At 38.7% G+C, this 144,179-nt stretch overlaps 5 protein-coding genes across 11 annotated transcripts; 4 read left to right on the top strand and 1 right to left on the bottom strand.

Annotated features, from left to right (window-relative positions):
• The first annotated feature begins 59,309 nt into the window (after positions 1-59,309).
• On the top strand, positions 59,310-60,566 carry LOC115630398 (cytochrome b-c1 complex subunit Rieske, mitochondrial). The gene is made up of 3 exons (XM_030526923.1): positions 59,310-59,466; positions 59,773-60,152; positions 60,225-60,566. The coding sequence occupies exons 1-3, from the start codon at positions 59,391-59,393 to the stop codon at positions 60,441-60,443; spliced, it is 675 nt and encodes a 224-aa protein (XP_030382783.1). The 5' UTR covers positions 59,310-59,390; the 3' UTR covers positions 60,444-60,566.
• A 270-nt stretch (positions 60,567-60,836) lies between these two features.
• On the top strand, positions 60,837-85,908 carry LOC115630397 (dnaJ homolog subfamily C member 7). 3 transcript variants are annotated; one of them, XM_030526921.1, is made up of 4 exons: positions 60,837-61,355; positions 83,557-84,009; positions 84,442-85,286; positions 85,354-85,908. In XM_030526921.1, the coding sequence occupies exons 1-4, from the start codon at positions 61,240-61,242 to the stop codon at positions 85,431-85,433; spliced, it is 1,494 nt and encodes a 497-aa protein (XP_030382781.1). In that variant the 5' UTR covers positions 60,837-61,239; the 3' UTR covers positions 85,434-85,908. The 3 variants fall into 3 exon arrangements, with proteins under 3 accessions (XP_030382781.1, XP_030382780.1, XP_030382782.1); XM_030526920.1 differs by having other exon boundaries at positions 60,841-61,355; positions 85,351-85,908; XM_030526922.1 differs by lacking the exon at positions 60,837-61,355 and adding an exon at positions 70,246-70,430 and having other exon boundaries at positions 85,351-85,908.
• Positions 85,909-92,531: 6,623 nt separating this feature from the next.
• Positions 92,532-94,387, top strand: LOC115630555 (thiamine transporter 1-like). Its single transcript, XM_030527167.1, has 2 exons — positions 92,532-93,566; positions 93,630-94,387. Exons 1-2 carry the CDS (start codon positions 92,918-92,920, stop codon positions 94,277-94,279), a joined length of 1,299 nt encoding a protein of 432 aa, XP_030383027.1. The 5' UTR covers positions 92,532-92,917; the 3' UTR covers positions 94,280-94,387.
• A 2,543-nt stretch (positions 94,388-96,930) lies between these two features.
• LOC115630706 (thiamine transporter 1-like) lies at positions 96,931-98,304 on the top strand. The gene is made up of 2 exons (XM_030527359.1): positions 96,931-97,564; positions 97,633-98,304. The coding sequence occupies exons 1-2, from the start codon at positions 96,931-96,933 to the stop codon at positions 98,277-98,279; spliced, it is 1,281 nt and encodes a 426-aa protein (XP_030383219.1). The 3' UTR covers positions 98,280-98,304.
• Positions 98,305-101,119: 2,815 nt separating this feature from the next.
• LOC115630542 (homeotic protein female sterile) lies at positions 101,120-118,118 on the bottom strand. 5 transcript variants are annotated; one of them, XM_030527150.1, is made up of 3 exons: positions 118,006-118,118; positions 109,950-110,958; positions 101,120-102,511 (listed from the first exon to the last, which is right to left on the bottom strand). In XM_030527150.1, exons 2-3 carry the CDS (start codon positions 110,688-110,690, stop codon positions 101,150-101,152), a joined length of 2,103 nt encoding a protein of 700 aa, XP_030383010.1. In that variant the 5' UTR covers positions 110,691-110,958; positions 118,006-118,118; the 3' UTR covers positions 101,120-101,149. The 5 variants fall into 5 exon arrangements, with proteins under 5 accessions (XP_030383010.1, XP_030383009.1, XP_030383011.1 ...); XM_030527149.1 differs by lacking the exon at positions 118,006-118,118 and adding an exon at positions 115,853-116,225; XM_030527151.1 differs by lacking the exon at positions 118,006-118,118 and adding an exon at positions 115,881-116,225.
• Between the last annotated feature and the right edge of the window lie 26,061 nt (positions 118,119-144,179).

Raw genomic sequence — 144,179 nt, 5'->3', positions numbered from 1 at the left:
TTACGCCTTCAAAACATTTTTTTGGGATTATTACATTTCATCTTCTTTCTTTCTCTCAGAAACAGACTCTGGATTGTAGCTGGAAATTCTTATGATATTGAAAATTTTATTTTATTGTACTATAGAGTCCAAAACTCTTGCACAACAAAATAGTTTAGAGAAGACTTTTTTATTCAGAATTGTTTTTATTTCTTCAAAATATGCATATACTATTGGGAATAATATCGTATGTTGCCATCAAGAGATGTCTCTTAAAACCGTTTGCAAAAATATCTTCAAAAACGCAAACTCAGTTGATAGTCCTTCCCAACTGTCTTCTGCCATAGGTGGTACTTTACCCTCAAAAGCAAACTTCCAGCCTTTCTATGCGCTTCTCAAGATCTCGGTTCAACAGCAAAGGGCATCAAAGCTGTTTCCACCAACCGAACAATGAGCTCAGCGCATATACTAGTATTGACAAAAATGCGCCTAGGCTTAACACTGTATCGTGTGTGTGTGTGTGTGTGTATATGTATCGAGTGTGTATGTATATATATGTATTTTTCAATATCTTTAGTGTGCGTGCCTGCTCATATGCGTAACGCATTTTTCGTTGCTCGCTGCGCGTTGTTCGAACGCATTTTTTGTTTTTATTGTTCAACAAAAGCTTCTACAATAGCAACAACACTAATGGTGGGGCACTAAAAATTTATGAAAAAAAACCTAACGAATCTTTAAATAAAAAAATTCAAGGTTATGTTCAGGGCTGTACGCATCGCACCAACAACGACAACGACAACGAATTTGTTGTTAGCAGTTTTTCGAATTTTTCGTTAGTGCGTTTGTCGTCTGGTCTCTTGTTGTTGTTGTTGCTGCTGCTGTTGTTGTAGTTGTTTTCACGCATATTTCATTTGGTGCGAGTGTTGTTGCTGTTGTTGTTGTTGTTATTGCTGTCATGTTTGTATTTTTTGCAGCTGCTAATCAAAATGCCTAATGCTCAGCCGTTCGTCGCTCGCATGTAATTTATAAGTCCCCAACAAGCGTTTTTCTTCAAAAAATACCCGTATACTCGTATGTATAGTTTGTGGAACGTTGTCAGAGAGGGGAGGGAGCAGGGGACTTGTAGGCGATACGCATTATTTACGCAACTGATTTGTATTTGCAGTGCAAAGCAAAGCCTAACACACACATGTGTGTAAATATATGGCTTTTCGAACGTATAATTATTTAGATCGGCCTATGAAAATTTATATGTATACTATATATGTACATACTCGTATGTTGGTACTCGAGCAACGCATACTCGTAATTGTAAAGTTTATGCCTTACTTATCAATTGTATGTAATTGCTCTGACTTTGGTGGAAAATTGAATTAAATGACAGCGAATTGCTTAAGAAATCGGCAAAAGCGCAAATTAAATTAAAAGGTAATTATAAAAAACCTTCTGTTTTCAGCGATGCTATGCGAACAGAAACGTGTGACAAAGGCTCCTGAGCAACTACTTCAGAATGTGGCAATATGTTGCCTTGCTGACGATAACTTGTTGCTTTCCCGGATATTTCAACAGGAGACTAATTTTTAGCACTAATCGAATATACTTACGTACGTTTATTGTTTGCTTAGAATCGGTCGGAAACTCTACACTCGACTAGCATTAAACAAGAAAGGAATGAGTGGAAAATTGCAGGAATTACAGAAGTATTGGAAAATCCCATCAGAATAAAAAAAAAAAAATAAAACTTCTCCTTTCTCGGGTTTAAGAGAATCTGGCTACCAAGTTTGGTTATTCTAGCTCTTGTACTTGCCGAGATCCTTGCGTTCATACAGACAAACAGTCGGACAAATGGACGGCTGACCAAAAATATCTACTCACCTAATTCTGTTTTTACACGATAGATTGGTTCTTTAAAGAAATGGTGTAAAAAACCGTGTAAAAAAGACTTTGACTATTAATCGTGCTAAATGGAATAAAGTCGTGGATATATAAAAGTTTTGGATTTCAAACCGTGTTAAATCAAAACTGTCTAAAAAAGGACCGTGTAAAAACAGAATTACGTGTACTTTGCGGGGTCTGCCAAGCCTTCTTCTATGTGTTACATAGATTCGCACTAAACTAGTATAGCCTTTGGGTACAGTGCACAAATATATATTTCTTTCTTTGGGTATATACATGTTTTTGTGGATATACGAGTTCCTAAATTGGCATCTGGTTTGTGTCTCTGCTTTTAGCATGTGCAGCTGAGAATTAAACCAAAGCAGCAACACAGCGCAAATACAGATTATTAGTGGAACTATAGCTTTGTTTAGAGTTGATCTATCAGGGCGAAATTATTTAACATTTCGTGCATTGAATCCGGTTCAGAAATTACGGCAGCAATGCTAGCTCTTCTCGAACTTAGGAGAACCTGGATGTCTGAAAATATATACGTAAGCCCATCCCATCCATCCTAGTCATCATGTCAATTTTCCCGTTTCTTAGTATTAAGAAACAAATCATGGAACTTAGTTGAATGCTACGTTCAGACAGACAAAAAACTTGGCCGCAAATTATTCAAGTCGCAGTATTCTACCAGATTTATGCACAAAACATAATAATAATATTTTATAAATAATAAATTACAGATTACAATTCGAAACATTCAAATACTTGCCCTTGGGAGTGGTCAACAAAAGACAAGCCCGTTATAATTAAATCACGGCGCCTTTATCGATATTCCGATAGCCCCCACCCAAGCGTGTTCACTTCCTCAATCGTAAATTTGTGAATCAAATAAATGCACAAGATTCGGGCAATAAAATGAAACGATTCGTTTATAATACTTAATACCACCGCATTAGCTTGTTTTAAAATGCACGTGCATGTTCGACATTACGTTAAAACTGTATTTGGAGGGCGGTGCGACGCACCACAAAGGTCAAGTCGAAGACCGAGCCAAGAGGCTAACCTTGAAAGCACCAGTTGAGTTACAGGTTTACAACTCAATTTGAATATTCGACCGACAACGCATCGCCAGTTGTGGCGTCTCTCACACGCCGACAGAGCCGAAAATTGTTCAATTATAGGGCAAAGCCCGTTGACAGTACTACAAGTATAATGCAGAGCATAGAAAAAATACTGTCCATAACATGCACGAGAGTGTGACAAATTTCTTTCTCTTCCATCGTTGAAGGTTCCAAATTCCAGAAAAACTATACATATATGTAGTATATTTAATTGTATATTAATAGCTGTTCATTAAAATATTATATTCTTTTGTACCTGATGACACAATTTTTACAGCGCTTATAAAAGTTGTGTTTAAAATTATAATTTGAGAAATTTTTTGGACAAGTAACAAAGATTTATGAATTCTGTGAAACAATTTGTTTATTGATAAAAAGAAAAGAGGATAGATAGCTAGTAGTTTATTGTTCTTTATGGCAAGTCTAACGGATGAAGTCACTTTAGACTTCTGTTGGTGACAAAAAAAAACTAAAGTATGTTTAAAAATACTTAATACAAGGCGTGGAATAAAGTAAATAGGACTTTCTGAATAGGGTTGCTTGAGAAGGTACATCTTTTTCGAACTTCCAGTACAAATTTCAGTCATTTGCTCGATTGGTACAAGTTCTTTTTAAGCTTGATGCAACTTTTTCCGAAACGTTTTAAATAATGAAAAAAGTTGTACGAGTAGATCTCCTGCCAGAGACCACAAGCGTATACATGACTTGGACTTTGACAATAATGAGGGCCATACAATATTCGTGATTATCGAAGATGCTGCCCAAAATCTCCAAAATTAAAAAATCATTAATTTAAATTGAGAATCTCAAAATTTATGATGAACATGGAACACTCTCTGTTTCACCTGATTTGGCTTACCTTTCGGAAAAATGTATTTGCCTATGAAAGAAAAGCATTGAGAGACTGAATGCCAAAGAGTTCAGAACTTGATTTCCCAAAATTATTGTTAGAATTTTGTTTTTTATTTAAAACCAATTTTTTCATCTCTTTTTTCTTATTTTTCAAAATTTCCTTTTACTTTAAAAGGCACCTTGTGGAGAAAGGAATTCAACTCCAGACGCTGTGCATGAAAGGGGAAATGATTTCATTTGTCGGCGTAAAGAATTTGTGGTGATATTTCAAAACAGAAAGCATATCCCAACTAAATGTGTGAATATATTTAAAATATATTGAGTAAAATCGATCATTTTTTAACAGTCCTACAATAAATTGTTCCAATTTAAAGTTGCTTTCAAACTTATTTTTATCTCCTTTGCGATAATACAATGCTTCGCTTTCCGCATATGGGTCAGTAGAGCAATATTTTTATGTGGTGTCCCTAAAATCTCAACAAATCACAGTCTTTCTCTGACATATTTTTACATGTTCGTACATTTTCGTGATGTTTTGGACTCCCGCAGTATAAAGTTTGAGTATAGATGTAGTAGGGTTGGGAACCTCGTAGCGCCTCTGACCTTCGCAAGTTCAACGTTTCGTTGTGCACTCTTGTAACTATTTCTATTATTAAATTCATAATTTTTCATTGTCGTTTCTGGCTTTAGGTTGTAAAGTCGCATACACATGTATATACTAAGTATGTATGTATTTAAGAAGGCGCTACCTATTCGTATCAGCAGACGCGTGTTTTTGTTGGCGGCGCAGCAAGAAAACTCGTTCCTAGTGCGGAAATGAACGCACCATATAAAACAAACAACAACAACAACTTACAAAAAACTTGACAATGTAGACTTTATGGAAGGGCGAAGGCCTCGCGTTACAACAATAACAAAACCAACACCAATAGACGCCCGTACAATATTAATTGATATATTGATGCGTGGGCTGTCCAAAAAGTTTCGAGCACAGTCCAATATACTTATCTATAGTAGGTAGAAATTTGTGCCTTGCTTGTTGAGCTTTATACTCAACTATAGAACAGCTACAACAACTAGTTGCCCTTCTATATGGACCAGATTCTTCAACACAACTTACAAATTGCATCGGAGAAAATAAAGTTTTTTGGTACTTTATGTTTATTTTTTAGTCCATTCAAATGGTGTTTTAAAAAACCAAATTAAAATCTAAATATTGTTTATACATTTCATTCATATTCTATTAAATATCAATTATGCTTTTTATACAGAAATAAATATGTATATGCTATATATATTTTGACCTAAATAGTAACTCATTTAGTTTCAAACCAATATGGCAAAAATATAAATATTATTTGATCTGTAACTTAAAGTTAAGCCAAATTTTAAAGACGCTCTCTGGCGCATTTTAATAATATAAATATAAAAAATACTAGACCCATTTTTAGACCCATATTTTACCCATTTTTAGACCCTTTTTATTTGTCTCAACACCTGAATATAGCTCAGATTTTATATCCCCATGACTAAAGCATGATTTTATTAAATCTTTGTTCATTATTTGTTAATGATCAAATTCAATATTTGGCGGCTTAAATGTTTTTTAATTAATGGATTTAAATCCATCAAACAACAAATTCATTTTTGTTATAAATGAATTCCCTGGAATTTGTGCAAAAAATTTGAATACAAATTATTTGTTAAATTGCATACATATTTTAATTGAAATGGTGTTTAATAAAAAAAATATATTATGTTCATTAGTATGTTGATTTTAAACAGAATAGATATTTTAAAGAGTTGTATATTCATAAGCGGATCTTCTTTTAAATGAAATATTTTAATTGAAATGGTTTTTAATAAAAAAAATATATTATGTTCATTAGTATGTTGATTTCAAACAGAATAGATATTTTAAAGAGTTGTATATTCATAAGCGGATCTTCTTTTAAATAAATATTTTAATTGAAATGGTTTTTAATAAAAAAATATATATTATGTTCATTAGTATGTTGATTTCAAACAGAATAGATATTTTAAAGAGTTGTATATTCATAAGCGGATTTTCTTTTAAATGAAATGTCTGCTTACAAAATCTACTATAAATTTAAGCATTTTTTTGAGTGTTAACTAATTTTCAAGACAGCCCCCGTAGCAGTAAACATGTAACTCTGTATAGTTTGACTTTTTCCCTTTGGCGTTGAGCTGTAACTGCTGTTTGTTATAGCGCTTGAAGGGGAATAGCGCAGTCTTCTATGTAGTGCTTGTGGAGTGTGGCCCTTGGGCCCTTGGTTAACTGCTCTACAGATACTTGTGAGTGCTGTTTGCTGTATGTTCAAGGTCAACGCATAAGCGACCAGCACAAGTTTACTGAAGAAACAATGGCTTTGAAGAAAAGTAAACGTCAATCATCTATTGTTTTTATTTTTTTATTTACAAGCATCTATCAGCAATGCAGTTCCAGAAGTCAAATAAACATCGTTTGTCACTCAAAGTCAAAGTCAGATAAGATAAATGTGTAGCCTAAATCGAATGAACAATAATACTATAAATATTAAGAAGTAAATGTAACTTACATATCATGTTGCTATTAATTTTATACCACTTCTTCAAATCATTTTCATTCGCAACTGCATATTCTAAAAAGTCTCCTATTTTAAGCTGCAATTACAGAATAATTGTTTTGAAAGGTTGAGACCAAGTTCATGCAAATGTTCTAACAATATATATAAAACACACAAAATAAATTCCAAATTGATGTCCCTGTTCTGCCAGCATATCTGTGCAACCCTTCTCTTCTTGAAATATAATCACTCTATTACCAAAATATTGTTGCACGATAGCTAAGATCGTGAAAAAAATTTCAAGTCAATCAGACATAGAAACTAAGCATTTTAAGACCTTAAAAAGTTTATAAAATAGTTTTAAAATAATATACTGCATATTTTTGTTTCATAAAATATAAAATACCTTTACGTAATGTTTTTATAACTCTACATAATTTTCAGTTCGAAATAGTTGCTATATAAATTTTATTGAAGGCAGTCGATTTTGATAACATTTTATTACAATTGAGTGCAAAGAATTTTAGAATTCTATAAATTGTTGCTGTAATTCTAATCTCTAAGAAGTGTAGCCGCTCTAATTAGTTCTAGAAAATGCTGAGCAAGGAAATTCAATTGAATGCAACATTGTGACGATAGAGACATATAAATTTCTTCCCTTCTGGAAAAAAGTCTATTGAATATAAATGTATTTTCAAAATTGTAAAAACGTTTGCCGGAGAATCTTTTTTTTCATATTAAATAATTTTTGAATAAATATATATAAAAATACACATAATATATTTTCAATATTTTACAAACGATTGCCCATTTTATGGAAGGAACTAAGCATTGTTCACACTTAAAGAAAAGTTTTATTTCATATTAAATAATTTGCAATTTTAGCAGCATTTTGTTAGTCACGATCAGCGAATAAACATAATAGTATATATAGAGAAAAAGCATAATATATTTTCAATATTTTCCAACAATTCTTTGCACTTCAAGAAAAGTTTTCCTTTTCATATTAACTTAATTGCAAGTTTATCAGAATTTTGTTAGTCACGATCGGTGAGTAAACATTTGAAAATGTTGCCTATCTCAAATATCTCTGATTATGTTTTGGAATTGTTGGAATTAAAAGCTGGAATAGATTTTATAAATGCTTTGTTAAGTGAACAGCATCGTCATTACTCCACTTTTATTGCACTGCGCACTCTCGAAGTGTGCGAATGTGACTCTTTTGAGTTAATTCATCAAAACGCTACCAAAAGCAACTACTAATTAGAACTAATTAAATTTCAAATAAATTGCTTGCCAGCGCTAAGCACATGAATAGGGTCTGCACATGTACTTACGTGTATTTATGTGTTCTCGTAAGCACTTGAAGGCCATCTCATGCGTTCTCGTTGCCATTGTCGCCGGCTTATCAGGCACACACACACACTCTCTGTTTTATATACCTATGTATGCGTGTGTGTATGTGTGTGTGTGTGTGTGTGTGTGTGTGTGAACGCACTCACGCACGCATTGAGAACACAGCAACATAAATCAGGCAGCATTTCGGTTTTAAATCGCTTTTACATACGAGTACACTTGAAAGGCACAACTTTAAACGAGTCCGAGAGCGCCGTTTCTAATACTCGTCCTACAATTAAATGGCATACTTTGACTTCCCAGTAGAATCGAGGAGTTACTAACCAAATATCTTCATTTGGGTTCATTTTTACAACCAGAAATTATAATATTTAGTGTTTCTTTTTAACATAACTTCGACTTTTCTTCAAGTAGATGAACCAATTCCTCCAACTCTGTCCAGGGGAGTCTTCAAAATAATTATCCTAAATGTAAAATTCTAACAGTTTTCAGAGGCATGCCACAAGCTTTAAATACATATGTCCACCTGTCTATCTGTCCCTATGAATGCACGAATATTCGAGCGTATACTTATACTTGTTGTCCAGGAGCTTCTAAGTTCAGGAGAGACCCACACTCCTACATTAATATAGTCTTTAAATTTATCCTGTAGATTAATCTATTTTAATGTTAATTAATGTATTTTCTAAGAAAAGAGCTGAAGCAAAGCAGCAACAACAACAAGAGCTGCTCGTAGGGCACACGCAAAAACTAAATTTATTTCACTTAGTATCACTTACATACTATATAACCTATCAGATGTAATTGTATTTTGGTTTCTGAAAAAACACTTTTAGTTGAGTTGTGTGGGGAGGGTGGAGTACATGTTTCTATCGCAACTCAGATCTTCATACTGATCACCCATAAATATACATTATAGGGTCTGCCACGATTCCTCCGGGACCTTAAATACATACAATGCCACAAATCGAACCGTTTGGATATATAGCCCTTTGGCCAATTTGCAGACAAATTCGTTCAATTTTAGGAGAAAGCCGTAAAAAGTAAATTTGTCAAATATAACAGAATTACTTCTGGTATTGCCTTGGATGCCTAGGAAGTAATATTTTCTTTTTTATGTTAGTCCTTCTTTGAAAGTTGTTCTGAGTTGGAAAATATTGAAATTACTAAAATTAAATTAAATTAAAATTGTCGAGAGCAAAGGACATGCCGATTAGGAAGACATTGTAAAATCTCGTCGATCGTTTTAAATTCCAGGATGCTGTAAAAGCAGGGGTAGTGCATATATAAGGATGCGCATAGAGCTCCATTCAATCGATATTGACTGCATGGACCTTTTTTTTATACGATTTTCTTAACAATAATATCGATTCTAGTAATAATTTAGTTAAAATACAATTTTCTAAGCGATATTTTCGATACGATTATACATTATCAGCTTTCGTTTCAAATAAAATATAAAAATAAAATCGAATCCAAATCGATTCTGAATCGATTATTTTTGCAGCTCTAGATGCGACGACATTTATTCCGAATCTCTATACTACATTAGTTTCAGAATCCTTTTCGGACCGCCTTCTAAAGCAGCAGTTTATAAAGAAGACGTAGCTTGGAATCTGAAAATCTTTGACTAATTTGTGTGCAAATTATTTGTCTGTCTGACCATAGCTTCAAATTCTACTGGGGTACAATGTGCGCGTGCCGCATATATTTCTGATATACGTGTATGTACTATACCTACATGTAATATAGATATGTATACATATGCATAGGTATGTATGTATGTATATGTGCTGGGTGGGCGTATATATAATATATATTTACATGATTATTTCATAAAATTTAATTACACATTCACACTTGCCGCTTTGTTGTGGCATTTGTAGGTGTGACAAGCACGCGATTTCAGCCTTTAGCTGCCCTTCCCCTTAGCCTCAACACACACACCGCACCGCACCTACTCTCTCTCGGCGCTATTCTTCACTCCACTTCTTCAGTGCCTTTGCCGCTGATGTTGCCGTTTTTTATTGTGTTGCTGCTTCTGTTGCGGCTACTTGTTTCTTTTTTTTTTATTTATTCGCCGCGTTTCTTTCTGACATGTGTGGGTGTGCGTATTACACACCACTCGGCCCTCGGCTTTCGTTTCGTGTTGGACCCATTGTCTCTGATTTCTTGCTTGTTATTGTTATTGTTATGGTTGTTGTTTTTGTTATTGTTGTTGTTGTTGTTGTAGCTGCTGCCTTTCACAGTGTATCTAAAGTGCATTGTGTGGCGCGGGGAACAATTTAATTACTGTCTCTTTCTAATTATGAGGCAAGTGTCTCGCTGAGTAATGAGGTTTTGATTTTAAGTTGACAGTTATGACGAAATGCCATGCACACCATATCTGACATTTCGGCTTAATAAGGTCACTCTATTTAAATAGTTGCTCATATCTAAATTAGTTCCTTCTCTCATTAACCCTTAAAGCAGTTCTTCCCTAAATCAACTAAAGGACTTTTGCGATTTCAGTCCGATAGGTGCACAAGAAATCAGTGGAACGCGACCGTCTTCGGCACTATTTCCGGGCAGTCTGTAAGTGCAGAGATATAAGGGTCGAGGAGTTGATTTCTTCCCTAAGCATTGACTAAAGATTACCAAAATTTATTTATTGTATTGTAGTGATTGCTGTAATTTATGTTTAAGTGTCATTCACACACGCATAGACGTGTGCATGGCTTCTTGCACTTTTGTAAATGCAGAACCATTTACTTTGATTTCCCTTTTTTAGTTTTTCCTTTCTCTCTCTCACATACACACCATCTCTTGCTATTTGCATTGTTTTATTACAATTTTACAAAATGCAGTAACCAACAAAAATTAAAAAAAAATTTAGTGACTTCAGAAATTCATTATTCCTTCAGCACTAACCGTATTATAGAATTTTTTATTTGTAATTATTCTGTACCCATTTAGCATTTTATTTTCCTTGGTCGCCTTTCACGACCCACAAGTACTGCAACTTCCCATTTTATTTCAATTAACAAAACATATTTTTAAATTATATCGTTTGTATGGCAGCTATATAACAAAGTGAAAACGCGATTGCTCCAGAACTATAGGGACTAAGAGATCGCAATAAATAGGCGGTTATATACATATGTACGATGCTTCCCTAGGGTACCACATTTAACTCCAGTTATAAGTATTTGGATGGTTCGGACCAAGAACTTACAATCAGACAGACTCTCTAATACCACTGTTATACTATTGTGTCCATGTTTCAGAATAAAATGTGTTTGTGAACGATCCAAATACTTGCTTTATTATACATATGAATCAAAAGGGAATTAAGAGAAATGCAATCAACCAATTCTAGTCAAAGATTAATTGAGTGATTTAAGTATAAGTATTTGTGAGGATTTTTCAAATTGTGCGTTCCTCATTGAACCAATACTAGATATTTCCTTAAATAAGGCCAAAGTGTACTTGGCTTCATCAACTGTTAGCTCAAGGAATTTCATGATCCTTACACAACTAAATTTCGCCCTGTGCTTCAACGCTCGGTGTCTGCAATATGGAGAGCATCAGGCACGCTTAGAGTCGGTCCAGAAGCAATTTTCATTTTTGTTCTACCTGGTTACAGCTGGAATCTCAACCGTTGCTTGTCATCTTATTCTTGCAGACTTTTGCCTCTAAGTCCCCCATTATTTACAATCCGACTGGCTTTTGGAGATGTAGACTCCTCCAATAACGAAATATTTTTAATTTACTTTGTCTAGGTGCACAGCTGACTAGGCTTGCACCAATATTTTTAAATTATAAAGATCTTTCTCACTTCATTTCGATAGAACTCTCCCCTACTTTATTGAACTCTTCTCTATAACCATCTCCGCGGAATGGTCTGACCACATACGGCTGTGAGTTGGACTGGCAATCAATTCCCCCACCGAGTTGAAGATACTTTATTTCCTTTAAGTAATCCAATTAGCAAATAATTACAATTTGGTATTCAGCGTTGGATAATAATAAACAATGATGTATGATTTAGCATTACATCTTCCAATATTCTCTCTGGTTAGGTAATAGATTTTTAAAATCAGTCTATGTTCCTAATATCTTATATAATAATAAACAAATAAAGTGTGATTCGTAATAAATAATACAACATTGTGCCCATGAGGCAAAGAAACTAGGCCGATAATAATATGCTGTGCTCTCAGGTGTAATATTTTAAAAGTGCCTCATTGACTTATACGAAGTGTGTTTTAAATAAATATTGTCGTTTATTTCTATATCAAGGTTCGTCCATATTTTTGAAAAACAAAAATCAAATCTATTTTGGAAACACACCAGCGACAGCGACCACCCAACTCGAAGTCATTCAATATTTTGTCAGATGCGTCTGTCGCTCAATCGCTAGACCTCATTGTATATGCAGGCATGTGAGTGTTTAAACATGTTCTCACTATATTTTAGGTATATTTAAAAATTAGCAAAGGCAGGGGCATTAATCAAAACTCACCATCACCAGCCTTTGACAGCGGCTGTCAGCTTGAGGTACGCAGCGCCATTTTGTTTTGGTCTCATGCAGCAGGTTACGCACTTTAGCTGAAATAGACAGACGATACAAAATGGATACCACGTTAAAAAATAATTGTATATAGTATAGAGAAAACAGCAGCTATGCGTGTCATTAGCAGGCGGAAAACATAAAACCAAAAATATAAAAATTCTGTGCTGAGTGCAAAGCTGAAAAGGCAACACAAAGCCACAACAAATTCAAAACAAAATATTAATCATACGCACTTGCAGCGAACTACAAAAAATGCCATATACCCGTACATGTGTGTGTATATGTACATACTATACATATGTATATAAACCGATATATAGAAATACATACATACATATGGGTGTACATATACATACATATGTATATAAAGATCAGTTGTATGGACGTGGCGTTATTTTTTTGGCTATAAGTTGCGCCCTGCTGCGTTCCATAATGAAAGCAACAACAACGAAAACCAAACAGCACCAACAACAACAACAAGAGCACCGCATCGCACGCACTCACAGAGCAGGCAGGCAGCATAGAAAAACATTCAAGGTTAGAGGGTTACTGACTTTGAAAAATACATTCACGCACATAAGCACACACATTTTAAAGAGAACGAATGGCAGAGGGAGAGGGAGAGCACGCAATAAATACGAGGCAGCAACAACAAATTAATTGAGCTTTTTCGCATTTGATTTCTTTCGACTATGATGGGCTGTGGTAGGGAGAGCAAAGTGCGTGGAGCAGCAGAGACCAGAGACCAACAGAAATGTCATAGAAGGAGAGCCAGAGACGCAATAAAAAAATGCCAACTATAAAAAAGCACAAATAATAATGACAGGTAGTTTTCTATGCTTTGTGGTCTGTGCGTGCGTATGTGCGTGTGTTTGTGTGTTTGTGTGTGTGTGTGTGTGTGGGACGCAGCTGCAGGTAGAACGCCAAAAACTACAGAACAATAGAAAAGGTTGGCGAAATGACTGAATAATTCTTATTGCTTGTGCTTTGCACGCATTTTCGTAAACAACTTAGCCATTGTTGTAGTTGCTTTTTTCTATTGCAAATGGTGAGAACAGAGAACAGATCTGAAGCGGACATACATATGTACATACATTTGTACACAGACAAAGTTACACACAATCATGTGTGTGTATGTATGTTTTGGATTCCAAACAACAAAAACGTTCGCCATACTGTCACATGCATGTGGCTCTGACAGAGTTTGGTACAGCATTTGCATACGGGATGCCCTGCTTACATACATACATATGGAATGATTACTCCCAAGTAGATTTTTCAGTAACTCAAATGCAATATATGACCACAATGACTAATAAACCAGGTCTTGTAATGCAACAAATCTTAATTTTAGGTAAAATACATAGACGGCCTCAAGAAAGGAGTTGTTTCGAATCAAAGCTTTCTTTTATTCTCAACGGGCCATGCATTTTGTTGCTGTATATTAGCAAAGAGTTTAGGTTTAAGCTGCTGAGCATTTAAGAATATTTATAAAGCTTCACAATAAACACATTAATTATATATCGAGCTATTTATCTACGAGTTTTCGGCAATTTTCACCTAATAAAGTAGAATACTAGTTAAACAATTAGAATGCTTTCATCGCAATTAATGGGGTATTTATTATTTCATTTATTGTAATTTTTCATCAAACAATGTGAAGGATACAAAATTTGTATTTAAAACCATTCGATTGCAAGCGAGTCAAAAAATTCAAACCTGAAAGTATGCAATTGAAATGAAAGAAAACAAAAATTCTGACGTCCTGCATACAAATTAAATCATATTATTGTTCTAAACATAATTAAACATAATTAATTATGTATATAATACTGCACGTAAGGAATTTGTAACTTTCAAATATCTGTTGAATGGCAGTAACTTAATTTGATAAAAGCAATACAAATTTACTTATTTAATTGTAAGTATTTAGTAATATACTTACTGTATGTATAATTAGTATTTATTAATAGCTTGTGACTATGTTGCCCTGTTTTTGTTTGTGTCTTAATTTTTTTAGACACCTTTCCTTTGCGCACCGCACTGGTAAGTCTGCTTAACTTAGTAGTTAATGTAATGCACAGCACAAATGATTGGAAACTGGTTAGCCGAAATAATTGTTTTTTCAATTCACAATTCAACACCACCTCACTGGTATTCAAATTGGATTTTCATGTTGTGCTTTATTGAAGCAAGTGCGCGACTTACTATGCATGAATTACAAAGCTGTTTAAAAGGATATTTTATTTACGCATACACTACGTTGCTGCACTCACATGAGATAGAAAGAAGATACAACCACAAAAAATATTTACGGGCGTTGCCAAGCCACAATGTCAATGCCATGGAATAGCTTTGATAACTAAATGTACAAATTTCATTCTGCTGAGGTTATTGCACTTTCTAATGCTCGCGAAAAAAAATTAAATACAATCGACCAAAAAAGCAGTAACCTAAGCAGCAGCAGCAGCAGCGACGCCAACAACAATTAGGCAAACAAAAAGCACACACAGCAACAACAATATGGTGTTTTTGTGTTGGTGCAAAGTGTATGAAAAAAATTCCACGGGCAGCAATGTTGATCAGCATAGGCGCAGCTACACACATGTGCAAAAACACACACGCATAAGTATGTGGAGACGCACGCGCACCAACACTCACAAACATCGGCAGCATAGCAGCAGCAACAACAGCAACTGCGTTTGCCTGCGACTGCGTCGACAGCAACAGAAAACGTCAGCAGTAACGTAAGCCGTAGCCGAAGCAGCACCGAAGCAGACCCGAAGCAGACCCGAAGCAGCTGTCGACGCCTTCGCTAGAAATTCGCATTATGCGCGGCCGCCGGCAGCGACGCTAGTGTTGGCAGCGTCGTTTGCTGATTACACTGCACAGCACAGCTTCAAGTCTGATATGAGGGGTTGTGGTAAATTATGGCAAATTATGGCAATATAGTATTTTTATAGAGTCGTAACAAGCGATGCCTTGAATAATGTGAGTTCTCTGATCATTCAAACAGTATGCTGGAATCATTAGATGACGATATTGTGAACAAGAAACTCTGTAACCACAGTTTTCCCCGCTACAGCAATTTAACTAAAATAAACATTATTGCATTAATCATACTCGTACTTATAATACTTATTCTATGCCGAATTATTATAAATGTATAAATGCCTACGATATCGAAATAAACAGACAAGTGTACAGAACTAAGTGATATACATATATCAACATTTATTCTGATATTAATACTTGTACAGATTAGTTGACTGAGTTTTAACGAAGGTTTATTAAAGTTTACTTAGGAAAATTTTTCAATTTCACATTGAAGTTTTGGAAAATATAAACAGAACGTGTCTAAAACGAATTCTACATTTATTACGGAATAATAAAAAACAATTAAAAATGCATTTGACTCCATATATTAAATAGTTTTAGAAAGTTTTAGAAGTTAAAAATTTAAATTCGTCAATATTACTTTATTCTAAGTTTCAAGTAAGTATTAAAGGTATTATATATTTTAAAGTTAGAAGTTTAAATTCGTCAATATTACTTTTTGTAAGTTTCACTTAAATTTATTGGGTATAGTGTAATAGCAAATATTACAAATAGTACGAAATATATTTGATGACCTGCTAATCTGCTTGAGTTGGAAATTGAGAGAATTATTTAGTTTTTGTTGGCTAGTGCTTCGTGCGTGTGTGTGTGTGTGTGTTCGAGTTTGTTTTTCTGAACTTGATGATGCAATACACGCATTTTGCCAAACGCACCCGCCTGTTCGCCTTCACGTTACTACCCCCTGCCCTGTTCACCGCACGACCGGCAAGTTTGTTTTCAGATACTAATACTAACGCCTTCACAATACTCTCTCCATCTCTCTCTCTCTCTTTCTCCCTCTCTTCCTGCTTCTTTCACAAAAAAACGCACAGGGAATGAAGAATTTAATTTCAAGCGGTACTCCCCAAGCCTCTCTCTCGGGGCTAAGCACGCACTCTGCACTTCGGTTTCTTGTTGCTGTGGTTTGTTAAAGTGTATGCGCGTGTGAGAGTTTTAACTCCAGTTCTATTCACACATACTCGGCGTGTGAGTGTATATGTTGGGCATCCGTGGGTCTATCGCATACGAACATGAATAATAGCAAAGCAACGCACTGAAAATGGCGATTCATCAAAGTCCACTTAACAAGTTTTTTGCATTTCAAGTCATCAACAGCAACGAACACACACGCTAGATAGATACAGATATATATACATACATACATACTATAAATATATACATATGTATGTACATAATATAAATATGTGGAAGAAATGGCAAGAGCAGTAAGCTAAGACCTGAAAGCTGAGACAGTATTTTACAAAATTTTAACAGTCAAAGGTTGTTTTTACGACGATTTTTTGTTGTTGTTTGTTAACTCTAAGCTGTCAGCTGAGAAATGACTAAGTGATGTGGATAGTCAAAGACAATCTAAAAATAGTGACTGCTTTTCTATGCGCCTAACTATTAAATTAGTTATAGGTTGGACATAAGTGAATTTTGAAATAAATTTATATTGTCTTTTATGTCATTTGTATTTTTTATTAAATGATCTTTTATGTAATTATTTCCGGCGTAGTCTTGCAGCAAAGACTAGTTAGTTAGTCAAAAGGTTATAAGTATTATTATTGTTTAATAATATTTATATTTATTTTTTTAAGATTATAATTAGAATAATTATTGTAATATTATATTATTATGTGATCGGACGCAAAGCATACTTTAAGCTTTGAATGCAATCGATTCGTGATTGTCTATTTGCTTTTATGCTGCTCTAGACACGATCTGGTTTTAAAGAAGTTGTTGTTTAAAATTCTTGAAGCTACTACTTTGGAGGAGCAATAGATAAGAGACTGCCTTGTAAATACTCAATACTTCATAAACACATATATTAGAAAACACCATTGGAAATCTTGTTTAGACAACTAAATAAAAGTGTGGGTAGAATACAGGTACTTCACCGTATAACCTTATATTTTCAAAACTATCGCAAAGATAAGATTCCCATGACCTTGGGGAAGGCACTCTCCACACCAACAAACCTACTTATCTGCTAACGATTGTTGGTACGCGCGAATCTTTTATATTTATTTTTTGCTCAGTTTATGTAGCAAGTAAATTTTTTTTGGTTCTTTGTTATGATTAGCCATTCGCGCCATACGCACATAAATTCTAATTTTACTTTTCGCACACAAACACATACACACACGCATTATAGGTATATGAGTGGATTTTTTTTACTGCCAGACGTGTATTTTTAATTTTTGTTACTTTCTAGATTTGTGTTTAGTTTGCTGGTTTTATTTTTCAGACAGATCGGTGCTGGCACGTTTCTGCGATGAAAAACAAAAGCAAAAGACAGCGACAGCGATAGCGACAGCCTGACTCCCGCCACCCCCTCGTCAAGGCAACCCATTAAACGAAAGTCGCTTTTTATATGAGAAATAGTGGCAAATGAAGAAGAAAAAGAAAAAAAACAAAATAATAACAAACTGACACCACCACTATCACTTTTTATCAATGCCCAACGTATCGATATGACACACATTTCTGCTAAATGGCTTTAAACTAAATCGGGTCGGCTACTTAATAATCAAAATTGCGTATACGTCATGTTGAATGACAGTTACGGCCCACGCGCTAATTCACCAACAAGAATATTATTTATGGCTTTGCTTGAGTTATTTACCACGATTATTATTTTTGTTGTTGTCGTTGTTTTTCTGGTGCTACAACAGTCATTGCACTCTCAGCAAATAAACAAAGAATTGAGGTTTCTTCTACATTTTTTTTAATGATAATTTTCAAAAAAAAAAGAGAAAAAAAGAAATTCAAGCAGCAAAAAAATTACCGCATCGCGCGCACTCAGCGCATAAAAAGTTCATTGACTTTATTAGAAATTTTTGTTGCTTTTTCGGCCAGAATTTGATGTTTGTTGGACGCTCGTCTACGACTATACTATATTATATAGTCGCACGACGACGCCAACCACAACGACAACGACGAAGGCGGCTGGCGCTGACGTTTGTGGCCTGTGTGCACCAATCAGCGTCGGCTTTTGGCATTAAGCTCGGGCATTATTTTCTTTCATTAGTGTGGAAGCTCTTACATACAAACCTACACACATGCACACGCATATGGTGTGTCTATATGTTTTCGCCATTTCTTCGCCACGCTTGCGATCTGTGCCGAGAGCATTACTGTCTTTGCTGCTCTGTTCTGCTCCGGCTAGGGTAGCTCACTATGCATTATCGTTATTAAGCCAAACATTCATTTAAATATATGTTCGCGCCCACAACAATTATAATAACAGCAACAACTGCTGTATTTATGCAAAATAGCTGCGTTCAGAATTGAATACCAAGTTGCTGAAAATGAAACAAAATCTTAACAATTTACATACAACCAAAAAAAAAAGAACCGAAAGTTAGCTCAGCTTTAAGCAGATGCTGTTGTTGTAGAATATTAATTGCCTATGGCAGTAGATGGTCAAAAAGGCCTACGAAAATCGGTAACCTTGAAAAATGTACATGCGATCATTCCACTCTCTGCATACAAAATACATCAGCGATACACTATAAAAAACATGAATGGAATGCTAGAGGTAGAGGTTCGCCTCCACAAAACCCTTAAATTCCACCGCGGCTTGAATGAGGTTTTAGATTATTGAGTTTTTTATCATGAAAAGCATCCTGCTGGAACTTCGCTATCATTTTTGAATTCCTTTCATCCAAGAACACATAGAACAAACCGTTCCCAAGTTATAAGCAACTACACTAATTCTCTTTCTGTAATTCCAAAAAAATAGTTTGTGGTTTATGAAATTCCTAGAAATATAATATAATTGAGCTAAACAGACTTGGTTCCTTTGCATATCATTGAAATCAACAATTTTGTGGGTTTTATTTAATTTCTATATTGTCAAGAGTCTTTTATAGTGATTTCTGTGATATATGTAAAATCTGTGGATCTATGTTATTTGTACTTTAAAGTACATTACTTGCCTTATTTTGCAAAATAAAAATCACATTATGAATTCAATAGTTCTTGAGGTAGACTATATTTTGGCTGCATAAACCATAAGTAACTCAATCCCCAGAATATAACGATTATTTATCAAGTAAGAAACGATTTTTGTTGCTTCTATATTTTGTTACAAATAGTGTTTTGAAAGTGCCTTAGACAGCGAAACGCATGTGCCATCCCCAAAAGTATGCTGTCATAAAGAATTTTATTTATTATAAGTAATTAAGTTATGCTTTTTACTAGGACACAAAAGCACACTGGAACCTATTAAATTATTTCATCGCGATCATAATCAAGATGCTCTTTTTGCGCAGTGTACCGAAGATCTCTTTGTGTGCTGTTCATATACTATATTATGTGTATGCTTTGCCGAATGTTTCTTGTTCGTATAAATTTATGCTGTTGCGTTCTATGCGCCACTCACAGCAGCAGCGCCAACAATTAATTAAGAAACTTATTTATTATTATTTTTATTCACTCGTTAGAACAAAAAAAGGTTGTAAATTTATTGGCAGTTTCTAATTGTTGGCCACTTACAACAATGAGTTGGAAAATGGTGCTGGCACTAGTGCTTTTTGTTTGTTTTTTTGTTTTCTGTAAGCATACTTGTGTTGTGCTCGGTGGCACTTCAAGTCTACGAAGTATCCACTCATCGATGGACAGCAGGAAATGAGTAACTTTTTGAGACCAAAATACTTATTAAAAATATTCTAAAATTGTATGCAGTTTTAATGAAATGCGGACCTGCTAACTCGACTTGAAGTGGAAGCCTTTCTCAGATGTTAATATTGATATTAATTTTCGGCTTTATGAAAGAGAGCAAGCTGGACTGTCAAAGCGTTTTGATAACTTCTTATTCCGTTTCTATCGATTAATAGCATATTTGATTTTCATAAATTCGTAATGTACTTTTTGTGATTTCCATGACCAGTACCCACAGGGTTAATTGGAGTACTACATACTCTTAAACATACAATCAAAGAAAATAGGCTGAGCTATTTGTTATTTAAAGTAAGTGAATATTAATAGTTAGTAATATAATCGCACAGATTAACAGTTTGTTTTTAATATGATCCGTATTACAAGAAGTAGTTCAAAAGATATGTTTCAATTTTTAGAATTTCAATCTTTTTCAAATGCATTTTAAGTTTATTTTTAGTTTTTTCTGTTATGTTTAACATTAACGAAGTGCCTATGATGAATGCACTCCATATGTTTGTATATCAAACATATCTTCCTGAAGGAGGGAATAGCCCTGCTAAGAACTATCGAAACAAGGTATCAACGTTCCAAACCATGCGCACAAAGAAGACCGAATTCAATTACTCCATGAAGTAGTGTGCGGCTAGATTTTGGCTTTGATTGCGAATGCATGATTTTTAAATTACAGTATACAAACAGAGAAAAAATGCTTGTTGTGATGCCAGAAAGCAATTACAACAACAGCAGCAGCAGCAACAGCAACAACAACAGCAACTCAAAGCAGTAAATGGAAGAACCAAAGTACAGACAGCAGAGTCTCAAAAAATGACTTTTTAGCCAGGAATAGCAAGAACAGCAAACCGGCACAACACTTTGTGTAAACTCATTCAATTTTTTGTCTAACAATTCTTTTTGCTTTTTATTTTTATTTTTTCACTGCCAACAGCGAGAATAAAGAAAAATCAACAGCGACAACTTTTGGACATTTGCCTCTTTCTTTAAAACTTCAAACGCAGCATATGCGTGAGATTGTTGTAGTTGTTGCTATTGTTGTTGCTTCTGCTCCCTCTTCCTGCTCTCTGCTGCCTGCGCTGCTGCTGTTGCTGTTGTTGTTGTTGCTGTTGTTGACGTTTCTTTGGCCAGCGCCAATCACATGCTCCCCAGCACACACACAAAAGCAGTTCCTGTTCTTTTGCAAGTTTTTGCGACGTTGCTGCCGACGTCGCTGCTCCTACTGCTGCTACTGCCGTTGCTGCTGCTGCTAATGCTGGTGCTGGTGCTGTTAGTGCCGCTGCTGTCGTTGACGTTGTCGTCGCTTCACTTTGCCTATTCTTTCTAGTTTCACCTTGAAAAGTTCATTCACGCCATCGCTTGCCGAAACGAAACGCAACGACGAAGTCCACGAGGCATATGACAAGCAACAACAACTACAACAACAACAACAACAACAACAACAAAATAAAAGTAAAAAACTTGCACAAAAATAACATAATTTATTTTGACGCAGAGTTTTTGGCGGCCTGGCAACTTGCACGCCAGAATTAATGGTGAGAGCTTGGTGGGAGCTGGAAACTGCCCGCGAACGCACGACGCCCGAACGCCCTCTCTAACTGCCTATTTTGTGTTTGCTCAGTTGCTTTGCTATTGAATCCAAGAAGAACAAGTATGTAGGTTGTTGTTGTTGTTGTTGTTGCTGCTGCTGCTACGGCTGCTAAGCTCTCTGGTCAGGCGAAGCATTTGTAATGCAAATATATACGCATTTTTTTGGCCAACTATTTATGACTTCTTTTATTTCTAAGCCAAGTTTAAGAGAATAGGCCTCTTGAAGAGGCCAGTTCTGTATTCTTGTCAATGTTGTCAACTTTTTTGCTGCGATCGCATACATTTGTATAGCTGCTAAGGTACCTTAAACTTTACTTCCTTCTCTAAACCTTCTCTAACCAAGCTCTAAAATTGTCCATAATGCAAATAATAACACTAAGAAGAATTGAGAGCAATAGTTGTTCTAGAGATAAGTCTATATAACCTGGATCTAATTGCGTTTAAAAGCTAAGAGCACCATTGGTAAAATATCTATCTACCAAGTCAAAGAAAGGCCAAACTTATTTAATTTTTTGTTTTGGATTGCTTGGATCCTTAATGATAGGTCTACTACAGGGAAAGTTCAACATATAATTTCAATCAATTTAACTCTGTACTGCAAACATAAGTAAAATTACAAAGCGATTGAAAAGAATTACTGTTAAAAATGTTCATAAATATATGTATGTACTCGTATGTAAAGTATGCGTAGTGTATCTGTACAAATGCGTTACTCATATAGTTTCCCATATTAGTTTCATTGTAATTCAAAAAATTTGAAAAAAAACAAATATTTTATTTTTGCATTATATATTTGAATATTTAATCTTCTAAAAGACATTATAAAACTATACAATTAAGAAATAAATGCCAATATTATTTTGCCACAAGTTGTACTTGAACAATATTCGACAGGACCATTTAAAAAAATGATTTGAAAACTGTTACATCAACGCTTTCGTTGATTGACAAATCGAATATTTTATTACATACAAGTATTTCCAATTTATATAATAAGTGTATATTTATCGAGGAAAGATTAGCGTTCAATGGTATATTTAAGATTTCTTTTAAATTTTTCATCAATCAAGAATTTGGAGAGCAGTACTGAGTCCAGATCCCACATCTTAACGACTCTTCAAATATGACTCATTTGTGATTATCAACAATTCTCGGCCATCACTCAAAACTAAAACTATTTGCCCAACAACAGCTGATTACGCACATATAGTATGTACATGTTTGTTAAATCCGAAGTGTCTCCTCCGATAATAAAATTTTCGCACACCCTCGGAGCATACGAACTAGCAACAACAAGATACGATAACCATTAGCAAAATAGAAATGCAAAAACACAAACAAAAGTTCGCACATATCAAAACAAATGGCAAAAATCGGTGAAGTTCAAGGTATAAGCTATTAAATACATATATATATATATATATTTTTTTTAAAGCAACAACAACAATGCCAAAAAAAAGTGCTGAGCGAAACCAAAAACTAACATTAACAACGCCGGTTGCCCGTATATGAAAAAAAATAAAAATAAAAAAGTTGTGAACGCTGCAAAGCAAATCAAAATCAAACGCATAGATAAAATAAAAAAAATGAAGCAAACTCATAACTACAGAGTGTCTATGGGCCTGTGTACACACACATGTGTCCATAAAAGCTTCAATTAAGCTTTTTCGATTTGTGCGTTTGTCGAAAAGCTTTGACGACCGTCCCACTCGCTGCTTATCTAAACGATCGTGCGTTCCGTTCCAAACTGTTTTTGGACAAGAACAACAATCACGACCTCAGAGACGGGAACGCACTATTTAGTGGCTTCGGTTGGAAGTCGCGCGAGCGGCGCGTGTGGGACGACCAGACGAATGACGTACATACAAACATACACCTACATACACATACATAAATATATACAGAATGTAAATATGATATTGTAGGTTATGGCCGATGAAGTGATGGAATGGTGTGCAGCCAAATCTACGGTAATTGTGGTTTGTTTTATTTAAGTAATTTACAATTTTAGATGAATAGTTGACGATCGAAAGAATATAGTAGCAATAATACTTCAACTAAAACAACTATTATTAAGAGACAACTGATTAGAAAACGCTTGAACTCGCGGGCAAACAACTCATGCAATTCTTGAACAAAAGATATCCACCCACAAGTATGTATTTCTTTCAGAAATTCTGCAAAGTCTAGATCATTTAAATATTGAAAAATGAATGGAAGGCTTAAATAGTTTTATTTTAAAATATAAATAATAAAACCAAATACTATAAATTAACGTAGTACATATATCTGCAATAATATAAATTTGCATATTAGCATTAAAATCAATGAAATAATTGGATTCAATATAAAAAATCAATGCACTTTTAGAGATAATGGAGAAATGTACGATAAATTGCACAGGCTTTCATTGGTAAGTAGAATTATTTTCGAAAGGGAAGTTTGGAAATTAAGTCGCACCAAAGAATTCAATTACTTGCTCTTCTGGTAACTCTCTAAAAATCTATAACTAGTTACCTAATAATTTTATACAAAAATAATCGACTTGGCTACAGGGCATAGCCACAACTTAAAACTCTAGCTCTGACATATTGACTTCTGCTTTTCGTTCCACAACTTGTACCAAAGCTCGGCTTCTTGGTCAATTCACCCAAATTATAAAATTCTTTACAACATTCTGCTTTGGATTCATAATTCGAGTCATAATTTCAGGGAGGGACGAAAGTAAAGATAACACATGATTGTTTTATTCTCAAAATCTATTTTTGAAAGCAGTGTTAAGATAGTCAACATACAGGATATACTTGTAAATAACCTTTTCCAAAATTCTGAGGGTATTGACGAAGGCCTTGAACGAATCTTGGTATTTTCATCTCAATAGCTTTCAATTTTATGCCCAGTAAATAAAAAACTTATTTGTTAACTTTTTGTTGTTGTTGTGCTGAATCAATATTGGTTATTCTTCCTTTATGTTCAGCACAAACTGTTTGCGCTTTTAAAAACAAGCTGCATTGCAGTGGAATGAAGCTGAAACGCAGACATGGAAGCAGCTCACTTAGTCTCCCCCTCGGGCCCATGCTCTGGAATTATATTTTATTTTGTTGTTTTTTTATATAACCACACACATTGCTGGACGTGTGTTTGGTTAATGGACATTTCACTGCAACGTTCTATTTTGTTTCAGATGGTTAGTCCCATCTTAAAACAAATGTTATTGCATTCCAGGGGCTTTAATTAATGGTGCGCTCCAAAAAGTATGCTACAAAGCAGAAGAAACTCTATCAGCCCACTAAAACAAACTGTAGCCTAATGAAAGTTTTGAGTGAAAAAAATAAAAAAACAACAACAGGAAACCAAACATTGCCTGTATGCGCACAATTATCCCTTTTGTATATTTAAGTACTGTATGCAAAAAAACAAAAACAACAATTTTTAGAGCAGACCAAACTTTTGCCACATTTGCGTACGTGCGACCTTTTGCATTATTTTCACATACTTTGATTGCTGACGCCTGGCCCGACGCTCACACACCAACACATACGCATACATCTGCAAAGAAAGGGTACAGCATCGGCTCGAAAAGGGGCACAAAAGTTGACCTGAATTTGCTTATCGCACACACATCTCAATGACTTAAATATCTCATTTAACGCCAGAATGAATGCGTTGAGCTACTCTGCTCTCCGGTCTGGAGCGGGTGGGGGGAAAGGGGGGTGGCTACGCACACGCACACACTCGAATGCGAATATTTATAACTAAATACGCATAAAATAAATTTGAACATGGTTATCCCTTTTTCTGTGTCGCCCCACACCCCGCACCCCCACGATTGTTACTGACTGCCCAGCTGACTGCTTTTTCCATTGCTCTGACCATGGCTAAGTGTTTCTTAGGCCTGTCTGTCGAAATGTCTGACCCTCTGACTGTATGTCTATCTGTCTGTCTGTCTGTCTGTCTGTGTGTATATCGTCTGTTTGCCTTGCTGCTGTGTCCTAGTTCTCGCTTCTACTTCACTCCGATGTGTGCGTGAGCAAAGTGTGTCAAAAACTTTGGCTATTACTTTCACTACTTACCGTTATAACTGTGTCGTGTCGTGTCATTTCTTTTCTGCTTTTCTGCTTTTGGGGTTGTTTGTCATGCCAGAGATGTGCGTATGTGTGCGTGTGTGTGTGTGTGTGTATGTGTGTGCCTCGCCGCCTTTGTTCGCACTTGTAATGCGACAAATTAACGATGTAAGTAATTAATATATCAAATTGGCTTACAATTTGCTCAAAATTTGTCATCATTTGCGCCATACGATTGGTTCAGTCGCCAGTTGAGCTCCTTTTGTAGCTGTTGGGAGAACATATGAGCCGAAATTAAATTATGGAGCACACAATCTTCCATTTCACTTTTTGTTCACAACCTATAACAACTGTTCTGATTTAAACTATTTGCCATTTAGAAATTTCCTCTGAAACCTTGAGCCGTCTTCCAAAGCACTAAATTGCTTTTCCAGCAGGCTTTAAGGAGATAAATCAACTAACAACTTGACTACAAAATTATGCACGAACCTGTTTCATTGCCATTAACCACTTTCCTTTGCCGTAAGTAGTCTGGGAAACTACATTTTCAAAAGAATATCTCGCAAACAAGCATTTATTTTAAAAAGAAGCAATTAAAAGCCAAACATCAATTAGGCAACAAATAATACTATTTGGCTTGAAACTTCAATTATACCTTAATGTTAAGGTAAAACGAAAATGGTGTCCAATAATGACAAATTCTTCATGCAACTAAACTGAAGTTCAATATCTTTTTCAAATTTTGTACCCGGTGGGTTGATGGGTATGAGATATAGGCGACTAAAATCGGGAAAACCCCCCTAGGGGGAAGTGGTCTCTGAGATCCAGGTCATACGGACGGACGGACAGACTGACAGACATAGATCGACTCGTCTTGTTACGCTGATCAAGAATATATATACTTTGTGGGGTCTGCCACTCCTCCTTCTGCCTGTTACATTTTTCACCCCGCGCAAACCTAATATACTCTTGTACATTTCATGTACAGAGTATAAAAACGCATTACCGATATTATTCATGCATAAACTAAAACGAGATATAAGAGCCTGAAATAATTTGAATAATACAGCAGTCGTACTTCAGCAATTGGTTGAACAACTAAATCACGATGAGATCTGAACAAATCGAACATCTCGTTACGGAGACCATTTTCAAGATTGTGTGGGACCAGACACTTGTAGTTGCAGTTAAACTATATAAAAAAGAAAGCTTTAAAATCATAGATCGTTATTATAAGCTTAGAAATCGAATGCTTAATTTATAAAATTAAACAAAAAGTTTTAAAAATGTATGTGGCAGTGACACCAAGAAGGAAAATGCATGTACTAAGAAAGTAACAAAAGGAACACAACAATAAACGATAAATAAGTCTTAGGGGAATTTCTATGATGTCGCACGGCAAAGGTCAATAAAAAATATTTATCCCTAAGAAATATAAGCAAAACAAAACTGTAATATAAATATCTTAACGAGAAAATTTGCGCTTGCGAGAATTTGCATTCGAATATCTCGAAACAGGCTATTCAAAATTTTAATTGTTTTTTAAATTAGTTTAATTCGGTTGTTTCTCTATAAAAAAATGATAAAAAAAGATAATTCAATAACTTTTAATTTTTGGGTCTCGGTGGACCTTTATATAGAACTGCCCTTAGGCTATTTAAATTTACATTTTGATCGCGCATACTTTGCTGTTTTGTATAATATGTATGCTAAGTTTCAAGAGAGTTACCATATGAGAGACTCCCAACCACCGTTAACACTTTAAGAATTCAAAGAAAGTGATGCTTGTCGTCGACTTGTCCTTCCAAAATAAAGTGAAAAAACACGGAACAATGAGCGCTTACAGTTATATTGACCTGTCAGCTGCCTCCAGTGAAAAAGATATTCATACTTACTGCTTACTTATCAATGAGCAAACAGTTGAATATTCACCACAACACAATATATTGCGCAACGCCTTAAGTTAAGTAAAATATACATAAGTTTAAACTTATGTAATTGTTCTGCATTAAAAAAACAAACAAAAATATGAATTAAATATATACTCCTCCTTGTTTTTGGGAAGTAAACAACCAAACTGACCTTCAACATCAAATGTACACAAGACACACTACACACACACACACACATCAAATATATTAACAAAACTGATCTTCATATTGATGCTCAACAAATACGCACACAAAAACATACTTGTAAACAAAACTGATCTTCAACAACAAATGTACACAAAACACATGTACACACACACACACACGAAAAATGTCAACAAAACTGATCTTCAACAACAAATCTTGGTGACTCAGAACCCCCATTCCCGTAAACGTAAACAACAGCAAAAATGTAAACAATCCTGACCTGGGACAACAACAATAGCGTAAACAAACCAGACCTTGGCCAACATGTGACGTCACTTCCTGGCGAGGATTCCCCATTTCCTATCTACTTCAATGATTCAACACATTTTAACCGAACGATACGGTTTGCGAAACGCGTGTTCCTTTTGTTTCTCTTTGTTGACAAAAATTGATTTCATCGGTCAATAAAAATAATCGCATAATTGAAAAAGACATCGAAGCCATTTAAAATGTTTTTTAGCCATTTTGAATCGATCGATCTTTTTCAACGTCCAAATCGTTGTATTGAGTTGGGTTGTGATTATTTTGAATAAAATAAACGCATATTAATTCTGTATTCTTATTTTCAAAAATTCCTGTTAAGTTCTGAGTACCAGATAATGAGTCAAGCCCATTAAAATAAAGCTATTTGTAAATTTTGCAAAACTAATATTTTCTCTTAGCGCACGAGTCCAAATATATTGTGGTAGTGAACAATTTTGAATTTATTTAGGATTTCAAATTTAGCTTGGGTTCAATGTCAAAATAATGAGACCTACTTGTAGATTTTCCGACAATAGTAGAGAAATCTTCTGTAATTGAACGCTGCTGATAACCACAAATAGGTAGGCCTTTTTATGACTATAAGGAACAGGGACAATCGAGCGTTTGGTGCGGATATGGTATTCCTATCCTATTGCTATTGTAATCATTTTAAAATGTTCACTGTTTTATATTTTGTTTGAAATGAATGCAAGTAAATCAGAAGCGTTCTGTCGATATATGAAAACAAAAAGCAACTTTTTCTTTAATTGCCATTGAAAAGATTCGCCATCAAAAACGCAAATTTTAAAAAATAACCAATAAATAGCCCAACACTAATTTAAGGATGACTGTGGCGCACATGAAGTTCAACTCTGAATGGAATTTTACGTGCAAAGCAGATAATTTTCCCTTATTCCTTTAAGTCCTCGCAGTCCTTATTCCTTATTGCACTATGTGTTATTAACAAGTTCCAATTAGTAGTTGAAGTACATACTAAATAAATAATCCCGCACATGCTAAACCGTATTTAAATCGGAAGTTTACTCGATTGTGCCGCTGAGATGGCAGCTGACAGTTGTGGCTTCCACTTGGTGAGCTGCGCCTGAAAAGGAAAAAATGTTTTGGGCGTGTTTCTGTCGAAACTTCTCGCCGCCCAGGAGCAACGGAAACTTATCAAAAGCACAAATATAAATTTTAATTACTCATGCACACAGTTGGATACATACACACTGATACACACACACACCTACAAAGTATATATATATACATACATATGTATGTACAGCGAATTGTGAAGTAGCAACAGCGTCATTTCGGCCTTAATTAATTTTGGCAAGTGACATTCAAGTAGAGCAGAGGCCGGGCGAGGAGGCGAGAGCGGCAAGTGGGGCAAGTGGGGCGAGTTGGGGCTTTGTGTCTACGCATATGGGAGGCTGTAAATCGAGCCAAGCTCATGATGAATTGATTTTCGTTAGAGTGAAAGTTGTTGCCACACAAGATGGCGGCGAGTGCAAAAGCGCAGTCCAAAGGTATCTCACAGATACACAGCCCAGAAAGCTGAATGCCGAACTTGTGTGCTAGTTACCCATCATCTACCCATCTACCCATCCACCATCTACCCATCTACCCATCTACCATCTACTGCGGCCTTCTCTGTTTGCCACTTTTTGGCAGTTGGTGGCTGTTGTCAAAGTAACGAGTGCGGCTGTCACTCTGTCAGCGGGAACAACAACAACAACAAATGTAACAACAATAGTAGCAAGCAGCAGCATCCAGAAGATGAAGAAGATGAAGCGCCCAACACCCCAGCGAGCCAGAAATAAGTAAACTAAAAAGACAAAAGCCTCGCCTAAAAGTGTGCTACACATAACAGCAATAAATACAGTGGAGAGTTAATAAAACAAATCTCATTTCCAACTCCCTCCAATTTCAAAGCACACATGAATTTTCCCCAATATTGACAATATTAATAATAATTATTGATAAATAAATAATTAAGAATTGAATTGATTTTTTTTAAATATATAAATGCAGGCACATTTCTTAAATATTGTTGAAATCATGTTCGTTTGAACAATAAAATCAAATATTTGATATCAAATAAATGGATTACAATTTATCTAAGATAACATCTTATTAGATTATTAGATTGAATTAAAAAATATTAAACTTATTTTATGCCAATTTATTGCTAATTATTGCTCAAATTTAAACAAAAATCTAAAGATGATTTATTAAATTTCTTTTTCTTCTGCTTCGAAAATATGTCATATCTTTAATGAGGTATACGAAATATCAAATCGCCCGAAAATCCATCCCGAACTCAAAAAAAAAACGAACTGAAAAAAAAACTATCTAAGCCTAATCACTACCCAAAGACAAGTCGACACGATCGAGTTTTGCAGAGTCATACAAAAATTTAAAAATATGATTTAGTTTTTGCGCAAACAATAGCATTACTTTATGGGAACAAAATAGTCTGAAGGATTACTTAAGAATTTCTGGGCGGCCCAGACATTTCACTGATTTGAGATTTTTCAAATAACCCACGTACTTTCGATATAGAAGATAGTTCAGTTCATGTGATAATGTAAATGTAATAAATAAATAAAACCAAAGATAATGGTCATAATGTCCGAAATAGGAATAAGATCCCAAAATACAGAATTATTCATTATTGTTGTACAACCACCAACCACAACAATAACAAATGTCACAATAAATTGTTTACAATTTCCCAATTTTTTAAAATAAAAGTTAGATAAATAAAAGGTGAATAAAGGTGATCTTCCCCTAAAATTTGGCAAAAACCAAACCGCTCCCTATGCACTCTTTCGTTGGACAATTAGAAGTTTGACTGTAATGTTGCCGCTGCTGTTGTTGTTGCTGCTGCGTCTTCATCTTCAAGTTTGCAGGTTTCCAGGCGACGGCATCTGTTGGCTCTGTCGAGTGGGGCAAGTGCAAGTGTGGCGCTTGTTACACGCGCATGAAAGCAGCAGCAGCAACAACAACAACAACTGCCCCATTGACAATAGGTTTTGGGGTTTGTAGCTGGCCCGCCTACCGCCTGCCACCCAGCCCTTCTGCCCGCCTACCACACTTACAAGGCACAAAGTTGTGAGCCCAAGTTAGAAATTCGAATGTCAGTTGTAATAGCTTCGGCATATAAATCAATAAAATGATTGTACGCACCTTTTCGCTTTCCTTTTCCGTTGCTGTTGCCGTAGCCGTAGCTGTTGCTGTTGCCGTTGCTGTTGCCAGCGCCGCTTTTACGGGTTTTGCTGTAACTGTTGTTGCTGCTTTTTTTTGTTTTCTTGCAGCTTCTGGGCACTTGAAGGGACAGCTACTGTTATTGTAGTTGTTGTTGCTGCAACTCCGTTGCCATTACTTGTGCCACATAAGAAGGGGTGGCAAGCGAGGGTAGCTTTAAAACGATGGCAATACCAACTGCTGGAGAACGGGAGAAAAGTGGCTCGAACAGAAGCATTGAAGATTTTAATTAGTTCAATGATGTGAAAGAATATTGTTAATTATTATTGTTACTTATATTATTTATGTTTTTATATAAATACTCGAAATATTAAAATTTAAATATTTTACCTCTGTTTGGTATCAACATTTCTTTTTAGACTCGCTGAAAAAGTGATAAATTTTTTGTTATTTGTAAAATGTTCGAAATGTAAAGAAAAAAATCAAATTTTTTCAGCTATTCTTTAAACAAAAACGCACATTTTCAGAAAATTAAAGAAAAATCTAGCAACAATTAGTGATTGAGCTAACAAATAAAAGCTTTAACTTTGAAGTAGAGTGTGTTCAATTGGTTTTTAAGTAAATAATGAAGGTATCTGGAGCATATTAGTTATAAGAAGAGATACATACATAGCTTGAATTAGTTATAAAATTTTTATAGAACATTTTGAGTGATAAAAAAGAGAGAATGCTAAGGTCGATCGCTATTGACGAAATTCGCCTAATACAGTACGTATTTAATAGGTTACAAATATAACCTGAATGTATTTTAAGCCTTTGTTGGCCAATTTAAAAGGTACGTTTTGGAAATGAAAATAATGGCAATACTTAATTATTGAAAATCTTAACTGTTTTTCAATTCAAGGAATTTAAAGCTAAATATTAGACTGCCTTAAAAAAATAATTTTATTGTTTAATAAGCAAATTTAATGCCCACACATATCAGATGGCAAACTTTAAGAACCAACCACTTAAATGATTGTATGGATACGTTTTGCCTTCCCTTCTGCCCGCTTCAGGTGCGCTTACTTGCTTGTTACTGTTACTGATGTTGTTGTTGTTGTAGTTGTTGTTGTCATTGCGCTGGTATGTCCAACTTCCCTACCCCTTGAGTTGAACCATTTTGCTGACTGTTGATGATGATAATGTGCCTGGTAGTGGCTGTGGTGGTTGCTGCCGCTGCTGGCATCTTTATCGCCATGGAAGCTGCCATTTGCCTCCAAAAATACACACACACACACACACACATTTAGAGCCCATACGCATTTTTGATTTATGTGAAAAACACCAAAGCTAATAAATTTTTGCCGACCAGACACACAAGCGCTCATATAGTAGAATATTGAGAATGCATTTCAGATTCAAAAAACATTATGAGTTTGTTTTGAAGATATTTTCAAAAATCGTAAAATTCCGGAATTGCAGGAGAGTGCTGCAAATAAAAACAGAGAATAGGCGAGAACAGCCGTGCACAGCACAGAGAAGTGAAGTGAGAAGTGCGGGTGGTTGGGAGGTAGAGGAAATCGGCAATAATGTTAATGATTATGAGGCTGGCAACGAGTGCGTCGACGATAACGAGATGAGGAAACTGGAACTTGGCAGCGGGAGCAGCTGTAAAGTTGTTACAAAAACATTAAGAAACGCAGGCGCATAGCCCCAGCTCTGATATTTCTCGCAGCATGAAGCACCTGCGGGCTCATATGCACACAAACACGCAAAAACACACACACACACACATACTATAGCCATAGCGGCAGGCTTCCGAGCCTGGCTGTGTGCCATTAAAAGTTTTACAATGCAGACACACGCACTTTGTTGTGAGTTATTGTTGTTGTTATTGTTGCCTCTGCTATTCTTCTTCCTCTGCTTTTTTCTGCTCCTGCTGCTGCTGCTGCCTCTGCCCAGCCTGCCTTTGCTGCGTGAAGAGTTTTGCCACTTGCCATGAAACAGCGCAAAAAAGTATGCAGTATTTCGACCATGTTTCCCTGTGTGTGAGAGTGTGGGTGTGTGTGTGAGTGTAAGCGTGTGTTGTCTGAGTCTGGGGGGAAAATGGTAGCGCACTTTCCACAAGCAACAACAATTTTTTAGGCACATTTTAGTGCGGCCACCTTCATTTTTTCTTCATGTCGTCCATGGGGTGCCAAGCAACCTGCATGGCATTTAAACATAAGCGAGGCGTGCTTTAAATGTGTTTCGTTTCTGGCATTTCATAAATGGACAGTGGAAATTAATTTAATACAGTTTTAAATCGTTTAAGAATATTCTCAAAAAATATTTTTGAATCATTACAACCAGCTGCTTTGGGCTAGGAATTTAAATGTGTTGAACAAATATTTAAAACCAACTTAACTTACAACATGAAGAAGTTGTGATTTTATGTAAGTATGTATCTTAGATTAATAAATGGTATTAATATTAAATGGACTAAGGTATAGGTGGAAAAAATTAATTTAAATTTCAGATAATTTAACTTTTTTATATATGACAAACTTAAAATATTTATTAACTTAAATATAAATTACACGAAAAAAAGGAATAAACAAATCAATTTAAAGTCGAAGTAATTCTTATTATTTATTGTCATTTGAAATGTTTATTTTTCGATTTTAGCCTCTTATGTACTAATTTTAATAACTATTTTCTTCAAAAAATACATACGTATTGTATATATGCTAGAAAAGTTGCAGCGAAACGACAGAAGGGCCTTTGGCAGTAACAAAAGCAAGCTAGATCAGCTACTTTTGTGCTATTTTCTTCAAGAGATGTCTAGGAAATTTTCAAGTCATTCATAAATAAAATGATTCCGAAATCAAAACAATTCTAGGTGAAAATATGGGACCTACTACTTGTGAATTAGGTCAACTTGACTTGGTCAACAAACGCCTGAGCCATACAATTTACACACCAATATCTTTTGCTGGTGTGGATAGATTTTTAGAAAATTTAACCTGGCAATTGTTGGAAAAATTATTCAAATTATATTATTCAAATAGACCATAAGCATGGGAACTCATACTATGTACATGCATATGTAACTAGCTATCATTGCAGACCAGTGGCCTCTCCTTCATTATAGCAGACTTATTGCCTCTCTCACGCCCCGTCCTTGCTTACTAAGCTAACAGAACATTCTCTCTCGAATAATATTGCAAGCCTGTGAGCTGCAAGAGAGCTGCCTGCACGCAGCGAGAGTTAGTTGTGTTTTTATTTATGGGACGCACTTTCTCTCCGTCCACACTTTTTTATACTTACATACACCAGCGATGGCACGTACTGACCCTCTCGGCTCCCGGTGCTCTTTCCGTTATATTTTGATAAGAAGCAGAAGCAGAGGGCCGATCGCAAGCGAGCTTACAACAACACAATGCTTGCAGTGGACGCCAGCGAGTCGCAAAAGCAGAATGATGCGAAAACAAAATGCAAGCAATGCGCGTGTCGTTCTCGTTACTCTAACGGTGATTTATTGGTAGATGTTGTTGTAGTGCTCCCGATTTAAAACTTCGTTCCCATCGCAGGCTCTTCTCTATCTTTTCTCAGTGGCAAGGTAAGAAGCAATGCACTTTGTAATTTAGAATAAACCAGCCAAACTATTTCCTTTATTATTGTTCTTTGTTCACCTCTACTGCATTTATTTTGAGATCCAACCTCGTATATCTACCTACGTGTACTCTCTTCCTTATGAACTTGTTATTGTACTGGCTTGCCTGCCCATTTGCCTGCATGCTTGGCATGGCTAGCAATGCTGAGCTCTGTGCGCATACTTGATGCTCGATCCCACAACCATACCAACCGCATACCCCTTCACATACACACACACAACACACACACACACACACACACACATATACATGTGTGCTATGTATGCATATAAGCTGCTTGTCCATGATGAAAGACCACAATACATGCGAACTATAGTTGAGGCACTAGGTGGTCCGAGCCCCAGAGGCTGTGCACATTTGATAGACAGCTTCCAGTTGTGTGTGTTCGTAGAACATTTTACGAGCCTTGGCAGAACGTTGTTAGCTGATGATTGCGCATACATAGCTGGCCAACTGAAATTTTTACAACAAGTAGGCCAACTCAAGCAGACACTTGAAATATACTTGTATTTTCCTTTTGCATAGCAATTTAACGTTGTCCGGGCGACAAGGGGTCCAGAGATCAGAGCCATAGGCGGAAAAAAATGTTGCAACTAAGCTGGCATTGAAAAACGCTTAAGCGCTGCTGCTGGGAGTTGTTTGTTTGCTAATAAATTAACAACGAACAAAACAAATTACAAAGAGTAGAAAATTGGCAGAAACAAGATTTGATGCTAATAATCAAAAATATACAGTTTCCAAGAAGCTCAAAATTGTTGAAATCTCAAAGTGCCACTCTTTTCAGATTAGCAAATAATTGCATTATCTGAACATCTATTATTGGTACTATTGTAAGAACTTACAAGATCCATCTCTTGTCATTGGTACACTTAGAACAAGGTCCAGTATTTTAAACGATGTATGTCAATAGTCGGATAATACTGGAGTCTTGTGAAAAATACTATCAATATTTAATATTTTATTGATAACTATAACTTGTATTTTAATACGATACATTTCAATTCTTCGGTTCTGCGAATATAATTTAGGTACGTCTCTAAAACTTATAAGCCATTGCAGAAAGAAAGAGCATTCTTTTTTTTCCAATACTTTAATATTTGCTGTTTATATCTCTTTTAGATATGCGCCTAAAAAAAGAATGCTATTGATATTTTTCGAATATCAAGAACTGTGAAATATTTTTGTTTTTACATTTAGGAGGTATAAGGAAACATTTTCAACAAAATCACAACAACAAGTCATCATTTTTTGGGGAACAACGCAAAATAAAGTAAACATGTCTTGTTGCTCGTATAAGCAAATAAAAGTACTTGAAGTAAAAAATATACATACATTATTTATCAATAAAATTCTTTATCAATATTATTAACTGGCCTACAAGTTAGCGTTCTAGTACCAACCGGGTCTAATACGATTAAAAAGAAGTATGACAGAAATAAATAGATATTTGAGGTAGTCTGGAATATTTCTATATTTGTCGGTTTCCGAAAAACTCATTCCGCAAAGGTTCGAGGTTGGTTGAGAAAAGCTGAAAGTATTGTAGTGCGCTTGCCTCGCGCAGCATAACCGATTTTCAATTCTTTTTTTTTTGAGCCCAGAAGTAGGCAAAGGAGTTATTTTGGTTCTCTTCTGTTTGGTTGTTCCTATTTCGTAGGATTTATCGCCCTCTGGTGGATAGTGAAAGTGGGAGTAACGTCATCAAGAATTTCTTTTGGCATGACACTCGTTGTCAAAGGACGGAAGAAAGGAGGAATTCCCGCAAAGAAAGGTTTCCTTTCTTCGATGTTGGTCAAGCTCTTCCTTTTTGGTTTCGACCCCTGAAGTGAACAGTTGTGCGCGCTTAGCTCGATTATAAGTGGAAAAGTTTAACTTATACCAGATTATTTAAAAGTAATAGCGTGGTGAACGTGGCCCAGAGATATAATTATTTATTCGGTCACTGTCCAAGCGCCGTATTTACCAGTAAGTGGTCTGTGTCTTGCCTACAAATTTTACAAGTAGGAATGTAATTCTAATTTAGAGCGAGCGAATGAAGCAATAGAAGCCCACCCAGAACCGAGGGAATTAGTTCACATAATTTGTGGTGCTGTTCCAGTTAGGAATTGGCACCACAAGTGCAAAATCAAGCACAAGTGCAGTTTCAAGCACAATTGCTATTTTGTTCGAGGTCTTAGAACAAGTGCAGCCTACCCCCCGAAAAGCTCTGCACCGACTCCGTCACCCTGATGAAATAGGCGACAGTTCACCGTCGGCCTTTATATACGACAGTCGCCGCGTGCCGTTCAATTTTTAGTTTCGGACGTAGTGTGCCGAGTCAGCTGCTTATGAGATTTTACCCAGTGGAGTCATTGACCTCGGGCCACCGAAAAGGGAAATAATAACTCGCGTCGAACGGGCCAGCAACGGGTCTACGTGGAAGATTCGGCTTGAAGCTGAAGCTGCGACAAAATTCGGCTAAGGGTCCGTCCCCTAACCTCAAAAAGGGCGTAGACGACACCCATTTCCTATATAGATATCCATTCTTTTATTTTATGGTTTGAAAATTTTTATACTCTGTACATGAAATGTATAAGAGTATATTAGTTTTTATTTGTGAAGAAATTTTTTTTTGTTATAGTGCATATATTGTGCTGAAAATTTGTAAAATAATACATATGTATTATTATGTATGCCAAAATATGCGCTAGCACAAGGCAAAAGTGAAAAGAAGTTTTAACACCACCAATATAGTGGAAAAAAAATGTACAGCAATTTGCTTTGACGCCGCCGCCTCTCTCGCGTAATATTGTTCTTGTTTTCAGCTGGCCGCCGCTCACAAAAGATCTTTTGGACGTGGATCCACCAGCTGTGAATGTGAGTACTCGCTTTACTTATTTACTCCGCCTCTCTGAGAGAGCTTTTTTTTTCCTTTATTTTTGTTTGTGTTTGAGGGCGAAAGCGCGGGTGCTGCAAACCGGCAAACAATATATATATATGAATTATTATTACAATAAATATATTGTTTGTCATATGTTCGCTGCATACGGCAGGCCACTTGCTGTCTATAGTAATTACAAAAAATTAATTAAAAGAATTTAATTTTGAATATGGAAAAGTTCCTTTAAATTATTTAAATTTGCCAGTCATATTATTTTGCCCTGATGCTGCACCTATACCTTTGAATTTTTAAATTGTTAACCATAATTTTTATTATTTTATAAATTTTATTATTTGCCTTTACATTATATACATCTTTATATGAATTTGTACGATTGATAAGCAAGGTTGAAATTATTTTTATTGTATGGTTAACCACCACGAATAGGTACCTAAATGAATTTTATTCCAAATTTAAATTAAATGAATAGTTACACCACGATGTTTTAACGTGTCGTAATTTATTAGAAGCCATGACGAGAGGTGGGTTTTTGACGTAGGTTCTGGTAATATTAGGGATCACCGGTTTCGACCTGCGGCCAAAGGTGATCATGGTAGGGTGGGCACCGAACCTGCTGACGCAACACCAGCAGCGCAGCAGAGACCAGAGGTAGAACCCTTTACAACGACAATTTAGTTTTTCCGTACTCGCTTTCTTTTCCGATCTAATACTTTCCTCCCGACATACCAAAAACAAAATATCCGTGAAAAAAGTAAATAAAAGCACGCGAATTTTAATGGCATTAAATATTAGCGATCGAGCAGGTAGCACTGCGGCCATAAAGAAGAACCACCCCCATATTGCCGACGACCGCCGTAGCCGGAACAAGCGCGTGCTCCGCTTAGCCGCTACACCCACCATCAGCTCGGCCAACAGTAGTAGCGATATACGTTGCATGCTACAGTATGTATATAAGTTTGTATGTACAAATAAGATTGTATTTAAATTATCTGTAGGTCTGACCAAGGCCACCAACGTTATCGAACTCATGTAAGTTTCTAAAGTAGTTTTCTGTTACAACCAACTTTTTTGGGACATCATTTGAAAATAATCCTTGTACACCTATAACACAATTTTGTATACAAATCATTTGCTTGCCTGGCTGTAGCTTTCAATTGTTAAGTGAATTCTGATTTATAAAATGATTTTTTTCGAAGAATAAATAAATTTGGTTTGCTGAGTGAGAACTGCTTAAAAAATTAATATAAAGGTTAATGGTTCACAAGGAATATAGTATATTGCAGTGAAAAGTCAAGCCATCGTATATTAATTAGCCAAATTATTCACCACTTATGAAATAAATTTAACGCCACTTAAATCTTCAGCAATTACTGCTGGTGGGGGTTTGCTTGTATAGGTTAGATTAGACCTGAATGGGCCCAGTGTGATGCTTTTAGCTGTTCACTTAGCTAATGATTTACGCTAATTTTCTGTACTTCTGTACGATAATTTAGTCTTTCTCGCTTTTTCTCCATTTCTGCAGCATTTACAGAAATCTTTTGATGGCGTACCAAGTTTGGCGGCGTGTCTTCCTTCCGATCAATAGCCCGTAAGTTCTATTGATATCTAGAGTCGGTCGATGCTCGAACCCACACTGTTTGCTCTCGCAGCGCTGCTGAGTCCTTACCTATGCGTGCTTACATATCAAAAGCCTAAAGGAGACTAGCTGCACACCGATTTCTTACTTGCCAGAAGGAATGTGTGCGGATGTTCACACCTGGCCGCGGCGCCTACAATGCAGTGCTCCTCAATGTTTTTGGGATCTCGCTGAAATATCTTGTTAAGAGATCTAAGGCAGCCAGTGCTGATTCCAAAGTTGTATCTGTTAGAAGGAAGTGCCTAAAGCTGTATTGTTTCAAGGAAATGAAAAAAGAAAATAAAAGATTTCCACTTCATGAACTCGAATCTGTCTGCCCAAGCTATGGAGTACAATAATTAGCATTTAAGCAGCAAAGCGAAAAAGGTATTGTTTTGAATGCAATTTGCAGAAATTACATGCCATAGTACTTTGTAGACTGGGCACTCCAACTGTGACAAACCATCTACTACTCTTCCTCCTAACTATTACACCCCATATATTGTACACTTCATCCCCCTCCTTCCGCATGGACAGGGGGCAGTCGCAGCACAAGTGTAATGTAGAAGGAAGTGGGGAAAGTGTGGAGCTGCGAGGCCTGACGTTGCTGTGACAGCAAAGATAACGCGGCAGCAACGAGAAGAACGCACAGCAAATGTCAATGCATGTGGCAAGCAAATGACCAGCAGGACGCAGCAATCTCGCAAGGAGGCAGCACGAGAACAAACAGTCGTGTGATCTATGCCTATCTGATGTATTTTAATGGTGCACACATATATTTTTCATTATTGCCGTGGCCCCAAAAGGGCAGCATAAAGCAGTGTCTAGTTGGACCAAAAAAGAGTTGGCCTCTGCAGCATGCCCCACGTACTCGTAGAAGCTACGTAAGCTGATGGGGCACTGACTGCGGCCAGCAGTCTGGCTGAATTTATTTCTATACACAAGAGGCTGCGCATTCGTCCTCGTCGCGTCTGCTACATGCCGCGGGCACGGACACAGACCCAGGCCTGTGCATGTATATGGATGGGCCAGTCACACACACACACATACTCCTATACGCGAACAAACAGAAACGCAGAAACTCATGCGACTCGTGCTGCGGCAAATATGATGACCCCTTCCTGTGCATGGTTTATTTTTTATGACCCGCCATCGAAGTCATTGAGATTGCAATTTCGAAATCGATAAATTGCAATTAATTTAATGGTCACAACGACATCTAACGAAATACGCTGCAAATAAATCATAGAAGCTCTACCGCCATGTAACCAGCATTATTAGTAAACCTAATTGGGTTGAGAGATCGTTGGGGCCGACTAGAATTACAAATTACTGCAAAAGTATTCACTCTTTTAATAAAAGCCACAGATAATGCTGCAGTCGAGCCCGACAGTGAAAGATCTTCCACTGAGTTATACCCATAGCAGAAGTACGAAGAAGAAGAAGAGCGAACTGCTGCAGCTTGAAGGCGTAGTACTGAAGTGAAATTGTTTGGCTAAGAACTTTTCTTAAAGTTGACCGATTTGAAACAAAAGTAGAAAACTATATATTGATAAGACTATGAGCGTTTACATCACCAGGTTTGGTGAAATTTCGCTCAGCTGTTTCCGAAATGCAAGCGTTCATCCAGACAGACGTCATGCTGATTACGAATACATGTATGTGGTTGGAGATGCTTCCTTCTACCTGCTACATACTTCTTTTACCATTTTTACCCAATCACAGGCAATTAATAAATGTCACAAGCTTTGGTTTATATACTCGTACAATAGCAAATAATATTTCTATGAACTATTTTGTATTTCTAAAGTTTCTAAGGTTGCAATTTCTCTTGAATTATGTCAATCTTTCTTTAATGGTTTAATGGGTTTAAATTATGTAAATTAATTAATATCTCCGAATTGAAATTCAAATGCAATTCAAATTATTCTGTTAGGTTGTCAAAAAAATCGAATACCACCTCCCCTTTTCATTATTATTCAGTTTCACAAGCAAGTTTTGTCACAATTAAGAAGATTCAAGTCTAAACGAGGAGGTACATAGAAAGAAAAGGAAAAAGAAGGAAAGCGTAATGTGCGGTACGCCTGTTGTATATTACTTCCTAGTCAACAGAATACATTTAAAAGAATAAATATAAATTTGGAAAGCTTTAATAAATAGTTCGACAGTTATATGACAAATATTTGTACACCGTAGTATACCTCTGCCTACACGCAAGCCATTGGCTGCCCTCCTAACGTATCCTTTCATCCTTCCAGTGCCGTGTAGAACGATTTCAAAAACTTATTAAGGCCAAGTACTAGCCACTTAGTATCTTTAAACTGGCCCAACAATTGAGAAATTATGTTTCCTAGGCAACATGAGCTCTCCAAACAAGCTGAGTGAACTACAGAAAGAGGAAGAGGCAAGCAAAATGCGTGCCACATGCTTAGATACGTTTGAAGAATGCGGTTTGTTTGTACAAGATGCGGTGAAGCTAATTAGGCAGGGAGCTACCAGAAAGGATAAGCATTAAAGAAACGAGGGCCTCTTTAAAGGCTTGCAATGCATTTTGTGTTGCTAACATCGAATGGGCTTAAACGGAGAGTTGTGAAAAGGCGGAAACTTAATTAAACTGTGAGAACCATTTGTTGGCAACTGGCAACATATTTTTAAATGCAGAAATGAAAAACAATTTTCCATTTTGGGTAAACTTCAACGGCCTATGCAGAGAGGGCAGTGGCAGAAGCAGAGGCAGAGGCACATGCGCGCATTTGCATAATTTCCACCCCATGAACGGCGGCAGAGATTCCTGTCTTCGGACTCGTTGTTCTCGTCGTTGTTGCTGCGATTCCTGCGATTCCGGCGATGCCTACGATTCCTGATTAGGCGCTGCTGCCGAAGTTTGCCGCTGTGGTCCAGCAACGACGCACAGCATTTAATTACCACCCAACAACAACGCAACATTTTGGGAAACATGCACAGGGAGGGGAAAATCAGGTTGGGCCTGCATAGACCGGTGTTGTGTTTCCGGCGCCCACCCAAAAAACGGAAAACAAAAACATAACCTAATTTTCTCGAGTTGCCAAGAGGCGACGTAGGCGACGTCGTCGTCGTCGTCGTCGTCCTCGTCGTCGACATTTAGACGCACAATGTTGTGGAAATATGGCGCAGTTAAGTGCGATCAAGTGCCCCGGATAGGGTGTTCTTGGTCCCGGCCCCAGTGCACTGAGCGAAAGCTTCAACTAAATGGGCCACTTTAAAATTTAACAATTGGCAAAAGGGATGATGAACGGGAAATGTGTAAACAAAACCCCGGAAGCTGATTGATAAGATGATTTAAACCAGCTCTGAATTGCCTACAGAATTGGTACAGGGAAACCTCACTATAATTAGCTAGAGACATTGAATTAATAGAAGCCAATCGTACAATTCTATGTATTCCGTTTTTATTTTAAACAAAGCTGCGTTTAAGTAAAAGTTTATCCAAATCATTGGCAAAAACAAAGAAATATAATTTACATCTACAGTGCCAATAATCAACTTGTGAAGGAAAACAAACAGTCCTACTGATTGTTCAATCGCCGTCTTGAAGCCTGCCTTTATTTGCCTGCATAAGGGTTGGGACCGCAATTAAATCCATGGGAAGTAGGAATTGCTTATCCACCAACTCAATACGATCCTGATGCTTCCTACACTATAGACACGCATGAGTAGTATTCGAGCATACAGAGCTTATTTATTTTTATAAGCAACGTAAGCTTCGCTTGACTCCAGCCAAGTTTGCAGTTGATATATTGGAAATCCAGATTTTCAACTTTCGATATATACGAATAGTATGCTGCAATAACTCATTAACTTCTGAGCACCTAATGTTCATGAGAATGTGACATGGTAGAGAAAAGGGGGTTGATTAACAATTCTGATTTCTGCACCAATTGTTCCAATACAATCTGTAAGATATAGTGCATGGAATTAAAAAAAAAATGAGTTAAGTGATCAGATTATGATTATCTTGTAGAGCTTATTTTGAAATTTCCTTAAACTTTTTTCTTTTGGTAATTGTACAGGTATTAGTAGAAGAGAAGTTCGAATTCCAATCAAGCAATATAGTATGTTCATTATATTAATAGCAAGAGATTTATTTATGTTAATTTATATTCCAGTGTAGGCCACTAGTTGCGAGAATATTTTCATTTACCATCAGCAGAAGCTCCTGCATCGTTCACAGGTTTCTGTTATCAGACACACACACACATACACACACGCATACACACAAATACACCTACGCACGCACCAGCGGAGGCCATGTAAATACAAAAGCAACAACAGGAGCAGCAGCAGCAGCAGCAATGACAACGACAGCCCCCAATGGCAGCAACAACAACAACATCATGAACGATGCCGAAATAGAAAAGCAAAGCAGCAAACAATGATTTTCATGGTACGTAAAATTAATTAGGGCACTGAGACAAAAATCCTCAAATTTCAATGAGCTGCTGCGCTGAGCCGCCCGCGTCGCTGCCAACGTCGACGCACAACTAGTGGTAACACGTCAACTCAAGCGTCGTGCACTGAATGGGAGAGGGAGAGTGGGAGAGGAGAGACAAACATTTTCTAACTAAAAATATCAAAGACCCAGAGGCAAGAGACGGGCCGGCCTGCTGGGATGCTGGCAACATAATTACTCTGCATTTGTAGTATGAGCATGTGTGTGTGTGTGTCTGTGTGTGTGTGTGTGAGTGCGTGTGAGTGTGTCTAATATCTTTGAGTTTGGGCGAGCCTTTGCGCGTGGAATTTTTGTCAATGCAACATATTTACCGCTTGCTGCGTTGACGTCGACGTCGCGTCGCGTCGCGTCGCTTCTCTCACGGCGTCGAACTGCTGCGGCTGCTATTTCCTGCATGTTATGTACTCTAAAAAGCTTTTACATAGAGCCGAGTCTGCAGCTGTATGTGTGCGTGTGTGCGTGTGTGCGTGTGTGTTTCTGTGTATTTCTTATCAGCACGACAGCAATTACAGCAACAATAACAACAGCAACTATGAAAGCAAAGCAAAGCTCAAAGGCACGAAAACAACAACGACAACGGCTACAAGAAGAAGAGAGAGAGAAGCAACAACGCGCCTGGCATTTTTGGTAATAATTACAAATACATTTAATCCTGAAAGTTTTTTAATTGTTTTTTTTTTTTGCTGCAGCATCCGCAGCAGTAGCAGCAGCAACAACAAATACAACAACAAAGCTCTCGCAAAGCTGAAAAGCGTGTACATATTTTGGAAAATGTAAAATGATTGCGCTCATTGCTTTAGCGAAATGAGTTAGAAACAGTTTGTCCAGTGGATGGGGGGAGGGTGAAATGAATTGAGAAAGCGTTGTTCGGGGAGGGGTGTGGGGCAAGTAGATGGGCTTGTGCGGTTGGCTGCTGCCAGAGTTCGCTTGACGTTTTGTTTTGATTGACGTTTTTGAGATTGTGTTTTAAAGCGAAGTGAAAGTAATAGGTTTGGGGAGGCGGTGGGTATTACAAAATCACTCCAGGTGGGAATGCGTTGTGTCCTGGTGACATTGAAACAAGAAATTCGAATTTAATGTGAATGAAGAATTGCAGTATTTTAAATAGCAAAGCAGCAATCGGGAATTAAAATTCAATTTTTTGTTGTCCACAACGGGTTTTTATGTTCTACTTTAAAAAAAAAAATCAAGGGTACCAACAACTATCGAAGGATAATACAAATATATATGTATTTGAAATAAATTAGTAGAGAATCATAAACAAAAAAATTTAAATTCATGTTAGAATGTATGGTAAAGATATTATTATGAGAACACATAAACATTTATAGTTCATAGGTTATATGAAAAGAAAAAGGTAACAGAACTGGTTTCCAAGAATACAAAGATTTATTATTTTCTATAAAATCTAGTATTAATGTTGTTTCCGATTATAATTATGTTTTGGGACGATATCTGTCGTGAACTCTCATCGGATTAGCAGATTAGGGAAAAACATGTACTTGAACTTGTAATTTTAAATAACATTTATGAAATTAAAATAATACCACAGTTCGAACTTTTTACATGTAAACAACAAATAACGGTTAGTTAGGAAAAATACAAATTATACCGTTTATGAAAGGTATGTTGTGTCCAGCATTTAAGGAAAGTATTGCTCAAACTCAAAGAAACATTTGTTTCAAATCGAGGTTATTTATTAGAACCTTTCCTTGTTTCTGGAATATAAATAGAATATCCAAATAATACTATATAGGGTTGCATACAATAAAATTATTTATTATTTATTCCGGATATTTATTCGCAGGAAATACACGAGTTAGGAGAAAAAACAAGCTGTATAAATATTAATCATAAATTAATTTGCATAAGAATGCAAGGCAAGGTATTGGCCTGATTTCATTTTGAATTTTCAGTTTGAATATTTGGGGTATCGTCAAAAATTTGCGCCAACTATATACTACATATGTATATTTATAGAAACTTTCAATATAAATACATAATTTTAAGCTTTTTACGTTTGGCAAGCACGTTCATAGTTTCTCGAAATACAGTCTGTAACTAAAAACTGCCACACTCTTCATCCATTTAGAGAATCCTAAAGAGTGCAACTTCTTTGATGCTTTAAACTTATTCATCAACTTTTTTCAGTGGCAAGCTGCTTCGACTCAGCCCAACCCAAGTTCGTCCAACTTTATTAGAAAGAAAGCGTCGGGGAAAGAATTGAAAGAAGAATGTGTATGAACCCAAAACCTCAAACCTCAAAGAGAATTTCATGCAGACACTTGCCCAGTTCTCGGAAAAGCCGCCAGAAACTTTTGGTCTAGAAGAAAATTCATGCAGAGGCTGTGACGCCCACCAGCTCCCACAGCGCACCGAGCTGACAACTTTAAACTAACGCACCGCAACGCACACTCACACACATACAAAGGGAACACCTACACACACACACACACACACACACATACACATGTATGTATATATATCTGTGTACATATATTTATATACAGTTACAGTTACTCATTGCTATGCACCACACAGGCCTCGATTGCGACCCACATAAGGAAAGCCAACGACTGGCAACTTTTCCTGCAGTGAAAAACTACGCAATTTGACAGCAAGGCAGGCGTCCTACGCCTACAGCGACCACCAACACCGCCGCTGCTGCTCTGTGCGTGCACACGCACCAACAACAACAGCTAAAAGGGAAGGCTAAGCTGCTGCTGCCATTGCCACTGCCACTGCCTTTATACATATAGGACTATATACTCGGCGTCGCTCTGTCGCCTCACACCAGCGTGCGACAACAGCAATCAACGTCACTCACATGCCCCACCCCCACACCCCAAACAACCAACCAACCAACCAACCCATCCAGTCAGTCAGCCAGCCAGCTAACCAAACAGCCGCCTATGCGTCCACTCCACCCCGAACCCCAAACCCCAAACCACTCCACTCCACCATCGCCATCGCCATCGCAAGCCAAGCGCTGCAGTTACACGCACAAAAGCGCCAAAATTACAAACGCAGCGAGTGCCAGCTCCTGGGAGGAGATGTTGCTGAGATGGGGTGCGGGGGAGGCATGCCATGACTGGCGTTCGCAATAATGGCCTGCAATGTGACGGCGCAGTGCACAGTGGGCCAAAATTGAGTCCACACACAACACATTTCCAAAAAACAGGAATAGGACTACACAACATTCGTTACAGCTTTTCAAAGAAATATAACCAGGACGTAGAGCTGATTAAAAGCCATACATACAATAGGGGAAATATCTTTCGGGCTAAATAATAGAACTCTATATAAACATCTTTGATAATAATAGATTTAAGCTACAATTCGATCCAAAGAGGTTGAGCGAGGGTAGGCAAGGGGATATTCTTAGAGCCCGAGGTTTGTAAAATTCTGAGCACTTTCAATTTTCTACCTCCGTATTTTATTTATAACTATGCTATAACAAATTTTAAAAAATTTATAAATTCGATTCTTTGATTGAAATAATTACCTTCTTGATCAACTATATGTTGTTTTTCATGTAGAATTTTCCAATTCAAACAAACAACTCCATTTTAATTTAAAAAGAAAATTATACATACATTTAAACATTTGTACTATCAAGTCTTTTTAGAGAATAATCTACAATAATTGAACAAAAAAGGTTGAGCAATAGCTGCCTCTAGCTTATTTATTTCAAAAAATATCAATAATACTTTATTACTTTATTTCTTGAATAATGTATTCCCTTTATTTTCATCATTTATTAAGAACTAAAGCAGCAATTTTTTCTTAAATTCCCAAAAAATTATTACGTATACGTTTCGTTTTGCTTAAAATACTTTTATACCGTGCACTACTTTAGTAAATAATAATAAACATTGATATTAATATCATTTAACATTAAAAGGATATATTTTTATTACACTCCAAACATCGATTTTTCGGCCCAAAAAGATCAATAGTTTTTCTAAAAAAGCTCCTAAATGATAAACATAGACCCAACACAACACCACTGCTAACCAGGTGCATATTAATTATAAGAAAATTAATCTAATCAGATGTTAAAGAATTTCTTTAATGTATTTATTATTAATTTATTATTAATTATTAATATTAATTTCCACAGTACCTCGAAATATTCTTAAGTTTCATTAAAATTAGTTCGCTATCTCTTACGGTTGTCATGGAAGCCCAATCTTAACAGAATCGGTGCACTATATCATTAAAATCGGACAGCATGAAACCAACTTGTGGGAAACAAGCAATGTGATTTTCGGAAATAATACATTCTAATAAGGATCTGTTTTGTTTTTCGCTCCTTTTACATTATATTTTTCGAAGGTTTTCTGAACTAAATGGATTTTATTTTTCTATTCGATAATTAAAATATTAACGTTTTTGCTTTTATTATTTTATTTAATTAAATGAAATTTCCCTAAGCTACTGTTATAAGAGTTCATCAAGTACGTGAAGCATTTTATCATTAATTCGAGGTAAAGCTATATCAGAAGCTCCTAACATTAAAGGAATTAATCAATTCCCAAATAAACAAAGTATAGTAGCTATAAAGACAATTATACTAAGACTAGATTTTGTATAAATGTGAAAAATGTATAATTTTTGATTATACATCTATATTTATATATATATATATATATATATATATATATATATATATGTAGTATTCAACTTGGGCTTCTTTATTTGTAGTTATAGGTCATCTACTTAGCAACAGCTGCGGTAGCATTGACCCAACTGTGCGAGGCCAAGAAACTGCAGGCCCATAGGGCTTGTGAGCAAGTGAGTGAAAAGGCCTGCTGGAAAATGAAGGGAAAACGCAACTGCTTTTGGACGCAGTCACGACGACGCAGTCGGCGACGACGTCGACGCATTGGCGCCCAACTTTTGGCCAGAAACGCACGCAAAATGCGTACACACATACTCGTCCACCCAAAATATACATACATACAAACATACATACATAAGTACATACATATAAGCACACGCAATGCTGTACATAGGCACATTTACAGTTGCAAAGCGCAGTCGAGAAAAAACAGACACCGAAACTCAAACCCATGTCTAAGTCGAAGCAACGACGAAGAGGCCGGCGCAGAGGAAAGCGAGGCCGAGCAAACGAAGGCGAAGTGGAGGAGCGGCAAGTGGAGTAAATGAAATGAAATGTACGCCCTGCATTTTTTCCAAAGCAAGCGCACAAAACACACCCATACACCAGACACACAGGCACACAGAAACACAGACACACAGACACAAAACACACCATACGCACCACGGATACGAAGAGAAACCCACGCCCAGCTGCCTGCCTGTTTTCTTGAACGTCCTTGATCCTTGCAACGCACAGCAACAACAAAAGCAGAATAACAAGGCATGCGACGCGGCGCCTGCTGGTCGTCTTCCCAAAACACACACACACACACACGCATCTAAATATGTATGTATGTGTATGTACATGTGTATGTATATGTATGGATGTATGTGGATTTGCGCTGAAAAGCCAAAGCGCAAAAAAGCATAGCATACTTTTTTGGGTGCGCGCGTGCAAGCGCCCCCTCCGCTCCGCACAACCTCTTCGCCATCGTGACTGAATGCCTGACGCCTTATCAGTTGTAAAAACAAAACCGGAAGCCCACAACCAACACAGCGCAAACGGAAGTTGTATGCGTGCGTGTGCGTTTGTGTGTGTGTGTGTGTGTGTGTAGGTGTGTGTGTGTGTGTGTAAGAGAGAGTCGCCCCTGGCTGTCGCCTGCCAACAAAATTCAAAGTCAACAGAAACTGAAACAGCAACGACGGTGACGGCGACGGTGACGACGACGACGTCGACGAACTTTCAGGGTTTTTGAAATGAAAGTGAAAACAGAGCTAAAGGCAAGGACAAGGCAACGGTAGCGATAGCGATGGGGACATTGCCGAAGCTCTGCTCGAAAGTGAAAGTGCGCGCATGCAGTGGAGCGACGGCGCCTGCGCTCAAAAGTAGGCAATGTTTTTTATTTCGCCGCTTGCGGTTAACAAGTAGCCAAATAGTTATAAACAATGCAACAGAACAGCGCCAGCAACCGAGTCACAGAGAGAGAGAGAGAGAGAGAGAGAGAGACAGTGTGTGTGTGTAGATGTGAGTGTGTTGGTGTTGGTATTGGTGAGAGCAGAGCGAGTGCAGTCTCAAGAAAGTTGTTGGCGCTCTGCTGCTTGCAAGAAATGCGACGAAAGCGGCGTGAGAGCTTTCCACTACATTTTTAATGGCTTCAATGTCCTTGGCAAAGCACCACAACGAAGGATATTTTTAAACGGCAGCCGCAACGGGAACGTCGACAGCGGCAGCGGCAGCGACCGCAACAGCGAAAGCGACCGCGACGCGTGAGCAGCGCGTTGCGTTACGCGCCTTGCATTTCACTTTCGCTTTCACTTGCGCAGCCCCCGCCCCCCACACGCACACACACACACACGCACACATACACGCGCCAAGCCCCAGCCCAGCCCTTAGATGCCTGTGTATTTGCAGAGTCCTCCCAACCCGCTCGCTCCCTTCCCTCCCAACCGCCCCTCACATAATGCACATAATGTACTTTGCACGATGAAAAAAACTTTTACCCCAGAGCTTTTGCATTTTTTGTCGACCCAACCAACCACACCAACCACCCCAACCCAATCTCCGCTCAACACCGACCGACCCCTCCCCCTCCCCATCCCCTCTTGCCATGGCAAGTCCAAGTTTATTTTTGACAGTGTTTTATGCCCTGCGGCCAGGACAGTGCAGCACGAGCGGCATTTTTCATGGCCCCGTCGACCCACTTGGGGGCGGCCAACTTGTGGGCAAATGACAAAATAATGTAATTTCGCTTTAGATTTATGCCTGGCCTGAGTCATGCGAGTGCCACCAACGTACCGGCTCGTGCGGACGCCGACACGGCTGTGCGTAAACGTGTCCGTGTCCGTGTCCGCATCCGATGCCCACCACCTACTACCTCCTCAACCGCCCGCAATGTTAGGCTCCGATCCGAAACGCAGCCGAAAGCGCAGTTTCCTGCTGCTTTTTATTGTGCTTCCTCCATGTTCTGGTATTCTGTTTTTTTCTATTTTTCCTTCATCCTGCTCTCCTTGCTTTGTTTTGTTGTTGCCTGCTGCGTGTCTTATTTGCCTGTTCTCGCCTTCCCAAAGTCGACTAGTCGCGCGTGTGTGTGTGTTTTTAAGCCGCTTGTTCGTATTTAGGGCAGGCTTCGTCGCTTCAAGCATATCCTTTTATTTTTTTTTTTTAGTCCATTTCGGCAAACTTTGAAGAGTTTCTTTAGTTGCTTCCCACAAAATAAAATAGCCTTTTAATGTTGCACATTTTTAATGACAATTGTTTGAGTAACTATCCTGGCGAAAGAAATGTAGCAAGGCTAACGGAAAAATGTCGTAAGAATAGCGACATATTTAGATTTATTCGCTTCCGAGTCAAATTTAAAAGAAAATGAAATTCACACGCATACTGGAACCGATATCAAATAGTGACAAAAGTACAAATATTTCCATTCTAAATGCAATCGCTGGGAATACAAAATCCTAATCCCAAAGTATCCAAATACCTGGAAATCGCATTTCCTTTTATTGGGAAAGTTATGATTATAACAAAAGAAAGGTGCGTTTTATCTATGCCAACATTTTCTTTAATTTTAAAAATTGTTGCTCTAGTTTTTTGATCCCGCTACCCCAGGTTCATGTAAATATTAATATTTTATAATTCTGTTATCGATAATTAAGGTACGCCTTCTATTAATAGTGATCTTCCTAATGGTGAATAACTAAATAAATCCACTTATTGAACACAATCCATCAAAGAGTCCAGTACATACTTACACTTTGCAATTATTACTGACTAATTTTCCCGCAGCACCATTAAACATTTCCGCTTTTCCACTCATAACTGTATCTTCAGGACGCCCCTTGTTCCTCAACACACTTTAAACAAATTATTATATTTATGCGTTATTTTAATTGTTGTTAAATTTGGTCTATTTTAATATATTGGTTATAATTGGTTTTTAAATTGGTCTTCTATTAAGCATATTTTCCCCATCTCCAAGTTGCCAACAATTCCTTTTAGAACACAACGTGTTGAAAAGTTCCTACAATTTCAGAACGAAAATATATAAAATAACCTTTAAATCGACACAGCTCAATCAAGGTGCGATATCAAAAAAATATATTCGATCCAGATGAGTAATCCAATCGAGTAGATTAAATAGAGGCGAATGGGAATGTTTCTAATGTGGAATCTTGAACAATCTTTAAACCCAATTATAAAATGCCTTTGGGCTTAAGCTCCATCGGGTTTCTGCATCAGGGACAAACGAAAATTACATTTTTATTTAAACTTTAAAGAAAGAAGACGATAGGATAAATAAAGGATTAATTGCCTAATTGTGCCGTGTGAGCACAATATTGCGCGTTTCAGATTTCTCACCCACAATCCCAATGGCGACGTCCTCTATTATTGGGTCGTTGAATTGGGCGTCTCTGATCTCTGATCTTGTCGAACCAATGCATGATGTTCATAAAGTTTGCTGCAGATCTTGAATAATTACTCTTCCAATACCAGTATTGATCGCTGAACGTCAATCAAATTGTTTCTCCATATTGCCTATGAAGAAAATGTTGATGTATTTATGTTCTGTGTCTTCAAGCGGCTACAATGAATCAATTATATAATGAATTCAGCCTTGGGTCCGTTAAGTCGAAAACGTAGTCTCTCGCACAGAAATGACCTTAAATGTTGGATGGAATCAGAGTTTTTCGAAATTTCTGCTCCAAATAAAGTCATTTATGGGTCCCAAGAAACCTGCAACATCCATAATACAAAAGGATACGAGCTGTAATTAATTGTGGAATTATATTGAAAAGCGATTCGATTCAAACCAGCACTTGAAGCAACTCTTCTCTTATGAAGCACGCGATGATCTTCGCGTGCGATTACGAGATTGGGCCAAATCCAAGAAATCAAAGATCATAAAAAGTTGTCAAACCATTTCTCATCTGTAAGTGATTTAGCAAACACGACTTTGTTTTATTTTATAATACACATATATAATATATGTATATACATATTTTTTCCGTGCTCTTCTTTAGTTAAGGATCTGGTTTATGGGTTGAAAAATGATTAAATTTAGGACAACTCTTGACTTCGATATCTGCGCTTCTGCGATAAAGTTTGCGGCGTGGATCGAGTCCAGAGAACCTGCTCTGGAACAAACTCGAATTGTGTGATTCCCCATAGTTCTATGCCAAGCTGCCTGCATATTATAAACATTTTTAATATATATAATTTATACAATTTATTGATTATAATAACAGCAAAAAATTGAATTTGTGATTAGAGAAGCAACCACAAAAAAGGCGAAAAGCTTTAACAATGCCAGAAGGCTTGACTTTGCCTCTCTGTGTGGCTTTTCCGTTTCATTAAAAAGTCGAAAATGTTTATGTGTGAGGCTTTAATGTGCGAGCATACCACTCGACCATTGTCATGGTCAGCTTAATCCGGGCGACAAAGTGCCCGTTCAGGGACAAGGCAACAAAGCCCTTAGCCAGGCAACAAAGCGTCGGCTAAGCATGTGGCAGAGACTCGCAAACATCGAGACAGGCTGGAGGGCACAACACGAACGACGAACGACGAACCACACCAGACCAGGAACAGGCACAGGCACAGGAGTAACATCTTTAAATGAAAACCAAAGCAGCAAGTACAGCTACAATGATTGCCAGCTGTGCTACATTTTCCGAAGCAGCGGAAACCTGAAGCTAAAAGAAGGAGGAAAAAGCCAAGAAAAAAAAACAAAACAAAACGCGCTGAGCAAAGCAAAAAGGCTGCATGGAAAATGGGCCACAACGATGCTGACGAAGCTGACAATGTTGCAACGAAAAATTGTGAAACGCACAGAAATCCTTTTTCATTTAATTTTCATTTCGCCGCATGGCAGGAAGCCCTAGAAAGGGAGTAAGCGAGTAAATGGCTTTTGCATGCGACAAGGCTTAAGCGCAAGGTTGGAAGTGGAAGTGCCGGCAATGCCTCTGTTTAGTGCGGCTTAGCGTCGAGGCAGGGGTGCCTCCCATCGCCTACACCGCCTACTGTCTGTCAGTCAGTCTGTCAGTCTGTCAGTCAGTCAGTCAGGCAGTTAGGCAGTTAGGCAGGCCGTCACTTACTTTACGCTCGCTCTAACTTTGCTGCGACGCACAATTTTCCACTTTCAAGTTTTGCTGTTGGCGGGCGCCGAGGGAGCGCCAGAGTCGGCTTTATGCTTGGCTGATGTTGCGATAAGCGGCGGCAGCAGGAGCCGCAGCAGCAATGCTGCACACTAGAGATGGGCGCGTGATCATTAAACCAATTGTGCCCATCCCCCCTTCCTCTTGCCATCCTTCCGGCAAATATGATTTTAATAATTTATTGATTTTGAGTTCACATTTCGATATATCTGGCCAATCATACACCCGTAAGTAGAGAGTTTCGTCTCATTTTACTTTTCCCTGTAGCCAGCATATGCCTTTCGGTTCGTAAAAATTGATAATTCAATTTATCGCAAATTTTAGTTGCACCGAAAGACGTCAGTTGAAAGCAATATTTTCTATAGTTATTCTCCTATTTGGGAAGATACAACAAATCAAAAATAATGAGAATTGGCCCACTTGTTCTGGATTTATAATATATATAGATATATAAGTAGATATATATTTAATTTTGTGTTAAGAAAAAGAAAAAAATAAACCGTTACTACACCTGGCTGCTCGGCTCTTCCCCATATATCAGATCGTTAGCCCTGAAGTTCGGATAAGAAATTGGTTTTTCAGCGAAACTTTATTATGTAAGCCATTTAATTTTTTGCTACTTCTTAACGTTGCTTTTTTCCTTTCGATTCCTAATTGGAAAATCCCCTATCTGTATCTGATCCCTATATCTTAGTGCCTGTTTTCATCCGTTTAAGAGGTCTGTTATTGCCTGATACTGATTAAGTAGATTTTCCTGTAGCTCGCCTATAATATTGTCCCTTCGCGACATTTCAGAGTCGGCTTAACAGATTAAGGATAGTTCCGTCATTTTATTTTTATCGTGGACACAGTTTGCATATCCAAAATGTCATAATAAATACAAGTATATTCCTAATTATTAAAAGTTAATACTAAACGAGAAACTCAGCCGAGTATTCCTCGATTCTTAACATGTCAAACAAATTAAAACATTTTACCACATTTCAAGAAATAAGTTTTTACTTTCGTTTTTCAAAAACCGTATTTGTTTGTCAATTAATTCTAACAAAAAACTTGCTAATAAAAAATTCTCAATTAAAAAAATAATTAAGAATTGTTAACTATATACTATAAGGTTAAAATATATAAGCTGGCGAAAACTGCTTAGAAACTCAAGAAATAGTTATCCAAGTATTTTCCCTAAAACACCAAGTCCGAACATTGTCAATAGTTGGTTTTCGATTACAATTTTATAGACATAAGGACTCTACTCTACTGTCATAAGCTATTTTTAAATATCTTAATAATACAAGTAGACCGATTTTAGACAATTTGTACATATATACATAAAATACACACTGAAATCCAGAGCTATTAATACAAGTAGGTAGTAACAAGCAATGCACTCAAAAGATAGTGATGCCTAGATAGGATAACATCATGGGTCGAAAAATGTATAAGAACGGAAGAATTTGTTCAATAAGATCAGGCAAAATCTGTGAATTCAGGCGTATATTTTTACCCATTTTTTTGCGACAGTAAGAGATTGCATAAACTTGTTATAGCTAAACATGTTTGCCAGAAAGCCTTCTCCCAGACTTCTCTTTTGCACTCTATTTAACACTTAGGATTGATTCATATACATACTATTCAGACAATAGAACTCTAGTGCGAGTAGTCAGAAAAATCGATCGGGATCGGTGAAGTATATTTCGTTCTCCCTTGCCTTTGAGGGATGCCATGGAAATGCTAACAAATACGTGTCACGCACCCATCTCTACTGCACACGCACACGAAAGTGGAGCATCGACTATGAAGGCAGTGTCAGTGGCAATGGTTAGGGCATGGGGCATGGGGCGTGGGGCAGCAGCCCCCTTAGGCTTGGGGTTGAAAAATAGGCAAAAACTGTTTTGCCGTTGTTGCTGGTTTTGTTGTAGTTGGCGCCAGGACCGTGTAAAAGTTGCTGAAAAGTGTAACGCAGGCAACGTCGCTGCTGCGGCTGCTTCAGCTGCTGCTGCTTCTGTTTTGGGGGGTTTTGGGGGGTCTGGGCCCGATTTCGGTGCCCGATTCTGGCAGAATTCTCATCGCCTACGCGTCATAGTTTCAACTTTGCCGTTGAAAGTGCGGTTGTTTTTGTTGTTGCTTTGTGTTTTTGCCAAAAATTCACGCACTTTTATGTGTGCATGCGTGTATGCATGGGTATACTCGTATATGTATGAGTGTGTAAGTGTGTGTGTGTATGTGGCAAGTACATAGAGGCGCCGTTATGTGCGCAGATTTCCGCTTGACATAGAAGCGGGCGCCGCTTTCCTTACTTTCGCTTTCACTTTCACTTTGCCCTGACTTTGGCCCAAGCGTGCACAAACTTTCGACATCAAAAAGAACTACTTTCGATAATCACAAGCCTGGCGCCAAAGGAATTACTTTGCCAGCAATTGTTGCTGTTGTTGTTGTTGTTGCTGTTTTTTCCTTTCGCTCGCCTTTTTACTGCCTTATTTTTGCACCATATTTCTATATGTGCCAGAGGGGGGAGGGGGTGGTGGCACTTCGGCATCTCAGTTTTAAAGTTTGCGACGAGTAGCAACAACACACACTCACACCCACACTCACACCCACATACTAGAACACAAGTTACAACAATTTGTTGCCTACTTTTATGCGCATAACTAATTTCCATAAATTTTTGTGCGCGCACGCTTTATTTTTACACATTTATATATTTTTGTTGCTGCTTCTCTTTTTTATGCAATATTTTGCCTGTTTTTATTGATATTTTATGCGTTTATTGTTTGTGGGCGCCGATGAGATCAGCGTGGGGCAGCCAGCAATCTTTTTTTTTTTTTTTTTTTTTTTTTTTTTTTTCTTCTTTTACATATATACAATTTATTAAACTAGTTTTCTACTACCAATATGGCAGCTTAAGCTAGTTGAAAGTTAGGGAATACAAAAGTTGTCTATAGTAAGCATCTATAGGACGCACTTATATCTATGTACATATATACAATATTTACAATGTTTTACATTAGAAATGAAATTATATTTTATGATATATATTATATATTTTATACAAGGGATCTTGTGGGGAGATCCTTTGGATGGCACTTCTTCAATCTTCTCTTCTTAGGTTTGGACAGGAGCCGCCTCGCTAGTGCGTTGGGGTGACTGCCGAGTCGCTTCTCGTAATTGCTTGCGTGCATTTGAATGACATCGCCAACCTTGGGGACACATAAGTCTCTTTCGATGTCCCTAGTGCGCATATACCAGGGAGCGTTGCATATTTTTCTGAGTATTTTAGCTTGCGCAACTCTTATTTTATTTAGGTTCGATGCAGCGGCAATGCCATAAATTGGTAGCGCATACTTCCATATTGGACTTAATATGGACTTGTATACTGTCACCTTACTGTGCAGAGACAGCTTGTTGCAGGGTGCAAGCAGCCATGCCATCTTTCCGGCTTTTGCCATGACCGATCGCTTGACCATTGTTGTATGCTTGCTGAAGTTGAGTCTTCTGTCCAGAATGACACCAAGATATTTGTGCGAATTTGTATGACTGAGCGTGGACCCCAACATTGTGATATCTCCGCATGACGACGGCCTTGTTGTAAATGTGACATTCGCACACTTGCTGGCGTTGATACCAATGTTCCAATTCTGAGCCCACTTCTCGAAACTACTTACATACTGCTGTAAGGCTTCCGAAGCTACATCGATATCTCTGCATCTGGTAAGCACCGCAGTGTCGGCAGCCAGCAATCAATTTGGAAAAATATTCTCAACATACAATTGGTCATACGTAGGAATATTTCTGTTTATGCTTTCTTTTAACACAATTATTAATTAAGCCATTTCCTCCTCTACCTCTCTACCCCAGCTTCCAAATTCCACTTCCAAACCTAAGCCATTTACAAAGAACTTCAAAGCGCAGGCTGCTTCATCAATGGCATCATATAGCTCACCACTTTGCGCATGAAGATGGAAAATGCAGTCGGAAAACTGGGCGACTGCGATCTCGTAGTGGTTGTGGTGGTGGTGGAGGTTAGCAACCGGTTTTCCATTTCCACGTAACCCTTGCATTTGCTAATTCATCACAGCAAAGTTCTCATTAAATCGCGAGGGTGGAAAAACAGCTTCGCCAAGCAGAACGGACGTTGGACGGACAACGGGTGGGTTGAGAGCTAAAAATGCAATTGCCAAAGGTGAAAGAAAAGGCGAGGAATGCCAATCAGCCAAATGGGCAGCCCCGTTAGCGGGGTAACAATGGCAACATAAACGCTGGAGAACACTTAATTGTAGAATGCTTTCAACTCTTTGAACAATATATTTTAGGTACTCAGAAATAAATATTAAATCAAAGATTACAAAACACAGATTATTCTACACAGTAATACGGATTATAATATACTACATAGTCATTATCATCAAGGTGCTCCCCACCAATGGGGCACAAATCTGACATATAGCAAAGCTTTACTTAAAAAATTTTGTTTTCAACTCTTGTTGAATGTGTACAAGTATATGAAAATGGTTGGTGGTTGAACAATTTTGTGTTACCTCGCCATGCGCCTTCGATTATATTGTTCAGTTTCATTTGAGAAATAAATGCTACTTATATATATTTCTATTAATCATTTAAAAATATTTTTGTGTCTGCAGAAAACCTAAGACAACGAGAAATTATTTATTCGTAATTCTATTCATCAGATAAATTTTGATCGCGCTTTTGTAACTCAGAATGTTTGTAAACACAATTCTGATATTATTTTCCAATGAATTAAATAATTAAAAATTTAATTTTATGTTAATTTTAATTAAACTATTTATGAACACAAATATTATATTAAAAATATTAAGGACGTTTTGTGTGTATGATGTACTGTATATGCCAAATTTTCAAAAGATTCAAAACACGTTATGTGTTTTTCCTATTATTCAACATTTGGCAAAATTTCAGTTTGAAATTTGTAACCGAAAAACCAATCACTCACTTCAAGGCTGCCAGCTTTTGTCTGAGCCACAATTTTAATTCAATAAATAGTGTGCACACACTGCTCTCTGACATTACGTTTTGACACTTGATTCTAAAAAAAAAATTTGCTCGGTTCCACAGCAAAGCAGCGGACGGACAGCAACGCTAACGAAGAAGTCTCGCCCAGAGATTTTCGATTTAAACAAATAATTGTAAAATAAACATTTTGACAAAATGATGAACGCCGTGACCCGTGCTTATGTGCGTGCGAGTGGCCTTAAGGCCACCGGAGCTGCTGTCAACGCAGTGGGTAAGCAACAACAACAGCAACAGGGGATGCAAAATTACATAATGTCCGAGTGGAGAGCAAAAATATATGTGTGTGGGGCTGCCAGCCCGTAGTGCAATTGGAAGGAAATGTTTTTCCTGGCCAGCAAGGAGGCGACGGCCACTTTCCTTACGTAATTTCAACATAACCTCCACCTCCAAAACCAAGTGAAAACAAATGATTTGCGAATCAACGTGTGAAGCACAGAGCGCGCTAACCGCACACAACAAATCTTTGCCTTCAATGTTCAGAAACACTGTGAAAATCTAATGATCCCCTTTCCCGCAGCTGCGCGCCAGGCTCACACCGATCTGCAGGTGCCTGACTTCTCGCCATACCGTCGCGACTCTGTCAAGGATGCGCGTCGCCGCAACGAGACCGCAGAGGAACGCAAAGCGTTCTCTTATATGCTAGTCGGTGCTGGTGCCGTGGGCGCCGCCTATGCCGCCAAGGGTCTGGTCAACACCTTTGTGGGATCCATGAGTGCTTCGGCCGATGTGCTGGCCATGGCTAAGATCGAAATTAAATTGGCCGATATTGCCGAGGGCAAGTCTGTCACATTCAAGTGGCGCGGCAAGCCGCTGTTTATCCGCCACCGCACTCCGGCTGAGATTGAAACGGAAAGGAATGTGCCCACATCAGCTCTACGCGATCCAGAAACAGACGACGTACGTATTTTGAATTTACCCCAAATGTCTACAGCATTTTAAGACCGACTCATTCCTCATTTAAACCTGTAGCAACGTGTCATCAAGCCCCAATGGTTGGTGGTCATTGGTGTGTGCACACATTTGGGTTGCGTGCCCATTGCGAATTCCGGTGACTTTGGTGGCTACTATTGCCCTTGCCATGGCTCCCACTACGACGCCTCTGGACGTATTCGCAAGGGCCCGGCGCCACTTAACCTGGAAGTGCCCACTCACGTATTCCCCGATGAGGGCACCTTGATTGTTGGCTAAAGTGCGTGCGGGTTTTTAAAAAGGACGGGCGATGGAACAGTGTGTTGTTAACGTTTAAGCCGCAAACTAATGGATTAATGTATATTAATAAATACCACAAAGAAAACAGCATATTCGTATACATCGAAATGGCAACATTTTATTATAAGCAGATAACGCAGCTTATTGAAAAAGCAGCATTTTTAAATTTCGCCAAACCTGCTAAATAACAACCAACTTGCAATTATTTGTTTTTTTATTGTATCAGCTGGCACAGGGTCTCTGTGATATTTTCTTTTTTTTAGGATGTGGTCACACTAAATCGAAGTATCGAGTAAGTTGAGCATTGCGAGTAGTCGACACGACCACAAGGCGTCTCAAGCTCATTAGTTAGTAGTGTAGCTATTGCGCACGCTGTCGGGCGGTTCGGTTGAAAAAATTTTGACTGGTTGCAGCATATAAATTATACATTGTTTTAATTCGAACGGCTTGCTAAATTTCCAGTAACAACCATTTCCAAGTCGGACTTGTGAGCAACAACAGCAAGAAAAAAATCAATCAATCAGCTGCAGCGTGCGCAGGCTAACACCGAAGCAGTTAGGCGAGAGCGGAGCGGAGGCAAGAGTGCAAATCTCGCGTGTGTGTGTACATATATAAAAGAAAAAAGAAACGCACGAAAAAATAATCACAGTGTGACGGAAAATATATGCATGTGAACGGTTTTTAAAAACTCAAAACACAAATTAAAACCAAAATTGTTTAAAAATATACAAAAAAAAAAGTCAGTTTCAAGTTTTTATCAGTACCGAACGATTGAATGGACGGCGAAGTTATTTTAGTTAGTGATAGCGAGGACAACTCAACTAATTCCGACATGGACGTGGAGCTGGAACAAGAGGATTGTGTGCAAATTGTGCCGAAGGATAATGCAACGTGAGTAAATTTGGTATTTGTATATACATATGTATGAACATAACCTGCACCTATGTATGTATATTTGAATGTGTGTGTGAAACAAACTCTGATTGCCCACCCCTCATGTTTTGTGATATCTTTATGTAATCGGTTGCTTGACACATAAACGAACCCACACATGCATATATATGATGTATACAAGTATGCCCATATAATGTTTTGTAATTATATTCTTCAGTTGGCGCTGCGCACATGGTCAGGGGCAGGTAGTCAACGCCAAGTGCAGGCAAAACGCCAACGTTTGTTTGTCCCTGAGAATATGGGATTTATTCTTTTGCTTATTGGCCAACAGCAAGAAACTGGTTTTTCTGCCTTATCTTGCACACAACCTTCGCTTGCGTTTTCTCTCTGTTCGTGTGTGTGTGTGGAACGTTTGGGTTTCAAATTTGCTATTTTTGCGAAATAAGCATTTTTCGCTCAATTTGCTGCAAAAATATTCCTTGGCGATAACGATTTTCGTGCGTCTTTTTTTCTCTGTTACAGTTATAGGTGCATTGTGCACAGCTGTGCCTGCACAGTGACCGTCAAACTGCAAAGTATGGGCGTGTTGTTTCTTTTAGTTTTTTCTCTCTCAAAAATAGTCGTAAATTTGTTGTTATTGTTCTAATGTCCTCAACGCTTCATTTAGCATTTGCAGTCACGCTTGTCACCATAGTTGCTTTCTTCCCAACCAATTTGCAATTTATTTAAATTGCCATTTATTCTGCAAAAAACAGCAACAACAAGCATGCTCTTCTACATTACTCGTTTCCGTATTGTGACAAATGTTGTTGTTGTTGTTGTTGTTGTGATTGCCCGCATCATGAAGGTCAGGCGCCGCCTCAGAAACAGCTGCTCGGCTTGGCTTGGCCTGGCCGGTTGGCATTCTCCATTTGTGGCAGACTTTGGTTTAGAACAAAAAGTTGTTCCTACCAAATTGAGTCGAAAACGTCGTAGACAATATAAAAAATATATGCATTATTTGGCTTTGCATTTCTCTTCAGGTTTTGGAAATGCTCACGGGGTTGTTGCTGAGCTGTTTCCGTTAGGTTCTGCGTCATTCGCAGTTTGGTTCGTGTTGGCTGAAACAACAACATGAGTCAACCCGAAGATATATAGTATATAGTATATATATACATACGTATGTACACAGATAGGTAGAAGTTGATAAAATGTATATTAGATGTCTTGGTTATGCATACCCAGAAATGCGCACTTGATTATTTGTACTCGACATGCCAAATACGAAATTCGCGTGCCTGAAACACATGGAAACGTTTGTTGTATTTCTCTCAGCTACAAAAAATCGATCAATCGGCCATTAAAATATTGTTCGTTCGCAACAACTGGAAGCAATTGTAAGCTTCTTGGAATGAGGCAGAGATCGGAGCCTGATATTAAAAAGCTCTTGTTTATATATTTTAGAACTACTTACGATTCAGAACCATAATTTTTGAAGTTACATTTCTTACACGCTCTTAGTGCTTATGTATCCTCGTATCAAGTTTTATCCGAATATGTAAACTCTACAGGAAGTTATAATCATAAATCTAATCTCTGTCTATAGCCATACAAGAAAATTTTATACTTCTTTGTTCTTTATGGAGTCAAGCTAGGGGAATTTTTTGACTCTAAAAATAAAATAAGAAATGAAAACCAAACACTGTTAGTTGTTTTTATTAGACAAATTATTCATTTTTGAGAAAATTCTACATGCTTTGTACAAAATATAGTTGGTGGCCTAAGAGTGATTTGAATTTTGTTTCAATTAAATATTATATTCTATTATTAACGTGCCCTGAGGGTTCTACTGCCCTTACATACATACAGGTATGTAGTTTTGCCAACAGCATCCTCGGTACTGCCTGGATCCCATGGATCCGGTCACCTTTTCTGGTCATTCACCATCCGATCGTCCAGTTAAGAAGTCACATGTACATCGTAAGCAGTGAGGTCTTTAGAGTATCAATCCTGCCAGTCATTAACTTGAAGCTTTCCTTTGTTTTTCCATCGGCAAAAACCTTGCAGAATCGAATATTTGTGTAATATATGTACAGTAAAAATGGCTTCCTAAACCCGATCCTCTACCTACATGCCTATAAATGTTGACCTTTAATTAGGAAACCTCCATAAGCTGGCAAATGTCAGCGAACTTCTTAAACGAGACCGCGGTCCGTCACACTCCAAATCCCATTTGAATGATAAACAATAACAAATGGTTGGTCATGTTAATGACTTTCTGCACTAAAAAGTCGCATTCAAATGGTTCATTGTTTTTATTAGGTTTATTCAGCAACAAAAACAAAATGCAAACAAGGTGCTTGCCGCAGCCTACACGCGACACAAGTGTCGAAAAAAATTTGCACAAAATGTGAACGAACCCCAAGCGGCACGAACTTGACTTTTCGCTGACGTGTTGCCTCAATTAGATAATTTCAATTTACAAACTATTATAGGTAGTCTATACATTCATACTATGTGTGTATATGTGAGTGTTGACTCAAAGATTGGCGAAACGACTTTTTGTTTAGGCCAATTCAAAAGAAATTTCACTGATGGCCCATGCCATCGACTCGATTCGACTCGCCTGAGTCATCATCAGCCAGCCAGCCAGTCAGCCAAGCAAGTAGAAACCAGCTTTGTTGTATTTGTATGAATTATACTCGTAATATATATATAGTATAATGCTCAGCAGGTTTAGTTTTATTGTTATACAGCAGACGAGCGCGTGTCAGTCAGAAATTATAAAAGTTATTACCTCCTCTCTACAAGATGACGATTGAGATGATGCTGTTGCTGATGACGGTGGTGATGAGTAGTCGTTAAGTTGAAAAAGGAAACTCGTTTGGTTGGAAACTTAGTTGTCGCTATAATGTTTCAATCGGCTTAGACAGTTGCCAAACGCTCAACCTAAGTGGGAGGGTTTTGTAAGTCGACGAGGTAATGCTATCTAACTAATGGCTGGCAATCAGTTCAGAGAGTAATACAACGATGGTATCGCAATCAGATACCAAAATGGTTTCTTGTCTTAAATATTCCACTGATAGCCCCAAAATAACTTCAGTTTTATGCTGACCTATTTGTGCATATTATAGCTACAGTTATTCAGTTATATTTCTCGATTGTGCATTTTTTATAGCTTATGCTTGATATATCGTTTGGTCTAAATATAACCCTAAAATACTTAGTAAGTCGCTTTCTTTCGTTCCTCCTTCATACATATATTTTAAAACTCTTTCTTAAACTAATGTGAATTATTGGTGTTGGCAGATTTTATATATATTCTGACGCTGTCTATATTGTACGCTCTATTAGTAGTTGCATGTGTTTTTGAAATATGAAGTTCATTAAGTAGGTAATTGAAATGGTCAGATGATCGAAAGAAATGGTACTCGAAATAGTCTCCCATATTTCGACTGTCTTACTTTTCCCCAACATTGCCCCAGTTTATTGATGGCTCAAAATATTATTGTTGGCCAACTTACGCTCAATGTCTGTCTATTCTATTTGCTTAAATGCCATTTAATTGACAAGGCAAAGGCCTCCAGGTCATTCAGCTGCCGTCAACCTAAATGGAGCACAAAACTCCAATTAGCCATTTGGCAAACTTTTGGGCACGAGTGCCCCTCAACTCAGCTCTACCAATGGCCCAAAGCTGACCTGTCTAACCAGTCAACTGGGCCTCACTACACGATCCAAGGTGCTTGATTTATGGCTGCAAGCGGCAAGGCCGAATACAGTTTGAGTAGCACTGAACCAATTGAAAGCTGCTTTCTAAACTTTGCTGTATGTATTCAGAAACAATAAACAGAACCGCCGACCCCAATTCTGCAAATCACACGCGTGTCCGCTTAACCCAAATATTTTTTACCCAACTGCGTCCAGACACTCCGCTTTGTTGTTATTAAAATTGTTGTGTTTTTTATTGTCAGTCAGAGCTGCCAGCAATACTTCTCTGGCTCCTTCTTCTGCAATTAGCTTTGCCATTCTCTGCGTTTTGTTTTCGGGCTCCGAAACTTGAAGCTCCAGCGAGTAGTTGTCGTCGACAAAGTGGGTCAATTAGATTATCGATTCAAGCCGTTGTTGTTAGCTTGTTTTGCAATTATTATTATTGTTGCTACTTAGTTGTGCGCCATTAGAAGGTTGTGTGCTGTGCTGGTTATTGTTTCGATTCGTTGTTGGCGTTGGCAGCGAGCGCCCACTTGGTTGCTTCGCCTCGGGCTTAGACTTGGTTCCCCAGACCCCGCCAATTCTTACATAGCGCTTCTTGAGCAGCTTTCAATTTTTGCTGGCGGATGTCGTGGGTTTTTCGTTCTTTTTTGTTCAGAGTTAAATTGAAATTGTTTAACTTACGTAATTCAGCACAGACGGTGTGCGCGTGTTTGCAATTTGGTGGCAAAATTATTTATTAAAAATGATTGTTTAATGGAACTCATTTCGAGCTTATTCGGACGCTGAGTTGACCCAAAATGGCAAAGGCATGTTCAAACTTTAAAGTCAAGGTTCAAGATCGAGTACGAGTACGAGTGAGTGCTCCACTGATGATAATACAGATAGCGTGTTATTATGGCTTAGCAGGCCTCACATTTCAATGCCAAATGTTGTGGAAATATGTTCAGCTGGAAAACCCTTGAACTTTAGTCGGTTTGATAACTAAAAACGATCGAAAAACACAACGGAAATTTAAGTACATTTCAATACATTTCAAGACTATAGCAATTTTTACAACAGACTAGATTCTGAAAAAATTAACAATTCGTTTAAATCGTTTATTTGAGTGTGAGCATAGCTTGCGGACAGACAAACAAATTAGAGATTTTTGTTTTGTTTTTTTCGTTGTGCTCCTTAATCTAATTTGCTTTCTCCTCTTCTTATTAGTTCTTAGTTTATTAGATCTACATATTATGTCTCTGACTACATTTGACTGTGAATCGGGCCATAGCTGCTTAAATGCCAAAAACAATGTTCACCGTGTTAATAGACATTATTTTATTAAAATTATAACGCAATATTATAATATAATAATATTGTAATCTGTATTGACAGAAAAATTTTAGATTTTTTAAAATAAAATAAATATAAAACAAATTAATTCCAAAAGTAATATCATAACCATACGTATTTTTAAAACATGATTAACGTTCCAAGTAGGATAAGGCTTAGTGTTAGCCATGGTTGTGGTTAAAAATATATTGTCACGGTGTTTTCGGTATAATTTCGATACATAATACTAATGGAACTGAAACCCATAAATGAAATGCATAATGAGGTTATTTGTTGGGTTTTATTGAAAAAATACGTAAAGAAAATGTTTTTGACAAGCTTTCATAAAGTTTTTTTTTTTTTTTTTGATGAATATAGTAGGTTTTAAAAAATATAATTAATATTAGTGTGGTGTGTTGGACTGCCATAATTTTCAGGCCATTTTTTCAGATGAAGTTTCAACAATTCGTTGAAATCGTGGGAAAATCAGTCCAAAACACTGAATAGTGTAAACTATTAAAGAATTTGCGCAACTCATTGAATCTATATAGTTGTCCTAATGTGTTCACGTTCATTTCTATAATAATCTATCGATAGAGTGAACACAGTACTTATACGTATGTAAGAAGAGCTCTCAATGCCATAGTTCTACACGTTTCCTCGTGCTTAAGCACATCTTGATTGAGTGAATCAGAGTGGAAAAGAATGCTGCCTCCTTTTGTATTAAGCATGGGGTACAACCTCATCTTCTGGTTCGTTTTCCCAACCCGGAATAGAAAAGTTACTTCACTCACTTCATATGCATATCATATCATGGCCATAATTCAAGCTTGTTGAAAGGCTAGTGCAACGACTTGAGTTGCAACTTGTTTTTGCAGCTCTTTAAATGAGTATACATACATACTATATATACAAGTATACTGTTTATATCTCGGCCTGGGTATCAAAAGCTTAAGCAGCCGTCAGCTATTAGTGTCGTCTCTTATCTGACACTGAAAATCTTTGGCTTGTACGGCTATTTTTGCTCGTCTCGTCGCAGCTGCTTCTTTGCGGCGCGGACAGGTTGTTGTTGGTGTTGTTGATGTTGCAAAACGAGCCTCAATCTCAGACGACATGGAGATGAATGTTGTCTGCACTTTCTTCAACGTGAAGAGTGAGAAACAAGTTAGTTTGTTTGTTTGTTTTTTTGTAGCTTGTCGGTTTCAGCTCGTCTGCATATTTATGGCGAATGTGGCAGGGTCGGAGTGTGAGTGTAGCTGAGGGGCAGGGGCAGGGGCCGCCAATTGGCGAGGCGTTGCCGCCGCTTTCAACTTGGTTTTCATTTCAATCGCTCGGGGCGCACTTGTCGGCAGCTTGTAAATTGTAAAAATTGAGTTGCAAGGCACTTTGCGGCATTTACAGTTTTGCGGCGATTGTGTTTGTTCGATCGCTTTGTTTTTACTATATTACATTATTATTGTGGCTGGTAATTTGAGGCATTTGTTCAATTACTGCGCCAATTTCACTTGGCAGCGCTTGATTACCGCTCCTCCTTTTTATAATACACATATCTATATATAAACATGCATAGTTCGAGTATGTGTGAATTATTTCAGTTGTTTCTGATTGCAAGTTTTTGTTTCCTTTGTTATTGTTGATGGTGGCTTTAATTGCTTGTGGGTACTTTCACTTGCTACTCTGTGTGGTTTCCATTTTCGCATACATCATGCATTCGTACTTGACTTAGTTGTGGTTTTTGATTAGTCTGTTTGCTTACAAATTGAGCTGTGGTGTGGTTGATGGCTGGCTTGTGAGATACTTGTAAAGTAGGCAACCATTTATAGCTCGCGTGAAAAGCGAATAGCTCCGTCGAATATTTGGCGAATTAAGCAAAAGCCCATTTTAAACATATGTTAAGCTTTAACTGGAAAACTGACCTGCCCGACCTGTGCTCTACCTCATCCACTTTTGTATGGAGCCAGTAAAAACCTCTAAACGCAGTTATATGCTTCATTTTTTTATTGGTTCAACTTTATAGCTCTCTGACGAAACAGTATTTTGAAGAAATTCCGTACGTTGAAACGATAGAATTTTTGTTTCGAAAAAAATTTGTTTTTAAATAATCAGCTCAGTTAATTTAAGTTAATTGGATTTCAAAACTATTAAACCCTAATATAATTTAATTCAAATTACGGTAGGTATAATAACTGGATCAAACTTTAAATCAGAATTATGTCAAAAGTTTGCTTCAATTTATTGACTCCTTCCTTGTTAAAAAGAGCGACAATTTTATAAAATACCAACAATTAAGGCATTCGTTCAAAAATAAATAATAATAATAAATAAATTGTAATACATTTGATAAAAAACAGAAGAACCCTTGCTGCGTTAATACTTTATGCTACTGGGGCTAAATTGTTGCGAAAATAAGTCTTCTTAGGTTTTATCCTAACTTGATTACATATAGATGTATAAGGCCTAGTTTAAGTAGATCTGGAATTGTAAACAGTATTACAGAAATTCTGTGTTGGAGAAAGGTAGGAACATATAAAACAGAAATAGAAGAAACTTGTGTTGCCTAAAGATTAGGAGAGCTCACATAGAAAGTTTTAGTCAATGTGCCTGTATTAACGTGAAAAATAAGTTGTTATTAAAATCTTTCAGTAATTAATGACTGTAAAATAAATGAAAACACTTTATAATATAAAGGAAAAGAAATCAAAAATTGAAAAACATGTCAAAAATTTGATTCGACAATGATTTCCTAAAAATGGCGCAGCAAATATTTTTAAATTCTAAAAAACAAAATGAAATTATTTTGGTTACGCTTTAAAAAGGTTAAGTTAAGTTACACTACTTAGTTACTTTTCCAGTTTTCTGACCACATCTCAACGAACCTTGGAACAATTGAAACAACTTTCTTCCTGGTCGCTTCTTTTCACATCTCAACCATATGCACATTTTGGTCTTATAAATAATTCTCATGTGTCTCAGACAGACAGAGGAGCGATATAAAGGCATGTCAGGTTCACGCCCACACATCCATTTTCATTTTATTATTTTTTGTTTCTCATCAAATCGGGAAGTGAAAATGTGAAGAGTAGCAATAAATGAAATACAAGTATATGGGAAAGTAATTGTTTAAATAAACAAGGCAGAGATGAGTTGGTTTTGTACAAATTCCAGCGCCTCATGCTGGTGCCACCGCAAGCTATAAAAAGTGCGTAAGGCTGTTAATGAAGACTCGGCACAAATGAAAAATTCTCTGCTCTGCTTGCATCGACTGCTCGGTCGGCGTTGGCAGCGACGCTGCCGCTGTCGTCGACCGCCATTCCTGAATTGCATCGGCGACGGCGGCTTCGACATCGGCGACTACCAAATGGCTCGCCACTGCATTTTGCTGGCAGTGCGTTGTCAGTTGTTGCCGCCACAACGTCGTTGTCGTCGTCGCGATCGGGGCCAGACAACGCCAACAAACAAAAAGAACAGCTACAACAAATACAACAACAGCTGCAACTTGTGATCGGTTCGTTGGTTCGACGTTTCTGAATATGTAGTGTATACTTACATATGTATGTGGCTTACGTATGTATTGGTTGGCACATTTACTTGTAATCAAACTCGAAAGCCGTATACATACATACATACATACATGTGCGGTGTATATATAAATAATAAAAAAAAGAAAATATATATTCAAATCCCAAGCCATTGGTGATTATCTTGCTGTGTTTGTTGTTGTTGGCCATAAAATGAAAACCCACATGGTCCGCAAACAAAGTTAACTTTCATTTAGAACTCAGATCGCTTTGAGATTTTTGCCTTAAACTGAAAAATTAAATTCAAATGTTTCGTTGATTGCATTGATTGCATCAGTAAAAAAAGGTATATATGTATGTATATATAATACTATATAAATATAATTGCTCAAAAGTGTGTCAAACTAAGAAGCTGCGAAACGGTGGAAATCAAGTGCAAATTAAACAGTGATACCTCCCTTTAAATTAAAAGCAACGCTCAAACAAAATCAAGAGAGAATCGAAAGTACTCGTATACCCAAAAGACTCTACGCACTGTGCCGAAAATGTTGTAGTAAGTTTCGTTTTATCTGCTATTCTTATTTTTTTTTTTTATTTAATTTTAAAAGCAAATGGGAACGAGTGCTGTCTGACTTTTCGTTGCCCATGCATACATACATACATATTACATACAGATTACATATATACAGACATGCCAATGTATTTATATAAATGTACTTGTGTATATAAAGGGGTAGGGGAAGGGAATTCAACATAAAAGAGAGGGGCTGGCAACAAATGAAAACCGCAGCACTTTCTGATATCGCTGCGACGGACTACGAACAGGTGATCGAACCGGGCGACAAGCTTCTGACCGCCATTTGCTCGTTCATGTGGACATTGGCTTGACCGCCCTTATATAACACACACACACACACACACATGCACACACCCGGACTATTTGTGGATCAAGGCGTGCAAGTATGCACATACATATGTATATATGTAAGATTGTATATTCTCTGTATACATATACATATGTACTTATAACGACAGCGACTAAAAGTGCATTGATAAACATTTTTTATTACAGTTCGACCATCACTAACTGTGATGCATTTTGATTTAATTTAAATATTTATAGTATCAGTTGAATTTAGAACCGAATCACTTAACACCGGCCTATATTCTACACTTCCCTAAAAAGTTATCCGATTTTATCAGTCTTTTTTTTTTAATTCGAAAAGGATCATAACTAGTAAATATAATTGACTTCGGTGATACCAGTTTCGATATCGAGTAGGTCCGAAATCAATTTGAACATTAAGCTATCGGCTTGCTATTAAAAAATGTACAAATCCATAATTGTAGGTTCCGATATTTATTTTATTCGTTTCCAAATCAGTTTCCATTCATGTTGTAACGTTGTGTAATGTAGCCACAGCGACCAACTTTGGTGAATATTTCAAATTTTCGCCTCTAATGGCAAATAAAATTTTTTAAATTGGCATTCAGTATCGCTTCCATTATTTGAACCGTTAGTTTCGGTTCCAGTGCTATTTCCTGATAAACGAAGTAATGGGCAAAAAGTTTTGTATAATTTCTTAAAGCTCTCTTTATCAGTTTTTAATCATTTGCAACTAATAAATCATATATTTTAATTGAATATACTAAGTATATGAGGATGTCAGTCTCTTAAAAGACGCATTTGGAATTTTAATAATATCTTTTTGTTTTAATTGATATGTGAATAAATATTTGAATTTTTTGATGTTTCAATTGTAATTATGCAGTACCTGTGTAAAGGCCTTACATAATAAGACCTTAAAAGGTTGAATTAAAAAATAATCAGATTTTTTTATAGAAATTTTTGTTACTTAAGATCTACACTTAATTTCTATCCTCAACATCTAATTTCTCTTTCTTCAGTTCCCTTTAATTTACCTGGTATACGTAGAATGACGACGATTGATCAAATTTAGTTCGATTTAATGATATACTTGTATATCTTATATTGTGGATTAGAGTATTGATATATCAATATGCGCCTTGCAAAATAATATTTAATTATATACTATATATGGGATAATAGATTTAATTGTTGTATTGTTTTTCTAGTTCACTGCCTCATCTTTTACTTACATATTTTTGATAATATAGTAATACTGCTGTGTTGATATAATATAAATGAACTTATGAAGTTGATCTATTGATATATGAATGTATTGATAAGCTGATATATATTTTAATGTATAAACAAATTGATGCATTGATTTTTAGCCAAATATATTGATAAACATTTATACTTACTTCATAGATTGGTATATTGAACTACTTGTACATATGCATTGACAAACTAATGGATTATTCCGTTTAATGGGCACATGTGTTAGCCCATTTTTTCGTAGAATTATGTACACTTAATTTGTTAATTTGATGAAGAAGAGTTGAAGAGTTGGTATTTAACGGATTGGTGGGTTAGTATTTTAATGCAAATATGTTTGTATATATTAATCTGCAAATATAAATATATATAATGATTCATTGATTTATTAACTATTGTTTGGCCTCTAAAATAAAGAGATTAGTTTTGTTAAAATCTTTTTCTAGACATAGCTTCACTTAGTTTTCTAAGCATTTTCAAAGCGTTTATTTTGGTAATACATGCTCATGATTTATAGATGTCGAGTGCGATAAATCAGAATTGCGTAAGCCGATTTGTGCAAATCATTAAACAAATAGTAGCTGGGTATATTCCGAAGCCCACACGCCACTGCCGTCTGAATCATTTGTCTGATGCGGACAAGCCCACACGTCGACGCTCATCGCATGCCCTTCACACGCTTTTCCTAACTCATTTAAGCGTCCGAGAGGAGCAACAAAGTGCAATGAACGCAGACAGACAGATAGACGGACAGAAGAAACTAAAAAGCAGACAACGCGCCAACGAGCCAATCGATTGATTTGATTAGTCGATCGATCATTCAAAGCCTTTGCGCATCCGTTTAAAATGTGACGTTGACGGCGCCGGCCATTCTCCTCTCCACCGCACGCCTGTTGACCAAATGCCACCAAACATAGGCCATAAGCTTTGCCCAGAAGGCCCAGCTGGCTGCCAACTGCACAAATATTATGCACATTCCTTATGTTGGCCAACATTTGGACTCTTGTCGACATCTTTGCGTGCCGTTTCAGAACCGCACATAGCCCAAGTTTTGGGGCGACAGCAGCAGTCGTTCCAGCCATATAGTGTGTGCCAAAAACAACAACTACATATATATGAGTTTGTATATAGTATATATATGTGTGTACATATATTGCAGCAAAGGCAACAAATTTCGTGTCCAACATTATTTATTGTACAAGTATGTGTGGTCCACATGTAGAAAACTGTCGTTGACTGTCGCTGCCACCGCACTATAACTTTTATGTTATTGTTTTTATTTTTTATTTTTCGGGTGTGCCTTTTTATTACCCGGCATAAATGTTTTCAATGCTCGCGGGCAGGGGTTTCCATAGTTATATGGCAGCTATGCACATACATACAAACATACGTGTGTATGCGGCCATTGTTGTTGTTATTGCAGTTGTCGACGTCGCCTTCATTGTGGGCGTGTGCAGATTGCATTTTAAATTGCCGTTGCGTTAAATTTGTATGCATTTTATTGCAGTTGCTCAACAGCACGCCATGCTAACAAATGAGTCAGAGGGAGGAGGGGGGGAGCAGATATGCGGGCCGAATTGCAGCATAAAATACGGTGGCAGTTAAACGAGACATTTTTGTATCGGACAACATATTCATAAGTCCATACATACTCGTAAGTAATTGCAATTCCAAGTGAGTGGAAGTGCTGTCTGAAAACCAAAAGAATGCCGAAATTTTAAAAGCCGTATAATATGTGCGCATGTCTAGAAACTTTCCATGTGTGCCACCTTTTATTGTTTGTGCGTCTAATCAAAAGTCATTTTTATACCCTGTACCCGTAGGGTAAAAAGGGTATATTAGGTTTGTGCAAAGTATGTAACATACAGAAGGAAGCATCTCCGACCCCATAAAGTATATATATTCTGAATCAGCATGACGAGAGAAATCGATCTAGACATGTCCGTCCGTCCGTCCGTCTGTCCGTCCGTCCGTCTGTCCGTCCGTCTGTCCGTCTGGATGAACGCGAGGATCTCAGAAACTATAAAAGCTAGAATAACCAAAGTTGGCATCCAGATTCTCCTAGGTCCGAGAAAGGACGAGTTTATTTTATTTTTTTGGAATTTTCCCCCCCTTCCCCCGCTGCAGAATTTCATCAATAGCGTCCACATTTCAAATGCTACCTAAATCAAACTTTGCACACATAATTTATATATAATTGTCTACTGTTGTTCAAATTTTATTCAATTCGGTCAATTCTAAGAAAAGTTATTAGCGAAACAAATTCTCGCCAGTACAACCTCTCCAAACTGCAGCAACAAGTTCGCTCTTCTTCTTCCTCTTTTTGCTGCTGCTATGGGCGCATATAACTCAGTGACGGAAGTTTACCTGGGTACAGGGTATTACACTGTCGGGCTTGCTCGACTGTAGCGTTCTCTCTTGTTCAAATTCGGACAATGATGGGCGAGTATAGACTTGCCATCAAATGCATCACCCTCTCTCTCCTGGAGAGAATAATATGCAACATACTCCCAAAGGAACGTACGTTCGAGAAAGGATAAGTTTATATTTTTCTCCTGTGTGTAATGCACTTCCCAACTACCCTCTGCAGCCTCCACAATTCTCAAAATTAATCGAGGTATGTAAACTCTAAGGGAAGTTTAGGCTATGAATGTCAACCAATTTCAAAGAAACATCTGAGTATAGTAGTCGTACTAAGATTGTTTGATATAGAGTACCGATTTCGATGATTGATACTCCAGACTATGGCGTCATTTACTAGGGCACTTAAAATTACAATATTTGCTTACCATGTCTCCATAAGGAAACAAAGTCTCTCTAGTAACGGGGATCTTTACGACAATCTATACTTAGTTGAGGAGGTATGGTTTCTAAAACAACAAATTTCATACCAAGCTTGGTGTCCCTAGCTACTGCGATTGAAAAGTAATCGGTGTTCATACGGACGGACGTACGAACAGACGAATTTATCTATTCATTTCATCAGTACTCTTAACGAATGATTTTTAGAGCAGTCTGATAAAAAGTGATCCTAAAACTTAATTTGATATTTCTGTTGACTGACGCTTGTACCGTATCTGACATATTGCTTAATAAACTTGTTTATAAGTGGTCCAAGATAGTACGTTATATTCAAAATTGTACGATTTGGTACAAACTGCACTTAAAACAAATACGTAATGCAATGTTTGCAATGCATCTGTATCTACTTGTAGGTCTGCGAAGATTCAAAAGCTCACAAATAAAAACCTTCTATTGAAATATATGGTAAATGATAATCTGGAAACATTTTTCACATTCCCCGCCCCCCATGTCGCATAAAATTCCACTTTTAACTTTGCTGCTCTTCTGCATATTGCGTCCTTATTATGCCAGTCCATGCACAAGTCTAGCAAATGACTTTATAGAGCGCCCAACTCAACGACTATTTTAACCCCTCACCACCCCCTCCCAATGATGGCAAAGTTCAGCACGTGTTATGTGCACATGTAGAGCATGTAGCCATAAATTTGTAGAGCGCATTTTTATTGTTATGTGTACTCCCATACATAAATAGCACACACATGCATCTATAAACATTGTCAACTAGCTGCCAGCAACAGACAACGACGGACGGATGGACGGAGAATCGAAGCGAACGTCCAACGACCCGTCTAAGCTGGGTTCCATAAATTCAATTTGAAGCAAGTGTCAATAGAACATGAATTGTGCATGGCATATTAGAATGACGATGATAACTGCACTGACAAAACTCCCTGACTGCTATATACTTGTACAATCCATTATTTGTAGTATATTGAAATGTAACACACTTTGTTTGGGGACTAGAATAAATCGTGACAGGTCTCACAAAATGGGATACACTTATGTACATATAAGTGAATAAATAATATTGTAACCTTTCGATAAACATACACGCTATGCGATGTTAAACAATTTTGCTAAATGTCGACTTGTTTTTGAAGAATCGCTTTTTCAGTTACAGATTAATTAATTTTATTTTTGAGAAAATTGCAAAAAATAAAAAATCTCTAAAGCTATCGCAACCAACTTCAAGTAGTCATTCTGGAGTTCTTTCGGTTTTGTTCTTGACGGATTCGTCGAGGCCCGAAAATGCGCAGCAGTTCTGACAATAACCGTCGTAAAACCCATAGATTGCCAAATAAGTCTCTATGTTTGGCAAACGCAGACAAAATAAATCCAAATTATTTGTACACTTTATGAATCGAAGAGCGTTGCCAGCTCATAATAGAAATTATCTTATTGGGTGATAGATATAGATATAGACTTTTTTTATGCATTTAGAAACTAAATCTTAGATCATTAAAAAGCTGTACTATCAACATCTAAAAAATAACTATTCGATAAAACTTATGATTCAAGGTAGTTCATTGAATTTGAATGAACAACACTTTGACTTAAAACTTCAGATTTCGATTTTTAAGTTCTTTCTATTCTAGTTGTGCTATTCTTTATGTCTGTGCGTTTTATTTTCTTAGAAAAATCTTCTCATGGCATTATTATACAAGATTAGAAACTAAACCTAAATTGAACAAAACACTAACTTATTTATATTCGTCTGCCTTGAAGCTATATACCATTTACATTAACTTCCTGCATAACCATTGCTCCACCATTGTCAAGGTGCTATCAACTATATCCCGACATGTCTGTGCTCGTTTAACAGACAATCGCGTAGAAATTCTAGTCTTGTGTAACAACCCATTCGAAAACTTTTCAATTTCTTTCACTTTTCCTCAACAATAGTTCTACATTTTCTTCTGATCTAATAATTTTTATATTTTTACTGAAACAATCGATCACTTATTTATTGTTCGATATCGTTCTAAATACATTCGAAAACACCAAAGCCTTTCGAATGTGCAGTAAAGATTTCTTTCTCGTTTTCGAATGTCTTCAAGAAGCATAATTTTTCTCTAGTGTATAGTGCACTGGTGCTTGTAATTAATGGTTGGGGCTGATGAGACTATTGTTCAATTGAAATCAATGATATATTTAATATTGTGCTCAATTATTTGCACAACATACGAGAAGACACTTTAAAGACCTTTCGCAGGCAGAGTGTGAACTCAACCACGTTCTATATAAATGGTTAATCCGCTAGGCTCAAGTTGTGCCACAACTCACCAGAAAATTGGCATAGAGGCTCTGAGCGATGCGTGTGCGGTCATTAACTTGCCATATGTGGCACGTTCCAAGTAATCCCCAAACACTCACTCACACACACACACGCACACACACACACACATAATGTCGCACGATTATTGAAAGTTTTCACTTAAGCCAAATAATGCCGCATCGGCTTTGGACGACCAGACTCAACGACTACAGGGCGCCGCCATTATGTCTGCATGGAGTTTCCGGTGTTTTGTGTGCTGCCATACGCAGCACACATTTGACCTACTGTGCGTGTATGTGTGTGTGTGTGTGTGTGTGTGTGTGTGTGTGTATGAGTAAGCGGCGTGCCAGCGCAAGCAATTTTATTTTGTGGCAGGTCATGTCCGTTCTTCGCCACCACTTCTGGCTGCTTGCTGCTCCTCCTTAAGCGTGTTGCGCCCGAGCGCTTTTTATTGACCAACAAATGGCGTTGGTTTCGTTGTTGGGTGTCGTTGCGTCTCGTTAGCGCTTCTCTGCCTGCAATATTCAACCGTCCTCCGTCCATGTCGTCCCTCCCCTCCCCTCCCCTCCTCTCCCCTCGCCACACTGCCCACTGAATAGCCACCGTTTCCTGGGTGTTCAATGAGCACCAGCACCACCTGCGACCGCAAGCCTTTGTTGTTTTTGTTGCTGTCTCTCACTGCATTTGTGCGCGCTTCGCTATTTGCCATGCACTTTTGCACATTTTCTCTCGCTCCCTCCGTTCTCTCTCATTGCGCTCTCTTTCTCGCTCTCTCTGTGGCCATAGAGAGGCAGTGCACAGTGCGTTTGAAAAGCAACCACCCGGCAGCTAGTATGACTGTTGTTGCAACTTCGCTGCAACGACTACGTGCCGCAGCATTGAAATCATCGCCAGCAGCATCAACATCAGTCGCTTCTGCTGCCTTCTACGGAACGCAACAAACTTCAGACACGACCACCAGAAAAAGTGTTCACAATTCAACCTTTTATAACAGCCAGAATTCTTTATATTTTGCGGACTTTGCGGCAGCGAAATAGTGAAATAAATAAAATAGATATTGCAAATATATCTTTTGTATACATAACTATAGAATTTTACGTGAAAGTGATTTGTGTGGTTGTAGTTTCCTTTTTTATATTTCTATGGTGCTTTATTAGCATTTTGTATGACAAACAATCGTAGATATTGCATCCAAATAATTACTTCATGCTCACTACCCTGTACATGAGTTCAGAGGAGTTCACATTCCTACCGCGGTGAGTGGAATTCTTAAGCATTTCTATTTTTCATTTCCTGACAGACAGTTTTCTTTACTGTCCGAAGCCATTTCATGTGACGTGAAGTACAAAAGTGTTTGCACTCTGCATAAAAGGTTTAATTTAAATTAAACTGGAAAACTCTTTTCCCATTTTTATGAACTAAACACAGTCAGTTTATTTTTTAAACAAATGCAACAGTTCAAAATATAAGCAAGTACACGATTTCTTTATATTAAATACACGTACATAAAAAAGATCTTTAATAGTTATTAAAGCAAGAGTTGAAAAACAAAATCGTGGAAAATATCTCTAATTATTCATAAAATACTATACAACAGCGGTTCTTAAGTTTGTTTTCAGGACATCTTTTTCTTGTAACCACATTTTAAGAACTGGTCTTACTTGAAGCTATGCAAAGATTTTAAAATGGTTTCATATTTAAAAAAAAGATCACAGTGTTTGGAAAAATAATAATGATGGACCCATGGAAAGTTTTATTGTAAAACTAAAAATACTTTATGCCTTTTTTAAAACGATGTTTAAAAGAAAACTTTGTAGTTCCAGTAATAAATTAAAAACACTAATTTATACGCCAATCATTTAATTGTTTTAACTTATTTCCTTGTTTAAACAGATGTTTAAAGCAGCCATGTAAAGACTAATAAGAATTTGTTTTTTGATAAACATTGGCTAAAATGTTAACACAAATAATAATAATTAGAGTGAAGAGATATCTAGAGGTACGAGGTTTTCCAGTCCACTGTTCTAACAATTCTGCAAATTGTTCTGGAGGAAAGAGTGAGAAAGTTCTCTAAAAATGAATATTTTCTTTAAAGAAGCATCACTCGAGAAAGTTGTAATCCAGAACCTCATCCATAGTATCATTATGGATTTCCTTTTATTTGTGCGCTTTCCAGTCGCCATATCAATACGGAGAGATCCATTATGATAATTAGTTTTATATTCTTAAGACCAATCTATTAATGAAGTTGGTCAATCGTCTAGACAGCACGGAAGCCAGACCCCAGATCTTCAAAGAACTTGCAAATTTGACCCTTGTTTATGAACAGTGCAACAGATAACTTGTTGTATGAATATATATGTATGTTCCATGGAAGCAGATTAGATTAAGCATATCTTAAGAATTGCTCAGATTGAAGAAAATATATAAAATTATTCGAGTATTTGTATTCAGCATTGTCTCTGCCCTACCACCCTCTATTCTACTCTCTATCCTTCTTCTTTGCATTAACATTAGAATTCAAGTTCTAGTTGAAGTTTAAACATTTCACATTTCCCTTTCAAATAAAACTTTATCGTCGCAGTTAAAGCTGTGTATAGGAAGAGTTTGTGTCTGTGTGTCCTCAGCCACCAAGATATGGTTTCCATGTCCTGTCGGCATAACTTGCATCTGATAACTACTGCGACAGTTGACAGTATTCTGCATAAATCTTCACATCGTTGGCATTACATGCCAAATACAGCAAGCAACACCAACAACAAAAATAAGCCAGCGGGGCACTTGCAACAGAACTCTCATCAGCAGATGCATTTTCTGCTTGCCTCCCACATTGCCGCCCGCCTCCTCACAATGCACCTCCTCTCACTCTTGCCACAGTGCCCCGTCATGGCCGCCCCACCTGTCTCTACCTGTCGATATTACTTATTCATGCGCGCTTCTCAACGTGCAACGTTTGACTTCAACTCGTCGCTTATCGCGCATTGAACTTTGGTGTGATGACCTGCTCCACACAGTAGTTTCCACCGCCTCCTGAATTGCCCCAAACCCCCCCTCTCCATCGCGCACATTCATTTCCTTTCCTGCCAGCCATTCGTTTTTCGGCGCTGCCTGTTGTCTGTCTGTCTGTCTGTCTGTCCCAGCAGCGTTTTGGTTGGCGCGCAGGTGTGTGTTGCATGTGTTGGTTCGTGCATATTTAGTAGAGTTTTCACTTTATTTATCTAGCAGGCTGACTACTCCAACTCGTACCCATGGCGCTGTAGGAGGCGGTCGCGGAGGAAGAGGAGGGAGTGGAAGGTAGAAGCTGCCCATTGCCAGATGGGTTTGTGTGGCTTGCTTTCTGGCTCGCTGGTAATTTAAATAGGCATTGCGTGCATTTTCGGTTGCGGTTTAATGCACTTGCCTGTAAATAAATTGCACATTTAGTTTCTACATTTTTTTAGATTGTGCGTTCCACTTTTTACTTCAAAGAAAACGAAGAGGAAAAATCACTTAAAAAGCAAAGAAAAACATACAAATTAAATTAAATTTTTCACCACCTACCTTACGTCCTGCTTTCCAATGGCGCTGCCAGTCCTGCAATTTTTAATTGGCAATTAAAGGGAAGTGTTGGCGAATGGGGGTTATAGCCTTACTGGAAGGTAGAAGATGGCTTTATCCACAGAAGTGTGTGTGTCATTATTATGTCAAACAATTGTATTGCATAGATAATTCAACAATAATCCATACTTACCATATAGTAGTCATAGGAACAAAGTTTTATGTATTTTTGTTTACGAAAATAACAGATTCGTATTATAATACAATAACCAAAAAGTAAATAATTAAATCCAATTAGTCCAATACTTTTAAATGACAATAGCTTTTCAGTACCTGAAGAATGTCTTTGGCACTGCTAAGAATTGGAGCTTAGCTTCTTAGAAACCAATTACCCTGAGATAGATAGCTAGATCTAATGCAATATTTTTAAACGACAATAGCTTTGCAGTTTCCCCTGAAGAATGTCGTCGACACTGGAACGGAGTGGAGCTTAGCTTCATAGAAATTATTAAATTGTATTGTTGTGGAAACTGTAAATCAAATTCATGTTTCTGTTGCCTACTTTCGGGCTGGCGTTTAAATGGCGTCGTCTGTGGAATATTCGTTGTCGTCTTCGGTCCAATCAAGCAAGCATTGCGAATTTGACTTTTATGGGTTTTTCTAATTGTTATGCAAACTGCTGTTGACTGGAGTACAGACCCTGCTGCCGCGCCCCTACCCCTCCACCTATAGACTGGCCCCGATTTCATGCTTTTTGGCACAAGCCGCGTTTTTGCAAGTTATGGCAGCAATTAAAAGTTTTGCTGCCGCTTGGAAAAAAAATGCTAACGTTTTTGTTGGTACTGCTGCTGCGCTTGTTGTTTTTGTTGTTGGCAAGCGAAATGAAAATTTAAAAGTAATTTACATCAAAACGTCAACGTCAAATGTTAGTCTGTCGTCTATCTGTCTGCCTGCCAATCGGCTGCTTGTCATCTGATCATTAGTTTGCTTTACTTGCCCTTAATACGCAGACTTCCATATTTCCACTTTATACGTATTATCGCAGCATTAATTATTTTTCTATTGGCCATTTGGCTCAATAATTCCATTTATTGCCGCTGAATACAAGCAATCAACCACTTGGAGTCACTGAGCCGCCTCCATAGCTTTCTTTTGTCGCGAATTCATTCTCGTTGCCATGCTGACAATATGGGTGGCTTGTGCATGTGCATGTGCATGGTTGTGGGCGAGGGCATGGGCGTGGGCGTGGGTGTGGGGTGGCACCACCACTCTCAATATAATATTCAATGCATTTTAATGTGCCAAGTAAATATGCCACAAAACCGACAAGGCAAAGGCAAATAAATAACGACGACAACAACAATCACTAATGCCATGTACGAGTATGTATTCTGTCCTATGTACTCGTACAGTGTGAACAGCATAACGCAAACGCATTAAATCGGTTCCTCTTCTTAAGCCGGCGCTGGCAAAACTCCAAATGGCACCACAGGGCGTATGTGCAATATGGCTCACAGTTTTTGATGGGTATATAGTCTGGTGGGTGTGGGTGTGCTTCAGGGGGGGTGTGTTTGGTTGGTTTGCAACAACTGTTCTCGCATTACTGTCTCGGCCTATTGGCGGCCATTGTGCTCAACTTTTCTTATGTTTTTTTTTTCTTTTTTGTTATAGCTACCATAATTTCTTGCTCCATTTGAGTGGACAGGTTGTTGCGCTTGCCAAGAAGGGCGCACGGTAGAACGAGGGCATAGAAATTGTTCCCAAAATTTTTATAGGACTGCTGTCCAAGAAAGCTGTATAACTTTTTTTTAACATTTAAAGTAACCCGCAGAATGCTAGGCTCGCGCGAATCCTAATCCTACGTGTATACCCTATACCCGGTTCAATTCAATTTGTTTTGATTTAAATGTGTTTTGCTTTCGAATTTAAAATTTGATTTAGACTTAAACGTGCGTTTTTTGAGAGTTTGTAGATTTGATTATTTTCTATATATTCATATATTAACATATTTGAAAAGGTACATTTTCGCCCTTTTGCGGGGAAATATTAAAGCACAAACTTGAAACAAAATGAATTGGTTATTCTAGCTCTGCTGTAGACATTTTCTACGTGCCTTTTAGCCCTTTAGCATAACATTACAAACTAAAAGATTAAAATCTTACCGTGAAGAAAAGGGAGCAATCGTGCCATATAGAACGTACATATGTATTTGAGGATGAATTTTTCACTTAACCTCTTATTTAATTCGGAACTTGTTTGAAGATATTGAACAACAAGAGGAAGTAATTTGCGTGCTTCTATAATATAGTAAGCTCTTGTAGCCAGCTATACAATTTATTAATTGTATTAACCTAAACTTTCTAGACAAAGTAAAGACAATTTTTATCACCAAAGTGTTTCCACTGAATGCCATAAAGCATTGCCAAAGCATTAAGGAGACTAATCGTAAGGAGGAATAATAGTCCTTTAGTCCCCCATCTCACCTGAATATCTCAGGTTTTCCTCCGGATTTTTCGAACCCACTGTACAATATCGTAATGGTTTGGGCGCTTCAGCTTGGCAAGCGGATTACTTCCTGTTGCTTTTTGTTGTGCTATTTCTTGAGGAAAGTGCACTGCCGGCGGGCGATGCCATCAAACGACAGCGACATGAAATTAAAAATTCAAATTACGTGCATTTCGCCTTCTTGTCTCGTCTCCGCTCGCTGGCTCGCTTGCTTGTAATGGGAATGTAGTCTGTCTCCGTGGGGGGCTATTCTTTTGTGCGCGCCTAAAAGCGATCTATGAATTTTGCATGACAAACGTATGTGTATGACCAGCCTCAAGTTTTTATTTATTTTTTGTTTCCTTGTGCTTTCAGCATTGCAGAAGAAAAGAAGAAACTCGGCAACGACCAATACAAGGCACAAAACTACCAAAGTGCCCTCAAACTCTATACCGATGCGATTTCCCTTTGCCCAGACTCGGCCGCTTACTATGGCAATCGGGCCGCCTGCTACATGATGCTTCTCAACTACAACAGCGCCCTGAGCGATGCACGCAACGCCATCCGGCTGGATCCGAAGTTCGAGAAGGCCTATGTGCGTGTGGCCAAGTGCTGTGTAGCGTTGGGCGACATCATTGGCGCCGAGCAGGCGGTCAAGACTGTTGCCGAACTGGACCCACAAAGTACGGCACTGAGTTCTGAGCAGCAGGCGGTGCAGAAGCTGCGCCAATTAGAGACCACGATACAGACAAACTACGATACGCAAGCCTATCGGAATGTGGTCTTCTATCTGGATAGTGCGCTCAAAGTGGCACCAGCATGCTTGCGGTAAGTACACAAGCCCAACGATACTGATTCGGAACTAGAGACTATAGGTCTTGAAAAGGGAGCTGCTTACAAATAGATATGTTCACTAAGCTGAAAATAAATCAATCATCTATTGGTTTACTACCCAGAAATAGATAAAGAAAGAGAGAGAGAGAGACCTTAAACCGTTTGGATCGTACCATATCTTAGTGACAGGAACATGTTTCTATGTCTATAAATATTTCAATAGTCTAAATTTCTTTCTTACTACCCATTTCTGAGTTAGCAACAAATATCTCAAACAGTTTCGATTTTTTAAGAAATTAAAAGCCCTTTTGAGACATGCCAGTCGTGTAATCGTTACAATAGTTAGGCTTCAGTAGAACTTTAATCCAAGTAGACTTTATATCTCTCCTTATTCTTACAAATGTACTGATTGATGAATCATTTCAGGTATCGCCTGTTAAAGGCCGAATGTCTCGCCTTTTTGGAACGTTGCGAAGAAGCTCTGGACATTGCTGTAGGCGTCATGAAGTTGGACAGCACCTCGGCGGATGCGATCTATGTGCGTGGCCTCTGCCTCTACTACACAGACAACCTGGAGAAGGGCATATTACATTTTGAGCGCGCCCTGCAGCTCGATCCGGACCATCACAAATCGAAGCAGATGCGCAGCAAGTGCAAGCAGCTGAAGGAGATGAAGGAGAACGGCAATATGTTGTTCAAGTCGGGTCGCTATCGGGAAGCCCATGTCATCTACACCGATGCCCTGAAAATTGATGAACTCAACAAGGATATCAACTCGAAGCTGTTGTACAATCGAGCGTTGGTCAACACGCGCATCGGAGCGCTGCGCGAAGCTGTCGCAGATTGTACAAACGTGCTGGAGCTGAATGCGCAATACCTGAAGGCGTTGCTGTTGCGAGCACGCTGCTACAATGATCTGGAGAAGTACGAGGATGCGGTGGCCGACTACGAGACAGCACTGCAAATCGAGAAGACACCGGAGATTAAGCGCCTGCTGCGCGACGCCAAATTCGAGCTGAAGAAATCGAAACGAAAGGACTTCTACAAAATACTGGGCGTAACACGCGAGGCCACCGACGATGAGATCAAGAAGGCATATCGCAAGAAGGCTTTGGTGCATCATCCTGACCGACATGCCAACAGCAGCGCGGAGGAACGCAAAGTTGAGGAGCTCAAGTTCAAGGAAATTGGCGAGGCCTATTCCATACTCTCAGATACGCGCAAGAAGAGTCGCTACGACAGCGGCCAAGACATTGCGGAGCATGAGCAGAGTAAGTCTCTAAAAACAATTCAAAATCGGTCCCCCACTAACCTATCTCCTATTTTTTTTTACAGCAGATTTCGATGCCAACCAAATGTTCCGCACTTTCTTCCAATTTAGCGGCGGACGCAATGCTTCGTTTAATTTTGAATATTAAGCTCAATATAAAGATATATACATATATGTCTATATATATTTTCACGGCGCAGCGCAAAGCGATGGAATCAGTGAAAGAATGGCGGATTCTCCAAAATACAGAAACATTACCGCCCTAATTTCAAATTTAGTTTCCCCGAATGCTATCGCCAATGCCGCAGACAAAATGAAGAAAATATTCACAGAAACGCACAAACAGTTCGTTCGTACCCCCAATCCTTGTAATCCTTGTATCCAACCCAACTGATTTCCATACATAATACAAACATATTGCTTGCAGCCCACCCCCTCCCGCATCACACAGGCAGATAAGCACACAACCAGAAACAGAATCAGACACAGACACCGACATATTTTGCTGGCAAGCCCAAGACAAAATTTAGACATTTTCTATCAAATTTTTAGTACATTTTGTATTTTTGGTTTCTGTTTTTATTTGGCAAAATAAAAACCGGCAATAATTTTCGATAACCAAATTACTTTTTGTTTTTTGAGACTTTTCAAGATAATCATCTTTATTTTTAATCTAGAATAAAATTTTTAGCCCTTTTACCTTTGTCCCTTGTGTGCCTGTTGGAGCGCGCTGTGGAGTGTTATATCTATTTTAAATATACATCTTACAAATATTAATAAATGCCGTAGCCTTATTAAATAACCAACCAATTTAATTTGTAATTTAAGCAGTCACTTAAGTTTTGTTTTTAAGTCGAAAATGTTCGACACGAAAAGTCAAGAGCGATGTGTGTCTAAATAGATAAAAATGTTAAATTGATGATAAAAATACGATTTTTTAGTAAAATGTCATTGAATTATATTATACATTTAAATGGAAAAACAGATTTTTATTTATTTATCATAATATTGCTTGTGGATTGTAGATGTAAGATATGAAGCACTAACGAACGACCGATTTTGTTGATATATTATCGACCAGTTTCCGATTCCGATTTCTGCCAGATTATTCCCAATCAAAATTCTGGTTTCTGAGGAGAATTATGGAGTTAGTCGTACTTTTACTATCATGCGATAAATCTTCTGAAAACATAGTTGTTTCACAAATTAAGCTATTATCTATTCGGAATGAAAATGCTTCAAAATTAACTTTGATGGCGAACAACAATAACGAAAATCTTCGGATAGACAAATACCAAATGGAATGCAATTCGGAAATGCAATCAATTCAATTTTGAAAAGTACAAGTAATTGAAAACGGAAACAGGCCCGCTTGACATTATCTGTTGCTATACACATTAACTGTTACATTTTTTACTTCCCGTTCTACTCGTTATCTAGTACGAGCCCTAACCACTATTAATTGGTACGGCAAGGTTTTTTTCGACAGTGCAACTTTCAATGACTCATATTTATTTGTAGGCGATGATTGCCCAAACATATTTATACTTTTTAAAAAGGTCATTGAATTACCTTTAATTTCATATCAAAACATGCACAAGTTTCATATCAACAAAATGAAAAAACTCAATTTAAATAAAACAACTTTCATACTACACGAAATATTTTGACCATTATTAATTGGTACGGCAACATTATATATTCATTAAAACTGAGTAACATCTCCTTTATTTTTAATAACACCCTGAATTCTCTTCTGCATGGTATTTACTAATTTTAGGCATTCTTCTGGAGTTATGGAATCCCAGATTTCCTGAATTTTTGATTTTAGTCCTGACAGAGTACGCTGTGGGTCATTCCTCAGCTTTCTTTTGATGATTGCCCACAAGTTTTCTATTGGGCTTAGATCTGGGCTTGATGACGGCCAATCTAAGACATCAATTCCATTTTCTTGAAGCCAATTTTTGGTTGTTTTTGCGGTGTGTGGTGATGCACCATCCTGTTGAAAGGTATATTCCCCACACTCAGAAAGCTTTGGTATTGATGGAAGGAGATTACTTTGAAGGATACACTTGTATTTTTCTGCATTTACAGTTCCATCTATAAAGTAAAGTTGTCCCACACCTTTGGCTGACATGCATCCCCACACCATTGTGCTCGTTGGAAACTTGACTGTACGTTTAAGACAATCTTTGTGATATGCCTCCGTACGTTTTCGTATTACTCGTTTTCGAGCATCACCGACACACACATCAAATTTGGATTCATCGCTAAAAATTATAGAATGCCAACGCCTCTGTTCCCAATTCTGCCTTTGTCTTGCCCATAGCAATCGTTTTTTCATCTGCAAAGCTGTGAGCAATGGTTTTTCTTTGGCCTAAAAACACCAACATATATTAATTGTACAGAAAAAATTATCTGTTATGCTAAGCAGGAACCGCAATCATACCTTATAGAAGCCATATTCAATTATTTTCATTTGCTGTCTCGTTTCACTGTTTTCCCAATTTTTGCAGACAGTTTTGCCGATATATCTCTCACAGTACTTCGCCGATTTTCCTTTATTATACTCGACAAACTTCTTTTGTCACGCGAAGTAACTTTTGAGACTCGACCTCTGTTCGCTGTATTACAGTGAATATTGCCATTCTTTCTGTAGCTTTTCACTATATTTTGAACTGTAGACTTAGAAAGCATAAGACTTTTCGATATTTCACCATAGCTGTTGCCCAAATTAAATTTTTTTTAGAATTAAAGCTCGAACTTCCTCACAAACTGGCTTGCCACGTGCCATCATGCTCATAAATCAGAGAATAAAACTAAAACTACAACTAAATGTCATATGTTTTTACTTTTCCTTCATCACAATATTCTATTTACCGTTACTTGTCCAGTTTTTGTTTACATTTTACATTTTTCACTGTTTTTTTTGAAGAATAATGTTGCCGTACCAATTAATAATGGTCAAAATATTTCGTGTAGTATGAAAGTTGTTTTATTTAAATTGAGTTTTTTCATTTTGTTGATATGAAACTTGTGCATGTTTTGATATGAAATTAAAGGTAATTCAATGACCTTTTTAAAAAGTATAAATATGTTTGGGCAATCATCGCCTACAAATAAATATGAGTCATTGAAAGTTGCACTGTCGAAAAAAACCTTGCCGTACCAATTAATAGTGGTTAGGGCTCGTATATAGAGTATGTACATATGTATGTATAATACAATGATAAAGCTCTCCTCAAAAGGCCTGAAGGAGACAAAAAATATACCTAGCATTGAAATATTTCTTTGAGGAAACTATTGAGCTCAGGGCTGGTAAAGAGAAGATCTAAATTTTGTTAGCAGCTTGGGTATTCACTATTGATGATAAATGTCGGCAAAAAACGAGCACTTGAAGAGCGACAAACGTTATCGCAAGCTTTTAAATCAAAACAGTTAACAAGCAGATAAGCAGCTATTCACGATTACAGAGAAACAACACCCTATTGTACAAATTACACACGTATAACTAGACGCAAGTGCTCGCGTTTGGAGATTAGATGCTTTTGGCTTTATCGGGCAGCATAATGCCAATAAATAAGCAATGTCTGTATGTAACTATGGAGTAGGAATAAATAATTCAGCAATACTTATTACAGTTTTTATACCCTGTACCCGTAGGGTAAAAAGGGTATATTAGGTTTGTGCAAAATATGTAACATGCAGAAGGAAGCATCTCTTGATCAGCATGACTAGAGCAATCGATCCAGAAATGTCCGTCCGTCTGTATGAACGCCTAGATTTCGGAAACGGTTGAGCGCACATTAACCAAACGTGGTATATACATGCTTCTGGTCCCTAAGCTACACGAGTTTATTTTGTTTTTGTGATTTTCCCTCCCCTCTCCCCGCTACAGAATTTCGTCAATACTGTCCACATTTTAAAAGCAACATTACCCGAATACTTTTGTTTCAAAATTCACGGTCATTAAACGGTCCATTCTAAGAAAAGTTATTAGCGAAACAATTTCACTCTAGTATAGTGCTCCGACCACAAACTGCAGCATCAAGTTCGTTCTTCTTCTTCTCTTGCTTTTGCTAGAGATGCATATAACTTAGTGGCGGAAGCTAGTCTGGGTTCAGGGTATTTCACTGTCGGGCTTGCTCTACTGTAGCGTTATTTTTTGTAAAAATTTTCGAGGAACTCCAAGTCGCCAAATGATTGGGGATGACGATGGATTCTCGCAAACATAACCTCAAAGTCGAAAAATAAGTTCTGTTATTGCACAAATATTTTAGCCGTGAATTTTTGCATTTAAATACTTCTTGAATTCTTGTTTAAATGTAAAACCGCTATGTATTCGAATATTACGCTTTACTGTGAAATATAAATGTTTCACATATTTAGACAACTATGCAAATTAGAAAAGGTTGTTCCAGTGAAAATATTTTCGAAGTTTAAAAATTTTATTCGCAGTAGAAAATAGTTAAAATTATACTCAACATTCTTTTAGGCCACGTCTTTAAGCACTTTTACAAATTAAGCGTCCTCATTGATTTGTTTGGAACCAAGTCCATTTTGAATAAAATTGGCAAAGATACGTGTAGCGTGTAACGTTTAACTGCTTGCTCAGCGGCTATCAAGGACTGTTTAACTATCTGAAACTGGCGCACGCTCAGTTTTCCGGCTCTAGCTCGTCGGCTTTGGGGTGGGAATCCATCCAGCTCAGATATAAATATGTCGGGTGCTACTCTACTATTACATTACAATATTAAAAATATAAAGGGAGCGTGCTAGTTGCTAGCTAATAGAAAATTAGGGACAGACCGAGAAATAAAGTAGATATAGGATAGAATAGGTGGAAGACGGTGTTTATGTGCGATGTGCTATAACCACTGCTGTGCTTGTGGATTAAATTCGCCCACCCAACCATGGTCATCATTGCCAAACTGAAAACAAGTTATTAATATACGGATGACCCCTTCTTTAAACCCTACACAGAAGCGTTGGCCAGCATGAGTTCAATGTTTACTTATATTTATTCCATAGTTACTTAACAGCTAATAATCAGACAAACAAATCATATGGCATACGTACAAATAAATAGAGTTTAGAACAGCTGTGTCTTATGCTCTAGCTGTATTTGATTATTGCTTATGCAAAAAGAAGTATGAAAGAAAAAATGAAAAAAAAACTTAAGAGAAGTTTTATAATTGTAAGAATTAACGCATTCGATCAGAATAACTGGACATTATCCGCGTGAGAGCAGTACTCTTTCAACAACTATTCGCTCTCTATTTAGCTCTTCTGATGCGAAGGCACACAAGCAGGGAGTAAATTAATGCCGTTTTAAATATTTATTTCTGGCTTGACATTGCTTAGCGCAGAAGCTTGAACATTATTAAATGCGTTTGGATACAAAAAAAAAGACAAGTTACAAACTTACCCCACTCCTAGCCAGTGATGAAAGCGCTTCCATTTGGGCGGTGGGCTGAATATGTGGCATCTGAAAATTCACTCACAACAACGAAAATAATTTAACACAAAAAAACTAAGCACAATTTACCTCTGCCTTCGCATAGCAGAATTATGTGACGGAAAAAAAACATTAATAATACAAAATCATTAGATTACTTATATATATAAATACACGTACTTGTAGTGCATTATTCTTTCTTAGAACAAAAAAAACTAACACTATAACTTAAACACTATTTATTTCCGCTTAGTCGCGGACCGACAAATATGCGGCGGTTTGCCGGCGGTAACGCTGCACTTGCACTAATTCGCAATGTCGCTATTCTTCCCGTACGCCGGTGCCGCTAAGTGGTTGCGCTCTTTTGTTCCTCCCTCCCTTTTACTCAAATGAGGTTCAAAGTCCGCTGCTCATGCGCGGCAAATTTAAATTCAAATTCAGGGAATTGAGCCACTGCGAGTCGCTTCTTTAGAATTTGCTTTTTTCGCAATATTAACTGCTGCCGTCAACCATTAAAATTTATTTGGTAATACGCGCCAAGTCCTGTAACCAAATTTTCTCTTATATGGACTGACTACACCGTAACCGCTGCATTAAAATCTTACCCCTTGTCCTTGGCGCAGGTAAAGAAAAATATTAAATTTTCCTCGTTGCAATATATAATCGCTACGTTGGCACTTAACAATATTTACACCACGTAGGTTAACGAAGTAAATTTTGAAATTTGGATAAATTTGAAACAATTTTAAGTAGAAATAGAAACTGCACTTTCACGTTTCACGGCTTCAACTCCACTGAAATTGTGATGGCGGCCTAACTATGATGGGACAGCGTCTGGGGAATTTAGAAATTCCAGAGAGAGGCTTTCTCCCTTTGCAACACATCCAACTTCCCTTGCAACCCACAGCAAATTACGCTATCGTCAGCTAGGTGGCGGTATTAAGCCCAGCGCTTCTCAAACTATGCATTAATGAGAAATATAGCTACAAGCGCCACTACATACGTAATACTTAGAGTATATTCCGGAGTAAAGTTTATGAATCACTTTTGGTTTCATTGTGAAAAATAACAGGTTTTTCGAATATATACCTAAACCCCCAGCTTCCAATTAACAAGAAAATGTGAGCATCTACTGTGTGGGCCGATATATCTAAATTATGTATCAAAAGCTATTTCGCGATACCGAACACAAATAATCGCCCTTTCCATCGTATAGAAATAGATTCTGAATTCTTAGGCACGAGTTTTCATTAAACTTTGCTGACGCAGATATCTTTAACGGCGATTTAAATACAAGTAGGTGCGTTCAACGTTTTGTTTACCAGATGTACTATATAATACAAATTCATATGTCTGAAATTACAGAAAACAAAGACTCTGTCATAATTGTCCAAACAAACGATTGTCGCTGCTGAAAAAGACGGATAGGGAAGTCAGGCAACTCGATCGAAGTGAATAAATTGATTCAATTTAAGGAATTGTAGACAATCACATTCTTTATATTCCGGAATGTAAATAAATTTTCGCCACACGTCAAAGAAAACACACTGTTTTTATACGAGTACACCTACTAAGAGAACTCGAAAAAAAAATTTGATTTATTGAGCGTTTCAGACCTGGTCGTTATACATATAATAAATACTAAAATTCGAATACAATTTTGTATTCTGTGTAGGCTTTGAATGATATACATACATATATGTTATTTGTATATTTTAACATCAAAATTAATGTTCAACAATTGTTAATGGTATTTCATTTTTCATTAACAGCAGAGCAATAATTTTGCAGAACAGCGTGTAAATTAGAGAATTATGTTTATAGAACTATACCGCACATTCTACCAATAATGGGAAGGGTACTCGCATGTCGGCTTCGCAGTGCTCGATGAAGATCTCTTTTATGCTTTGATTGCAAATCAACAAAATTCACGTATGCATGACAATCTTTTTGGCGAGCGATAAAGAGCGGACCAACAGAGACCAGCAATACTGAGAGGCAATACCCGAACTACTTGACTGGCAAATCGGCAGAGAAGGCGTCTGTCGCAGTTGCCGTTTGAATTGCGAGCCGTCTGGTTACGACACGCGGCTGTATTTTTAATAGAACTGGCGACATGTGCCCCAACACGTTCATTTAAGAGTTCATAGACAGTTCCGTGCGTAGAGTCCGAAATGGTTGAGAAGTGGCTGAAGGTGTCGCTGCTCTTGTGCACATTTGGATTCTTTCGGGAGTTGCGACCCTCCGAGCCATTTGTTACCGAATACCTGTCCGGGGACTATCGCAACATCACCTCAGACCAGATTAACAAGGAGGTCTATCCCTTCGGCACGTACTCCGTCCTCGCGCAACTGGTAATTGTCTTTCTGGTCACGGACTTGTTGCGCTACAAGCCGATAATCGTGCTCTCCGCCATCGCGGGCATTATCCTGTTCGCCATTCTGTTATGGACGCGTTCTGTGCTGGAGCTGCAAATTGGACAGATCTTCTTCGGCACCTTTATGGCCGCCGAGGTCGCCTACTACACCTATATATACACCAAAGTAAATCGTGATCGGTACCAGATCGTGACGGGACATACGCGAGCGGCGATCTTAACTGGCAAGTTTCTAGGCGGCGTGTTGGCCCAAACTCTCATCTCCCTTGACGCCATGGACTTCCGGGGCCTGCACTTCATATCGTTTGGCACGCAAATTATTTCATTGCCCATCTCCCTGATGCTACCAAAGGTGCCGCGCAGCCTCTATTTCTATGCAAGCTCCGAAAACAAGGAACAAGGCCAGAACACGATGCAGATTGCTGACGCCCCCCCAACACCCACTGGTAGGTTGTAGCCATACCCATAATTCCTTGCTCGTACTAAGTAAATAATTGAATCTCTTGCAGCGGACCCGCCTAAATTTTCCCTCACAAATGCTGGCCGTCTACTCTGCTCCCATTTCATCTCCTCCTACACCAATCCCATTGTTGTGCAATGGAGCGTCTGGTGGGCTCTGGCCACCTGTGGCCAGCTCCAAGTCATTTCTTACATTCAGTTCCTGTGGAAGGAGGTCGCTCCCAACAATTTCAGTGTCTACAATGGCGGAGTCGAGGCCGTGGCCACGTTGTTGGGTGCTCTGGGCGCCATTTCGGCCGGAATGCTGAACAGCAACAAGCGCCGCACCCGCTATATGCTCTTTAACTCCACTTGCATGGCTGTGTTGGGTGTCCTGCTGCTAGTCTCGTCCAGGACCGACGAGGTTTGGCTGACATACATAAGTTACGCCGTCTTCTCGGGCATATTCTTCTTCATCATTACGGTGGCTGGAGCCATTGTGGCCGAAAATGTCGTTGATGACAGCTTTGGCTTAGTCTTTGGAATCAATACACTGGCGGCTCTAATACTTCAGACGATCCTAACAATAGTGGTCGTGACGGATAACGGCTTTGGCATGAATCCACGCGACCAATATCTGACCTACGGCTTTTACTTTCTCAGCATAGCAGCTGTGTTTTTCCTCGTACAATTGTTAATTAAATTATTTAAAAAGTCGTAAGAGGCCATTATTAGTAGAATAAAATGTAAATTATTGTAGATTTTTTGTTATTTTAGGTGAAAGTATAAAAGCAACGGCCTTAAGCTCTTACAATCCGTTTCAATCGAATTTTGATTTGATTTTCGAAAAATAAGCAACGAAGCGAATTTTATATCAATCCCTATATGACTTTCAGAGAGAACGCTACAGTCGAGCAAGTCGGACTGTAAAATATCCTGTACTCTCCACAAAAAAAAGAAAATTAAAAACAAAAAAATAATTTGAAACAAGAAGGGAGTGCTAAAATCGAGCGAGCTCAACTCTTAAATACCCTGTACCTCCCACCAAAAAGTAAAAAATGAAAAAAATAAATTGTAAATTAATTTTAAAAATTATATTTTTAAAATTATTTAATTAAATCAAATACAAATTATTCAATACATATATACAAAAGTGGGGCAAGTTCATGTACAGTTTCAACAGCATACATGTACATCAGAATCGTGTCTATCCGTGTTTATATGTGTGTATGGATGCGGAATAAAGGTGAACCAAAGCAGCAACAACAGGCAGAGCATTGGCAGCATTTTATTTATGGCTATAACTTTCTTCAAAATTGACCTATCATGATGAAACTTCTCATATGGACAGAATAAAAAACAAATTTGACCTGCCCAGAGGGCTCTGGGGAACCTTTTACCCTTTGGGTACAGGCTATACAAATTTAATTCATTTATTAAATTAATTAAAACATATTCAGCCCATTTATACATATGTACACACAAAAGTGAAGCATGTTTATGTACAGTTTCAACAGCATACTTTTACATCAACGTGTCTATGCGTGTATGTATGCAGTACAGGAATAAGTCGAAGCAGCAACAACAACAACAGCTACGGACAGAGCTTCGGCAGAGAGTATATTTATGGCTATAACTTTTTTCATAATTAACGTATCGTAATGAAATTTGGACTCATAATCACTAACTGGAGGTCTATAACAAAACTGAGTACAAAACTCCAAAAATTATTTTGTGGAGTCTGCCAAGCCTCCTTCTCTATGTTACATACATTCGCACAAAACTAGTATACCCTTTTACCAATTGGGTACAGGGTATAAAAATCTTTGGATATTAGAACTCCAAATAATGATATTATGGATGACCATTGAATCCAATCCTATTCCCTAAAATGTTATGTTCCCTAAAACCTGTTTCCCTTTCCTAATTCGATTTAATTATGCGTAAATAATGCTAACATGTGTTCTTCACACAGTAACACGATTTGGACATTTGTTTTACAATCCTTTTTTGATTTGAGAAAACTTCCAAATTAAAATCTGCCCGCATTTGATAATCTCCGTTTAAAGCCAAAGGCGATGCAACGAACTTTTCTTCATGGTCTGCACTTTATATTTCCCGTTAAAGTCTTAAAAAAGTAGTTTTTTAAGGCCCAAATCTCTGAACCAACTCGATCTTAGCTCAATCAACCAACATATCAATTATTATATTTCAAGGGGGCTGTTCCAACTTTCTTAAAAATTTGAGGGTTACAGTCGCTAAAAATTGCTGAATTAATTTCTTTTCAAACAAATTTGTTTATACCCTGTACCCATAGGGAAAAAAGGGTATATTAGGTTTGTCCAAAGTATGTAACATGCAGAAGGAAGCATCTCCGACCCCATAAAGTATATATATTCTGAATCAGCATGACGAGAGAAATCGATCTAGACATGTCCGTCCGTCCGTCCGTCCGTCCGTCCGTCCGTCTGTCCTACGGGTACAGGGTATAAAAAGCCTATACAAATTACCATAATATCTGATAACGAATCCGACTCGGTGGTGGGAATTTATTTGCCAAACGGCCAGCACAGTAGTCAGAGACTTAATTAGACCAGATGGGGGAAGTTCCTTGAATAAAATGAAAGCAATTATCAATTATCGATATCTAAGAAACAAGATGTTAAAGAAATGAGCTAATTTCTTCAGAGAAAAAAGAAGAAGAATTACGTATATATATTATCATCAAGTGCCCATAAAATATATTTATTATAGTGTTCTGATAACAATCTAGCAGAAATCGCATATGTAAGTACAAACATTGTCATTATGTCTCGGACGATAAAGAGCGTAACCAGAACTAACTGAGGGAAATACTTTATTGTAAAACGACGAAGACTCTCTTTCACAGCTTATTATACCCTTTACTCGATGAGTAACAAAGAGTTTTGGAACAGTGCTGTAGAATGTAACATTTCAAAGCAGGCCGACCAGATCCCTCTTATATGTAGGTGTGACCCCGAAAATTACGTTTATTCATTATTTTTAAAGTACTGCGCCTTTTACATCCTGTATCCAAAGGATAATAAAATTAATATCCACCGCTATTTCATTTGTACTGTCCAGCATTCCAAAGCTATATAAACTAATCTTTGTATACTTACAATTAATATACATTTTTTCATTATAAAGGTTATCCAAATCGGTAAATTATAAGAAAATTTAAGTAGGGTATAGAACTGGTCAGTGCGCAAGACGCCAGCATTCGAGACAGTCTGTGAATTAAAATTATTTGCGCACTCTCTTTAAGTTCTCGAAAATATAGAATGCGGAACAACTTTAAACTTATTATTATAACAATTTATTTACGAGTTGAAAGAAGGAAGTTAAATTATGGAGCAGTGGCTTAAGATTTCCTTGCTATTGTGTACTTTTGGGTTTTTCCGGGAGTTCACTCCTTCAGACCCATTTGGAACCGAATATCTATCCGGGAACTATCGCAACATTACCACAGACCAAGTCAACAGGGAGGTCTATCCCTTCGGCACCTACGCCCATCTGGCCCAATTGATAATTGTGTTCCTGGTCACGGATTTTATACGATACAAGCCCATAATTGTACTGTCCACTGTGGCAGGAATTATTGTGTTCGCAATGCTGCTGTGGACGCGATCTTTGCTGGAGCTGCAGATCGCGCAGATATTCTACGGAACAGTCGTTGCGGCCGAAGTGGCCTACTACACCTATATATACACAAAAGTTAGTCGCGACCGATATCAGATTGTGACGGGACATTCGCGAGCCGCCATATTAAGCGGACAATTTCTAGGTGGCGTCCTGGCCCAAGTCCTCGTGTCCACTGGTTCCATGGATTTTCGTGGACTGCACTTTTTATCGTTTGCGTCGCAAATCATTTCACTGCCAATCGCCCTCATGCTTCCGAGGGTGCCTCGTAGCCTGTACTTCCATGTGGATCCTGAAAATGTTCAGTCGCTGCAGATTTCTGAGCCCTCCACAAAGTCAGATGGTATGGCATTACTGATATAACATTCTACGGGTGCTATCCCTAATGTCCAATACTTGAAACTCTTTCAGAGGAGCCCCCCAAATTCTCCTTCACTAATGCTGGCCGACTGCTCCGCTCCCATTTCATCTCCTCCTACACCAATCCCATTGTTGTGGAATGGAGTGTCTGGTGGGCTCTGGCCACCTGTGGTCAGATCCTAGTCGTTTCCTACATTCAGTTCCTGTGGAAGGAGGTCGCTCCCAACAATTTCAGTGTCTACAATGGCGGGGTCGAGGCCGTGGCCACGTTGTTGGGTGCTCTGGGCGCCATTTCGGCCGGAATGCTGAACAGCAACAAGCGCCGCACCCGCTATATGCTCTTCAACTCCACTTGCATGGCTGTGTTGGGTGTCCTGCTGCTAGTCTCGGCCAGAACCGACGAGGTTTGGCTGACATACATCGGTTACGCCATCTTCTCGGGCATATTCTTCTTCATCATTACGGTAGCTGGAGCCATTGTGGCCGAAAATGTCGTTGACGACAGCTTTGGCTTAGTCTTTGGAATCAACACACTGGCGGCTCTAATACTTCAGACGATCCTAACAATAGTGGTCGTGACAGACTCGGGCTTTGGCCTGAGCCTTCGTGGTCAATACATGGCGTACGGCTTTTACTTTCTTGGCGTAGCGGCTTTGTTTCTGTTTTTCCAATTTCTAACGCTTTTATTTAAAAAGTAGAGCCTAAATCTTTATTAAAAACAAATCATTGTCTTTTCTTTTATTCTTATTAAAGCTGATATTTTCAGGTTTTATTATCAATGAACATTGAACGTCTCAGCAGATATAGTCTTGCCAATATATATAGAGTATATATAAGACAGTTTGTCCTGACTAACAGATTGGAAAACGGAAAATTCGAGCTCGAAAGGGGGAAAACGGGCTCAGCGTTTCTATGAAAAATCATTCATCCGATCAACTTCAGACTTGGTTTGTATACTCTCGGAAAGAGTACAAAGGAACTGTGTGCTTGGTTTGTCTTATTTTTCCTGGGGCCTGAGATATTGATGTTTTCTCGGGAAAAAATCGTTACACGAGCAATCACAGCCCAAACGGTAAGATCTAAGAAGTTAAAATATAGACACAAGCTATCTTGTATATACGAGTATGTGAATGTTTGGCTTATCCCTGTGATAGAGTTTCGGGTAGAGTAGTCAGTCGTCGAGTAAGTATTAAGCGGTTTTATTGATGCCTGTTGGACTACACTGTAATCATATTTAGCTCCAATTATTTATGTTTTCGTAAAGGGATATTTACACGATGTTGTAAGATTAAGAGGGTGGTAGATATATGGAACATATCCTTTAACATCGGGACAGGTGACTTCAGATGGTTTTAATGCTATATCATGTGATTATAATAAATTTAAATTGATGACGAATAGGTGTAATTCATTTTATCCAACACAAAAATTAGAATAAAGCCTTTAAATCACTTCTGCTTTTCCGCAAAGAAAATATAACCATTTTCTACTCTGCTATACTACAATACTTGGCCGGAAAATCTCCGGACCACTCGATCTATGGAGACAATCAGTCTGATTAGATACTCTATAAGATCGCAGCGACTGGATCATAATACGCAATTCTTTCTCACTTGTTCTTAGCGTAAAATGTAAAATTGTTGATATTAAAATTATAAATGCCACACAGACATCTAGTTCCAATTCCCAGAAATAGGCCCCCGAAAATAAAAGGACACGAAGTCGGCTGTTAATGCTTGTCAGACAAATAGGTACACATTTATTTACGTTTTAGCTGTTGTTTTTTTTTTATGAAACATTCACAAAACTAATTTGGTTGAATTTTCATCGCTCTAATCGCACACATACCAAAAATTCTCGCTAATATGTTGTTGCATACAAGTATTTTTTACATTTCCTTTAATTGGACTTCTTGCTCGCTACTCTTTTTTTTTCAAAATCTCTCTACGCTAAATGTAAATGTACGCTAAAAACGAAACACAGTAGAAAAACAGCTGCGTTTCGTCGTCATTATCATAATCATTATCATCATCATCATCATCATTATCTGTGATTTCTCAATCATATGACTAACTAATTTTTGCCCATTTCATGTAAACTAATATAATTTTTCTGTTTTACAAAAAGGTTTTTTCTTTGCTTCGCATATAAAAATAAGACTACTTAAATATTACGCAAAAATCATAAATGTACAATAATTTTACAAAACAATTTACAATAGTATTTATAATTATAGTAGTGTATTTTACGTTATGTTGTTGCTGTTGTTGTTTTCTTTTAAAACCAACTAGTGACGACGACATTTTGCTTCGTATGTATTTAATTTAATATTGGTTGATTTTTTGTTGTTTTATGTATCTGCATTGATTGATGGGTTGGTTGGTTGGTTTTGTTGCTGGCGACCAGACTTAAATGACTAAAAAAACATTTCTGTTTTAAAATAAGGTACAATGATATATATTTATATACATATATAGGTATATACATACAAACATATTTATACATATGTGCTTGTATGTTTTACAGATAAATATAACTGCTTTTCTCACGCTTCACGTGCGGCATTCAATTAGTGCAGAGCAAAATTAGGCGCCCACCGTGGGGCCGCGAATGTGAAAAGCGTTCAGACTGAATGACCTTTAACGTCCAAGTCCAAGTCTCTAAGCGCCATTGCGCCCATACTCTCTCTACTCTTGTTTCCCCTCTTTTTCCTAGTTTGTCTATATAAAGCGAGGTAATTGCAACATTGAATTGAGCTTGGGCCACTGCAACCCACAAACAAATTTGACTTGATCATAACTCAGCAAACGATAAAAAAAGAACAAAAAAACAAAAACTGTACGATGGCCTATTTCGATTGCGAATCAATTGGACACAACATGGCAAATCATATATGCTTGTCTCTTCCCTGTACTTTTAAATGTATGCTATGTGTGTATATGTACATATGTATATTGGTATCTGTATTTTATAAGTAATACTGAGATTCCTTCAGTTAGATGTCTCAGGTGTACAAGCCTAACCTACGTAGGGTATGTGTCTGCATATGTATAGTAATTATTGCGACAGTTATACGAGACCTGAAAACCATAAGAATCCATTCATCAACTGAAATTAAAAGCATGATTACTCATAAGATACATAAACAAATTGAACAATGGATTCAATGATTGCATCGTGCGGCTCTCAGGTCTTGTTTAACCGCGACTTATTTAATATAATATTGAAGTTGAACTTTTTGGAGCTAGAACAGAAAGTAACTTTGGTTTTTGTCGCATAGTTTATATATGTAGTTCCGCCTCGAGAAGTGACATTTCACTTCCCGAACCCTGTCTCCTCTCAACGACCACTAAGTACCGCTGCCTCGCCTTTGTACAAACCGGCCCGCCGGCCCTGGCCAACTAAAAGTAAATTGTACTGCTTGTTTGTTGGGTTTTCATTTTTCGTAAACTATTTTTACAATGGAATTTCGTAGCGTTTTATTTGCCATGTTCCGCCCAAGTCGCTCCCACCCTGCCCACCTCTACAGGACCCCCGCCCGCTGGCCCAGCAACGACAATCACCAATGTCACTTGGGCTGAATGCGTGCTGTACGCTCCAACTCATTGAACTGTCCATAGTAGAGCACCTCGCTGATAAGCTTCTCGGCAATAATCCTTTGTGTACGATCCATATTGCGCAGCTTGAGGGACACATTCGATCCAATAAAGTCGTAATCGTCACGACTCAGACTCTCGGCATAGAGGGCGGCCGCTGCAGCCGCCGCCGCCGAAGAGGCATCGCCTTGCGCGGAAGCACTACTCTTTATGTGACCCGGACTGGCTGCCGATTCGGTGGCCTCGTCATTGTCCGCATCTGAAATACTGTCGCGCGAGGATAGCAGCGAGTTCATGAGTAGATTGCCTGCGGCGCTTCCGCCGACAGCAGCGGCTGCTGCGGCCGCATTCAATTTTCGCATATTCAGTGGCATGGCCGTGGCGTACTTCTCCTCCAGGAGCGAATCACCGCTGTTAGACCGCCGATGTGGAGGCAGCACGAAGTGACTGAAGTTCAGGCCAGGCGCGCCCGCTTTGTTTGCAGCTGTAACGCGCAGATCCTGAACAAAGTCCACTTCGCTGCCGGCTGCTGCTGCTGCCGCTGCCGCTGCAACATGTAGGCGACTCTCTTCTGCAGAGCTATAGGAACGATGAGAGTCAGGGGGCGCAGGAGCTGGTGCTGAGGGCGCCCCGTGAAAATAGTCGACTAACTCCTGCTTGATGTCCAAGTCATCCTGCTGCTGATGGTGCGGGTGTGGGAGTGGCGGGTGTGGCGGATGCGTTAGGGTGTGGTGGGAAGGCAGATGGTGGTGTTGCTGCTCGTGCGCATTTCGGGGGGTGGACGAGCGCGCCGAGGGACTCGATAGCTGCTGCCGATGATGGTGATGATGCGCGTGGGCGATCTTGTGCGCCTCGTGCGTGTTAGTGTTAGGTATGGGACTAGAACCGGCTTCGCTGACAGCTGCTCCAGCGGCGGATGTTAGCGCATCACTGCCACCAAGCTCAGCGGCATCGCGAGTACTGCTACCACCGCCCCCACCGCCACTGCTGCCCCCAACCACGTTTGGCAATGGTGTGCGACGCTCCAGTTTCGCGGATAGTGTACCCAGCACTACTTCCTCCTTGTTGTTGTTGTCCTCGTTATCGGACGTATCCATGGTCTTATGTGGACTGGGATGAAAGTCGCTGCTGCTGCTGCCACCGCCGCCACCGGCACTGCTGCCGCCATAGAGATTGGCACCCGGAGTAGTCGCCGCGCCACCGCCATAGGCCATGGGCAGAGGTACACGTAGTTGACTATTCGCGCCAGAGTTCGGCGGCGAGTACTGACCACCAGTGTTCCAACTGTCCATCGTCTGGCTGCTCGCTATCAGCATGGGTATGTTGAGGCCCATCTGCAAAACAGAAGCACGATAAGAATGAGTTAGTCGGGGTTTTCCAGAAAGGAGCAAAGTCTAAAACCGCCACGAGCGAGCACACAGGCTATGTGACGCAATTTAAAATATATGTGTGTACATACATACATATGTATATGTATTATTCCAGATAAGCAGTCGCAACCAATTTTGACTTAACGCACATGATCATGTGATATACATATGTACAAATAGTATATACGAGTATATAATGTACACATCTAATCTTTTCCTATAACGATACCACATCCAATCCTATTCTGTTTTCATCGACATTAAACCCCTAACTTAGTAATTAGTTTATGATTAACGATTCCATAGACCGGGAGTGATCAACAAATTTCTAAAAGGTGCATTAAAATAATTAATGCAGTCCATAGAAGATGGTGCTATTTACATGCTAGTTTGTAACACTAGATAGCTTTCGCTTCATTTATCACACAATCCACGCTTACCAATCCTGTCTACACTGCGGACTTATTTTAATACCCAGAATAAGCTCTCTTAGGAACGATATGACCTAACAAGAAATTGGACCTTACTTAACCTCTTGTTCAAATTGACTTCAGTCTCCTGACATATACTATACAATAAATGCCTAAGCCTTCGGTGTTTGCTTGTAAACAAATCAGAGAGGATTCGACTTTAAAACATCGAGCGCCCTCTTTATAACATGTACCAGAAGGGATAAAGGCAAAGGGTCTTACATGCTCGAACAGCATAAAGCAAAAGCAGTAAAATCAAAAACTTGCCATTTATACATGCATACATATATGTATATTTCTATAAACAGATGAATATCAGATCAAAAAATTACAATATTCTTTAAAATATATTTATATTTATTATTTAGTTTGATGTTGAAACGTTATACTTGTTCGGAATTACTATTGAATTAATACAAGTACATGCGGTCTCATAATAATTACCAACGTTTGCACAAATTCCACGTTTTTCCTCAGAAACTGTGGGTATGTACCAGCATTTTAGATCAGGGCATTGAAATGTTGTCGACAACTAACCCAGAGCCAAACATATACTATACAAATAAATACCCCAACAACAAAACTAAATACAAACTTACGTACATATGTATGTAAGTATGTATGTATGTATGTTTATAATAAAATGTGAATACATTTTGCATGCGCAACGTTTAATCAACGTAAACAAAACAAACGATCGGAGGTTTCAATTCGGTTTGGTTCGGGAGTCAAACGACAAACACACGACTATCAAAACATTAAAGCAAAAGTCCCATCAACCGATAAAACCCAAATAGCACGAGCAAGGTGTCACGAAGGTGCGTAATGGTAAAGTTTGCGAACTTTTATCGCCCAACTTGAACGGAGAGAAAACGACAGATAAAAGCTTATTTACATTTGTTGTTGTTGTGGCTTCTGATGTTGAGATGCCGATATTGTTGCTGTTGTAGCTCATTTCGGGTTTTAATAGATTTACAGAAGTATCGAGAATCGTTCAGTTAGTTATTTGAAACCAATAGACCGATTAACCGATTTGTTTATAATAACGTATACAAGTTTTTGTTGCTTTTTGCGACGCGACGAATACCAACCACAAACGTAAACGTCAACGAATGTCTGCGAGCATTGTCGAAAAATTCTAGCGACGTAGTAGTCAAAAGCGAATCAAGAACCATTCAGAGAGAGAGAGAGAGAGAAAGAGCAATAGAGCCACAGCTGAGAGCGAACGACAAAGTCTGTGAGTGTTGTGGGAGAGCCTACTGCATAACGGTTTAAAAAATGTGTCCCTTTCACACATTTCGCCAGACAGTGAAACATTCCCCAAAACATAAATAGACTACAGACACATGAGCATACATACATACATACATACATTATACAATTATCTATAGAAAAAGCTTTCTAAAAAAATTTTCCTGGTCACTATAATAACCTACCCCACGATATATTTTTCTACGAGTATACATATGTACATACATACATAAGCTGTTAGTTTGTGTGTATGCCTTATTTTGAGGTCCAAGTATTGCGATCAAAAATTTAATGCTGCGGTGATGGTACGATTCGATCTCTCACTCTCTCTCTCTCTATCTCTCTACGCTGTCTGGCCCCAGTGGCGTCTAGAACTTTCCAAAAGCATTGACAACAACAACGATAAGTTGCTCGCAGCTTGTTTGTCGTTGCTGTTTTTAAGTTTTTAGCTCAGCTCCCCAAATTCACCCCCACCACTCCTCAGCAGAACTCACCAGCAGATTACCTCCCCCTTGTTGTTGTTATTCTTACTGCTGCAGCTTTGTTGTTTACGCATTCAACCATGTGTGAGTATGTGTGCGTGTGTGTGTGCGTGTTTGAATTGTTTGCATGTCTGTATTATTATTTTGTTAAGGCAAATAAAATAAAACAGACCGAGAGCAAGCGTACCTAGTCCAAATGAACTGTGCGACGACGAAGATGGAGGCTCTAGCTTTCTCTCTCTTTCTCAATTTGTATGCATGTGTGCGCGCGTGTGTGAATGCACGTGAATGTGTGTGTATGTGTTTGCTTTGTGCATGTGTGCGTGTGCAACTGAAAAATGTAAACAAACTGATTATCATCCAATCCAATGAATAAATAACACACTACGAGCTACTCCTTTGGCACGCCATGCGCCGCAATTCCATACCCGCTCCCTCTCCCGGTAACCATAACCCAACACACAAACACCGTTTGTGACTGTCGCGCGTTGCTCACGCAAATGTTTTTGAAGTATTTTCGCGCAGCAAATGACAACAAAAACAATACACACACTGACGCAAACAAACAACAATAACAACTGCTACACTAACATTAATGAAACTTCATAAACCGCAAGCGCACGAGGCGGCGTCGAAGCGCGTAAATGTGAATGAGCAATGGACTTCATGCTTTTGTGTGGACTGTTCCGTTCCCTCCCGAGCCGCATTGAGTCAACGAGACCTCAACCAGCGGGATTTACACTCCAGGCGGGAGTCGTAAAAATTAACATCGCAACGTGATGCGGCGTTGCCATATGCACTGGAATTTAGCCAATTGCAATATCACGGACGTTAGCTTAATAGATCGAGTATACCGTGAACCGTATGTACATACATAAATTACCGCTAACAAAACTAGTGGAACACACTATTGTGAATCGCATAATGATGCCCACACATAAAAATACCACATCATAAGTTATGTTTGACAAGTTTATAAAAATGATATGTGTTTACTATGTGTTTTAAATAAAAACTTAATTGATAATTATCCCTTCGTTTTACTGTTGAAGCTAAGGCAGTCAAAAATTTCTGCAGTTGTCATTTGTATGTCAGAAAGAGGATGAGGATTTCTTTATCAGAATCTTCAACGTAATACTTTTACAATTGTTGAACCGTTTTCAAAGCGAAGAAATGCAGTTTCGCCTAGTCAACTTATTTTTTTTAAACCTGTTGTAAAACATAGAAGTTAGTTTATTTCTTTTTTACTTCCCTGCCCAAAACTCGCTTTAAACGTCGACTTGCTGGCAACTCTACGTGAACAGTTAAAAAAAAAGCCGACGCCAGAAAAAAACTTTGCAATGCAATAAATGAGTAAACAAAAACAAACGTTAGCTGCGCAGCTGCTTTCGACGTTGGTGTCCGCGTCGGCGTCGCTGCGTCGCCTGCTGCTTCTTATTTGCGTTGCACTTTTCCGGGCCCGATGGGCGTGTGCGGGGTGCATGGTGTTGTTGTAGGCAATTTTAAAAGAGCAGGCAAAACAAAACAACAGAGAAACGCGAATTACAACAACTGAATAACAACAACAATAGGAAACGGTTCGCAATTCACAAACAAGCCGAGCAGCAACAGAAGCAGTGACAACAACAATAACCCCTCCCCAATCACCAAGGGGGGCAGCAACGCACTGAAGCAACTGGAGCGCGTGTGGTTCGGGCGCCAGCTTCGCCGTCGACTTCGAAGCCGACGTCACTGCGAACGAAAAACCACAACATTGCGGGCAACGATGAGAGCGCGACGACGACAACAACAACTTCAACAATAAAAGCAGTGGCAGTCTTAGAAAAAATACCGTAGCAAAACAATTGCAAAATATGGCAAAAAAGATATATGTGTTTGTATGTATGTACGTACGTATATATGTATGTGTAACAATGGGGGCGGGGCGGGTGGTATTTTGTGGGCGTCACTGCACGCAAATAATAATGACGCTTCAGCAGCGAAAACAGCAACAACCAACAGGCCAAGCAAACTACATAGTACATTAAAATGAGAAAGAAAGCGTTAAAAAGTGCAAGCAGGTTGCATTGCTCAGTCTACCCTCAACCCATCCAGCCAAGTACACTACAAATAAAAATATATAATTCCAACTAGGGTTGTCTATCAAATCACCGTATCAACATACAATATACATATGTACATATGTATGTGTATGTATCTGTATACTTGTATTAACCTCAGAAACCCAGATTCTTTGATTACTTTCATTGCATTTATTTCGGGAACTTCCCGTTAGCAAATTGAATGTTTACTTTTGTATGTTACTAATGATATGATACCGACATAAAAAAAGAAACACATACATATGTACATATTTTTAACGATGGATTACAAAGAAAAGTCATTTAAAATTAATCAATGACAAGCCACTTTATCAATTGGCCATAGAATAAAATGTGGGAAGAGGTCTACATACAATATCGGACATAAAGTCAGGTGGACTGAGTATAAAAAATGAATCATATAGAAAAGTTTCTAGTGCAGCAGTCTACAAATTTCAAAATTATAAATTTGCCCAATACCAATTGATAAATGCGAAGGAGACTGCACTGCCAGAAAAAACGCTCCTGTCATCTGTCAAAAATAAAACCAAAATAACACAAGTAAAAAAGCTAGTCAGGCGTCCCGACTTTGAAATACTCTGTACATATGTGTAGAATAATTATAGAAATCAAAAAAATTTGCATGTTCCTAGGTCTTACAGCCTCCGAGATATAGGTGATTATACGAACGGCGTTACGGAAAAACCCCCACAGGGAGGAAGCGGTGGGAAAGTCAAAATAATAAAACAAACTCGTATAGCGTACACACACATGGCATCTTTGTCCAAAATTTGGTGTCTCTATCTCTTATAGTCTCTGAGATCCACGTGTTCATACGGACGGACAGACAGACCGGGCCAGATCGACTCGTCTTGTCACGCTGATCAAGAATATATGTATATACTTCGTGGGGTCTGCCACGCCTCCTTCTCCCTGTTACATTTTTCACCTACCGCAAACCTAATATACTCTTGTACATTTCATGTACAGAGTATAAATAGTTGCCTTTATGGTGTGTACGATTGTTTCTTGAAGTGTATAGATCTAGAAATGCAACTTTTGGAAAGGCGGCTGATTGGGAGAAGAGGTGGTTAAGAACTGACTTGGCAAACTGGCACGAAATAAAAAAATTCCCCTGCCGCTCGATGATGACAGCAACGACAACATGCGTTGCTACAACAATAGCAACATCTAGCCAAACAAGCAGCACGCACTCTCTCGAACCCCTTGGTTTTTCGCACACCTACACAGAAAATGCCCAGCCAACTTCTACATTATAGTATGTATGTATTTGCGCACAAAATTTCATTTATTTTCTAGAAATAACAGCAACAACGCAAATGAAAATAGCAACTGCCAACAACTACTATATACATACATACATATGTACGTATGTATTTATGTACATACATACGTATGGATACAATTGTTGGGATGGCTGGCTGTTGGTATTTTGTTTTGATAACTCTGACAAACAGTAGCAGTAGGACCAACAACAACAACATCAACAGCGAGCAGAGAACAAGTGAAAAACTATAGAGAAGTTGGTTGAGGGGCAACTGAAAGAGAGGCAAGGTAAGCGCCAGGCAGCCAAAAGTAAAAACAAAAGCTCATGATGATGTGGAATCACAGTGGCGACAACAACAACAGCAAACACAAGCACACACACACACATATACAAAGTAAGAGACAACAACAGTGGGCAACCGCAAAACGAAACGTCATTGCCGTTTTACACGAGCGACAACAATAACAACAACAAAACGCAGGCAAGTGTTACGCGCACCGTCGCACATTTCGCCGTGCAAAACAAACATTTCATCACACACAAACACAAACAAAACCGGCCAACAGCAAATGACGACGATGTCGACGAAATGTCAGACGCCCGACACCCCCTCACAGCCCATAACCGCCCAAACAACAACATGCTCAACAATGAAAATAAAAACAACAAGCAGTGTACACACATACAACACACACACAATTACAATTGGGGCCTGTGGCGCAGGCCAATGCCTCACGCATACTACTGCAAATTTCTAAGAAAAATTTATGCGTAAAATTTTAATTCTGTTTTGATCGTCAATAACAAAAGAGCACACTGACTGACAAACATGTAAAACGGCCTAATGGGGCAAAAGCTCTCCGCAACTTGCTCTCACTTGTCTACTCTCTCTCTCTCTCTCTCTCCCTCTCTCTTTCCGTCACGGCAACGGTAGACGTGCTCATCATCTCACAGATACAAAATAGCAAGTCACTTGCGCACATGGACGCTCTCTTTTCATCTCTCACTCACGGCCCAAACACAGTTATGTAGTTGCGCGCTTGTTTTGATTGCAAATTAACACTTCGAACAACCGAATTTTGTCACTCCACTAAGCGCGTCAATTAAGCTTAGGTATTTTCTTTTAAGCTATTTCTAAGCATTTGAGGCCACAAATTGATTTTGAAGTTGAAAATTAACCCATTGCCGTTGGAAAATATATGTATGTACATAGGTACATATGTATGTATGTGTATATTGTTCAAATCATTTAATGACGCATGACTCATGTGAAATTTAGATACACTTTAGGCATGTTAGAGTGAATTATTTACGAGTAGAACCTATCGTTAAATTAAATCCATTCAAACCATTAAAATAATTAAATGAAAATCAATTTTGGTAAACGCATGTGTCGATTAAAGTCGAAAGCTTCTTCGGGGATACTTTTATTGTTTAGTATTATGTACTATCGTCTTGAAAATGTTAATTGTCCACGTGTATATTTTTTTTGGTTTATTATTATATTTAGTATTTTTGTATTACTGGAAAAATGACAGAAGGGTTTCAATTAACTATTGTATTTGAAAAGATTCATTAATGTCCGATATCTACGATATCCATAATAGAAATATGAAATTAAAATTGAAGCTAACACAAGAAGCGGGCTCTTGTGTATTTTTTGATCCCTGGGTCATTCTAGCATTAAACGCCACATAAGGCTCACACACACACTCATACACCCACAGACGCAGGCACAGACACAGCCATAGGGAGCAGCAAGTTGACTGCTGTTTGTTTGTCAAATCGCCCGATTACGCATTAGCTTTATTTTTCGACTTGCTTACTCACCGCGCCAAAATATTTCAGCTCTTTGGTCTTGATACGTCTATGTTGGCCCGATGGTGTTGTTGTTGTTGTAGCACCACCACTGGCGGTGCCGCCCGTCGCACCACCATTGCCCGCTGCCGCCATAGTGCTGCTCTCATAGGCAGCCGCTGCCACAGCGGCCGCCGCCAAGCCATTTAGGCCATTGTGTGTGCCCCCAGTGGTCGCATTTGCACCACTACTGCTGCCACCGCCGCCACCGCTGCTACTGCCACTCGACAGGCCGCTGAGACTGCCGCCGCCAGCCTCCATGAAATCGAACCGCTTGAAGGCATACCACTTGGACGGATTGGGCTGAATGCCCTGATAAATTTTCACAAACATCTTGTGCTTCTCGCGGCGATATTGAGTGAGCAGGACATTCATTTTTCGCTCCACCTCAGCCTTGCTGCACCCGAATCGCTCGGCTATTTCGGACCACGCTCGGAAGCGGCACAATTTGTCCTTGTACTTGGGATCGGCCCGGTTCCAAAGCTCTGTGTGGCAGCGGTACTGTTCGATGAGCTCGAGTGCATCGTCGTTGGTCCATTCCATGATTTTTGGTGAGATTTCGCCACCGACGCCCGCCACACCAATGCTGATTGCGGCCGCTGCTGCTGCGGCGTGGGCGTTGGAGCTCCGAAACGTGGGCAAAGGAAGGAGATGCGTGGTGCTGTGGACGGCTGCTGCTGCTGCGGCTACAACGCTGGCAGGATTGAAGTTCATTTGCTGCTGCTTCTTCTGCTGCTGCTGCTACTACTGCTCGATCCAAATCACTCTTAACTCGGTGGGTTTCTTTTGAACGGTGAGCTTCTGTTTTCTATTTTCGTTGATTAAGTTCGATTCTCTGGGTCTCTGGGTATCTGGTTCTCTTGGATCTCTTCGTTTCAAGGAATGTCTCGCGAAATGCACTCAATCAACATCTTCTCTGTTCTTTTCTCTTTTTCCGTTGCTTCACTCTCTACGTTTCATTCAGTTTTTTTTTTTTTTAGCACTGTGAAGGGAGAGAATAGAGAAATTAGGTAAATGGCACAAACTTTGTTTTCATAAATCGATGTATGTACATATGTCCTTCCCTATCTCATACACATATCTCGTTCACACTGCTTCTCAATCAGGCATTAGAATTGGCGCCTACAATGCTTGCGATTTGTTCGGCACAGCGGCAACATTCAATATTTTTCTAATTTTAAAATTTTGGATAACTATTTCCTAATTTATTTTAAAGTACTTCTACGTTGTTACTATTTATTTTTTAAATCAAACAGAGGTGTGGAGGTGCTAATAGAACGTTGGAAATTTTTTTCTAAACATCTCGCGGCACATGGTGTTTGTCATATTTTAGAGGGGCTTCTTCAGTTTAGAAAGTTGCTAATTAATAAAACGCCACTCGGAACACTGTAGAGCTTTACTGGTAATAGAGCTCCAATCTATTTCATCTCCAGTTCTGTGTCATTGTGGTTTTGGGGGACCCCATAAAATACAAATTAGTCACACTATGCTACATCTTTCAATAAATACAATTTCAGCGATTGATCCTTGATTCCACATCATAAAATTGCACAAGCGGTTGCTTACGAACTTCTTATTTTATATTTCAATAATAGAAAAGCAAATATTTGTTCTGAACCGTACGAGGCATTAAGGGATGTTATTTATATATCCCTGATTCATATGTAAGTGAACTGTTCAGAGATGGTTTTTTTGGAGGAAAGACCTCATTTCTATACCCTATGCTGTATAACAAGCCTACCATGTGTGTGTCTGTATGAATCCAAAACTATACTATATAACAAGCCGTCCGTCTGTCTGTCTGTCTGTATGAACCCATCCGACAAATGACACATTTGTTATGTGTTTTTCGGCTAAAATAGATTTTTGCTCATTTATCGAAAATTATGAAATATACAATCTCAAAATTGCGCATATATATTCTAAATCAAAAAATTGGTGAAACTTTTGCAATTCTTAGAATGTGGGTCGCAATTCTCATTTGCATTGGGTCTTACCCATTTGCTCAATAATTGCGTTATACTCGTATGTACATTATGTGTACTCTGTATTTCGCATTTAAGATTTTGAAACTTTAAATTAAAGAAGAAACAGAGCGCTTCTAAGGATGTATCAGAACAATTATAAGTGGGGATTCGGGCGCTGATCACATTTGCTTTATGGTTTTTTTTGTTAAGAACTCAACGTTTTCGAACTTCGTTTCAAAATATCACACTATTAAGATGTTTTTTAAATACGAAATCTATAAAGATTTAGATTTAGCAAACAATTTTGGCAATCACAGTAAAGCTCTTCAGATTCATACGGGCAACTTATTTAATTGATTTGGATTAATGAAATGCATTTTTTACGAAAACGACTGATTGTCAATTTATGGATATACCCCGCACATGTGAATGCTTTTCTGACAAAGCGCTGAAACATTTTTTTAATCGTATATGTCAATGAATATGTTATACATCTCTTCCTTTCATATGTAGGGTGCTCGTCTAAATGGAGCTTAATTAAAAAGTCTTAGTTTTAAAATCAATTAACGATTGCATTTCAACTCTGGGACTTAGTTGTAAAATGTTCAGGGTTTTTTATTGACTCATAATTGGATTATATGACATTAGTTTTTGCCCAAGATAAATACGGAGAGTATCCAATAATTAGGAGCATATTTTTTTTAAAATGTAAGCATGTTTTGATTATCATAAAATTCTATAATTTCTAAGACCACAATAACTATCATAATAATTATAATCTAAACATTTTTATTCAATTTTTGAAAACGATCTCTTAATATTTCACATTTAGAAGTTGACTGGAAAGAATAATCCACTCTTTCTGTGGAAATAACATCGAAATCTTAGAAATAGCAAATATTATAAAAAATTTGTTGGCTGGCTGGAACATGAGAATTCGCTTTAGTTAAAAATAAAACAATTCTTTTTAACCTTTTTAGTCGACTTTTTGGAAAGTTAGGCAACCCTTCTTTGCTGGCTGATCGCATCCCGTTTTCCATTCTTTTCATAACACTAACATGTTTTGAGGTGTTTTTGAATATTGTAAGAATTATAAGAAAACCTTAATTGTTCCCAGGGCAACATTTTTCGATAAAATCTGAGATAGTAGTAGTAGATTGAGCTCCCTGGGATGTTCGGGAACGCCTCTTTATTAAGAGGCGCCACTATGAGCTTTAAATCTCTAAATGCCCATCTGACTATTTCCATCTGCGGCAATCCCCAGCAATTAGAGACTGTAGATAAGTACTCGTACGTTGAGATAACAAAGCAAATGCAGGTAACTGGATTAGTGGTAGAGAAATGTGGTCACGTGACTGACAAAGCAAAAAAGGTGAGATAAGCATGGGCATTATGCCGTGCTTTACCAACATTTTACGTGATACTCGCCGAAGAAATATATTATAGTGGCATTGGTTCCTATGACTCATATTCCTTAACAACATGTATGTACCCATAGTACTGCAGGCAAATAAAATGAGCTTAAAAGTCAAAATTTTTAAAGCGAAAAACAATTTATAATGTTAATATGTATTGTATGGAGTTTCCCCAAGATCGATACCAGTTTTGTTCATATCTGAATTACAATAGTGATTTCTACAAAGTGCAAAAAATTGACAAAGGTCATGTTTTGATTTAAAAAAAAAATTAAGAGAATCGCGATTATTTTTATTGCGTTCAAAGTTTATTTAAAGACCAGAGATAAAAAGACTAGAGAGATGACGAGCAGCTGATTCGTATTGATTTAGACGTATGTATTATCTGTTGGTGATATGCCATAATATTTCCATTCATGGATTTCATAGGAAATTTCCAATTTGTTTTTACACGTCATCATCATCAGTGCGAAGCGGCGCTGCAACGCAACTCCCTAGGTCAGTGGCACCTGGGCATTATCGCCAGCCGTTAAATATAAAATACAATATTATATACAAGTATGTACATACATACATATGTATGTATATACATATATAAATATATTGGAACCGATTTAAGTGGGGGGAAACTACGCCGTCTTTTAAACTATTTGTGTACATATGTACATACAGACATAGGTATGTGTAACAGATAATTAAGCAGTTTATTGTTTTGTACCGCCGCCTGCCTATATTAACATGTTCTATATAATTTGCGATTAACTGAAAATGTCGCAATTTTTACACGCGCTTACAACAGACATCGCAAAATTCTGTTAAGAAGACGCTTGTAAATGTCACAAGTCACAACAACCACAACAGCAACAACAATAATAAGAACAACAACTACAACGATAGCAACAAAAGAGCAAGTGTTGGGCGATATTCACAATAGACGGAAGCGTATTTCGATTTTGTCGAGCAAAAGCAAACGACCACACACAAATATTCACAATCACGACGACATCGACATCAACATCCACACACGCACGCGCTTTCACTCACACACACTGCGCTTAACCGTTATTTGGCGTCCCGTTTTAGCACGCGAGCACCATTTGACATCAATCTTTGTCGCCTGATTTGCTTCCTGGTCGCGAGTTTATATTACTTTTAGCACACTACTCGAACAAAGTTTTTAGTTTTTAGTTGGCACACATGGTTGGCTTTTATTTAATAAATTGTTCACTTGTGCAATGTACATACATACATATGTATGTATGTATGTATGTACATGTGTATTGCAGGCATTGTGCTGCAAGCAGCTCAGAATTGTTGCCTTTGTTAAGCGCTTTTGCGCACCACGCTGCGCAAACAGATGATTCATAACGGTACACTCACACACACGCCAAAGCGGCGACTGAGATACTTTTTATCTGTTTTAAAATTCACTCGCCGTTCGCACTGCTATCGTTGTTGTTGTAGTTTGGTATTTTTGTTGCTGCGACGAAAAACGTTAATTTTTGTTTAGTTTGATTCGCTTTTTGTGTAGTTGTTTGCTGCTTTTGGTGTTGTTGTTGTTGTTATTTCTCGCTCAACACACTCTGCGTCAATTTTTAGAAGCGACACATTTCGCGCTATTTTTAGCAAATTTATTTTACACATTGTCTGCGATTTTTTGTATCTTACGCACTTTTTTCTTAGGATAGTTTAATTTTGTTCTATTTGTTCTTTTTTTTTTAGTTTGTTTCAGTTTGGTTTTAGGTTGCGTTTGCCTGCAACTGAGCAACGACCTTGTGTTGTTTTCGAGTAGCACAGTTTTGGGGGATTTACTTGGAATTTTGCGGTTATTTCATTTGATTCATTTGCTGTTTATCGCTTGGGTTTTTTTCTCAATTGTATTTGCATGTTAAACTGGATTTGTTGTTGTGTGTTTCTTAGGAAGTTTACCGATTGTTTAAACAGCCGACTGTTAATAGAGAAATTGTTTTCACATGCGTTATTTTTTGACAATTTCAAGCGCACAGCATTCCAAAAAAGGATTGATTTTATTTTTTAAATTACTACAGAGAATTCATATACTGTTTGCACTTTTTTTATACGCTTGTTATTGTTAAAATGATAGTCCCTTTGAAAATCCAATTAATCCGATTTATATTCATTAGTTTAGTGTCGCCCCATCGCGAAGAACTCTTCATCAAATATTTGCATAAAAATCCATGCGCCAACGTTTAGTTTGCCGTTTGGCCCGTGATTTGTCGTTTTGTTGTATTTTTTCTTCGAAAGCAAATTAAACAACGCAAAAACAAACATCAAAAATTAACACAGACGCACACAATGGCGTAAAAATAACTTAAAAATATATTTCAAGGCGCAAATAAAAAACAAATTGTTTTCTACACATTTGACTCTCGAACACACACACTTATGAATATCTATCTATACATACATACATATGTGCAACAGACTTTGCCACAAAATATTTAAATGTATTTATGTTGGGAATTGGACGTACATATTTTTAAATAATTTTTTTTAATTACATATTACACGCCGTTTTGGAACATTTGACAACACATTTTGCGTGCTGCTTCCAAAAATTCGAATATGCTGCTGCTGCCTTGTATTTGTTTTTCCGTTATTTGTTTAGCAAACACAACAGCCTGGCAGCTGCTATTTCTATCTCGCTTGGAATCGTAAAACAAACACGGACTCTCTCACTCGCGCTCACACCTAAGCACCCACGCAGCGAAGCACGCACTTGCTTGCCAGTTAGAATGTGTTCCCGTTGCCTTTTTGAATGAGGCGCGCAGAATTATTTTGCCGTTTGTCGCCGTTACAACCTTACGCGAGCGACGAATGAGTCTGAATGGTGAACTGTGCGTCGCTGTTTCCCGACAAACACTGCAAACAAACACTGAAATCGATTTGTAACGAACCCGACGACGACCGAGGCGACGACTGCGACGCAACAGCAAACGACGACGACGTTGAAAATAGCTCTGCACGCCGCTGTGTCAGCGTTGCGCGCATGTGTGCTTCTAAACTGGCTATTTTAGCGGGAAAATAACTAAAACTGACATATGGCGGCTAAATTACCGTCAACATATCCGTTTCAAATTTATATTTAGTTTAATTTGTTTTTCAATAATTTCGTTTGAAATTAATATTGTAATAATAATTTTTCTTGTAAGTTTATATATCGACAGCTGATATACGTAACTTGCAAATCTACATACAATTTCCAATAAAAACAAAAAAAGCAAAACTTCAATATTGGTTTCTTTCCGACTGCCTGTTGTCCTAATCTGCTAAAAAAAAAAAAAAAACGAAGGGTGTACTTGGAGAAAGTACAATTATTTGAAATACAATTATTTTTTAACTGTCTATAAATGCACATCTACATATTTCAAATGTGTTAAATGTTTACCGGAAACGAATCTACCAAAATAAAGTCAGATTTTATAAGCCGCTAAATATGACGGGAGAATAATTGGGCCAACACTGTGCTGCGTATTCGTATTGAAATAAAATTTCTCGTCTCGACGTTTGAATGAAATGAGCACACACACATACACGCACACAGATATTCGGCCCCACACATCCCCCATGCAGCAAGCGTAAGCGTCGGCGCCGACAGTGACAGCGGCGTTGCCGCCACGTTCGGTAAACAGTTGTTTCGTGGAAAAACAAGCCGAACATCATGATGAAGTTGTGTTGTGAAATTGTACGGTGCTTTGTCATGCTTAAAAAGCAACAACAACGGGGCAAGCTAGTGAGTGCGAGTGCGCGCCAAAACACAAATAAACGTTGACTGCGCAGCAGCATCGTACCGGCAGCGACAGCGCAGTTGTTTTGATAAAGTCCACAGCCATGCACACACCCACACATACACACGCATAGCACATGACAGAAGAGTAGGGGAGAAACAGGCAGCAATAACAACAACAACTACTACTGCTGCGATGAAGACTACTTGGCACTAACCAACACAAGCGCAACGAGTCAAACAAACAAATAAAATGTGAAGCAGAAATGGCAAAAAATTAAACAAACAAGTAGACAGTCAGGAGCGGTTCAGACACAGACCACTGGGCGCTTGCGGCTGGGATTGCTCAAAATACTATGCGTATCTATGTGTGTAGATAAGTCTGTATGTATTTGTCTACGCCTAAATTCTTCTACTCTCACGGAGTGTGTGTGAATGTACATGTGTAAGTATGTAACGGGCCGCGACGGCGCGCAAGGTGAACGAACATTTCGTTGCGCGCCAAAAATGTATTTTTCAGCGCGTGTTGTTTTTTCTACTTATTATATCAAATACTACGACGTAGTATTATTTTTTTTAGCCGTTGCCCGCTTGCTCGTCATTATTTCATTTAGCAGTCTCGAGCGCAAAAGTGCCAAAGGTTGATAAATTTCACTCCAACTGTTTGTTTGTCTGCTTGTGTTCTTGTTCTCTCGACAACACATATTTTTATGTATGTATGTATTTATGTCAGTCTGTGTCAGTATGTGTGTAGTTTTTTATGCCATTTGCTATTGCTATTTATTTTGTTTAGTTTTGTTTGCTCGTTAGCTTTTGTGTGTGCGTGTGTTTGTGTGTTGGCGGGGTGGGGTAGGATGGTTGCGGTGCCTTGCAGGTGTTGTGCTGCTCCGTTCGCTCACTTGTTTGTTTGTCTTTCGCCTGTGCTGTGTTTTATTGTTGTGCGTAGTTTTTACGTTCGTCATCATTCGCCGTCGTTGTCGTCTTGGCATTTCCGTCTTCTGCTGACGTTGACGCTGACGCTGCCTGCTCGGTTCGTTATATATTTTTTGTTCGCCTTGAGCAATACTCGATGCGGCTGTTGTTGCTGTTGTTATTTAGTTTTCTGCTATGCAAACAAAATGCATTTGTGTGTAATTCGTTTTTCTTTGCCTCTGTCCCTCGTTGGTCGGTATCGTTATACATACATATGTACATATGTATGTATGGTTGATGAAGTAGTCGGTGGGGTAGAGGTGGGTGGTTGCATTGCTGTTTTGTCGCCGCCATTGCCTTGGTCTTGGCAACACTGCTAAAGTGCACTGCGTTGTTGGCCCGTGCGTAGGAGGCGAACTATTTAGGTATGGACACATGTATGTATGTGTGTTCTTGTTGTTGCTCTCGTGCGCAAACTCTCACGTGCCTGGCGACTAAACGAGGAAAGACAATCACATCATGGCTTCTCACTCTGTCTTATTTTCTTAAATTACACTCTCGTTAGAATTCCGCATGCACTCAGAGTTTGATGTGATACGGCGATATTTACGTGGTTTCGCTAATTACAACTGCAAAATATATTAAAGATTTGCTTAAGCCAATTATGTGAAGTGCATACATATGTATGTATGTATGTACATGCATATCAGGCAATCAAACCGGAACAGGAACGAAGAATGTTAACTGACATTTGGAGCCAGAACTGCAGCCAGAAACGATTGCATGTTTTTAAAACCGATATCGGAAAGATTCGGTATAGATTCGTTATTTTGTGATCTCAACATGGATACAATACAAATTTTATCTTTATTGTTTGGCCGGCTCGAGGTCAGAGTAAGAAAAACCAATTTATTTAATTTTCTTTTCTTTTTCCGATATATTTCGGTTACGCCACGGTAACCGTCTTCAGGGCAACTACAAAACATATAACATAATTAACATATTAAAACTATAACACAAAAATTTTTATATAATTACTTATTTAAGCAAGTCTGCTCTGTTTGACTTGGAGTTACTAACTAACAGGTGTCTGTAAATGTGCGCGCAATTTTCGGTGTCTGCTTTGTAGTTAATTCTGTATTTGTTAGGTGTGTTGATAATGTGTAGCGTTTCGAGAGTGAATCGCTTACTGTAGTGTCGTTCTTGTTGAAGTACTTTCGTTTCTTCAAAGTTGGGGGTGTGTCCAGTCTCTATGCAGTGGGTTGTTAGAGCAGTTTTTTGTGTCAATGTTTGATGCCTTAGTTTGTAGTCTGACTTGTGTTGTGATATCCGTGTTTTTAGTTTCGACTTAGTGGTTCCAATGTAAAATCTCCTACATGGGTTGTCGCTGTCTCCGTCACATGGAATTTTATAGACTACGTTATTCAGGTCCATTTCTGCAATTTTTGCCTTAGTCCTATTAAAAATGTTCCTAAGTGTATTCTCCGGTCTGTGCGCAATTTGTATATCCTCTTTTTGATAGCAGTCTGACTGGGTGAAGCGTTCTGAGAACCCAGATACGTATGTCAGAGATTTGTAGATTTTTGGTGCTCTTGGTTCTTTTTTCTTTGGGTTCTTATGGTTCTTGATTAGGGAATACGTCAATTTGATAGGGAAGTCGTTTTGTGTCAGTATCCGTTTAATTTCTTCCTCTATTTGTTTATGGTAAAATTTGTCACTTGTCTCGAACATCCGTCTTATACAGTTCTTGGCTGTATTTATTATCATATTTTTCGGATGTTTCGAGTGATAGTTAATCAGCCTACCCGATGCCGTCGGTTTCTGGTACCATTTTGTTTTTAGCGTATTCCCACATCTATTTATAGTCAAATCCAAATAATTGAGTTTCTCGTCATTTTCTGTCTCTAATGTAAATTGGATGTCTTTGTGGTATATGTTGAGGGCGTCTAATGTCTTTTGCACCTGTTTCTTGTCAATAATTGCGAACAAGTCGTCAACATATTTGGTCAGGAGTCTTGGTCTATGGATCAATTTCGATGTTGTGTTTTCCAGAAGCTCCTCCATGACTATGTCCGCTATTACAGGGGACGCCGGGGATCCCATCGGTAGTCCCTTAAGTTGTATATACATTCTGTCCGTATACTTAAAATACCTTGTTTCACGGATGCAGAAATGTACGATGTCCATAAACATTCTCTTTGGGATTTTAGTGAAGCTTTCTATCCTGGTCCAGTTTTTACTGATGACATCCATCGCTAAGTCGATTGGGATGCTCGGGAACAGAGACACCACGTCGAACGAAACTAAAATCTCATCGTCTACTATATAAGTGTTGTTGACCTTGTCTTTAAACTCTGAGGAATTTTTAACGTTATATGGTGAGGTATTAGTCAGGTTCTTTAATATCCCAGCGATGTATCTACTAAGTTCGTGACAAGGGGAACCGACTGACGAACAAATCGGTCTCAGGGGTGTTCCTTTTTTGTGTATTTTCGGTAGTCCATAGATCCTGGGTGGTAGTGCAGTGCTTGTAACTAATTTATTCCTTTCAGTCTTTGTGATTATGTTCAATTGGAGTAGTTTGTCAACGAAGTTGTTGTTTTTATTCTGTAGCCTAAGCGTGGGGTCTTGCCTGAGTGTTCTGTATGTGTTTGCGTCTCCTAGTATATCCGTCATTTTGATATTATATTCCTCCTTGTCCATGGCTACCGTCTTATTTCCTATGAGGAAGGTCACCAAAATACTCAACAATATTCAAACGGAAGGCACGCCGTATGCAGCAACCAGTAAAATGGAATATGCAAAAATAAAGAACAACTACAAAAACTCCAAACACGTAATTAACAAATATCAGCAAATATCCAAAAAATTAGTTAAGTTACAGTCTAGTAAAAAATTTTTATTACAATGCCGAAAGTACAAACTTGTCCCCAACTTCATAAACAATACCACAAACTGCACCAATATATTTAAAAATAATTCAAACTCACTCATTCCCACAAACATAAGCCAAAGATTAGAAAAGCATAGCCATATATTTCACATGAAAATTCTTAGTATATTGATCGCACATAAACATAATATTATTGACGAGAAGAGGAAACAATTACAAAAAACAAAAACAACCATAGAGGAAATAATGAGAGCGGACGATACAAAAGCATTTTTTGAGAGTGAAGAGAGCATAATGAACAAACTGACAACAACTCTCAAAGAACGACAACTACGAAAACTGGAGAACCTAAGAAACGATCGTAACGAACGGCACACAGACAACAACAAAAAACAGGCAGAGTGGTTTGCAAACCAATCACACACAACATTCCCACCAAACATCACAGCATTACTTGCTATGGGTCCAAAGTACGCTTTACCAACTGACCGAAAAAGCTTTCCGCTCTTTAAATGCATAGCGGACGGAGAGGAGTTGGTACAAACAATAAAAAACAAAGAGAACCAAGAAACAGCTCGCATAAAACTCTCTTTACTAATTAAGAACATGATGACAAACAACCGAACTAACACAAGAGATCGCGCAATATTAGACACAGTGGAACAAACCAAAAAATTTCTGAAAACTAATGACAACATTTTAATATTAACTTCGGACAAAGGAAATAAGACGGTAGCCATGGACAAGGAGGAATATAATATCAAAATGACGGATATACTAGGAGACGCAAACACATACAGAACACTCAGGCAAGACCCCACGCTTAGGCTACAGAATAAAAACAACAACTTCGTTGACAAACTACTCCAATTGAACATAATCACAAAGACTGAAAGGAATAAATTAGTTACAAGCACTGCACTACCACCCAGGATCTATGGACTACCGAAAATACACAAAAAAGGAACACCCCTGAGACCGATTTGTTCGTCAGTCGGTTCCCCTTGTCACGAACTTAGTAGATACATCGCTGGGATATTAAAGAACCTGACTAATACCTCACCATATAACGTTAAAAATTCCTCAGAGTTTAAAGACAAGGTCAACAACACTTATATAGTAGACGATGAGATTTTAGTTTCGTTCGACGTGGTGTCTCTGTTCCCGAGCATCCCAATCGACTTAGCGATGGATGTCATCAGTAAAAACTGGACCAGGATAGAAAGCTTCACTAAAATCCCAAAGAGAATGTTTATGGACATCGTACATTTCTGCATCCGTGAAACAAGGTATTTTAAGTATACGGACAGAATGTATATACAACTTAAGGGACTACCGATGGGATCCCCGGCGTCCCCTGTAATAGCGGACATAGTCATGGAGGAGCTTCTGGAAAACACAACATCGAAATTGATCCATAGACCAAGACTCCTGACCAAATATGTTGACGACTTGTTCGCAATTATTGACAAGAAACAGGTGCAAAAGACATTAGACGCCCTCAACATATACCACAAAGACATCCAATTTACATTAGAGACAGAAAATGACGAGAAACTCAATTATTTGGATTTGACTATAAATAGATGTGGGAATACGCTAAAAACAAAATGGTACCAGAAACCGACGGCATCGGGTAGGCTGATTAACTATCACTCGAAACATCCGAAAAATATGATAATAAATACAGCCAAGAACTGTATAAGACGGATGTTCGAGACAAGTGACAAATTTTACCATAAACAAATAGAGGAAGAAATTAAACGGATACTGACACAAAACGACTTCCCTATCAAATTGACGTATTCCCTAATCAAGAACCATAAGAACCCAAAGAAAAAAGAACCAAGAGCACCAAAAATCTACAAATCTCTGACATACGTATCTGGGTTCTCAGAACGCTTCACCCAGTCAGACTGCTATCAAAAAGAGGATATACAAATTGCGCACAGACCGGAGAATACACTTAGGAACATTTTTAATAGGACTAAGGCAAAAATTGCAGAAATGGACCTGAATAACGTAGTCTATAAAATTCCATGTGACGGAGACAGCGACAACCCATGTAGGAGATTTTACATTGGAACCACTAAGTCGAAACTAAAAACACGGATATCACAACACAAGTCAGACTACAAACTAAGGCATCAAACATTGACACAAAAAACTGCTCTAACAACCCACTGCATAGAGACTGGACACACCCCCAACTTTGAAGAAACGAAAGTACTTCAACAAGAACGACACTACAGTAAGCGATTCACTCTCGAAACGCTACACATTATCAACACACCTAACAAATACAGAATTAACTACAAAGCAGACACCGAAAATTGCGCGCACATTTACAGACACCTGTTAGTTAGTAACTCCAAGTCAAACAGAGCAGACTTGCTTAAATAAGTAATTATATAAAAATTTTTGTGTTATAGTTTTAATATGTTAATTATGTTATATGTTTTGTAGTTGCCCTGAAGACGGTTACCGTGGCGTAACCGAAATATATCGGAAAAAGAAAAGAAAATTAAATAAATTGGTTTTTCTTACTCTGACCTCGAGCCGGCCAAACAATAAAAATAACTATGAGGAAGGTCACCAAAATACTCAACAATACAAATTTTATCTATCAAACTTTTTACTACTTATTTTGCATTTGTACATCAATGGGTAATAATATCTAGACTCAAACACCTCAAATAAATGTAAATGACAAAATATTTAAAAAATTGGGCATCAATTTAAGTGTTTGTGTTATTTACACTTCATATAGTATATTCTGTCAGACATTGGATCGTAAAGGGACTTCAAAAGACTCAACCGCTCTTTATCTTCTTACAACTGTTTGTCAGATTGATGGACACTACGCGAGAGCCATCCCCACTCATTATCTATAATACTGCGGTCAGGAGAGTGCGGAGGCCACTCCATTATGGTACGATTTTGGTCCTTAACCCACTTCGTTCCCACTCGAGTGGCACTCTCGTGTTGAAATGGTCAAAGTAATGCTGGCATAAAACGTAAGAAAGGTGTCACAGCAATGGATCAAAAAAATGCTTCTCATTTATAATGGAAGTATTATCCAAATTAAAGCGTTATTCATGAGAAAAACTACTTGATCTTCCATGTCATAAGAGCTTTTCTATTTATGTACATAGTACATCTTATATCATCTGATTCAATTCTAGAGATCGAATAAAATACACCATATGTTCAGCATAGACAACGCAGAATAGAAGCAAATCATATCTGTAACATTTCTGCACCCATCTGTTATCGACTTCACTGATGGGGATTCTATGTGTTTCATTGTTCCTTACACACTAATAACGATATGCTTCCACTTTCAATGAAGGGTATAAAAATTATGAAATCAAACCGCTAAGTATTTTCAATACATTTAAACGCTGTTAGTATAACCAGTACGTATCTAGGTATTGTGTACAGATGTTTTAAATATGCAAATGGGTCGTTTTGGAACGTCAAACAGTAAATATTGTCTTTAAACAAATTAAAAAAATCCTCTTATCGTTAAGTATCGGTATTCCGGTATAATAAACATGTATCATTGGCTATATTCAGCACTTGGTCCATTCCCTATTTTACAACAATACCTATAAATGGGAAAACAAACATATTTTGTAGCATTGAAGGTACTCCTGTTTCCAGAAGTATGCCATGAATGGGCATACTATTAAAAACTATTAATATTTACAGGATACCAGAAGTTGATTAATTTCTTGCATGGCGTATTCTGGGAGAAAGAAATTAGAGTTTATTATTAATTAATTAAATACAAATAATAAGTAGCTCCAAAACTGCAATACCTCCCGTCTGGGCATGGTTAATACCGGTATATACATGCATAGGTATACAGTACAATTTTCGGTGCCTGTGCCGGTGTTTACACTAAACTATATACTAGTATACCTTTTTCCCTTTGGGGGTACGGGCCGCAACAGAACTCCTATTTACAATGTTAAAGTCGTGCCAGTCCGATTCTTGAATGCTCTGTACTACTTCTATTCTAAAATAGGTGGATAGGTGTATATATATATATATATATATATATATATATATATATATATATATATATATATATATATATATATATATATATATATACATAGGTGTATATATATGTATAAACATATTATTGAGTTTACCGGTTCGGATAAAACTGAGTTTTATGGCAGCTATATGACTACAGAGTTGGTTGATACTTACATATAACATATCAAGAGGCATTCTACAAAACTCATATGGAAATACTTTGTACTGAGATTTCCAATTATTACCTGTTTAAAAAATGCCCTGATAATATAGATTATATGTACATATTACTTATTAAGTACAATAAATACTACATTTGAAAATATCATTAATTAAAATTAATAGTATTATACTTAGAATTAATTAAACTCAACTTCCCAACTCTAGTCGATTTATATGTAGTAAGTATGTATATGTAGTACCGAATGACCACAGTTTCCTAGAGCCATACATACATACATAAATCAGATTACTTTTTGCCCTATTTTTGGTTTTGCCGATTTTTGTATATTTAAACAAGAGAGAACGCTACAGTCGAGCTAGCCCGACAGTGGAATACCCTGCGCCCATAGCAGCAGCAAAAAGAGGAAGAAGGAGAGCGAACTTGTTGCTGCAGTTTGTGGGGGTTGTACTGGCGAAAATTTGTTTTGCTAATAACTTTTCTTAGAATTGACCGAATTGAATAAATTGAACAACAATAGACAATAATATATAAATTATGTGTGCAAAGTTTGGTTTAGGTAGCATTTGAAATGTGGACGCTATTGACGAAATTCTGTAGCGGGGGAAGGGGGGGAAAATTAAAAAAAATAAAATAAACTCGTCCTTACTCGGACCTAGGAGAATCTGGATGCCAACTTTGGTTATTCCAGCTTTTATAGTTTCTGAGATCCTTGCGTTCATCCAGACGGACGGACAGACGGACGGACATGTCTAGATCGTCATGCTGATTCAGAATGTATATACTTTATGGGGTCGGAGATGCTTCCTTCTGTATGTTACATACTTTGCACAAACCTAATATACCCTTTTTACCCTACGGGTACAGGGTATAAAAAATGTAGATTTTTTTTATGAAATATAGAAATTGATTGTAAGCCCATATGGAAGTTTTGTTGCTAGTCTGGCCTAATCATTAAATGATTTAACGAAATATGAAAAGCCAGTGTAGCAAGTCGGTAAAGCTAAATGCTAATAAGTGTAAATTCGTAAAGACAATATTACGAAGCTCTTTATCTCGCATCTAGTACCAATAATAACGACACCAATGACGTGACAATTCCACAGTAGCAGCAAATCTTGGGGAATGGATGGGTGTGTGTGTGTGAAATGTTTGTAGTCGAATTGAAGAAGGATTGGTTGCTGTTAGTTCACAGACACACATGTACACCAATGTATGTATGTATGTGTAAAAGCAGTCAAACAAACACTTGTTTGCACAAGAGCACTGGCTGAGAGTGCCGAAAAAATATAAAGAGAGCGCGAGCTTCGCAGAGAGCAGGCGCACGGCAATGGCACGGTAAATGTGGGCGGCGTGAGTGCTGTGAGTACTGCGGGTCGGCTGACTGGTTGGCGCATCTATAGCTAGAAAGCAGCTCGCTGGCGCTTGTTTACAATGTTTGTGTGGGTGGTGGGGGCCGACGGGGTTCCACTGACAGTGGACAGAAATTAAGTCGTGTGAGGCGCGCGACTTGACCCACAAGACCACAACAGAATGGCAAGACGTCCACCCACGCAGACGGCGTTGCCGTCGCTGTCAGCAACAGCGGCAGCAGCAGCAGCAGCAGCGACGTCTGCGTCAACGCAACTGAAGGTCATTATACATTTCGCATTTTGTCGGCGTTGCCGACGCATCGTTGTTGTTGTTTTTGCTTCTTCTTCTTGTGAGCTTTCTACTGTTGTTGTCCGGGTTGTTTTTTCATTGTTGGACTTCGGCTGTGTGGAATTGTGTAAACAGCAGCGACAGCGGCAGAGACGGCAACAAAAACAAAGACGACGACGACGACGACGGCGGCATTGCGAGTAAACAATGTTTTTTTGCAGAAGCATTTTGTTTTCTGCGCCCCTACAGAGACAATGCAAGAAAGTTGGTCGTTGAACAAGAAGAGGGGGGCTGGTGGTGGGAGGAGGCCTTGCAACAACGAAATGAAAACAACAACAGCAGCAGGCGGGCTGAGGTCGGTAGAGCACAAAAGACGGACGGACGGTAGACAGACTGGCAGATGGACAAAAATCAAGCAGCCAGCAATGTTAATGAAGATGAGCCTGATGAGTATTATTTTATATAAAGTATGTACATACATATGTACATATACTATATATGTATGTATATAAGTATGTAGTGCATACATACATATAAATCTTTTCTTGTTTTGTTTTAAGCTGTCCTCTGGTCGCTGCTACCGACGCTTTTGTTAAGCTGCAAATAGTATGCAAAGTAGCCGCGAGCTTGGGTTGGGGCTGAGGTTGAGGCAAGGCGATGGCAACGGCAACGGCAACAGCAACGAACAAAACAAACAAACAACAACAAGAAAGTGCAAGGCACCAAAATAGACAAATAGAAGCAATGAACTTAATTAGTTGTTGTTGTTATTATTATTGTTGTTGCTGCTGCGGGCAAAGCTTTGCGAGTAAAGGAAAGAGCTAGTGAGCGAAACGGAGAGGATGAGAGAGGGAGAGAGTTAAGAGTGAGAATGCGAGAGTTGGCAAGGGGCGGCTGAGCGAGTGGGCTGCGTTTGCGTATTTGTTGAGCGCAAGATGCGGCAAGGCGGCAAAAAATTCGTATGCGTTTTGCCTCATTCCATTTGTTGGGTTATTTCAGTTTGCTCCTCCTCCTCCTCTTTCGCATTTGCCTTGATTTCAAATTACATTGGTACTTATGTATGTATGTATGTGTGTATGTATGTATGCCTTTCTCTTGGTACACTTGTTTGTCTTTCATTCGCTGCGTGGGCTGTTGTTGTTATTGTTATTTTTGTTGGGTGGAGGGCAGAAAGAAAACGCAAAGAAAACCTGGAAGCGGAAGTCAACAATTTTTGCTGTTTGTTTTTGCTGGCTGCTCGCTGTTTGTAATTGTTGTAGTTGCTGTTGTTTCTGTTTTATTTGGCACAGTGTGCTTTAAGATTGAAAAACAACTGGTGAGACGGGCTATAGACTGGATACAGAAACGGAAGTGGAAGTCCAGCCTTGCGCTTACATATTTAGCTAGTTAGTGAACGCCTTGTGGTATGCAACACTTATTCGCAACATATAAATAGCTAACATTGTGGCAACTGTACCCACGCATTCCACTCATTTGCATTGTAATTGTGATTATAATAAACATTTTTGAAGTGCTCGATGGCATCATTTTTCATTGGTAGGGGGTCTTCGTTTAATTTTCTTTTTTTTTTTTTTGCTTTTGCTACGAGCTTTGTGTAAAATCAACAAAAAATATACATATACATATGTACATACTATACAACAATTTGCATTATTTTTATGCGTTGTTTGCTGTTGCTGCTTGTTATTTTATTTGTTGAAATGTTCATGTTGACATTGTTTTGACGAAAATACGTCGTCGCATTTATTTACTAACCAGTTTTTGTTTTCTTTTGGCCACCAGCAGTAGCAGCAGCAGTAGCAGTAGCAGCAGCAACAGCCACAGTAGTAGCAACAACAACAGACGTTGCAGTTTCACATTCGTTCGCCACTCGCTCCACCCCCCCCAACTCCCCTTTTGTAAAATCGTCCACTTTTGTGTGCATTCAGCAAAATGGTTTTTGCTTATTTTATGTGCAAGTTTTTGTTTTATTGCTGTAAATTTGCAAAAGTACAGCTGTTAACAATAACAATGACATATAAACATACAAGCGAACACTGGCCACTGCGCCCTAGAAGAATGCTTACGTAGCTATCCAAAATTAATTAATTAAGCATTTTTTGCACACACGTGAGCCCCGAGTGGGTGGACGGGTGTTTTATGCTTAGCCAACGCTTAGACATTTCAGGGTTCTTGTCGATCGACTTGGCCTCTCTACTTTTCTACTTTTAAAATCGCAGCTGAACAACGCCATCTCCAACAATTCAAATATGTATGTTTTCTTTATTGCAAGCCTATCCAAATTTTTCAGTTATTATCTTAAAAGATCTCAGTTTACTTTCAATTGAAATTGAAATTTAAGAACATTCTGTTTGCAAACGCAATAGAACACCTACCAACAATTAATTAATAAAATAAATAAATTCAAAAATGACAACAAATGAGACTTTTAAATATATTTGTCAATATTTTGTACCATATATGTATGTACACATGTAGATTACATATGTGTGTATAGAGTTTTGAATTAAAGCTTCACATCTGCGATCTATAGGAGCTATAGACGATTTCAGCCATTAGTCGGCCAATGCTTAATAGGAATTGTCCTTTTTTCGAGAGACTCGTTTATAGTTCTCCAAGGGTATTGCCATTTAAACTGCTTCATTTAACGTTTTATTACGCCAATTCACTATTTCTAAACAAGAAGCTACCCAATTATTACTCATATTAAACTGAAGTTTACAACATTTTCAATATATTTTTAAAACTAAATTTTGTTTAAAATTATTGATTAAATAAATAACGCACCACTACATAAAGATTTATTGATCTACTTTTTCAATTCACATTTTCTTATTGGGTTTGTCTCTTTCCTATTGTGTGCATACAGAATTGTGTCCAAGCAGACCATAGACAGCGATTACAGTTATTCCCTAAAACTTCCTTTACAGTTGACCTATCACATGAGGACTTACACTCCTCGCCACTTGAATAGGACATCCGTTTTATCGGTTCTCTATCGCCCATTGCTCCCAAGCCAAGCATGCTAGAGACCTAATTATGTTTTTAAGTCAAGTTAATTAAGCTTTTGTAAATTAACAAAAAGAATGATTTAATGATAAAGCTTTGGATACTAACAAAAAACAAGAAAGGAATGCTAAAGTCGAGCAGGCTCAACTCTTAAATACCCTGCACCACCCCACAAAAAAGTAATTAAATTAATTAAAAAATTTAATTAAATTAATTAAAAAATTTAATTAAATTAATTAACTAAATTAATTTAATTAATTAACTAAATTAAATATAAAATATTCCATGCATGCATACATACATTTACATTTACATCAGAATCGTGCCTATGCGTGTTTGTGTACTTGTACATATGTATGTATGTGTGCATTGGGCCTGGTTATATGGCTATAACTTTCTTTCCGATCATTCTATCATAATGAAACTTGGTATACGGATATATAATCACTAATGTGACTACCAAATTTTTTTCAATTTTTTTCAAAATTCCAAGAATTACGGGAGTTATAGAAAATCGTTAATAGGGGGGGAGTGGGGGGGTGGATCAGAAAAAATGAACAAACTCGTCCTTTCTCGGGCTCAGGAGAATCTGTATACCAAGTTTGCTTATTCTAGCTCTTATACTTTCGGAGATCCTTGCGTTCATACAGACAGACGGACAGACGGACATGGCTATGTCGACTCGGCTTGTCATGCTGTTCAAGAATATATATACTTTGTGGGGTCTACCAAGCCTCCTTCTGTATGTTACATGTGCACTCGCACAAAACTAATATACCCTTGTACCCTTTGGGTACAGGGTATAATTATTAATAAAAACCGAAAAAATGCGGGGTTCTAACTTTGCGCCATTTGAATAAGACACTTTAACAACAACAACAAATTTGTATATGTATATATTTGACGTGTCAACCATCACCATTTTCAGTGATATTCAAATCCAGTGAGTAAGGCGGCCAGCTTAATAGCCCCATATTTTGGATGCAACTTTGGCTGTGTGTATTAGCGCATTATCATGCTGATAAATTCACGGCGGAGGACCAAAAAGGGCTTGAAGTATAGAAATGCTTCTTTTAATGAACCATTGTTAGGCAATGCATTCATGTATCTAATTCTGTTCTGTTCTAATTTTAAATGTTGTTACACGATTTTATTTCATTTAGCGCAAATCACACACAGCTCACAAACAGCTAGAATCCATTCTTATATCGGTCCTTACAAAGAATTATGCAAAAATGTACCATCAATTGGCCAACAACGGCTCATAACAGATTACACTGTTAAACAAGAAAACAATGCTAAAGTCGAGCAAGCTCAACTCTTAAATACCCTGTACCTCCCACCAAAAAGGGAAAAATGAAAGGAAAAATAATTTTGAACAATTAAAAAAAAGTATATTAATTAAATTATTTAATTAAATTAAAGACATGTTCATGTACAGTTTCAACAGCATACATTTACGTCACAGTCGTGTCTCTGCGTGTTTATTTGCGTGTATGCATGCAGCACCAAGTTGAACCCAAGCAGCAACAACAACAACAGCTGCAGGCAGCGTTGCCGGCAGCACTACAAGCAGAGCATGGGCAGCGATTTTATTTATGGCTATAACTTTCTTCAGAATTGACCTATCATGGTTAAACTTGGCATACAGACACATAATCACTAACGGGATGTAGCAACGAAATTCCAAGAACTACGGGAGTTATGGCGTTAAAAAACACGAATTGCGGGGGAGTGGGGGGTGTATCAGAATAAAAAAATAAACTTGACCTGCCTAGGACTTATGGGAATCTGGATACCGAGTTTGGTAATTCTAGCTCTTGTACCTTCTGAGATCCTTGCGCTCATACATACGGACGGACGGACAGACGGATGGACATGGCTATATCGACTCGGCTTGTCATCGTGATCAAGAATATATACACTTTGTGGCGTCTGCCACGCCTCCTTCTGTGTGTTACATACATTCGCACAAACTAGTAGACCCTTTCACCCTTTGGGTACAGGTTATGAAAAACAAACAAGTCTCAATTGCTCCTTGAAGCCACTCCACACAAATTAAATCCAAGTTTCTTTTTGAAATGAATTCAGCAAATTACTTCTGAAAAACCTACATACATATGTATGTATGTTTGTGATTGTATCTTTTTCAATTTAGAAAAGTTAATAGTCAAAAAGTCAAACAGTACATATTTATGTACATACATATGTAGATACATACTTGTACATATGTATGCAATGTTCCAATGTTGTAGATGTTTATAAAAAGCGAGAAAAGGACTTCGAAAAAATGATCATACTTGTAGTAACATAAGAGAGTGATAATAATTGTCTGAGCATAAGCTCAGACAATGTACTATACATACTTGTTTATGTATGTACATACATATGTACATGTGCTTGTAAATATGTATGTACATATCCGCGATGTATGCATGTATGTATGTATGTATGTAAGTATGTACATAGAGCGGGGAATAGAGGCATTGTTAGAAAGAAAGGTGGCAATGGCTGCTGTAGCGTGTGGGCTGTGAGGCCAGCATCTTCATATACATATGTACATACAAACATACAGATACAGATGTATACATGCATGTACATATTTAACATAAAAATGCGTGGGTGCATGTAGGCAAGCAGAATGCTAGCAAATTGTTGTTTTTGCTCGAAACAAAACAAAATTAAAATGGCGTAGCGTCCAGGGGCCAGGGCAGATTGGGCAAGGCCAGCGTAGCAGGGGAGCTTCTTAATGTTGTTGTTGTTGTTGCTGTTGCTGCTGAATGAAATACAATAAAATTTTAAAACAAACAAATGCAAACACAGGCACACACACACACAGAGTGCCAGAGAGGCAGGGAGAGGCGGACTCGAAGAGCAACGAACAACAAGGAGCGATGCGACTAATGAGCACAGCTACAGCAACAACCATAACAATAACAACAATATGACAAGAACAGTTAGCTAGCAAGCAAGCAAGCAACCGAAGCGCAGCAGGCGGTGGCTACAGCGACGGCAGCAGTGACAGCGACAGCGACGTCGACGTCGTCGTTCATGTCAGCGAAGCCGCCATGGCTTTGAAATAAACAAATAGAACTAAAAACAACAACAAGGACACTGAGTAGTAAATGCTTATTTACGCATACAATTGCAGTGCTGCGGCACGTGAGGTGCAAGCGAGATGGAAACAGGCTTTGAAGGCATTTGTTTGGGGCGGAGAGAGGGAGTTATCAGCATTTGTTTGAACAACGCGAGCGAAAGCTGCACACACGCATACATCCAGCCAGGCAGACAGACAGACTACATAACTGTAACGGTAACGGCAACGGCAACGGCAACTGTAATTGTGTATTTGTTTGCCTGGCCAGGCTAATACAACAACAACAACAGCAACAATTACAACAACAAGCTGCCTGTATAAACGGCAATGTGCTTTCATCCATTTGAGTTTTTGTATTCGTTTTTTTTTTTTGTTTCGTTCGAGAAAGTTTGTTGAGAACATTTGCAAATGTTTGTTTTAGAAACGAAACGAACCAAGACGCTCCGTTTCACTTCCTCCTTCTGGCCAGCCTCACCATCACCATCACCATCATCATCATCAACATCATCCTGAGAATTGTAGTTATTAACATTCGTTTCCTTATTTTGTGCAATTTCATTTCATTTCGCCAACGTCTCTGTCTGTCTCTCTGTCTGTCCGTCTGTATGTGTTTGTGTTGTCTTTCTTTGGCTTCCCTCGTGCCCACTGCCCCCCTTTTTTTTAGTACATTGCTCATGCCCGTTGCTCCCACAGTTTTCTGCCATCCCAATTGTTGTTGCTGCTGCTACGACTTCTTCGTAGTTTTGTTTATTTTATTTGTTTTGCTTTGTATTATTTTTGTTTATTTTTGTTTGATTTACGTTTCACCTACCACCACCAGCCCCGCCCATTGACGACGTTCTGTTTTGTTTTACTTGCAGCAAAAAACGTCTTCTACTCCTCACCCTTACCCTCCCCCCACCTCCTCCAGCAAACACAACTGTTGGTCTCCTTGGTACGTCCTAGAAGTGGGCGTGCACGGGAGGCCCGCTGGTTTTCTTCGACTTGCCGTTGTTTCTACATCGCTTTGTTGGGCTCTGGGCTCAGCTTCAGTTTTTTGTGCGACTTCTTCCTTAATTTTGTATTTTTACGTATTGTTGGAGGTGTATTGACTTAAAGTTTGTTGTACTTTTTTCTTCTTCCCATTCCTATTCCTATTCGTCCCCGTCTTTATTTTCGATTCATGCTGATTGCGTTAAGGAAACGCCTTTCAAAATTGTTGTTCTTTTCTGTCTATTGGCCAGATAGTTCATTTCGTTTGTTCTTGCATGGCATAGAGGGCTAGATAACCAGGCTGCTAGCAATACTTGAATCTATCACCATTTTAACCGACTAAGTAATATTTGTTATATTTTATACCTAATCCCTATCAGAAATCAGTTCATTGTGAGTTCATTGATTTTTTGGTAACGTAATTTATAAGTAGAGATCCTTTTGGGTTCTATATCTTTCGCTGGCGAGCTATATTTTATTCTTATTCCCCAAGATGTGGTGATCGCAAGGTGTCAGGTCTTCATCTGCCTTCAAAGGAGCGATGGGCCTCCTTCAAAGCCAAGTTGTCCTGTCGCCACCACCTAAAACTCCTTTCTTCACCCCTTGGGTGAAGGATATAAAAACACACTTAACAAGAGTCGAGTAACTAATCTCCACTGAACTGATTCTTCAATGCGAACCTTACTCAACAAGCATGGCATAAATACATATGTACATACATATGTATGTATGTACGAGTACGATTGAGAATTTATTAAAAAGGGGAGGGACTACAATTATTGTTTGTGATTTGTATACTGTGTAGCCAAGGGATAAGATGGTGTCCTATTTTATAATTATATCCGTTTATGAAATAGTATATATTGGTCAAAAGTAAAATTAGAGTTTATGGTCGCAGGGGTCGAACAAACGTCGGAAATTACAATATTTACGGGATTTGGAAAGTTGCAAGCATATTTAATGAATTACAATAGTTACTAGATTCACAAATTTACTCTGTAAAAGTCATTTGAATCGCTTTAACTCCCTTTCCGAAATGTATAAAAAGAACATACAGATGTCCATGTGCAAGAACCTAGTGGCCATGCATATTACAAAAGCTGAAGGATTACATAATACTCTTTTATGCTTCGGGTACATAGTATATCATTATTATAACTAATAATTTACCTCTCAGATTTTAAATAACATAGGCAAATATATGTATGTATGTAAGTACATACATATGTACTCATAAGATTGGGTCTGCCACGTCTGAGGCAATAATTTAGAATCATTTGAATTATTAAAATCCAGCATTCAGTATAGATTTGTCCATTTAGTCCGATTTAAAGATCCGCTTGAAATGTTATTAATGATTAAATGATGTATGTATAACCATAAGAACCTAAATGCAATGTTGGTTTAAGGCATTTAACTTTGGAAAGTATTTATTTATTTTCAGCATTTACATACGGCTTGAATTAGATAGCATTTATATTTAATAAAATATTTACATATGTATGTACATGTTTTTCCACGCAGTGCCACGTTGAGTCGCAAACAAAAATACGACCCATGCCGACCTCTACTTTTAACGGACAACAGCGCTGCCAGATAGTTGCATTTGTTATTTGTATGGCAAACGGTAATTTCTGTGTGAGCGCTCAAAAACAGTATTAAAATACTCAGTTACAATATTAAAAAAAGGGTAATTCCATGTAAAATAAGTTATCTTGGAGACCTAGAGCTAACAGTAAACATGTTATTTTGGTATTAAATATGAGAACGCATTCGAATAACAAATCGGTATATATTTGTATTCATTTAGCTGGGCTTTATTCTTGACGTTTTATATGTACGTGCATATTGTTTTTTCGCGTTTGTTCTTCATACGACCATTCTACAAAAGTATACATAATTTACTTAGCTGCCTCTATGTTTACAATGCAGAATTACAAGTTGATTTTGTTTAAAAATAATTACGTTTGGCACATAAATTCAAGCTTATAACGGTTGGTAATTGAGCGCCTCTTATCGGCAGTCATTCGTAGGAATTTTCTATGAATTCGAAATTGTTAGCTGCGCCATCTATGAAATAATTTTGCAAGCTAACTAGTCTCTTTGTGGCAACGACTTTAAAGCCAGTACTAGTTGATTAACTTCTGCTTTGCATTATTGGATGTGTTACGACTACGCTTTTCCTCTTGGGCAACGCCGGCTGGCTCATCGGAATTCTCCTTGGGTGTGTGGTTCCAACCCTATGCCCGCGTGAGTCGTACAATAACCGATAACACGGTTCCTCCATCGATAAACAACATGCCATCACTACAATAAATTCGACGCGCAATATACAAAACCGAATTCAAAACGTAAACAAACCAAAAAAACTAACATAAACTAAAAGAAACGTAATGCGACAAAAAAAACAAATAAACGGATAACTCCCTCAAGCTATCCGTACGAATACGGATACGAATAAAAGGAGATTATATACGTGCGGACGGACAGAAATTGTGGCATCGGACAACTGTGTGGGATTTTGCTGTTGTTATCCCAGGCGTACCCACCCTGCCTGTATCCAAAGGCAAAATGTTTCTTGGATACCCTTAATTTGGGCCGTGCTTGGGCTATTCCATGGCAAAGGTGAGTCTCCCGCCCCTACTGATGCTGCTTTAATGCATCATCACCAACGGTGCGACCATTAAAATTAACAATTAATTTTCAGTTTATGTGGCTACAAACATACATATATTTCAGTGTGATTGAGTGTGAGTGCAAACAATGTAAACATGGAACAAGAATTTTTATATAAAAACAAAATAAAGAAGGCTTGCCAACGGCCAATGCGGTTCTTTATGTGCGCCAACATGCAAGTATGTTTATGGCAAATAAATATGTATATAGATATATGTGTATGTGTATAAAAAAAATATGCGCGGTACAAAAAATTATAGAAAAATGTCCAACCAAATCCTAACGAGAGCTCTCGACGGTCATGGGCGCAATAGAAATATAAGACTAATATAAAACACTGCGCGCTACTGCAATTGGCAATCTTCGTACAATATAAGTGTATAAGAGTGTGAACTTTTTATTAATTAAATAGAGCGCCAAGCTCTGTCTAGGTGCCACTTTCTGCCTCGTTTTGGTTTTAATGATCTATGTATATATATTTTGTTTTATCTTCTTTTTTTTTCTTTTGCAGAAACTTCAATGGGCGGCGTGTGGGACCCTGCAGGCGCAGCCCATACAAACGACACGACGTAAGGCGCGCGGGATCTCTGCCTGATGTCGCTGCTCAACCGCGAACAATAGGCACGGCGCGTGGCCAAGGAACGGACTCACCGGCTTTTCTATCCTCCGCTGCTGATGGCGCAGACGGACGTGTCTGCTGTTGCGTTGTGGTGGCGCCGCTATTGCTGCTGCTACTTCTTGGGTGGGCGCCTTTGCTCCGGCTGCCACTGTCGTTGCTGCTGCTGCCGTTGAAAACGCTGGTGCTGGATCTGCTGCTGTCGCTGTTGCTCCTGCTACGATGCGGCTCGTGCTGCTACTTATGACGGCCGCTGCAGCTGCTGTGTATGGTTCCACCGCTTTCCGAAAACTTGGCGATATGCCGGAAAATCTATATGCCAAGGAACAAAAGGCATTTAAGCACTGGTCGGCACATTTAAGTGGATATACAGGTATGCATACATCGGCATTAGTTCTGCCTTGCATCTATATCCTTATGCTCACCTTCGAACGGCTTCTGGTTCTTCCTTTCCTTTTGCAGGTTTCAGCACGGCCTCCAGTTCACCAAAAGAAAACACTGCCTCGTGGGTCTGCACCGTCGCCCCAAAAAACAGGAATGGCGTGTTGCGGCTTGCCTTTTATAGGCCGGATGTCGTATGCCTGCGGATTTTTACGTCCTTGCGCATCCGTTCATCACGGCCTTGACGTTTCCCCACTTTGAGGTGCCATCGGGACACAACCCTGCGCCTGCGTGGCTGCAGTTGCCACCATGGTGCCTCGCTCGGTACCGCTAGATGGCGCTGCAGTACCTTTATAAATTCTTGGCGCCTTCCGTAGCGCTGCCACCTTTTATTCTTCGTGACCAGCCCGATGCCACACCACCGCAAATATCCAAGTGGGCGGACGCTCGTGCCCCGAAGTGATGTTTGCGCGCATCAAACGGCTGGTGTTGTTGGAGTCCTCTGCTTCGAGTCCGGCGTTGCCTCGGATGACTACTACCGCGGCGCCCAACGTAGGCCACACCCACTCTTGATCTTCAGGTGAGTAGCTCTGGCTGCATCCTCCTCCCTATATTCATCCATTCTGCCTTAGGACAGGCGTCACACTCGGATATCCTTTGCGTGGAATACCCCCAGCATGTTCCCTTGCAAATCTTCCAGCTCGTATGCGTTGGTGCCGATGGATTTCCTTACGCGAGCTTTTAGAAATTTCCGCGCGAATTTCGCATTGAACGCGCGGCTGAAATCACTCAATGCAAAGTTTCGCCGGTATACCTCCTGGCCGGGCGCTAGTCTTAGCCGCCGCGCACGCCGGTTATAGCGAACGCTACTGCGCTCATACGCCGCATGCAATTGTGCCTGGATTTTCTGTTGCAACAGGGATTGCCTGTCTGCTGTACTCAACGCTGCGAATTCGTGCTCGTCTAAGGACCTTAATTTCCTCGCCAATCGGTACTGCGAACCGTGCAACATCATATGTCGGCCGAATAGTGCGAAAAAAGGCGTTACTCCAGTCGCAGAATGCACGCTGTTTCTGATGGCCACTTCAATTTCCGGAAGGTGTAGGTCCCACTCGCGGTGATCCTGCCCCAGATACGCCCGTATCGCGGACAGTATAGTCCGGTTCACCCTTTCGGACGCGTTGCTCTGCGGCGAATACACCGGTGTCCGCAGATGCTTAACACCGTAGCCCTCCATCATGTCTGCAAACTGCTTGGACGTGAATTGCTTACCATTATCGGAGTGTATGACTTCTGGAACGCCGAACGTATGGAACACTTCGTTCACCAAGAAGTCGACGACGCTCCGAGTGGTGGCCTCTCGCATCGCCTTCAGGAACGTGAATTTGGTGAAGTGATCTACCACTATGAATATGAAGGCGTGCCCCTTCCTTGATCGCGGATACTTGCCCAAGAAGTCTATGTATAACTTCTGGAACGGCCTCTCCGTGACGACTTCTTCACCAATTCCCACCTGCATCCCGTAATTGGTGGCTTTCGTCTCTTTGCAGACCACGCATTTTCGGACCACTTCAGCAACGTCTTTGGCCATTCCCGGCCAATAAAACTGCCGCCGCAACCAGGACAACGTCTTCAACACTCCTCCATGCGTTGACGCTTCGGTATGGGCCTTCGATATAAGCATGCCGGTTAGCGAACGCGGAACCCACAGTTTCCACACACTGCCTTCGAGCTGATCTTCTAGCCGATTGAAGGATGTCTTTTTGTAGATCACCCCGTTTTCAATTTTTAAATCAGGTAATTTATCTTTTTGACTTTGAATTTCGCTAATCAGCTCCCGATACTCCTCTGATTCGAATTCTGCGGTTTCTATACCCAACAGGTCTCCTGGGAAGAAATCCAACTCCTCTAAAGTTTCGGCTTCGGTGCTTCTGGACAGCATATCCGCCACGATGTTGTCGGAGCCCTTCCGGTGCGTGATTTCAAAGTCGAAGCCCTGGAGCAGCAACGACCAACGAGCCAATCGCCCGGACAAATCCTTCATGGACATCAGCCATTTCAAACTGGCGTGATCGGTTATGACCGTGAATGGCATCATTTCGATGTATGGCCGGAATTTTTGTATCGCCAATACCGCCGCCAAGCACTCCTTCTCGGTCACCGAGTAGTTCACCTGGTGCTTGTTCATCTTGGCAGAAAAGAACGCAATGGGCCTCTCGTTTCCCTGCAAATCCACCTGGAATAATACGGCTCCGACGCCAATATGGGATGCGTCACATTGTACAAAAAATGGGCGTGAAAAATCCGCGTGTACCAGCACTGGCGCAGATGTGAGCGCCTTCTTCAACGCCTCAAATGCTGCTATAGCTTCGCCACCGAGTGAGAACCGGCCTCCCGATCGCTTTTTCAAAGCCTCAGTGAGCGGAGCCGCTAAGGTGGCAAAATCTTTAATAAATCGCCTGTACCACCCGGCGGTTCCTAAGAAAGCTCGAACCTCCTTTACAGACCTTGGCACCTGTATGCGCTGTATCGCCTGCACCCGTTCTGGATCTGTTCGAAGCACGCCGCCGCCCACGATAAATCCCAGGTATTTCAACGTTTTAAAGCAAAACTTCGACTTTTGTAACCCTATCGTCAGGTTTGCCTTCTTGAGGCATTCAGCTACTCTCTTCAGGTACTCCAAGTGCGTATCAAAATCAGCCGCGAATACTACCAAATCGTCCAGATATACTTTAACGTTGGACCTCAGTTCATTCGGTATAACCTTGTCCATCAGCCGGCACAACCTTTGAGCGGCGTTACACAACCCGAAAGGCATCATGCGGAATTGGTACAACGGTCGCCCTGGTACCGTAAACGCAGTGCACCTTCTACTGGACTCCTCCAACTCCACCTGCCAAAACGCAAATTTCAGGTCCACACTGGAAATATAATACGTCTGATCGATTCCAGATAGGATTCCCTCCACGCAAGGTAGCGGATAGGCATCTTTGACTGTCAGTTTGTTCAACTTGCGGGCATCGAGGCAAAAGCGGTTCTTGCCCGGCCGTCGCACTATGGTGGTGCGGTTACTCCACGGACTATCGCTTACCTCGATGACGCCAAGCGCCAGCATGCTGTCCACCTCATCCCACACAATCTTCTGCATAGCGGGTGATAGAGGGTAGTGCCTGTCTTTCACTGGCTCTGCTCCGCTGACCAATTCAATTCGGTGAGTCTCCAAAGTAGTCTTGCCTAATCCCGCTTCTTCGAAGGTTAAAAATTCTTTTTTTACTTGTTCCAATTGCAGCTTTTGTTGTTCATTCAATTTCCACATATCTGGTTCACGCCTTACTTCATCCTGGTCCGCATAATGCGCCACTCTATCAGCTAGCAATTCATCGAGGACAAGTCTTTTAACGGCTGCCTTTTCTGGAGGAATTAATAGTGGTGCCAAATTAAACAGCCGCCAAAAGTCGATGCCGAAATACGCGTTCTGTTCGAGTGATGGGCATACGTAAAATTCCACTTCTTTGGCCTCTTCTCGATACACCACTGGTAAACGCACTCGCCCAATTACGGCTCTGTCTTCACCGCCTGCTGTTTTAATTATCGAAATGTAATTTCTGGGCACCATGCCAATCTCTTTCAGCAGTTCCAGACTGCCCTTGCCTAGCACGCTTACCGAGGCCCCGGTATCCAGCAAACCGCGTAGCACGTGGCCTCGTACCAGTACTTCGGCAAAAATCCTCGGATCCGCTGCTCCTTCGCGTCGCACTGCCTCGGCTACCAGCTTCTTCGTCTGCCTTCTCACTCGGAATCGTGCTCGGGCCTTTTTAACTTTGGCTGTCACCATCCTCATCCCATCTAACTGATGTTGGGCAAAAATTCTATTACGCGCCTCCAGATATGCCCGCATCTTTTCCTCGTACGGTAAAAATTTCAACTTATTACTATATGGGGTATTTTTCTTATGAAATTCTTCTTTCAGGACCGCTCCGCTGTCATCCTGGTGGGCACCTGTGTCGAGCGCGATTCGCCCACTTGCTCCGCACTCCGACGGCCGTTTCCCGTGCAATCGGGACAGGTTGGACTATAGGTGTCGGGCCTGCCACACCTATAACAGAAGACGCGCCTTTCCGGTGACATGCAGTCGCGGAAACTATGGCCGGCTTGTCTGCAGTTCCAGCAAACTAACGCCTGTTGCGGACGCCTTGCCAAACGCGCCTCTTCAACTACGCCGAAATCCGCCGACTCCTCGCCGTTACTGTCGTCGATCAACTCCTCCACTGCCGGTGGACGGTTTCCGCCACTAAAACGTGTGCCGCTGCGTGTTGGGAACACGCCTTCTCGCCGCTGGACCATAGCTTCCACCTCTACGCATTCGTCACGTAAGTGGTCTACCGTGTACACGCGCATCGCATACACATAACGAGCTAGTTCTATTTTTAATCCTTTTTTTTATATATTTCATCATCTCGTTTTCAGATGGTGCTGTGTGGAGACGCGACGCCAGTTTCCTCATGGCATGGAAGTACTCCTCAACGCTTTCGCTTGCCTTCTGCCGTCTTTCGCGCAATTGACGCATGCGCTCGAATTCATCGGCGGCGCCTTTAAAACGGGACAGCATGCTTCGTTTTAGTTCTGGCCAGCTGTCTGCCCGGTGGTCCCTGACGTACTGCCAGTACCACTCGCGAGCGTGCCCAGTTACTAACAGATGGAAACTGTTTAATACTTCGGACCATGCGCAGCGACACTGTCTCTGAAGGAACTCGACCTGGAAAACGAAGTCTTCAACAGCCATTTTTTCCTTATCGCCGCTGAAAACGATGTCCCACTTTTCGACGCGGCACCATCCGGATCTGCCATTCGCCGCTACATACGGAGGAGGCGGGTCCAGCTGACCACTCCCATCGTAACGCCTGTTGCCTCTTCGACGGGCCGACTGTGCTGCGGGATTTTGCCAATTTCGAGCTGTGTTGCTGCTATTGCCAGCTCCACTGGAGGAATTAGCTGCCATTGGCCTTGCTACTGGACGCGAAGTTCCTCTTGCTGGTGTTAGAGGTTCAGCCTGGTATTGATGCGGCCGTTTTGGCACCGCACCCCGATTCTGGCTGACTGGCGGTTGCCATGCTCCATTTGCAGCTGAATCGCCGCTATTCGCTCGCGGTTGCAAAACTTCTTTCAACGCGCCCATCAAGTCTTGAAACCCCATTCGGATTTCCTCCTGCAACACTTTGTTGATGCCCTCTTTTTGCGATTGGCGGTATGTTTCGTTCGCCTGGGCCACTGCTGCTTCTACCACCGACGCGACTACTGGCTCGGCGTCCCAGTGTACTGCTGGTGCTATGGACGGCCTCGGAGGAGTGTGCATGAGGCCACCGGTGGAAAAACCTACGGCTCCTTCTAGGTGTTCCTCCAGCACTGGATCATCATTTCTGGCCGTTCTCGACCTGGTGTTATACGCACGCGCAGAATCCTTTTCCATCTCAATCCAAAAAAAAATACGCTCTGTTTTTTTATAATATTTATTTATATTTTGGATTATGAATTTGTTCAGCTTTCAAGCAGGCCCCGAAGAAAAAATCGTATTAATTGGATAATTGTATATATGTATTCCAAACAATGAAAATGTTTGCAAACGCCCAAAACAACAAAAACAAATGGGCAAGAAAATATATGTACGCTGAATATGTATGATGGATAAATAAATAAATAAATAGGTACAACAATAAATAGATAAATATGTGAATTGGAATAAATAAATATGAATATAGTAGTAAAAATAAAAAAAACAAATCTTTAAATAAATTCACGTCCAACTTTGCACGGAAACCAAAAAAAAATATATATATACGCTCAACCACAAGACAAATGTAACATATGTATATGCACCAAACGTAACCAAACAGACTTAATAAAATGTAAGCAATAAACAAACAAATTTTCTTTTAAACTTCTGTATATAGGGGCTGAGACTCACACTCCGCCGGAACCCAAACACGGCTCCTATAATATCTACGCCTCTACAGCTGCCCTACGCCACAATCCTGCTATATTTGTTCGCTGCTACATTTATCGCCTTGACGGCGATGAACGACAGCCAACAAATTAAATGGTTGCTTCTTGACACCCAATTCTGTTTCGTGCACCATCTGCTCTGGCTCACCGTGCGTAGCGGTGCATCGCAGGCGACTTTCCTAGTCATCCTGGGCCACCGGTACTCTACGTCCACCAGGCAAACACGATGACACCACAGCGACAGTGCACCAACGAATTGACGCAAGAAATACAACAAAAACACTGAAACGAAATAACAAAAAAAACGCGCATTGGAATCCCCCCATAGTACCCATTGCCTAGCGTCGTTCCAAATGGCAGTCGCAAACGAAGGGCTCATACTCGCACCTTCGTGACTTACTGTCCATGTCACACCCGCTTGCAGTTGGTGCTATAAGGGATTCCGTCCCTACCATACCGATCGTCGGCCCCTAGCCATCGGCTTAATTTATTTTTTTCCTATCTAAATTCTCAGCCTGCGTACGGCGGCTGCCTAGACTCCTCCCCAAAAGTGGTACAGGGCCCTAAACAACTCCACCTACTTCTTGGCATTAAAAATTCAAACATCCAAATTGGGCGCCATATTGTTACGACTACGCTTTTCCT

Source organism: Scaptodrosophila lebanonensis, unplaced genomic scaffold, assembly GCF_003285725.1.
Source record: "Scaptodrosophila lebanonensis strain 11010-0011.00,11010-0021.00 unplaced genomic scaffold, SlebRS2 tig00001410-arrow-pilon, whole genome shotgun sequence".
NCBI classification, from domain to species: Eukaryota; Metazoa; Arthropoda; class Insecta; order Diptera; family Drosophilidae; genus Scaptodrosophila; species Scaptodrosophila lebanonensis.
Note: the sequence above shows the minus strand (reverse complement) of the source record. Positions and strands in the feature narration are given on the sequence as shown.

Bases quoted from the DNA above. Each gene is read 5' to 3' on its own strand.
- LOC115630398 (XM_030526923.1), top strand. From the start codon at position 59,391: ATGATGAACGCCGTGACCCGTGCTTATGTGCGTGCGAGTGGCCTTAAG. The intron at 59,467-59,772 runs GTAAGCAACAAC...CCTTTCCCGCAG, and splicing joins AGCTGCTGTCAACGCAGTGG to CTGCGCGCCAGGCTCACACC. The intron at 60,153-60,224 runs GTACGTATTTTG...TTAAACCTGTAG, and splicing joins GCGATCCAGAAACAGACGAC to CAACGTGTCATCAAGCCCCA.
- LOC115630397 (XM_030526920.1), top strand. From the start codon at position 61,240: ATGGACGGCGAAGTTATTTTAGTTAGTGATAGCGAGGACAACTCAACT. The intron at 84,010-84,441 runs GTAAGTACACAA...GAATCATTTCAG, and splicing joins GTGGCACCAGCATGCTTGCG to GTATCGCCTGTTAAAGGCCG. The intron at 85,287-85,350 runs GTAAGTCTCTAA...TTTTTTTTACAG, and splicing joins CATTGCGGAGCATGAGCAGA to CAGATTTCGATGCCAACCAA.
- LOC115630555 (XM_030527167.1), top strand. From the start codon at position 92,918: ATGGTTGAGAAGTGGCTGAAGGTGTCGCTGCTCTTGTGCACATTTGGA. The intron at 93,567-93,629 runs GTAGGTTGTAGC...AATCTCTTGCAG, and splicing joins CGCCCCCCCAACACCCACTG to CGGACCCGCCTAAATTTTCC.
- LOC115630706 (XM_030527359.1), top strand. From the start codon at position 96,931: ATGGAGCAGTGGCTTAAGATTTCCTTGCTATTGTGTACTTTTGGGTTT. The intron at 97,565-97,632 runs GTATGGCATTAC...AAACTCTTTCAG, and splicing joins GCCCTCCACAAAGTCAGATG to AGGAGCCCCCCAAATTCTCC.
- LOC115630542 (XM_030527150.1), bottom strand. From the start codon at position 110,690: ATGAACTTCAATCCTGCCAGCGTTGTAGCCGCAGCAGCAGCAGCCGTC. The intron at 102,512-109,949 runs GTGAGTAAGCAA...TCTGTTTTGCAG, and splicing joins AGCTGAAATATTTTGGCGCG to ATGGGCCTCAACATACCCAT.